The sequence below is a fragment of the Anastrepha ludens genome, chromosome 2 (genome assembly GCF_028408465.1).
Source record: "Anastrepha ludens isolate Willacy chromosome 2, idAnaLude1.1, whole genome shotgun sequence".
NCBI classification, from domain to species: domain Eukaryota; kingdom Metazoa; phylum Arthropoda; class Insecta; order Diptera; family Tephritidae; genus Anastrepha; species Anastrepha ludens.
In genome coordinates, this window is record NC_071498.1 from 81783815 (window position 1) to 81897577 (window position 113763).

The 113763-nt window shown below is 33.6% G+C and overlaps 2 protein-coding genes across 4 annotated transcripts; both read right to left on the reverse strand.

The window, feature by feature from the left end:
• Window positions 1-8763: 8763 nt before the first annotated feature.
• Window positions 8764-75330, reverse strand: LOC128871957 (progestin and adipoQ receptor family member 3). 3 transcript variants are annotated; one of them, XM_054114162.1, is made up of 7 exons: window positions 75238-75330; window positions 19537-19689; window positions 13333-13437; window positions 12946-13230; window positions 9542-9730; window positions 9264-9435; window positions 8764-9200 (listed from the first exon to the last, which is right to left on the reverse strand). In XM_054114162.1, exons 1-7 carry the CDS (start codon window positions 75244-75246, stop codon window positions 9142-9144), a joined length of 972 nt encoding a protein of 323 aa, XP_053970137.1. In that variant the 5' UTR covers window positions 75247-75330; the 3' UTR covers window positions 8764-9141. The 3 variants fall into 3 exon arrangements, with proteins under 3 accessions (XP_053970137.1, XP_053970136.1, XP_053970135.1); XM_054114161.1 differs by lacking the exon at window positions 75238-75330 and adding an exon at window positions 66208-66316; XM_054114160.1 differs by lacking the exon at window positions 75238-75330 and adding an exon at window positions 46505-46999.
• A 12632-nt stretch (window positions 75331-87962) lies between these two features.
• Window positions 87963-110811, reverse strand: LOC128871958 (ubiquitin-conjugating enzyme E2-17 kDa). The gene is made up of 6 exons (XM_054114163.1): window positions 110604-110811; window positions 109907-110498; window positions 105496-105559; window positions 97576-97607; window positions 88592-88775; window positions 87963-88512 (listed from the first exon to the last, which is right to left on the reverse strand). The coding sequence occupies exons 2-6, from the start codon at window positions 109928-109930 to the stop codon at window positions 88373-88375; spliced, it is 444 nt and encodes a 147-aa protein (XP_053970138.1). The 5' UTR covers window positions 109931-110498; window positions 110604-110811; the 3' UTR covers window positions 87963-88372.
• Window positions 110812-113763: the final 2952 nt, after the last annotated feature.

The following is a 113763-nucleotide window of genomic DNA, read 5'->3' on the forward strand; positions in this document are numbered from 1 at the left end:
GTACATGAGCAATATTCACATCCGATCGCCTTGGTCGGTTTTGATTTGGCCTCTTTGGATTAGAAAGAGCATCACCAGTCGAAAACCTTTCGTACAAACGTTTAATGGTGTTCTTAGAAGGCGCACTTTTCACATTATTTAATTTTTTATACGCACGTTGATTTTTCAAAATTTACTTCTTTTGTTGAATGTAAATTTCAACAATTTGGGAGCGCTCCCGTTGCGTGTAATGTTCCATGTTAAAAATCTGCTTGGACTGACGCTTCCAACGCGGTATGTCATTAAGCGATCTGACGTCTCTGTCAAAAGATACAGGGTTGCCAGATGGGTCCATCGAATATGGGCAACCCTGTATTGTCATGCTGCGATCAGGTGCAACACGAGCCATGTGGGGATTTGAAAAAACTTGAGACGTATTATCTGAAAGAAGAACCGAGGACCCGAAATGCGAAAACCTTGAGATGCTGGTCAATAGAAAAAACACCAGAGAATTCCAACCAGAAAAATTTGGCGACTTACAGAAGGTTTGAAGACCGGGACGCTTTTCTGTCAGAGCAAAGACTAACGTCCAGAGCATACTTAAGTTATGGAGGGAACACTTCTCGAGCTTGTGGAATAGTGATAACAGGGGATGTCACTGAGAATGTGAAGATTCCGATGCCCCAATCATTGAGACCACGACGGAGTGTGAATAGCGATAACGCGGCTAAAGACCAACAAAGCCGCGTAAGTCGACGGATTACCAGCTAAGCTACTCAAACATGTCGGCAAGGAGTTGGTAAGGCACTATTCTTCTAAATATCGAGCACATGGTTCTATGCACATTCTTTGTCCATGTGGCTTTAGACGTAGAAAATATACAATTATTCAAACTATACGCCCACTCTTGGAAAAGACCTTAGAAAAAGAATCAACACGCACCATCTAAAGCCGTATACGACCGCATGGAAATTAGCGACCTATGAATAAGCCATTACGTCTAAATTTAGTATCCTCGAATAACGAATACGGCTGTGCAAAATGATGTTGAGCAATACTAGCAACTCCAATTGTTAACGCGATTTTCTTCTGCAAATTATTTCTCTTGCTCGGGTTATCGTGCGAACGGATGAACGGGCAGACGCCTAAATCGACTTCTCTCATCATTTTAAGCACTTTGGTAATTATGACTATATCTATCTCAATTCCTTTATAGAACCGTTAAATGGACGAAATTCTGATTCCCTTGGGTACGGGTGCGCGGGTATAATAAGTGAAGAACACAAAAAATATTTTGAAATGCAAAATAGAATTACAGTTAGTCAAATATATTTAAAACGAAAGTGCAAAAGTAACTTTTCAAAGACTATTTAAATAAAAAATACAAATGTGTTTTTAACTTGTGTTTAAAATATTTTACCTAGTGGTGTTACCGCATAAAAGGATACGTCATATTGTAGGACACGGGATCGGACCAAATCAAAAATGGGCAGTAAATATGGGGGCTGGTTGGAGAAACCGCAGAAATAAAATCTTGCAGTGGGCGCGCAATGTACTATGGAAATGGTCTCATAAGATATGGATCGATCTAGTTGCAGTAATCAATTTAGAAAGGACAAACGTTCTACCTCCCTTGTATGCACTTTCGTACGGACGAAGTCTTGTCTTTGATTGTGGAGTTTAAGTTAATAAAACATCTGCATAGACTTATGAGAGAAACCTTAATTCAATTTTCTCAACAACGACGAAGCTATAGTAATAAACACTCTAATACGGTTACAAAGACTTACGAGTGTATATCTAACAGAAGTCATGTACTATACATGTCCCACTCCGTTAATGGAGGTTCTTCTGGAACTAACTCCTCTTAACATTCATATTCAATCCATCCCTCGCGTTTGGGTATGTTCTCCTATGAACAACCAAGCTTCCATTGGCTAACTTCTGAGATCTCAATAATACCAAACTACTAAAAAGACTCCGGATAAAAGTAAATAATCGATATTATTTGCGATTTTTGATAATCCCACATCAAAACGAGATAGTAAACTTTTACTTGTTCATTGTTATTTAACATAATATTCGTTCGCTAAAAACCACCTTCTCTCCGACCAGTTAAAAAAGATTCCAATTTTCAAAATTTCGAAAAAATAAAAAAAAAAACTTGCCTGCTGGCATTGCTATTCAGTGGTTAAATTTTGTAGCAATAGCGACCATAGGTATGCACTTGAACAGAAACAACTCTTGCAAGTCGGCAGTAACATTTTTTTTTTTTTCAATTTTTTATTATTTATTTTTTTATACTCAGAGTGTAAGAACCTAGGTCCAATTTTCACAGTAGACATGGGTTGCCACACTAACACCAGTAAAAGAAAAGCACTAAAACCAAGTAGTGCCAGTGATACCAGGAAACACGTCAGTACAGTCGTCCTCACTAAATAGTGGGTTGCTGAAACAGACTAAAAGTTTGTTGAAATATTGTGAAATTCTTCGTACTTTAAAAGTATTTGTATAACTTTTTTATTTATTCGCGATAAATAAAAATAATATAAATGCTCTACAAATACAATATAATATTATAAATATTTCAAGTAAACTACAATAAAAGAAATGAAACCCCTCACCGTTTTTAGGCACGCAAAGCTCAACGCTGATCTTTTCAGCCATCATCCTAAAAACGTATAACATCGCAATAAATAATAAAAATCTAAGAAACTTACTAATTTCAACCCCACCCGTGCAACCGCTCATAGCGCTAAAAATTAAACCATATAATCGTAATCACACTTTTTAGTTAATAAGAGACGAAGTCGTGTGTTCAGTTGATATGCTATTGCACTGTGCTTGTGTACTGACCCCACAGATGGCGCTGGTGTTATTATGCTGGCAGCACAAAAATTGCGAAATTATCGGAGAATGTCATTAAGTTCTTGGTTTCGATATATAGACACCCAGTGCTCATTTCGAATTTAGCACAGACCTGCACAAGGTATCACCCTGTTTTTGGAATATTAGCTAAGCTCTCCACATTTATTTAACGCCGTGGTATTAAAATTGTGGACGGTGTATGCAAGCAAATTACAAAGGCAAAAAGCAGAGAACTTCTGAACGCGTATTCAGCCCACGAAAAAATACGGTTTGACCAGTTTTAAGTAATATTTTTCTTTTTTTAATGTATTAAATAAAGTATTAATTAATTAATGTATTAATCCAAATTTCAAACTTTATACAAAAATTATAAAAATTTCACAAATTGTAATCAACATTGTTTTACTAGAAGAAAAAAATCTGCTGTTTTAGCCCATTCAATTTTTGTACAATAAAGTGGGATTTGAAGTTGTTAGAAAATCCAGTGGATTTTTTATAATTTTTTTCCTTGACGGTTTCCTTGACCATCCGGGGAAAAAATTATCAAAAATCAACAAAAATATTGAACACTTGAAAAGAATTTCATTTTTATCTTAATCGGATTTCTCCAGAACCTATCTACCGTGTATGGGAATGGAAACACTTATAAAATGGTGAACTTTCCGTAATTTATTGTTCGATGTACATATGTACAGTATTCAAAATCCATATTCGTATACCCTAGATTATACTATAACAATTCGTGCACATATTACTTATTTAAAAAAATAAAAGAAATAAATAAAATAAAGTTTTATATATATTAAAAATGTGACGCCTTAACCTACGATTTAGATTCGAAGATGTTGTGTCGAAATCTTATACAAACTCGCTCACTTTTTTTAATCATCTAGTTTTAACTCACACCATGGCACACATTATTCACTTCTGGCCCGATCACCGTACGCGGGCTATGCCCGTCACCATATGTCAAAGGGTTAAACAAAAAAAAATGGTTACTTATATTTTTGCTGTAAAAACTAAATATCACTATTTGAAAAATACAAAACTCATTTTCGTACATCTTCAGTAATTAAGAAATAATATCTTAAATTCGATCTAGTGATATGGATATTTGATAGGGTATCCTTTCCATTTTAAAAGTCTTAAGGCGTAAGGCGACAAGGCATGGATTCGACAAGATTTTCCATAATATTTGGAGATATTTTTGCTATTCTACACTTAAAACTCTTTTCAGGTCTTGGATGTTTATTGTATCACAATTTCTGGAGGACTTTTTAAAGATGTACCACAAATTTTCTATTGGGTTCAAGTCAAGACTTTGTGGTGGTGTTTCCAAACTGTTTTGGGCAATTATAAAGTATCCAGAGACGAGTATACTACTGTGTCCCGATTCCAAATTTTCACCCCTTTCGGATAGATTTTGTTTCAATATATTGCCTTGCGTTCGAATATATTGTCTTGCGTTCATAATTCCATCTATAAAGTGTGGTTTCCCTATACCTGAGACACTAAAACACTCCCGAGCCATTACCGATGAAATTCCATGCCTAAATTTGGGTATGAGTTGCATTGATGTACTATAAGCTATTCTCTCCAAATTTTAATCCGACCATCTGACGTTTTCAAGCTAAATTTACATTCATCGCTACAAATAACTATTTGCCAGAAACGATTTCCTTTATTTAAGTACTGTTTGGATTTATATGGGTTTTCTTCAAGCAAGTTTTACAGCTCTTATATATCTAATTTCCCATCTTTTCTTATTTCGCGTCGAATAAAAGATTGCATCCGCCTGCTCTGATTTCTTGCTTCTTATTGATTAATCTGGTATTTCTATATACTTTTATTATTGACTGAATAATATAAACACTTCGTTTTACCGATTTAGCAATTTTTATCAATGAATCGCAATCTTTGTACAGGTTTATGATTGAATTTCTCATTTTATTGGACACTTCACTCGATTTACGTCCCATGATTAAAATTACAAGATATCGCTCCAATATTACTTACTGTGCCCACTTCGCGTTCTTGCGTTTTAGTTACTAAAAAGCGGTAAAATTCTACAGTTTTATTTTTGTGTCAGTACGTTCCCAAGGTAAACGAAAATGCAATTTGCGTGAAAGAGAATAGAGAATAGAATAGTGCTATTTAAAAATTTAAAGTGGAGTTTTTGACGTGATAACGTCTTATAATTCGATTTAGCCGGCTGCACGCACGAAAAAATGCGTCGTTATCTTGCTCAATCGTCGTTATCTTGCTCATTCGTCGTTATCTTGCTCATGCGTCGTTACCTTGCTTGAACTGCAAGCGAGAGCGCGGAACGAACAACAAAGAGCACAATCGGCCCCCGCATTCGGCAACGTTCGACGTCTGGCTCTCTCCTACTTGAGTAAGCATATATATGTATCTATATGCGCATACCTGTATATATATAAATTCACATATTTGTATTTGCATATGCCTTCTTCCTGTGTGCATGGTAATGAACCATTTCTCTGTTGAGAATAGGACGATGATAGGAAAAGTAGGAAATGAAAGGGGGTGTTTCGAGTGTAATGTGTCTTGAAGAAGGCAAATCGATGATGTTGCCTCTTAGTGTTGTTGACTTATTAACGTCTGATGCACAATCGAAATTGTGCATATCTTTCATGAATTTGATAAATGTTTCGTCATTTTTCACGTTTGTGTAAATGTAACTTGATCAATTCCATTCCGATTCCATTTACCTCCTTCTCCATATCCATACAAAATATATATCAAACAAATAAAATTAAAATTTTCTTTTGAAAAATGCAACCATTCCATCAATATTTTCTTATGACGTAGTCACGTTAAACTATCGTCAGTAAACCGACTTTACAGACAACCTCTTTTTTTACCAAATTACAAAGTATACTTTGAAGTTGGAAATTACCCATTATTATGCAACGCATAATAATACATAGTATGAAGCAAATGTGTACGAATATGACTTGCATACTGTATGTACAAGGCTGAAGAAAGTATGTTGGCGTTATTTTTATAATTTTTTTGGTAAATACATGATTTTATTTGCTGAATCGCTTACCAGGAAACTAAAGTCGAAGTAAGTAAATTTCTAAATCCTTTGACCACTTGGCGTTCAGGGTTTTTTTACAAAAACGTAACCAAATGTTTAAGGTTTCTTTTATTTTGTATTTTCAAAGTTTATATTGTTAAAAATAAAACAAAAAAATAGTTTTATTATTTCAATATTGATCTTCTTGATTGATTCTTCAATATTACATATATAAAATATAAATAAAATAACTAATAAAAATTAGTAATTTGATTTTGTATGGTATATACTACTGTGGGCAAAAAGTAAGGTGAATTTATTTGTCAAACTTCGCGGGATTAAAATTTCGCTCTAGTTATTTTTTTCATGAGTTGGCAGCACTGGTAATAACATCTGGGCCAACTTTCATGTCAATGTCATTATCAGTAATACCTATATTTACGCTTGTGTTTACCAAACGGCCAAGAGTGCATTTTTCGATTTTTACAATGTCTGATTTAATTGAGCAGAGAAGTGCCATCAAATTTTGTTTGCGGAATGAAATTTCGGCTGCGGAAATGTTTAGCATGCTGCAGAAGACATTTGGTGATTCGATCATGTCGCAGAAAAATGTTAATAAGTGGTACAAAGACTTCAAAGAGGGTCGAGAACGTGTTGATGACTTGGAGCGCTCCGGACGACCATCGACGTCAACAGATGACCAACACGTCAATAAAGTGAAGGAGTTAGTGCTCAAAAATCGTCGGTTGACTGTTAAAGACCTTACTGATATGATCGGAATATCTGAAGGATCTGTGAAAACCATTTTGAAAGACCGTTTGGGCCTACGAAAAGTCAAATGTCGTTTGGTACCGAAAACTCTCAATTTCTTGGAAAAAAGTCGTCGCGTTACTGTGTGTGAAACAATGCTTTCAGACTATCAGGACAAGCTCAAATGCATCATTACCGGAGATGAGACTTGGATTTATGCTTACGACCCTGAAACAACCGACTAATCAAGCGAATATAGTGCTAAAGGCGAGGCCAGACCGAAAATTGCACGTCAAAGTCGTTCAAAAGTAAAGGTCATGATGACAGTTTTTTTTTCGATTTTCGTGGAGTGGCGCACTATGAATTCCTTCCACCTGGCCAAGCTGTTAATAAGGAATATTATTTGAGCGTTATGCGTCGTTTACGTGAAGCAATTCGTCTAAAAAGACCAGAATTAAGGGCCAGCTCTTGGTTTTTGCATCACGATAATGCACCGTCTCACACTGCACTCGTTCTTCGGACCATTTCGAAAAAATTCCACGCATATCGTTCCGCAACCACCGTATTCGCCTGATTTGGCTCCATGGCTATTCCCAAAACTTAAGAGACCACTCCGGGGAACGCGTTTCGAGTCGATTGAGGAGATAAAAGCTGAATCGAGGAAGGTGCTGATGGCTATACCGGAAATGGACTATTTGGCATGTTTCGGGGATTGGAAAAATCGTTGGCATAAGTGTATTTCATCGAGAGGGGATTATTTTGAAGGGGATAAAATTGATTTACAAGAATAAATAAAGATTTTTCATTTTACAACCAAATTCACCTTACTTTTTGCCCACAGTAGTACATATAAAATATGGCTCCAAACATAAACCAACTCCACAATTTTAACTTTATAAAGTATAACAAATGGTGTAGGGTATGTCCACCGCACGTGAGCGCTGGGCTCATGTAGATGAACTCGTTTTGTCTACTCATCTCCAACTAACGCGGATCATCTTTTCGTTGTAAACGTGAGATGCCGGTTGTGTGTGCGAGAGCATTAGCAAGAGTGTTGGGATGAGTCTGCATTTTTTTTAAATATTTTTCTCTACAAATTTTTTATTTCGTCATCAACCTCGGGTATGTGAAGATCTCTATGTATGTTTGAGTTTTTGGCGTACCATGGCAACGCTGAGATTGTTCGGACTATCTTAGAAACGTACTCTTTTTATAATATCGATATTAGTAGAACAGGTAGTGCCCCAAAGTTGGACACCATACACCCATATTGGCTCTATAACCATATTATATAATAGCACTTTGTAGTCTAATTTTAATGTGAATTTCCGGTTCATTAGCCAATGTAAGCTTGAATATTTCAAGTTTATTTGAGGCTTTTTGGCAAGAATGCGCCTTTAACAGGTAGGGCGTGTGTGTATACAACAGCGTAACGTGTGTTTTTTTCGAGCGTAAATTTCATTATGTATATTTTTCTTCATTCACTTAATTCGCCAGGTCCTCAGCCAACTTAAATGGTACTATACGAGTTCTGATGCCTCTGCGAAATCGCATTGGTAATGCGATGTTCAAGAGTTCCGTGCTTCTCACGAAGTCCAAAGTGATGGGTTGATTTTTAGATATGTTATCTGTACATTTTCAAAAAATTTCGAGAGACAAGGTAGTAAGAAAATTGGCCTATATGACGACGGTAGCGGTTAATCATTACCTAATTAAGCTACCATAAAGATTTCCGACCTTTCTTATACTTTGGGAAAATTTTCAATTTCAGTAGAGCATTGAAAAGATTTGTGATTATAAAAGTAGCAGTACTGCGCAATTAATTAGCGTCTTTGAGTTAGCGCAGTCATATCCAGGTGATTTTTATTTTTGATTTAACATTTGTTTTAGGTTTTTATTTTTGAAGACCTTTTCTTTATATGGCTGTTCAAAACACTCTTTTATGATGTTTGTTTTAGTGGAAGCGAAAAATGTATTAAGACTTTGTAAAGCTGAAACCACTTATCTCGAGATATTTCGCAGACCATTTGGGCTTTTTTCTGGTGCATAAGATTCTAAATAGATCTAGTAATCTTAATTCCTCTTCATTATCACCAAATAAAAGATATTTACTTACATACGGACATTTTGCTTATATGTAATGTCTTTTATATTTAACTTTATTTACTATTTTCACAAAAGTAACAAAGTTTCAACAACAATTAATAAATTCATTTTCTAAATATTTCGATTATCAATATTTACAAATGTGCATTAAACCTAATAAATGAGAGAGTGAACTAGATTTGTATTTAAAACTAAGTACAAACGTATTTATATGACTGTGTATGGTTAAAGGTACGATAACTAGCCTAGCGATGTTATGTGGCCTCACTGAATGTTTAGCGAAAAAAAAAAATCACAAAAAATAACTTCATATTTTTATAGCTACTCGTATGCCCACGAGATGTATCAAAATGAAAAAATTTGGCTATAACGCAATTTGAGTAAAGTTCAATGGTCTACGTCAATGTGGGCAGACTACAGCCATTGTTCAAACGGTATTCCGCATACACAAGACCTAAAAATGATATCCATATAAATATTTGCATACTTTAATTAAAATATATTTAAAAAAATTTACCAGTGTTATGCCAGTGATAGAAGGCAGCCAAAATGAATAGATGCCACCAATTGTGCGAATGTCCAACATAATCCACTTTACCGGTAAGCCAACGCTCGGGAATTTTTGCTGCATAAAAGACAAAAGCTATGGCGCACCAACCATACATAGCAATCACACGAGGCACCATTAGCTGTGGAAGTGATAAATTTTATTATTTGAAAAGTGATTACACTCCTTAAAATCAATAATAAAATAAAAACTAAATATTGTGGAACCCACACACATGAAATACCTACCCGCACCAACTCGTTATCGAGGCCACCCATCACGTAGGTCCAATGCGCCAACGGTATTATGCCGAAGGCGGCCCATAGCACCAGCACTGCGATCTTGGCATCTAAGGAGACATTCAGCTTGGGGATCTGCACCAGCATCGCCAATGCAAACATACACAAAGCAATCACAGAATAAAATATGCGAAGACTCTGAAATATCAAAACAGGCAATGATTTAAAAACCCAGCTCTAAGTTGTCTTTTGTTTTCAATCGATAGGTAAAGGATCTTTCAAAAGTGACGCCTAGATGTCAGTTGTGAATAATTCCCAGACGGTACCTTTTCTATGTCGTCTTTGACATTTGTCAAGTAGCCAAATGTACAATCTTACCCAATCGAACAATGTATATGAATTATATTGATAAAAGTATATTTACTACATCACAAAAAACCTAAAAATGCTTAAATAAAACTACTTAAACGCACACCACAAATAGGAGGAAGAGCTCGACCAAACACCTAACAGAAGGGTGTCGCCAATTATTTAACTACATATTACTTCTTTATTTAATAAAGTTAGCGGAAGCTTTTCCAAAATAAGCGAATGATTTATGTACTATAAATAAAATGATTTCATCTCAAGCTGTCAACAATTGCGCCTCTGTAGACAAACTTGATGATTTGTTGATGAAGGCATCAATTCTTTATAGAATTGTTTACTATGAGATTTATTGCGGTTTTATTTGAGTTAAATTATCAATAATTTTTCCCCATATCATAAATTCGAATGTAGGTCAATAAACCGTGGATAATTTAAATATGAAATGAAACACTATACGGAAGACAACTCTTTAACATTTCAGCTCGATACACTTTAAAAAGCTCCCGAGTTCAGTTTAATGACTTCATTTTCTCCATTATTATGGAAATACTCGTAAGCTTTTGCTTCAAATGGCTGGCTTAACAAAACTATTTAACAGATCAGTCAGAAACTAATCATATTTTGTAAGAACATTCTTGACAAGCTGGATTTGGGATTATTAGTTAGATATTTGCGCACCACTGTATTTTTTTTATTGAAGCTAACTAATTTTTCATATTCGAAAAACTATATCTACTTCTCGATCAGAAGTTCCCAAAATGATACTTTAAAAGTAAGTGGTAAAATTTTAATTAGAGCACACAATTGAGGAACATGAGGATCAATAAATGCTTCCTAATTCTGGAGGGAAGTGATACAACAAGTTATCACACCTCCCTGCATAGAAATTTCAAAGCCATAAACCGCTTCTGTATTAAATAAAAGTCGCTCCATGCTAAGATGTTGTCAAGTATACTAAAAACACTGTACAAGTTCAAGATTTGGAAAAGCATTTTGATAGTTGATCGAACTTAATTAGGACCTTCTAAATTTAATGGCATTCTTCATTTTGCCAGATTTTCTCCAGTTTTCGAGGTAACAGTACTTGAAAATTTGCTTGAATTTACATATGGGAATGGATGGATATGAAAATTAAATTGTTCGTTCCTAAACTGTGTTTTGTATGTCTATAAAATATGAAAAAATAATAAAAAATAATATACTATTTTGTTGTTGTTTAATGCCAAATATTAAAAAATAATATCGCACGTTCACTTCATATCTCAATAATCAGTTGGGTGGGAGCTAAATGATATGGTGACCCGATCAAAAAGATTTTCACTGTTAATTTTTTATTTATGATAAATAAAACTAGCATTAAATTTCATATTCTTGGCTGCTTAATTGGAGGAGTTAGAACGTAAAACCAGGTATCTGAATAATTGTATGGGAGCTGCCTGTTATAATGAACCGAATTTGCCGGTTTTCAGTAATTATTAAAGAATTATTAAAAAACATTCACGTGCAAAATATTATTAAAATAACCTTAAAACTGCGGCAGCTATTTTCAAAAAAGTCAAAATTTAATAAAAATTTCAAGTACCGATATCGCGAAAATTGGAGCCAACCTATCAATTACCATTGAATTAGGCTTTGGTAAGACCAACTATCAAAATTGTTACCCAAAAAAAAAGTTCAAATTGCAGACGCAGTGACATTAGTGCAACTCTTTAAATTTCCTAAGGATTCGTATGCATTTTACTATTGCTGAAATAGTTACGAATAATAATATTTTATGAGAGGTTACAATAACCAAAGTGACGTTGAAAATTTTTCAGTTAAAAATTCAAGAAATATAGTATTTAGAGATGTGATCTTATTGTTCTCGATGTGAAAAATTATGAGCTTAATAAAATGTGGACAATTGGTTCAGGATTTTCTGTTTGCTTTCTCCTTTGTTTTAGTCTTTTGTGAAATCCTACAGTGTGAAAAAATGGGGCAGATGATACTAGAACTAACCTCGTGTTAACAACTTAAAGTTGTATACTCTTGAAGTATTCAATTCGTGTCATGTCGCTGTGAAAAGGTTTGTGCCTGACCTCCCCTGCGAGTTAATCGGCTAGAATTTGCCCGCGGTAACGGATGGCTGATAGTAAGAGGCGACTAAAATCCACACCTCATCCTGATAGTTAATTAGTAATAAGTATTGGGACACTGTCGATGGGAGCACTGTCGCTATTGTACTAATATTTACTGAGGAAGTTATTCTCAGAGAAATACTCTGAATCCATGAAGGGAGGATAACAGATCTTCTAAATCGTCGCATAATAATAATAATAACGCATTCATTAACAGTGATCAACCATAGAAACTTAATTTTTAAGGTTTGACAATATATTTTATTTATGGCAAACATTTTTCGGAAGATAACCAAGAATGCTGGAATACAAGATTGCGTCTTACGAATTCGCTGCGACGTCAAGAATATACAAACAAACGGAAGGGAAATTACTAATTTGTGATGAGAAGAGTAAGAGAGGAATACAAGCTGCCAAACAAAAGAATTTACACACACACATAAACTTTCGGACACAGCGTCAGCGGCATAAAAACTTAAAAAAGTGCATTTTGAAGTATTTTTATAATTCGTGCTTCGTTTTCAGTAGTTTGTTTAGTTTGAAAGTCACAAATCTTCAATTACAATACTAACAAGCCATTAACTGAATATTTACAAACAAGTCATTTTTCTTCCTTTTGTTTGTTTCTTTTCCTTCTCCTAGTTCATGACGTCAGCCGGTTGTCGAAATCGCGAAAAAAGTAGCGGTTTCCGGAAGACGCCAAGTTTCTTAACGAGCATTTTTTCACATAAAATGTGGGCAAAAATAGAATTATGGGCGGAATAAAAATTTGTAAATTCGCATATAAGTGCAAACAAATTTAATCGCACTCTAAGTGTGCAAATAAATATTGTCTCTATTGGCAAGAGCTACACGACAGCTCTTATATGCATGAATTTACTTCATTTCCATTACTAATTTTATTCTCATTTTCTTTATATTTCTCACCTGAAAGCACCAAAACGCATAGTACATGCCGCTTATATAAATCGCCACCAGCGACAGTGAAATGCCCAAAAAGTCCACCGACAAAAAGAAATCGTAATGTTCTTCCGATTTGCAGGAGAAAATGTGGTAAATTGATGAGAGCAGCATGCAAAGGCAGAAACAGACCAACAAGCAAACAACCAACACTTGATCGCTTATATCCGCGTGAACTTTTAGAAATTGAAAATCGAATATGGTCAAGCCGATGAACAGTAGACAGCCAAATAGATGACTCCAGATATTGATCTGTAAGTAATTTGAATTTTATATTTCTAACTACATACATATGTATGTATGTATGGATTTATGTATATACATATACATGCACATATAAAAATTATTTATTACAGTTTCATTGGTCCACCAGAAGACGCTTTGCAGGCATAATTTGGTGGAGAGGAATGTGCGATAGCCTCTACGAATGTAAGGATTAAATTTAAGATGATCGGGAGCCTGTGGAATAAAGAAAAAATATTTAAATAGTATTTACATACACATAGTTATAACATTCAAATTTGCAGAAAAGTTATAACTAATATACAATATAAAAAATAAAAAAATCCCCGAGCAATTTGTTTTACCATTCTCTTCACATATGTGCATATGTGTGTTCTTTACTACTTACATGTACATATATGTATGTACGGAATGTGCAAATATGTTCATATTTATAAATGTAAAGACATAGCGAGCATACGCACGCAATATTGCACAACCATTCCAAAAGCAGAAGGTTTCGCTTTTATCATTCCATCGTAGAATTTATATTTATTATTGCTAAATATCATATGTTTGGATTGGCACGCATGAACACATGAACATAAAATATGAGTACACGTACTATGTAGGTATACAAGTAGAGGCGCACATGTCGCCTTCAAAATTCAATAGCATTTTTACATGTGGGGTAATGCCTTGTAATTGAATCCCCTTCAAATGCATTTGACACTTTGTCATTGCTGTTGTTGTACTTCTTCACATTATACTTTATAATTGGACACAATGAAAACCGCGACAAATTGCCAATTCGATAACACAAAAATATATGTAATATATATAAATAATTATAATAAACAGTGGAAGAAGAAGCTTGCTCGCACCGAAACTGTGTGGCCCGCCGCACTAAAGGTCGTTGAAGTCTCTTCACTTGGTGGTGTTGATGACTTGTTTGCGCGCGGTTTTTACATTTTCGTTATTGTTACTTTTTAATAAATACAATATTTACATTTGGACATTTGGTTGGGGCAGCGACATCGTTAAAGACTAGCCAAAATAAAATGTTAATAAGTTGACCTTGATTTACTTTGTGTTTTTTGCCTGATTCAGTCGAGGTGGAATTTTCTGGTTTGACAAATCAATGTTTTGCTGCTATTTTGTATTTAAGAATATGTTTGCATTTGAAAAAATTTATGTGGGCATGCATATGTATTTATATATTATACATATGTACATGCATATGCTGTAGATCGTCTTACAGGGTTCCTGTTTTTTGATTTGTTTTGCATATTTTTCTGTTGACTTTCATTTTTTTTGCCTTAAAAATGTTTAGCTGATAAGTTGAAATAAACACAACTTAAAAACCGAAAATGTAGCAAACCTGTTTGGTGATTCCAAATTAGCTATTAACATATTTATTATCTATGAACTACATATATTTTCGTCATGGGTGTATACGTGAGTGTTAACAGCACGTGAGTAGTGAATAGGGTAAATCAAAGACCATTAATAATTGTGTGAATGACATTTAACCTTTCGGGCAGAAAAATTTACCAATGATGATTTTCCAAAAAGTTTACTTGATGAACTGCATCAATGTATGTATGTGACACGCAACATATCCATATACATATACATATGTACATACATAAACACTAGGGCGGGTCGATTTAAAAATCGCTCATTGCTCTGTGAAAATCGTATTCTACAGATCAAAATAAGAAACTTTGCCGAAGGAGCCATACCTCTAAAACGAATTCTGATGTCCCCCAATTTGGGTCGAACGAAAAATCCCACTTTGACCCATTTAGAGTGCTCCAATAGAGTCCAAATGTATGACCGACCCCTACTAACTTTGGACGGCCGATCCACCCATACCGGTGGCACACCCTCTGGAACTCCCCTGGGGGGTTCCCCATACAATCATTTCAAAATATCACCATTTTTGGCCTTTACATGAAAAAAGAAACTAAAAAGTTCGAGCCAAATTGGGGGGGCATCAGAATTCGTTTTAGAGGTATGGTTCCTTCGGCAAAGTTTCTTATTTTGATCCCTAGAATATGATTTTCACAGAGCAATGGGCGAGTTTTTTGCCTCCCCACAAATCGACCCTAATATACATATGTACATACATAAACACCTATCCCTGTTTTACACGGCAAATAGATTCCTGAGAAATCCGTGTAAAGCGAAAATGAAAATATTCTATGAAAAATAGTGTAAATCGAAAAAGGGCACATTTTATTATTTATTGAACGTAAAATTAGTGCACCAAATCATAAAAATAGTATTTTATTCACAAGAAACATGAAGCATGAATAGATAAACCTACATAAATACTCACATGTTACATACATACATATGTGCTAAAAACATACATATGTGTATAACTTAGAAAATATGTATATATTTCATAGAAATTTAAAATTTACAAAGTACGAGCGCAAAGCGATAGAAATAGGCGCTCCCCAAGGCGTACGCAAAAAGGAGATCTTCTCGCTGTTCCAGAAGCAGGCCCTTGACAGATGAACTAACACGAATACCTGCAAAATAACTAAACAACTAAACAAACGCAGCACAATTTCAACAAATCCAGAACTGACCAGTTGCTTAGAAAGCCACGAGCAGACATATTTAGAATTACTATATGTCAACAATAATCGGCCACTGACCTCTGGGAGACCATGCCGGGAGGATGGGCTGGCCGTACACCAATAGATGTGGAAGCTGCAATGAAAAGGAGTCTAAGGAAACAGTGTTTCACTATCTAAGCGAGTGTCCAAGGGTGGTTGCTCTACGACGTAGAATGCTGGATAAAATACGACAATTATCGATGATCAACGTGAAAGAAATTGCAGAAAAGAAAATGGACGACATAGGCAGATTCATAGTCAAATCAAGATAGTTCGACTAATAAAAAGTAGTAGTTCTACAAGTGGTGTATCGAAATGGCATTTTTGTGCTAATTAGATCTGGGCTGTGTCACTCACCACCTCAAAGTACTAACAGAAAGAAAATTTGAGAAAAATTGTTGTTAAACATCAAGAACTAATTTTTTGAAAAATATAAATAACACTTAAAAACAAGACAGTAATTTATTTAATTTATAACATTTTTTTAGTTTTTGTGGGTTTTCAGGGTCCTGATTGATGAATAATTTTAAATTATTTTTTTTTTTAATAAAGCATAGGATATTTTTTTTGTTGGTTACTTTGAAGGAGCGGTCTAAATAATATCGATCTGTAAAGAAATTTGTTTTTCGAATTCAATGGTAATTTTCTAGGCGCTGGCAGCGCGGGTAAATATTAAATAAAGAAATAAGTGTTCCGAGTTTTAGCCATAGAAACTTATCTATGTTCTCTGACCTATCCTAGTACATACCTACATACTCGTACATATATAAATTATATAAGGTTCGTGCAAAAATAAGAAATACTTAATTGTTTGGGGTAAGCCATTTTTATTTTTCTACAGGGTGGGCCATATGCCGTTTGCTTTTTGAACCACCTATTTTTTTGAGAATGGTAACACAAATGACATGTCAAATGTGTTCATAATTTACTTAAAGGTTTGAGATTTATGAAATGGGACGCTATACGCTGGAACAAAATTGGGACATATTGAAAAGTCTTCTTCTTCTTCCGCGGTTACAGTAAATGGCGAACGTTACCGTGACATGCTCAACGAGTTTTTGTTTCCAAAAATTGAAGAGGGTGACATGGACGACATTTGGTTTCGACAGGACGGTGCAACTTGTCACACTACCAAAGTTACACTCGAACTTTTGGCTACCGTTTTTGAATTCCGATATCAATTGGCCGCCTCGGAGCTGTGATTTAAGCCCGTTAGACTGCGTTTTGTGGGGAACCGTTAAGGACAAATGATATCCGAACCATCCAGAGACGATTGATGCTTTAAAACACGAAATCGAAGTTGCCATTCATGAAATTGTAGCCCAAACAATCGGAAATGTGCTTAAAAATTGGGTTGAACGAATGGCCTACTGTAAAGCCAGTCATGGCAGTCATTTGAACGATATTATTTTTTATTCATAAATGACAATGTTCAATCTTCAAAATAAAAAAAAAAGTTGGAACAAATATTGATTAGTTTTTTTTTATAGCCGATTCAAAAAGCAAATTATATATTACATAGTCTCCTTTTAGGTTTATACACTTCGTCCAACGCTGTTCTAGTTTGTTGATCTCTTCCGAATAATAGGATTGTTCTTCTTCTGCCTGTCTTCAAACAAACAGTCGGCGCATTCGCGTATCGGCACCCACGTCACTGTTGACAGTTATAATTTTGAGGTTGTAAAAGACTTCGTGTATTTAGGAACCAGCATTAACACCGATAACAATGTCAGCCTTGAAATCCAACGTAGAATCTCTCTTGCCAACAAGTGCTACTTTGGACTAAGTAGGCAATTGAGCAGTAAAGTCCTCTCTCGACGAACAAAACTAACACTCTACAAGACTCTCATCATGCCCGTCCTAACGTATGGCGCAGAAGCTTGGACGATGACAACATCCGATGAAGCGACGCTTGGAGTGTTCGAGAGAAAGATTCTGCGTAAGATTTTTGGACCTTTGCACGTTGGCAACGGCGAATATCGTAGACGATAATAGGATTGTTAGTAGTCTGAAAAACAGCCATTCGTTTCTATTCATTCAGTCACCTCCTCATTTGAATGAAACGTCTTAACCGCCAGCCATTTATTCAAATTTGGGAGCAAAAGCAATCCAAGGGATGTAAGGGAGCGAAGTTTAGAGAATAGGGAGGATGTGAAACAAGCTGGAGCCCTATTTCCAATAATTTTGCGACCACAACTACTGACGAGTAAGCTGATGCGTTTTCTGATGGAAAAGGAATGTCACTCCGCTTTCTCCATTCAAACGAATGCCAAACACAAAGAAATGAACCGATCTGGCTGAAACTTGGTGTGTGTTCTTCCAAGAAATAGTACTAACTAAGCGTAAAGCAAATCTAGTGAAACGTTTTTGAATCCTCTCAATTCTTAAAGATGAACCCATATAGAGTAGATCGTAGATGATGCTGCAATATTCGAGGTGTGAGCTAACAAGAGAAAAATACAAATTCTTCAGCATAGAAGGATCCTGGAACTTAATACAATTCCTTACTACAAAGCCAAGCATACACCTAGAATTGATAATCATAAAGGTTGTATGTTTAGAAAAACGACATTTACGATATAGATATGGCCACCAAGTTTTTCTTTTCATAAATTTTTGTGAGGGTGGCAGTGCTCAACTTGTAATCGAAATCAATCGTAACTTTGAGTCTACTGAAGAATAAGTGATGGTATTAACCAGCATTAATAGATAAAGAGTTATCTTCACACCAAACTTCCAATCTTGTTAAGGCCTCTTGAAGTGTAAGTTTTCAAGTCATCCGGATACATCAGGCAATGCGATGCCAGGAAAACGTCTGGAATTTCATTAACAAAGATTAAGAACAATAATGGCCCAATATGACTACTTTAAGGTACACCTGAGGTTACTTAGATGACGTCGGATTTTATATTGTTAATACGAACGAATTAGTTATATCAGAGAGGTTAGGATGCAAATCACTTAAGTAAGCTAGAGTGAAGACCAATTGAACCCAAGTTAAATTAATAAATTCTCATTTATTGTGTTTGGTTTATCTTTGTTATTCATTTTTATAAATTTCAAACTGAAAATCGTGCAGGACCGAAAGGGTGTGTAAAAGGGGGGGTACACCGCATAGATACAATCTTATCTACAGTTTTTGAAAATTTATTTGTAAATCTGAATTAGGTAAAAAATATAAAACGTATGAGGTCACACACCTGTAAAATATACACCACAAATTACAGGAGCAGCTCGGGCGTATAAGGATGTAAATGCTAAACATAAATATATACGCAAAATTAATCACCCTGTCGGCCACCGTAGCCGAATGGTTTGGTGCGTAACTACCATTTGGAAGTGCCCCGGGTTCGTATCTTCGGGCATGAAACATCAAATAATAGAAACAAATTTTTCTAAAAGTGGTGGCCAGTCGGCAGCCAATGACAAACCTCTGCCGTTCTCAAAACTGTAAGTCCCTCCATTTGTGGAAAAACATGAAATAATTTTTGCAAATAACGTTGTACATCAATCATATTTGTCACTAGACTAACAGCTACAGACGCGTTAAGATCAAAATAAAGATTTCCACCACACAAAATCATTTCTTGTTTTTAATTTAATAAAAAACTTATTTAAAGCCAAAAATAGATTACGAAATTTGCGCCACCTTGTATATGAACACATAAGTATATAATTATGTACAATTCTTCACTTCACTTACATCTTCAAAATTCAACAGCGTTTTTAATTCCATGAGTTTCTCTGTAGTTAATGGGTCAGACCTCTCTTCCAGCGGTGTGCCATGGCCCAAGATATTGGGTTCTTCATTTTCCGGAAAGTGGTGTGCATCCGCGGCATGTTTGAGACCTTCAAACTGCAAAACAAGCAAGAGAGAAAAGATAATAAGAAACACTTGAACGTGATTATTAAGGCAAAGAAACAATTAAAAATAGCGCCACAGCAAATGGCTCATCATTTATGTCGTCGGGTTTATGAATTATTATTTTGCATATCGTGCGAATGTATTTAACAATCATTTATTTTAAAGCGCAATGGTTGAAGAAATTTATTAAATATTGGTTTGATGAAATAAGCAATTATTATTCGTTTTCTTTTACCCCAACCAAGCAAAATGGGCAATTCTTCATTATCAGCAGAGGTCAATGGGTTTGTTTCCGCATTTATTTTGACGATTTTCTTACCATATTTTATTATTTTTTATTTTTGGTAGCTGCTAGTAGCAAGTGTAGCCCAAAAAGCTGAGAACCAAAGAGCTGTAAATGCACTAAATATTTTCGATCTATGCAAAGTAAAAATAATTCGTCAATTTTAGTCTAGTATTTTAAGGCGCGACTGATTTCAAATTAAAAGGAAAAGGAAATATGAATGGACTTGAATACATAGCTGGGTTTATTACACGAAAATTATACAGTAGCGGGTCTGAAAACAAAATTTCCTCCTCTTATATATGGATAGGCGAAATTTCATGGTGGACTAAAAGCCATGATTCCTTGTGAATATAAAAAAAAAATTAAGTAATTTTATAAATTACAGGAGAGGAAATTTTAAAGTGCCAAAATGTAAACTAAATTGTTGAAGTTAAGTTCTGGTGTAAATTTAAAGAAAGAATCAAGGCTTAAATTAATTGTTCACACTTTTTTTTCATAATAGACAGACAGCGGCGTTAATCGGGAATAACGACTGAATTCGGAATTATCTCAGGAATTAAGTGCAACTAATGCGGATTGTCAACTGGACTTAATTCCATAATTTAAGCGTATTAGGGAAATTTTCGATGGCAAAATTTGCCGAGAAATGACATTAGTAGTATGTATATCCCAGGGTACAAGACAATATCAAAAATGTTAAAATTTTAACATTTTTATCATTTTAACTCAAAAATTTAACATTTTTACCATTTAACTCATTTTTTTAACTTACAGTTACTCAAAATTTTAACATTTTTTAACATTTAACTCATTTTTTTAGCTTATATTATCTCACAAAATAAACGTTTAAATTTTGATGTGGGTCGAAGAGTCCAACCCTAAATTATTGTTACTCGTAGTTAATATTTTTAAGATATTAAAGATAGCTATTTTTGATGTACTAGTAATCAATATTTAGGTTGGTACAGTTAAAATTTTGTGTTGGGTCGATGTCTATTAAGTGAAAAAATGTTAAAATATTGATTACAAAATATTTAAAGTAATCTATTCAAAAAAAAAAAACAAAAAAGGATACATTTATTTTTTAAAGTACCTTTCAAAAAAAACGACGAACTCCTCAAAACAAGAGTCTTTGAGTCAGATTTGAACTTGCAACAAAATTATTGTTATAATTCCAACTGCTTAACCAACTCATCTAAACATCATATTCTGAAGTAATGTAATTACAGCTGAGTAGTATGCAAAGCAAGCAATGCTGATCTTATCAACATTGCTCACAATCTATAAATAGAATAAGCATAAGCACAAACCAAAAAAAAATGAAATACTGTTGAATACGAGTCACAAACTGCAAGATAAGCATAATATTTGATAAGCTTTTATACATCAACACATGGTTACAAGTGCAGTATGTATTTAGCGTTAGAAGAGGGTGGACGCAAAATAATTGAAACTTCAAATTTGAACTCTTTGAAGTTCAAATTTATAAAATTTACCCAATATTGGTTCATAACTTAAATCTCTTATTAAATATGTTATTGGATTAGATGGATAAATTTTACTAATATAAAATATTTCTCGAGTCCAATTATTTTTATATTTGTTTTCAAATTGTTTTTTATGTGATTGAATTCTTACTTTTTCTCCAATTTTAAAAACTGGTTTTTCTAAATTGTTTCTATTAATTTTAAAACAATTATCAAAAATTAATTGTTCATTTTTTTCATTTACTTCACATGGTTTCATACCAATAGTTCTATGTACATCTTTGTAATTATATTCATATAATATTTTATCAATTACATCAATCCAATTAGTATTTTTCTGAATTTCAAATCGTATTTTTAGTTTTTCATTAATGGTTCTATTAAATCTTTCTACAATTGATGATTTCTTTTCACTAAATGTTTGATATATGTTAATATTGTATTTATCTAAAACTTCTTGGAAATGTTTATTTAAAAATTCTTTACCAGAATCTGTATGAAGTAATTTTGGTGCACAACCTGCTTTTTTAATAATATTTAAAAATGCTTCAGAAGTTGTTTTTCCATCTTTCTTTTTTAATGGTTCTATATAAGCAAATTTAGAAAATGTATCAATTACATTAAGCATATATTTGTATCCTCTATTAATTCTAACATTAACTGTTGTCATAATTAGTAAATCTGCTGCCCATAGTTCATTTATGCCTTTAGTAATAATTTTTCTTCTTTCAAAATTTTTTCTTACTGGTTTATGCAACTCTTTTGCTATTTTAAAATCATTATTTTTAGTATCAATAAATTCATCTTTATCCATTTCAAAAATATTTAAAATTTATTTTAATTAAATAACAATGATATCAGATAAAGTTTTAAAAGAATATATTAAAACACAAAAAGACTTAAAAAATAAACTTCAACAATTTAATTTAAACAAAGTAATAAAACAAGAAAAAATTAATGAAGATCTTCAAGCAATTATTCAACCATTAAATCAATCAGTTATTAATGTTCACAATTTAAATGATAGCTTTAAAAATTTAATAGTAGATTTAAATCAATCATATAAAAAAACAATAGATGGACATTCACAAAGTGAATATGTTTCAACGGAGTCGAAACCGTTTGACAATAATATGAATTTACAAACTAATGAATTTAACGAAAAGCAACTATCACCAATTAGAAAAACAAACAGACTAAAATTAGTTGAAAGTACACCAACAACTAGCACATGTTCACGAAGCGAACAGTTAACTCCATCAACATCAAAAGACGCTCTTTTGCGTAGTGCAAATGAAACGTTATCTACACCAGTACAATTTATTTCAGAAAAAATTGGAAATATGGCAATGAAATATTTAAATTTAAATAATTCTGATATGAAATTATGTGACAATATTTTTGGTCTAAGATCTGAAGATGGAAAAGATTTATGGATTGGTAATACTGAAGTAAAAATTAGTAATAATGATATTATTTTAAGTAATAAAACTTATAATGGAACAAAAGGGTTATGGGAATTAATAACTTTAAAAGAACCATCAACAGCTGTAACAAATAATGATTTACAAAATTATGAAGAAATTATATTATCAACATATGCTTACATGCAAAATAATGACAAAAGTTCTAAACGTATTAAATCTAGCGTTGGAAATAAATATATGAATTTTATTAGACCAATATTGATTAAAAATAAAATTATAAAAGAAAAAGTAGGATCTGGTTTAAATTCAAAAAATAATCTTTCAAAATCATTACAAAATTTTAAAATTAAAACTAGTTTACCTACTGAATATGTTCGTTTTGCGAATCGTTCACAATGTGAACGTGTTTATTGGAATGATATTAATGAATTAAAAGATAGATTAAATTTGTTGATAGGCGAGTATAATGCAGGAAATGATAGTCCAGAAATACATAATGAAATTATGAATATTATTGAGGAACTAAGAGAAGAAAATATGTTGACTCTGTCAACGGTTTCCGAAGGAAACGTATTAACTGTTTAATTAAATTACATATAAATTTAAATAAATTAAAAATTTTTTTTTTCTAATAAATGGGAATTGATAAGTTTGGACAAAAATCTTTTTCAGAAATAAATTCATCTAATGAATATTCTCTTAATAGAATAATATCACTAGAAAATGAAGTTGAAGAAATTCGTTCAAATAGTGATCAAATGAGAGAGATTATTAGTAAATTAATGGAATTAAATCAACTACTTCAAAAAGAAGTTGAAAAACAAGAAAAAGATAATGTGGTAGCTTTTGGTGTTGTATATAAAGAAATAGAACAATTAGAAAATAATTTAAATCAAGATATTATTAACATAACTAAACAAGTAGATTTTATAGAAACAAATACTGAAAATTTTAAAAACAGTTTAGAAAAACAATTGGATAGTTATTCGGAAAAACAAATTTTAATTGATAATTATCTTAAAGATTTAGTTTTACAAAATAAAGACAATATTAATCAAAATAATATTACTAAACAAAATGATGAAACTAATAATAAGATTGATAAAAGTATTCAAGTAGATGAATATATAAAACAATTAAATATTCAAGAAAGTGAAACAGATATTCAAGAAAGTAAACTACAAATTGAAACAAATATAATTCAAAAATAATTTAAAAAATTCATACATATATAAATGATAAACAAAAATAATAAATCAAAATAAAAATTCAAATATTCAACATCGTTGAAATATGTTCACATCATATTTCATTTGAAATTAAAAAAAAAAACTTAATCTAATATAATTAATAATTTAATGTATAGTAAATAGGAGGGGTTCGTTTTAGTTACCTACATTTCCTATTTCATAATGTCCCCAGGGTAATTTGTAAGTCTTATTTAACTTATCGTTATCATTATTATTCAACTTTTTATTGAAATAAAACTTATCATCATAGGGTGACAATCCTATTTTATTCTCTTCTGTAGTATATAGTTTATTATCATATGATCTAATATTATGAACAGTTTCATTTTTATTTTTTAAATTAATTAAACAATTCTTATAATCTTCAATTGTTAACTTTTTAATATTATTTTTCTTTATTCCTTTACAAACTTTTTTATCACAAACATCGGTCTTAAATGCATACATTTTACTTCTAAGTCCACAAAATTCTCTAATTGGTATTCCATTATATTCATCTTTAAATTTTCCTGGTACTTTTTTATTAATATTAGATTTTAAATCTTCAATTGGAAAATTATCTATATAATCACTGGTATCATAATTATCTAGATCATCTTTCATTTCAGAATAAATATCAAAATCATCATCAATATGTTTACCTTCAAAATAAAGAATAAATGAATCAGTATCTGTTCCTAATAATTTCATTCTATTACCATATTTAGTTTTAAGTTGTACATACATTTTAAACATTAATAATTTTGATAAATCTAAAATATTTTGACCTCCAAAGATAGGTTTATTTAATTTAATATTTGTATTTTTACCAAACACTACACACATATTATGATCTATTATTTTTCTTGATTGATATGTATTTCTACTTATTAGTTTTCTCATAATTTTTTCAGTTTTAACTATTCTAACATTAAGTCTATTTCTAACATTTTCCATTTGCTTACCATATACACTATTATTCATAAGTTTGAAAAAATCTTTTTCAAAATCGTTTTTAGCTTCTTTTCTAAGTGTTGTATTTTTTTCAATATAATTTTTTAACCATGCTTCTTGTCTACATTTAATACCTCTATGAATTTTAGTTAAAATTACACCATTATTTAAATATTCTTTTAATAATCTTATATCAATTATATAATTTTTCTTTGGTAACAACGTACACATTAATTTTTTAATTTTATCATTTGGTTTACTACCAATCCCTTTATTAATTAAGTCTGTTTGATTTGGTGATAAATCTTCAAATTGTGGAACATAATGATGAGGTGCTGGAGCATAATCATTATAAAAGTTGTGTAATTCCGGAGGAATACTTATATCAACTTCTAATGTATATCCAATATTATTATCATCAAAATCTTTATTTAAAATATTATCAACATTACAAAAATATTTAATTTCATCTTCATTTAACCATTCATGATTACCAACACTTAATTTTTGTGACATGGCCCATCCATATAAATTATTTGCATCTAAATATAAAATATAACTTGTTAATTTTTTAGAATCGTATATACCTTTAAGAGAAGCTTCCTCTTTACTTAATTTATAAACTTGTTCTACAATATCAGCATGTTCCTTTCGGTAACCGTTGACATGGTCAATATGTTCACTCTGTGAACCGTTTCCTTCGGAAATGTAATAATAACAATTATTAGCTTTAGCATAGTTATGTGCAATTTGTGATATTCCACCTCTAGTTCCACTTTCATAAAATTCATACATATCTTGATCTGTTAATAATTCTAATTTTTGTTTGGTTAATTTTAAAGCAGATGAATTACTTAAATGTGGTGAACTTATATAATGTATAGGATCTAAATTATAATTTTTAAAACATTCTTTTCTAAAATTATCAAATACATCACTTAAAAGTATAACATCTAATTTCAAATACCAGTTATGATAGTCTCTAAATGTTTTACAATTAAAATGTTTCCAAAATTTATTTGCAAATTTATAATCGTTAATATTAATATTTCCATTTAATGATGAATTAAAATTTTCAAGATTTGGAAATTCTGTTATACTTAATTTTTTATAATCATCAATAAATTCATATGGATATACACCTTTTCTAAGTAAATAACATTTATTTTTTAATGATAGATTTTTAAAAATATTATTAAAGTTTTCTAAATGATCAAAATTAATAGGTTTTATATTTTTAGTATTACAAACTGAACAAATACTACAAGCATATATTTTATTCTCAGTATTTTTACTAACTTTATAAGATACATAATCCATTTTTCTTATTTTCTTACATGTTACACAATATATATCATTAACATCTAATAAATTTTTAACAGCTTTATCTAATGAAGTATTTATAAATTCCATTGAATCTATAAATCTTAATTCTATTTTTTCGACAACTGTATATAATTCTAAATCTGTTGAATTACAATTACGACAAGTGTTTCTTGTCTTTAAATTATATTGATATTTACATTTTTCATTTTTACATTTTAAATATTTAGTTTCACCTACAATAACTGGTTTTTTAATTTGTTTAAATTTTTCAGTACTCGTTGCTAGAACACTAGTTTCAGTTTCAGGATGAAATTCATCTAAATATTTTAGAAATAATTTTGAATCATAACCTTTTAAATTATGAATAATAATTGGTAAAAATTTTGGCATCTTTAACTTTAGATTACATTTATTACATAAAGCCATTCTATATTTACCAGTTGTATGGTCATGATCCCAACATTTTTTATTTTCTTCAGAAAATGGAATATCACAAATTTCACAATTGTTAGTATTATCAAACTTTAATATCGATTCTTTATCCTGAATTATATTATTCAATTTTCTTACTTCATAATAATCTTTAGCATATTTTATTAAATTATCTAAGAATGATTTCAATAGCACTTTTCTATTAGAAGTATTCTTTGAAATATATTGTTTGTTATAAGTGTTATAAATACCATAACTATTTGGAATGTGTTCATGAAGTAATATTGTATTTTTACATTTGTCAGATTTTTTTTTATTAATTTTTTCCAAAGTACATTCAAAATCAGCATATAAAGTATATGGATGAAATAATTCTGCACCATTAGATTTATATTTTAAAATATTTTCACCCTCTTTAGGTAACTTTATATTTTGTATTATATTATTATCATCTTTTAATAAATAACATGTTTTTATATGTTCTTCTAATTTATCAGATTTTTCAAAATGTTTAAAACATTTATTACAAATATGTAGATGCTTATCATATTTGTGAATTTTACCACTTAAAAATCCAGATAAATTTTTAATTAATACAAAATGAGATTTGTAATTTTCTTTAGTAATATTTTCTTCTATATATAAAATATTAATATGTTTTCTGAACAATCCATTAACTAAAGAACCAAAAGAATTACTTTTATATATTAATTGAATTTGTTCAGTTGTATCATTTTCTTCTGAATCAAAATGATAAAAATTCATGGTAATATTAAAATAATCTTCTAATTTTTTAACATTTTCTTTACTAACTATAAATGGAAATTCTAAATTTAGATTTTTAAATTTATCATCATTTTCTAAATCTTCAAGATATTTTTTATATTTTGTTGGTCTTTCTGGATGAATTTTTAACACATCTTGATAAATAGAATATAAGATACAATATAAAATACATTTATTATCAGTATTTTTAATATTAACACAATTTCTATTAGTAAATGGAATATATGATCCAGCAAGAATTTGAGACTTATCTCTACTAATATGTGTTTTTACTATTCTAACAAAGCTAGTAGCAGATTTTATTGTACATTTTTCTGAGAATTTATTATTTATTTCCTCTATCATTAAATAAAATTCTTTTGTATAGTTTAATTTATTAACATAATGTATTTCTGATCTATACCAATATTCATATTCTTCAATTTCATTAGTTTTTTTATTAATAGTCGTAAGAATTACCGCTGTTCCTAAAGACACTTTAAAATTACTATATTTTTTAAAACCTTTGAAAAAATATTTGAAACAATTTCTTTTTATTAATTCTAAATGCTTTTCAATATCAAATTCTTCATTATTTGTAAACTCTAAATCAGCAACCATATTGTTAAAACATGAACCATTTAATTGTTTTTCTTGAATATCAATAATATCAAAATCATAATCATCAAAATTTTGAAATATATTTTGAATAACATCATTATTATGCTTTTCTATTAAAACACTTATTATGTTTAATAAACTATTTTTATTTTTATTGTACCAATATTTTGGCAATTGAAAAATATGTTTATTTGCTCTAATATATTTTTTTTAAATTTTTTAAATTTTTAGATTTCAATTCTTTAATATTAAATGGATTCATTTTTATTTGGTTGATATTTTTACTTAATTTTTCCTTATTTATATAGAAACATTTTTTTTAAATAAATTAACTTCTCGTCTTTATACAATATAAAATTATAATACTTTAAAGTGTGATGTAAATACCAATTAATTTTATTAAACTTAATTGGATATTAATTTTTATCATTAATTTTTTCATTATTTTCTTTATTATTAATAAATTTAATATGAAATTGAGATTTAAAATGACGTTGTTTATTTGATAAAGTATAATTTACACCACATTCACACTCTATTTTTTTATTTCTACTTGGTAATGTGTTACGATATGCAAATTTTTGATTGTAACATTTTTTACAATACCCCTTATTCAAATTAGAAATATTTGTTTCTTCCAAACATGAAAAACATATTTTTTTACTATTTATAATAGATAAACATATTTTTTCACCATTTACTATTTTATGATATAATCTTTGTTGTTGTTGTATTATTTCACCCATTGTTTCCAATTTATTAACAAATATTTTTTTTAAATTTTATATCAATTTACATTTCTAATATTTAATCTTATACTAATTTTTTCTTTTCTAAAATCAATTAAATTATTATCCTGATCAACAATATAAATAGTTATATTTCTAATAGTATTTGTATTTACTGGATAGTATATTAAATTTTTAGGTATTTCATTTATTTTTTCACCAGGTTTATCATTGATAAAAAATTCATGAATAATATTTGTTTGTTTATTATTTTCATAACTACCTCCTACAATATTACATTTTATTCTAATAGAATTAACATTCATAATATTTACTGGTAAATCAGATGATACTAATGTATTAGGTTGAATAATTTGTTCACTAAATCCTAGTAATGAAGCTATGGAATTTTTTTGTGTAAAATCAATAATATAATCACTTTTAATTTCAACTTTTAATGTTGTCATATTTGGTTTAATAGTAATACCCTTTATTTTCTCTTTTATAAAATTGCTTATATCATTTATTTCATATGAACCAGTTGGGAATGTAATTATTTTGTTAACACTGTTAATTGTATGTAAATTATCTTGTGAATCATTTCCTTCGAAAATATGTTCACTTTGTGAACCAATGACAGAGTCAACATAATGTAAAATATTATTTTTTAATTTTTCAGATATGTTCGGTATAGAATTATAAGTAGAAAAATTAAGCAAACACATTTCAAAATCATGTTTAACTTCATTTGACTCTGTTGAAATATGTTTATTATCTAAAATTATTGGTTCATCAAAATTACATGAAATTATTGAAGTATTTCCATCTAATGATATAGTCGGCATTATTTAATTAAGTAAAAATTTTAAACATAGATGACCACAAATTATTTCATTTATTTCTTGATCAATATTATTATTAAAAATTACAGTATTTTCATTAGTTTTGAAATATTTTTCTATTAATATTGGTAATTTATTTATAGCAAAGGAATCATAGTAAAAAATATGATTATTATATTTTTTATATGCTACCCAGTGTGTACCATTACCATCATTATTATCTAAATTTATTATTCCACATTCTTTATCTTTTATCTTTTCTGGTAATCTATCTTTCATGAATACACCCCTAAAATTTGCTATATTAAATTTTCTAGCATATTTTTTTAAATCATAATTACTTAATGGTTTAATTGGAATTAATTCAAAATCAAATTTTTTTTAAGTAACATACCATTACCAGATTTTTTAAGTAACATACCATTACCAGATTTTATATTTTTTTCTTCTAATGCTTTATTATGACGTATTTTTTCTTCTAATAATTTATCGTTAGTTTTTTTATCATTATATGCTCTATATAATGTTGTTCCTGCAGTAACTGCAGCTCCTATTGCTGGAATAAGTGGTAATAGTGCTGGTAAAAATCCACCAATTTTTTCATTATTAAAACTTTGTAACTGAGACATAGATAATTTTAATATAAAAATTTTAAAAGTAGTTTTATTATTATCTAAATGTTTTTTTATTGAATTAATTTGTTTTCTAGTTAATGGTAAATATGTTTCATTCATTACACTTTCTTTAGTTCTTTGTAATTGAATTGGTTCTAATTTTATAGTAATATCTGTTTTATTTTTCATAGCATCATAAACTTGTTTTTGTTGATCCTCATTTAGAGATATTGGATATTTAATATATCGTCCACATTTTGGAATAAAATTAATTTCATTTTCATTTGTATTATGTTCACTTTGTGAACCGTTAACAGAGTCAACATTTATCAATTCTTCAGTTAATGAATTGTGAGTTGTTAAACCCATACCCATTTTTCTTTTAAATTTCATAGCATTAGTAGTTAAATATGCATTTACTTTTTCTGATAAACTAGCATCTTTTGCTGAAACTCTTGACCATGCTTTATCTTCTAAAATTTTATCAGCTTCATGTCTTTTCTTTATATCGTTACTTTTAGAATATGCAATATCATGTTCTTTAGCTGCTTCATCTAATTTATTAATTGGATGTATATCTTTTTCAAGTTTTAATTCAAGATTAGTACCAGGTCCTAAATAATTATATCCTGGAGAATGTAATTCAAATGGAAGATTATTTATAAGATTATTTATAATACCACTACCATAATATCGCACCATTTATTATAATAGAAAATGTGATGTATTTATTTATTTATTTGGATAATTATTAATCATGAACTGAAGGTAAACTTGAAATATCATCATCAACTTTTTTATTAATATTAGACAATTCGTTTTTATTTTTCTTATTTATTTTAGTTACATTCTTTAAAAGTTCCTCTGTTAAACTATTTGATTTAGTCTGTCGAGAATTGTATTCATTTGTCGAGAATTGTCGAGAATTGTCTTCTTTTGTCGAGAATTGTCGAGAATTGTCTTCATTTTTAGTGTTTTTGCCAATAATTTCAATACCAAGTAATTTAAGTCCATTATTAAGAGAATCGCGTGAAATATGATTTTGTTCGCAAAATTTTACTTTAGTTAATTTTAAAGTACTAGCTTGTTCTAAATAATTAATAGCTAAATTTCTTTCTCTAATTTGTTTAAGTTCTTTAGCATTTTTTGGAATATGAATATTTTTTGAATTTCTAAAACTTTTTGTTTTCCCTTGTAGTGATACAAGTGGTGAAACAGTTCTAGTAGAAGGGCTTGGACGATTGTATAAATTAGTTATATTCTTATACATTTTATTAATTTTAATTTATTTATAAAAAAATTTTTTAAAATAATTATATTTTTCTTAGTGTTTCAATATAAAAAAATATTAAAAATTTTTATTATAATAAATGTCGAATATACATACAATTGAAGAATTTAAAACAAATACTGATGTGCCTATCTTGAAATTAAGAGGATCTAGTATAAAACTATTAAATAAAGAAGAAATAGAAAAAGAGGTTAAACAAACACAAGAATTTATTAGGCAACATAAATCTCAGTTTAATAATAGAAGTGGTTTTGTTCAATGTTTAAATGATGCACTTAAAAATAATGATCATGTATGGCATGAATATGCTGTTTGTATTATGAAAAGTGTTAAAAATATTAAAGATTATAATATTGAATTACATTCAGAATCAAATAAAATATTAGTAAATGAATTATTAAATGAGAAAGCTATATTAGAATTTAGTTTAATGAGTTATGAAGAAATTATTGGCAAATTAAATGATGATATGTATGAGTTACAAGTAAATTATGATATTCTTGAATCAGAACATAATAACCTTATAAATAGCATTGAAAATAAAAACGCTGCATTAGCTGAAAAATATAAGAACAATTTTATTAAAAGACAAAAAGCTATTGAAGAATCTAAAACAATGAAGATTGGACTAGTAAATAAAAAAATTACAACACAAAAACTCAATGATTTATTGAAAAGTGTAAGTAAAATGAAATAAAAAAAAAAATATTGTTAATAAATGAATACTTGTGTTAATATTATTCCATATCAAAATGATTGTATATCACAGTTATACATAATTGATGCTAATAATAAATATAATGGAGGATGTAGATGTGTCATAATGGATCCGTCTTTATTAAAATTAATTTCTATTGTAATTTTTATTGTAATTGCAATTCTTATATTTTATGCAATATATTTAGATATACAAAAAAAGGTAATTGAAAATGAATGTAAAAAGATTAACAAAAAAAAAAATATTAAAAATATTTAGGATTTTTTCTATTGCATTAAATGAATAATTGTAAAAACAATTTTGATAAAAATAATCAATTATCAAAAATAGATTTTATTATTTCAAATGGAATAGATAAAATAATGCAAAATGAATACATTTCAATGGTACTAATTATTATTCTATTAATAATGTTTTTTTATAATTTGATAAGACAATTAAATACAAGACTACAATTATTTTAAACATAGGTTTCGACCTAGTCAAAACATATTAGTAAATTTTTAATAATATTTTTTAGTTAAATAAATGAAAGAAGAAAAAGGTATCGAATCTTATGACTTTTATGAACATTTGCCATCTAATTCTACACTATTAAATGAATATGGAAGACCAATAGAAATAAATATTAATAATCAAGACATTAAAACGTTACCATCAAAAAGTTTACTTAATATTAGAGGTCAAATTATTGCTAAAGATAAAGATGGTAAAATATTAGATAAACTTAATCCTGATAAAATAAATTTTGTGAATAATGGTATAATAAATCTGTTTAGTAAAATTACATATTTTATTAATTCAGTTGAAATTGATAAAATTGAAAATCCTGGAATAACAACAACAATTAAAGGCTTAGCATCATTTTCTAATGATTTATCATTAAATAATGCTGGTTGGCAAATTGTAAATAAAGGTAGTGTTTGTAATAAGAAAGGTTATTTTTCTGTTAGCATTCCATTATGTATATTAATTGGGTTTTTTGATGATTACAAAAATTTCATTTTTAGAATTAATCAAAAATTAGAATTAATAAGATCAAATGATGATACAAATTGTTTAATTATTGATAATAGTTTAAGTGATCATACTTTTTCTATTGATATTAATCAAATTATATGGAGAATGCCTCATGTTAAATTTTCAGTTGAAGTTGATCATGAAATTAATAAAAAAATTTCAAATAATACAAACTTTCAAATGTATTTTAGAAATTGGAGATACTATTGTACTACTGCAATTCCAGCTGTAAAGACTTATACCTGGAATATAACATCATCTAGTGCTAAACCTAGATATTTTCTTATTGCATTTCAAACATCAAGAAATCAGAATAATTATGAAGACAATAGTAAATTTGACCATTGTAATTTAGAAAATGTTGTAGTTAAATTAAATACAAATAGATATCCAAACTATGATATGCAACTATCTATTAATCAAAATAAATTTGATACATTATATAATATGTTTCTAGATTTTAAAAATTCATATTATGGTTCTAGTATAAATAATTTACCAATAGTTAATTGTGATACATTTTTAAAAGAATATCCAATAATATGCATTGATACATCTAAACAGAATGAGGTAATTAAAGAGGCTGCTATTGATATTAAAATTGAATTTAAATGGACAGAAGATTTTCCATCAAATACAGTCATTCACTGTTTAATTATTAGTGATGATAGTTATTCATATAATCCACTAACAAATCAAGTAATGCATGTTTGACTTGTTTTTTTTTAATTTTTATAAAATTTAAATTAACTAAAAATTAATTGAAATAAATATGTAATTAATTATATTAATAGATTAAAAAAATTTGTCTAAAATTCTAAATTATGGATGGTCATTTAAAAATTACTAAATTAGATAATAAAATTAAATTAACTATTCAAAATTTTGATACTCATAAACCAATAAAAAGATTAAATGAAATATTTCCGAATATTATTAGAGCAATTATTTGTGGACCAAGTAATTGCGGAAAAACAAATGTATTATTAAATATATTATCAAAGATTTATTATTCTGATATAATAATTTGTTCAAAAACTTGCTATCAAGAAAAATATAAATTTTTAGAAGATATGATAATTCAATTCAATAAATTGTGTGTTAAAAATGATTTGGAATCTAAAGATATAAAATGTTTATCAATTCAATCTCTACCAACACCTGAAAATATTAAACCATATTCTGTAATAATATTTGACGATATCTCTACAGAACAACAAGATAATATTGCCAATTATTTTGCTTATGGTAGACACAATAACATTTCTTGTTTTTATTTATGTCAAACATATTCAAAAATACCTAAACAATTGATAAGAGATAATGCAAACTATATAATTTTATTTAAACAAGATAAGACTAATCTGAAACACATATTTAATGATCATTGTAATGATATTGATTATGATATTTTAAAAAATATGTGTATTCAATGTTGGAAAGAACAGTTTGGATTTTTAGTAATAGATAAAGAACAAGAAACAAATGATGGTAGATATAAAAAAATGTTTGAATTTTTCTTTACAATATAAAAAAATGTTTGAATTTTTGTTTGAATAAGATTTTTATTTTTTATTATATCCAGTTATTTTGGAAATCTTTATATTTTTCATTTTTTTCATCAAAAACTATATCTAATATTTTTCTATATTTATATAATCCATCAATGGTTATATCTAAATTTTGCAATTTTTGGTATTGTGTTACCAAAAAGCCTATATAACGTAATTTACAAGCATAGCTTTCGCTTATCTTAAATTTTTTATATATATCTTTCATAGTTGTATATTTACATTTTACACCAATTTTTTTATAACCTTTTTCTAATTGCAATTTTCTTGCATATTCTTCTAAAATTAATCCTATTGTACAATTTATATAAAAAGTATTTTTCTTATTTTGTAATAATAATTTATTAATTTTATATAATTTTGTAATATTATCATCAATACTATCTTTTTGTAAATTTTGTATAAATTCATTATCAATTTTAAAATCTAAACCAACTGGTTTAGATTGGTTTACACGTTTTGATTCCAATAATTCTTTTAAATCGATGAAATCAAATTCTCTTTTATCTTTCTTATAATTTTTTTTATCTTTTTTATCCATAAACATATTATCCAAAAAATTTTTATATTTTTCATTTTTTAATTTTAGGCCATTGCCTTCAAATATATATTTTTCTTTTAGTTGATTAAAAGAAGAAATACGTTTTTCTATACAAAAACTGGTGAAGGTTTCAAGATCTTTAAAAAATTTTTCCCCTTCTTCATCAAATCCATCCTTGCTTTCATCGAAATCCATACTTTCTTCTGAAACAAATAAATAAATTAATAAAAACTTAAAAAATTACAAAAAAAAAAACTTACCAGCCATAGTTATAAAATCTTTTTGTTTTGTTTTTTTTTTGCGTCCACCCTCTTCTAACGCTAAATACATACTGCACTTGTAACCATGTGTTGATGTATAAAAGCTTATCAAATATTATGCTTATCTTGCAGTTTGTGACTCGTATTCAACAGTATTTCATTTTTTTTTGGTTTGTGCTTATGCTTATTCTATTTATAGATTGTGAGCAATGTTGATAAGATCAGCATTGCTTGCTTTGCATACTACTCAGCTGTAATTACATTACTTCAGAATATGATGTTTAGATGAGTTGGTTAAGCAGTTGGAATTATAACAATAATTTTGTTGCAAGTTCAAATCTGACTCAAAGACTCTTGTTTTGAGGAGTTCGTCGTTTTTTTTGAAAGGTACTTTAAAAAATAAATGTATCCTTTTTTGTTTTTTTTTTTGAATAGATTACTTTAAATATTTTGTAATCAATATTTTAACATTTTTTCACTTAATAGACATCGACCCAACACAAAATTTTAACTGTACCAACCTAAATATTGATTACTAGTACATCAAAAATAGATATCTTTAATATCTTAAAAATATTAACTACGAGTAACAATAATTTAGGGTTGGACTCTTCGACCCACATCAAAATTTAAACGTTTATTTTGTGAGATAATATAAGCTAAAAAAATGAGTTAAATGTTAAAAAATGTTAAAATTTTGAGTAACTGTAAGTTAAAAAAATGAGTTAAATGGTAAAAATGTTAAATTTTTGAGTTAAAATGATAAAAATGTTAAAATTTTAACATTTTTGATATTGTCTTGTACCCTGGGATATACATACTACTGACATTTCATATCTATTGTGAATGAAAAATAATGAAACTTTTAAAGAGAAAAACAAGAAAGACAGAAAACAATCATTGCATATAGACATCTGCAATGGAGTGCGTGAAGATCAAAATTAAAATCTCTCAAAATCATGTTTATTATTCAGTAAAAAAATTATTCCTAAAAAAATTTGTTCGACCAATTTATGCACCCTGTATAGGCGTAGTTTCATTCTCCATAACAAAAAATAAAGAAAAACATATAGTGCTGTGATTTTTTCATAATGAACACTTCAATAGATTTTCTTACAGCTGTCAAACCCACAAATATATATATAAGGGGCTGTATAATGTTTTGCCTCGAGCTTTGAAGTTTGGAGCTTTTTGATTGCAATTTTTCGCATAGGCAAATCGTTTTGCACTTGACTGGATTACTCATTCTGACAACAATCAAAACATGACTGACAATGTGTTAATGTTGTGTTAAATATTGTTAAGGGTCTATCCCTTTTGCTAACGGGGCCTTAACCCCAAGGGTTTTCTTGCCCGAAAATGCTTCGTTATATCAATTGAACACTTCTTTTCAAACATTTTGTTATAATGAGTTTTCGTTTTATCAAAGCTCATTATATCGAGGTTTCTCTGTATCACAATTTTCAATTTTGAAAAAAATAATATTTTTCCAAGATTTCCTACGTAGCGATTTCATAATAAATATTTAGTACGTTTTATAAAAAGTCTGTACAGAGGCAAATGTTACAAAGCAAGGCAATGTTAACAAACTATGTTTTAACGAATTTCTATCGATTAATGATTAATTATATCTTATTTAAAGAAGTACTTGCTTTCTTGTTGACAATGCTTGGTTTTTCTTTTTTTATACAGATACATACTCGAATAGTAATTCGTGTTAACTGAGGAGCTATTATACATACATCCATATGTAATATTTCGATGGGAAGCTGCGAATGGTAGCTACGAGTCTTGAAGGTGTAGTGGAAGTGCAATTTTTGTATGGCACAAAAATCATTTCAAAATTCTTTATTTGACACAAAGCTTTTGGGAAGACGTGCATACACGTTTCTCAATCAGGTCCTGATGTTTTTGTAAACCGTCAACTGCTAAGGTTACTACTGAATGGTTTGACCGACAGTCGGTTCTACGTTACCGGAACGACCCGAATTTACTTTATATCCGACCAAGCACTCTCACTCCATGTTGAATGTTTTACTGCTGCAACAACAGCAACAACAACGCCTTTGCCTATTTCCTTAACAATTTCTAGCCCCATTTGTAAAATAGAAATTTTTTTAGCGGAAATTATTCACATTCTGTTACATTTGGCAACAAAGTCTTTGATTAATTATTGTGGAATGAATAATATTAAAATAAAATACATAAATAATTGGCGCATACATTTTTGTTAGGGGTTCGTTCGAGCTTCGCCTATTTGTGGCGTGCGTCTTAATGTTGTTCCACAAATTGAGGAACCTACAGCTTTAAGCCGATTCCGAACGGTAGATATTTTTCTTTGGAATAAATACACTCAGAGGTTTGTCATTGCCTTCCGAGGGGCGACCGCTATTAGAAAAAACGCTTTCTTTAATTTAATGTTTAATGTCCGGAGATTCGACCCTGTGCACTTCCCAACGGTAGGCACGCACCAACCCATCCGGCTGCGGCGTCCGAATATACATATATTGCTATATAAAAAAAACCAACGATTTCGAAAAAAATAAACATTTTTTATTTGCCCCAACCGTATCCACTAAATAACATAATAAGTTCTGATGTGATTTGATTAAAATGGTTTTTTTCCTTGATGAGTTTAAGGTTTTTGAAAAATTTTGAATTTACGGTCGGGCCAATAATTCGCCACCTACTTAATGGCTGTAGAACCTAAAATATCTTTCTTCAATATTCAATGGAGGTGCCAATACATAAGCTTAGCAGTATATTATCATAAGACGATACTTTCGATACATTAATAATTGCAATTTTGTTTTTAATTCTAGAATTAATATGTTTTTCAACATACAGTGTGCCATTTTAAATTATTATTAATGTGATATTTTTTGTTATTCTAATTTGCTGTTGTTATTTGCTTTTGTTTGTGTCTCTCTTTATTGTAAACAAAAATAACAAACAAGCATTTAAAATAGAAATAAAAGCGCACTTACAAATTGCAACGTTCACACGAACAAACTGAATTGGCAGAAGAATGCAACCGCAATCATAAACATTATAAAAAAACAGTACGACAACAATAACACATTACGAACTAAATATGTGCAGTTTATCTAATGACTTTATAATATTATAAGCACTCACGCTTACGACTTTAATGCACCTTTTTGCACTGTGTGTATGTGCATGGGTATGTATTTTGGATGGCGGTACGTACTATATTTGCAAAAATAAATAACAGCCAATAGCAACAAATAGCATTAACGATTTGTTTACATTTCGCAAAATTGCATCCGCGTCGAGCGGCGTCATTCAATGACGTATTCGCAACCACCACGAAATGCCGCGTATTTATTAGCCACTTACACTCTTGTATGTATGTGTATATGTATGTAGCACACGCAAAGAGTCAAGTTAGTTAGACTACGTAAGTGCAGTTTCTACCACAAGTAGTCATTGAGCGTTGGAGGCTCGTCGTTGAACAAGTTCACAACCAACCGAACGCAACTCCCCTTTCGCCTACCCCTTAATCTTTTATTGTGTGTGAATGCATGTGCACTTCCATAAGAGTACCTACTTATGTATAGTGCTTAATATGAAGCTGCGTATATTTGCCAGTCAATTAGATGAATAATCTACGCAACACTCTTTGTGGCGGGTAAACTAACGCAAAAAAATCAGAAGTGTACGCAATTGAAGAAAAAAATTAATACGTGGTAATAGGTAACACAATTGACACTGAAAAATCGATTAGGCTTGCAAATGAATTAATACTCATAATTGTAGATGCACTTCGACACTTACATCTCAATGTCATTCGGTGTTTGCTTGCCAGCTTTGTATGTATGTATGTCAATACCCGTTTTACAAAATTTATCATGAATTAAAATGTAGTAAATCTACATATATGCATCTAGTTAAATGCACTTTTTCATTCTTTTACAATTTTCCCAATTGCAATATTCTGCCGGCGAATTACACTATACAAGTTCAGATAAACGACGTAGTAGATACATATGTACGTACTTTGCCTAATTGAAGGTATAATAAGTAATTAATTCGTGAAAGTAATATAAGTACATTAGGGTGGGTCCATTGGTATAGAACGATATTTCTCGAAATTGTTCCTAGTAGATTCGGATTCCACAAAAAATTCTAAGAAAAAACGGTAATTAGAGCATAGTGGACTTTCTTTCGTAGAATTTTAAGTAGACCGCAAATCTGCTAGAAACCCTGGTGAAAAGAACTCAAAATGTTTGGCAACTTCAGACCCTTAACTGACTTTCAGGAAATTTAAAAGAATCAGCTGATTTTCTAACGTCATCTGCTATGTTGCGGCAGTTTGTTTGCTACAAAATTGGGATTGTGTTGGTGATGTAAGTAAAAATCAACGCAGCCAATACTAACATTGTTTCGTTGGCAACTAAACCATACATGAGAAAGTTTATTTTCCGGAACTCGTTTGAGTACTTGGCCGCACCGTCAATTCCTGACTAATGAAGAGCTGATAGGCGAAATGGCAGGCTCCCAGAAATAAGGTACCAAAAATAACTGACGAAAAAAGTTCAGTTTTACTTTAATGCTGCAATATACATTTTTTGCAGGAAAATATATTTAAATAATAGAGAAAAATAAAATTGAATAAAGTAAATATTAATGTTAGTACAAGGTTGATGTTTTAAGGTAATAAATTATATTGTAATACTGTTTTTTCAGCAAGAAAATATCACGGGTCGTGGATTCGTCTTTGATTTATGATATTTTACAAAAACAAAATTCAAAGCTATAAAAAATGAAAAGTCATTTTTGTTAATTTTTTTATCTTTTACAGATTTGTTGTTGTTACGCACTTTTTTTCTTACTTTTAGAAAGTCTAACATATTTTTACATAAGTACATCTTTATAATTATTTTAGTTTTTCTGTTTCACAATTTCAGTTAGATCTTAATTTTTGAATTTTTACTTATTTTAATTTATACTGCTTCGCTTACTTTTAGTGTATGTATGTATATACTTATGTATATGTAAGTAGGTGTATGTGATGGTGTCGAATCTGCAAATTGAGCATTTTTATTTAAAAAATTCCTATTTAATGTATCTCACGGGAAGGTTAAACAAAATTCACATTTTGACAGCGCTCTCACGAAATAAAGAGTTTCGCATCTTGTCATCTATGGTCTGCACAACGACTGATGTAAGCATATGTGTGAAATAAGCGGACAGAATTCTGCTGCCGAATGCCCGATGACGTGGCAGCCGAAGTTATTTTCACAATTTTGTTTTAGATGGGAAAACTATCTAATCTATCATTCTTGCTAGAAAAGATGTCGAAAAAAGTTACCCACCCTAATGCACATACTAATACATATAATACTAATTGTAGTGTTTTCTGCGGATCAATTTTTAACTCATGTATCGCATGAAAATTGGAAAATTGGCCGGATATGGAGATTGTGTGATAAAAACTAATCCCTTAATTGAAATTAATTTCCCTTCTCTCAATAGTTGTTAACTGTTGTTAACTCGCTCAAAGGTCGACAAAACGCTATCGTATTTAATGTTTTGCTATTTCAAACTTTAAAGCGCTTCAAGCACGTTAAGTAAAGCTGCCATTTGGCCAACTTTCCTACGTTACAGAACATTTCTATTGTGTTGTTGTTGTTAAGGTGGTTGAACACTTCTGAGCTGAAATGCACCTAATTAGTGACCAGCACCGTTTTACTACCACTATCTCGTGTGATGATGATTTTTTTATTTTTATTTTTTTTTTGTTTCCAAGTCAGATCCATTTAGTGAGGTACAGGTATATCAGCAAATCCTTTATCTCGATGGCTGAGATCTCCTTAATTTGCTGTAGGAAAGGCTTACCGAAGGATCGGAGTCATGCCCTGGCTAGTCCCGGACATTCACATAAAAAGTGGAAAAGACTTTCCTTCGCCCTTTGCGCTTGACAGCTTCTACAGATAGGATTGAAGGGTAGATTGAGTCTAGCTGCATGATCCCCTACTTTCCAATGTCCTGTAAGGGTTGCAGTGATGCGTGAAATGCTTGGCCGAGAACATCCTAGCAGGTCATTCGTCCTTTGGATTTTGTATGACGGCCATGTGTTTTTTGCTGTAATACATGTAGGTATTTGCTTCCATCTTCTTTCCGCTAAAGCATGATAGTGTGAAGCAATGGATGCTTTTAGTGTGTTCAGTGGGGTGGAGACTGCCACCGCCTCTGCTCTGTCTAGTGTCGAACCCTTTCTTGCTAGCTCATCCGCTATCTCATTGCCCCGTATGTTCCTATGACCGGGAACCCATATCCGAGTAATTTCAAGCCAATGGCTGAGCAGTTTTAGCTCCTCTCTACACTGTAGGACCAGTTTGGATGAAATGTAGTTGGAGTCTAAGGCCTTAATAGCTGCTTGACTATCTGAGAAGATAGCTATTCTTACACCAACTTCTTGTAGAGTTTTAGGGATTTGCATGCTTCTCTGATCGCTAACAGTTCTGCCTGGAACACGGTGGCATAATCAGGAAGACGAATTAATTGAGATAAGTTGAGTGGCTCCGAATGGAAACCAGCTCCCACACCGCAGTTCATCTTAGAACCATCGGAATAAATTTCGATATCGTGTCTTCCAATCACCTCTCCTTTGCTCAACTCGGTTCTCGGTGGAAAACGTACCGTAAAGCCTTTCTTGAAGTTGAAGTCGGGGATTGTGTAGTCTGATTCGTTTTTGAGCAGCGGGGGTCCCTATAGGAGGATCTTACTGTGACCGTACATTGAGCGCTTCAGTAGGACAGCTTAGTTTTGCTGTATTTCTTTTCTGTTGCAGACCACCAAACTAGTGCCGCATATGTTAGTATTGGCCTTACAATGGCTGTATAGGACCAGTTGGATAGTTTTGGTTGGGGACCCCATTTTTTCCCCAACATTCTCTTACACGTGTAAAGTGCTATATTCGCTTTCTTTCCCTGTACTCTACGTTGGACTTCCAGCTGAGTTTGGGGTCCAGGATAACCCCTAGGTATTTTACCTGTTTGGTTAGCGTGAGGCTGACGCCGTTTAGTTTTGGGAGATTAAAGTTTGGCACCTTGGTTTTCTTGGTGAATAGCATCAGTTCAGTTTTTCTCGGGTTTACACTTAAACCACAGTCCGTGGCCCAATTGCTGAGTAATACCAGAGCTCCTTCCATAATCTCACTGACTGTGGTTGGAAACATTCCTGAAACCATAAGCACTATGTCGTCCGCGTACGCCACTACTTTAATCCCCTTTCGGTTGAATTTGGTGAGGATGTTGCTGGCGACTAGTAACCACAGCAGAGGGGTTCGCCTGTTGACAGAGCATTTTATCGTGCTGCTGCCTTCCTCACCGATGATTATTCTAGTTTTGAGCATGTTCTCTATCCATTCGCTTTAAGGGTAACTAGTGAATAAAATTACACCGTTTGGAAATAAGTTATCTAGTGCCAAGTTTGCAATTGATTCCAATCCAACACTTATCAACAAAAAGTATGCATTTCGTAAATATTTTCCACAGAATATTGTTCAATAAACTGGATATCCATTCTAATCAACCACACTCCCATCTATACTTTCAATATTCGAGAGGAACTGACTGTTAAAAATTAAATAATACTATACATGGCACCGTCAGAATGAATCCATAACATCCGTTTCGCCAGAGCATGTGACTGACAGCTAAGTGGGTTGTGTATGAGCGTACAAATTATCGCAACGGAAAAAATACGAGCAAATCTCAATTTTTGCCATACGCGATTCAGTTGATTAATTTAATTTACTTATTTTCTTGGCTTTGGGATGAATTTTTTTTAACATACGTAGAACTTGTACCAATCGACGGTACGTAGATATATCTTTATGTGTGTGATAAAAATCCAATTCCATACGGAAGCAGACTTTTCAAGAGATAGTGTGGAGTAATATCCCTTTTTTTGCAATAACAGCCGCCAATACGAAAGCCAAAAATATTTTTAATAATAAGGTTATAAAAAAGTATACATTAATTATTCGCACAGTGAAGCAAAATCATTAGCTAAAGTTAAAGTAGCAATTGAAAGCAAAATCAATGTTACTAACAAGTCAAATTGATAAGAACAAAAAGTTGCCACAAGTGATTAGAGAATTTATTAATTTATTTCTAAGCTGAAAATAATAATAGTGTACCCCATAGATATGTATCGGGTGCTTCTTTTAGCTGCATGAGAACTGTTGATATCGATAACTATGGTTTGACAGCTGAGAACAGCAAACTGCGTTGACTTGAATTTATATATGTATATATGTTTGACGCGTACACCCTTTTTGGGTGTTTGGCCGAGCTGCTCCTCCTATTTGTGATGTGCATCTTGATGTTGTTCCACAAATGGAGAGACCTACAGTTTCAAGCCGAGGAGCTCTTTCATGGCAGAAATACACTCGGAGGTTTGGCATTGCCTGCCGAGGGGCGACCGCTATTAGAAAAATGTGTTTCTTAATTTTGGTGTTTCACCGAGATTCGAACCAACGTTCTCTCTTTGAATTCGGAATGGTAGTCACGCACCAACTCATCATTCATAGAGGGAGGTGTTGAAGCAGACGTCGAAATGTGGATTCGTCGTTGTTCAAAACTTCTTGGCCTTTGTCCAACGACTACGTGGAAAATTTTACGTAAGAATCTATAAAATAAAGCTCGTGCCAAATTTGAAGCCAAATAATGGCCATGGTTTGCGTCTCATTGTTGCTCATTGGGCTCATTTGGATTTATTATTCAGATTTATTGGAAGAATTAGTCAAAAATTGGACTGATCGAATGGACCATTTAACTTGTAACCGAGACAGACATATGCCGGATATCATACTCAAAAAATAAATGCTATGAAATTATTTACCAGATTGTATTAAAAAAATGCATACTGTCACTAATAAAATAAAAATAATTGTTTATGCCCGAGATAGGAATCCTTCCGATCGTCTTAAAACTAGCAATCAATATGAAACAAGCTACTTGTTACTTGAGATTCCAAAAACCCCAGATTGTTTTTACGGTTCGAAAAAGCGTGAAAAGCAAACAGGCTTACAAATTCAAATATTAGTGTGCACAAGCAATAATCGCCTAAGTCGTCTGAAGAAATAATTGAAATATTTAAGCTGCCGTACTCCACTAACAAAACTCGAGAAACACCTTTCTCTCTAACAATGTTTTTTTTTTTTTTTCTTTTTTTTTTTTTTTTTTTTAATGGAATGATAAAATCATTTTGACTCCAGAACCATGTGCAGATATATAAATTACAATAATATAATTTATTTTAATTTTTCTCGAAAGCATATTTTTCGACTTAGGCGGTTATTGCCTCTGTGCACAAAAATCTACATGATGATACACGACCGGTGACTATGTTCACGCATGCATTTTATGTTGTGCCTGCTTGTAGCTTATTTGTAAAGCTGTAACTAGGCCTTATGGCTCATACGCTACATCTAGGAGTTATCACACAACCAAAGGGCATACGGTACCCAGGATTGATCAAAATTGACCAAAGTATTGTAATTTCTTTGAAGTTTATATGTATCATACGAACAAGTGACACTAGTCACTTTGATAAAACGGACCAGTTTTGGAAGATTTTGTTTGTCAAAAAACGGTAAATTTCTAAAACAAAAACCTTTACTTTCGACTAAGAAACTGTACCCTGTAAAGCATAAACTGGCAAATTTAAATTGAATCACATTTTGTTTTAATGAAATTCAGTTTCTTTATTATTCTTCAATTTTTTGCTAATTTTTTTACTCTTGGTTTGATAACTCAAATTTAGTGCAATACGAGAAAAAAAATGTTTGGGAAATTTGTTGTCCTTAAAATTGCACAGAATACTGGAATTTCTAATATATTTTATATTTTTTCATTAATTTTTTTTATTTTTTATTCAAATTCATTAGGAATTTTTTATTATTACTCATGGGAAAAAAATTTAGGATATTTATATTTATTTGCTCAAATATGAAATTCCAGAAAAACTTAAATTTTTACCATTAAGCAATTAAAAAAAAAACTGTAAGCTTGTCTAAACAAACATAATTTACAGTAAACAGTAAATCTGGCAACATTGAACCGAACGGTGAATAATATTTTTCGAAATAACGGAAAACTACACTTCAAATTTGGTCAAAGCCATTATAGCATACAAAATACTTGTAGAATTTTGATGCATGGATAGAATAAGTCACTTATTTTTCTAGAAACACTCGTAAATAAAGAGTTTTAACTCAAATAGATATTTTCTAGAAACTACCTATAATCCTTTATTTTGCAGATATCTTATTTTGGGTAAGCTTCTTCTAATAAAAAGTAGTGTATATGAAAATCATAAAATTATGCAATTTTTTCGCCTTTTTACTTATTAAATTCTTATGACGCTAAGAAAAATTGTGTTATGTACATATGTAATATATATATATGTATTGCTACAAAAATAAATAAACACAAATTTTCTGCACAGAAGTGAGACACTTGTGTTGCTAAGAGTGCCAATTTATTAATCATATGATTATTTTGGGACAAATTTCATGTACACACTCTTCTTTAGATCGGAGGTCTTCTTTAACACACAAAAAATATTTCGCATTTGGATGTCAATTAAAATATTTCCATTAAAATAAGTAGGCACTTATCAAATCGAATCTACTGAAAAGTTCATAAAAATGTTCGTACCGTATGCGTGTGATCACTGCATGAATTCACATGTTTTCGCGCAGCGCGCTTCACTTCTCGCGTAGTAGTTGTTGTTGTAATCGTTGTCACTTCCATTTTTATCAACTATTCAATTTGAGCTTATTTTTTTTAGTTCCCAACACAATAATCCAAACACTGTTTAATGGATGAGAAAGTTTACACCTCAAGAATTTATTGTTTATTTCTGGAAAATTGAGCGGTGACGCTCGTTTAGATCACGTTTTCAGAATGCAATTTAATAATGTAATTTAGCTTTTATAAAAATATACACAAGAATGTTTATAATCTTCACTCGAAGCGCATCACAAAATCATTTTATTTATTGTACGAGAATTTGCATTCCAACAGGTGTATTTGGCGCCACCGCTAAGTTAAAAAAATGCAACCGCTTTGCTGGTCAACTGAAACCCAACTGATCGATCGTTGGCTATTGTGAGAAAAAGCGCCTTCGAGGCATTCCACAGTGGCACTAGCTTCGTCGATGGCGTTCAGCAGCTGGCAGCTTGTGACTTAATTGAGCGTTTTTACAGACGGGCGTGTAGACGCGATCAGTACAAAAAGTCAACAAAATCTACTTGCGCATACATATGCATGTATATACATACATATATGTATGTGTCGTCAATTCAGCTCTAGCATACGCATGCAGCAGTACGAACATAGCGCAAAGGTGCAAAACGATTTTCACTCAACGAGCGTTTTTAAATCAATGCAAATATTAAGTAATCATTCGTGACATTATGATCTTCATTTATTTTATAAATAAAGATAGGCACACAGTTGAGAGAATACAGAAAAAGCCGCTACGTGCTTCAAATTGAATGCTGAGCTGCCGCAAATGTAGGTTAGGTTAGATTGACCTGGCTGGCTGAAAGCCATCACACATGTAGATCTATTGGTCCTTAGTGGTACCAGATGGAGCTTGACCCTTTCGTTGCCTTGTAGTAGGCTTCTTGTTTTCATATCCGCAGCCATGTCATTGTATACCGTATTTAAAGGTTTCAGTATGTCGTTTTCTTGTTCGAATTTGTTGTAAACAGCGCTTTTGGTAGAGCTTTGGAAATTTTTTTAAAGCCTGTACGCAGATCTCAGGAAACTCGAAAACTTCCCATAAAAATACTTTGGAAATGCTCAGGAAAATTTCGTATGTCCAATTTTCTTAAGCAGCATGCAGGAACAGAAATATGTGTGTGCTTCATTATTTCTCAAAAAAAAAATAGAGACCCTTGTTGTTTCTACTCTAGACTTTAAGAAACAACTTTTTCCTTCTATAATCATCTTTGTTTAGATTGACCTAACCTAATTTTTCATGTTTGTTTTCTCTCGCCGCTGAGACTCTCTTCTATTGACACTCTCTTCTTATTTCTCTTGCATCGAATCTACATTTACGTCACGGTAAAACTACGCTAATTTTTTCACTTGCGCAAATTTATATTCCCTCCTTCTTGCCATAGATGCAACAAACGCAAATACATGTACGAGTACTCGTATATGTACCTACACATATGTGCATGTGTATGGGCTTGTATGTTGCGCCAATTAATGATCTTCATTATAACACTTTATTGATCATGATGACCCATTCAATGAATCTTTGTGCTACACAATTGTCTGCTTTTATTTTTGAACTCTCTGAAATTTGAATTCATTAAGGAAAATTATTTTTTATTTATTAATAATAAAATGTCACAAGTCACTGGTATTTTATGGAATTTAATTTAAGTTAAAAAGAAAAATAATAATGTAGAGTAGCATACCAGCCGCCCAAATGGCGAAGGCAATGGAGTACTGTAAATCAATTTTATGCTGAGTTCAAAGTTGTACCCTGCAGAGGCAAAGCTTTTTCTAAGATTCACAGCCATTGGCGAGGTTTGTACAAGGTGGCGTCAAATTAATCACCCTATCGGAAGTTTTATAAATTTTGAAAATGGCGTCATACGTCAATCATATTTGACACTTGTGAACTGAACTGCAGACAGCTGCAGTATACCAACAGACAGCTATGGAGAGCGACGGAGAGAAATCAAAATAAAATTCAAATCAATTTATTTTATCATTTCTATCATTCAAAATCATTTTTTTTTTATTTAGTAAAAAAGTTATTCAAAACAAAATTGTGTGATTAAGTTTGAATTACCTTGAATAAGTCGTTAAGTGTTGCATTCAGAAGCAAAAATATAAGTCTGCGTTTTCGACGTGCTCAAAGATGATTGCCCGGCACCGAATTCTCATTATAAGTTTTAAATAAAGAACTAAGAAAATTAGAATGAATGTAGAATTGTTTCATTATTGCCACCCCCAGAATTACAAACTTGCTCCTGTTAAATTACTCCTGCCAATTAAGACTTTTTACGTTCAGAAAACTGAGGTTTACGAAACTCTTACAGTCGTTTCGCTTGAGCACTGTACCGCCAATCAAGAATTTTGAATTATTTAGTCTTCAAAGATTATCAAATACAAAGAAAGACGTTTTAAAAGCAAAATTAAGTGAACAAAAATAATTTTTTGGAATGTATCATATCTTTATTGGAGGAACAAACATTCCCATTACTTATAGAATGTGACTTCATTCATATGGCTACCTTGGTTGGCTTCGCTGTCGTGCATCCTGCCATTAGAATATTCCCTATTGACGATATTCACTTTAACAATCTGAAGACGAAATCGGTAAACACAGCACTGTTACTCAGTCATTCGCACTAGCATTTTCGAAATCGCGGACGAAATATACAATAATACGAGCACTCAAAAATCCGCAATCTCCATTCCGCTTCCTAGGCCCTCGCTAGTAGGTGAAGAAATCATAAATCATAAAAAATGGATATATACCCAAAAATATTCGGGTTATATATACTCGTATATGTACGCAACTATACATTCGACAAGAGTAAAGTCGCACTAAGTTGTGTAAGCGCCAACTCTAAGGGCAGACCGGTAAAAATAGCACTTCGGAATATCTTGCGCATTGTTGGATAGTGGCCATCCGTTAAATTTTGCTATGAAAGACAGGAAGAAGATTAAAGTACTTCACTTCAAATGAAATATGAAATACATGGTAGTGCGATTTGGAGCAGCGGTCCAGGAAGACTATCACTAGCCTACTTGACTATAAGTTTTGTGTAGGTAAAAACAGGAGAGTAAAATTTCATATAATTCATTGGAGGTACACAAATAGAGAAACACAAGATTTGGATACTCTGAAACTCTCGGGCGATTACCTGGCCATTTTACGAACTCAAACTGTTTAACCCCGTTTCTCAATTTTGAAAACGCTTTTCCACAGAAATTCCTTCCACCAACGAATGTGATGAGAAATTAGTATTGAACCTGCATGTTTAAGCTACAGTTCTTTGCAATGAGGATTCAAAATTAGAACAGAGAAAAAGCAACTGGTTGGCTTTGTTAAACTTGGCCGTAATTGCTTTAGCCGCTTCTTCACGCCAATTAAAAAGAAGAAGAGAATAGGAAGAAGCTTAAACTGGAAGGAGCTTTCACTTAACTGCCTGATTTTTCCTTCAACCTGCAATTAGTTACTCTCGACCCTGATACCTCCGATACTGCTGTAAAAATTCGTTGAGAAGAGAATGGGAGTTCCATGTCAACAGATCCAAGTATCTTGGCCTTAAACTGTTCTGATAATTTTTTTATATTATTTGTAGGCTTCGGTATAATTAGAAATAAATAGTAAATTGAAAAAATTAAAAATTGTAATTTAATAATTTTGAGATTTATTCAATGTTGAAAATTTTGATATGGAGTATACTTTTCGAAAAAAATTATTTAGAAAGTTCCTAGGGCCGTAATCATTGCGGCCTCGGTAGTCTAGCGTAAGTGCACAGTCCTCGAACTTTTCCAAACTTACAACATTACCTACTTTCCTTGTTTCTAAAAAAACAAATCCTCCAATTCCATTCCTCAACCCCAAAACCTTCCTTTCCGTCCTTACTCCCGCACAATAGTTTGCGCATTATTTGCATTGTGGCGGCTAAAACAAAGAACAACACACAGTTACACATTGCATCAGTGGCGCCAGCTAGAGGAAGCGGACGGCCGCGATAATAGCGCGGACACACGAAATTTACCGAAGTCCTCAACCCTCTGTGCGATCCTTCTGCCAGAAAAATGTAAGACACAGCTGACGCTCGAAGCAGTAAGAAGGCGTTGTTCCCAAGCAACGACAGGTGGGCACTCCCACTACTTAAGACTGGTAGCGGCAGACTTATCACCTACCCTGTCAGAAATCAACAACAGATTAACGGAACCAACGCCTGAGTCTTGTCGAGGCCCTATGCTCCCGAGAGGAGTGAACAAAGTAAAAAATAATTGCTTCATGATAACAAAGAAATTGAAAGCGCTCGAACATTCTGTTCTGGCGAGATCAAGTAAACTTTCATACCACTATTACTTCTTTAGTTGTCTAGAGGTCAACAGGTTTAGAGAGAAACAGGTGTCAACAACGTTATTATATATATAAATTAAACAATTATATTTAATATAATATTAATTTTTTATTAATGAATACTTTTTGTATCACTTAGTAGTAGTACAACTTATTACTCCAATTGCCGCAAACAGAAAGAAAGCTTAATTCTAATTAGAATACCCTGAAGCCACCGCTGCTCACATTCCGCTACTCACTCTCCGCTGCATTCCAATACTCCAAGACCAGGACCATTCCAGACACCGCTCTCCCAGCATTCAACGTACTCTTGCATTGCAAGTGTTCGCGAAGCCGTTACTTATTTACAAAATATGTTACGTGGGTGACCATCATAGATTATTGGCTTAACTCCTCCCCCTCTTAGTGAGGAGCGTCCTCGATCCTTTATATTTATGCACGTAAGTACGTTATTAAAGCGTCAAGTTGCAAATTGAAAAACGTATAAGCCTGTTGACTAGACACAATGGTTTCTAGTTTGCCGATATTAAAGTATCGAAAATGAATTGTTGCGGGCTCATTACTTCCTTGTAGCGAAATGTAAGAGTACTTCGGGCGCACTCATAGTATGTGGATGAAGATGTTGCTTATATTTTGGAGCGAGCGGTAACTCGATGTTCTGGCTTAAAAACTACTTTTCTAATACTAAGTACTTGTTGATTTGATAAGCTATGTTTTAGCCGATTTTTAAATTATATATGAAACATTTTTCCTTAAACTTAAAACTTTTTAACTACTTGTGAGATGCTCAGTTCAAACTTTTAAAGTTACAATATAATGACTTGAATTGCAAATAGTCCTTCGATTTTCTGCAAGTAGCGTGTCTGAACGTTAAGCTTAAACTTATATGAAAACTTCATCAAAAAAGTAGGCTTATTTCAAATTGTCCTTATGGACCACCCTCCCTTTAATAAGAACCGTAGTTCCCAAGTCTTTTTCTATTATCTGTTCATCGTAAAGGGGGGTTAATTTATTACCAAGTCTGGTGTTTCTTTTTACCAGTACCTTGTCACCTGCATGAAATTTACGTTCTATTCTGTTTTTGTTATGAGTATTTAGCTCTAGTTGCTGTGCGTGTTTCAAACGTGCCGGTATTTCCGGGCTTATATTTGTATTTTCGGTCATAGGTCGAAATATATCAATTGGCCTTTTGTTGGTTACCGAATGAATTGTTTTATTGTATTCGATAGTCGCCAATAAAATTAAATCCCGAGTGTCCTCAATGCTCCTTTCCAATTTAATGCATCTAGCAATCTCTATCAATGTGCTGTGGAACCGTTCCACCTGCCCGTTAGATGCACTGTGGAGGGGTGGGGCATTAACAATTTCAATACCAAAGCTGTTGGCAAGGAGATATCTGACAGTATTGGAATTAAATGATTTCTCATTATCACAATAAATGGTTTTAGCATTAGGGAATATGTTCAAAAGTTGCATGAGCTGAGGCTTTATATCTACAATAGTTCTAGATTGTACAGTTTGCACAACTGCAAATTTGGAAAATTTGTCCAAACATGTTAGAAAATATTTCGAGTCTGTACAGAAAATATCAATATGAAGGATTTCTCCCACATATGACGGGATTGGTGTTTGGGATATTTTATGTTTTTGGTGATGCCTATTATACTTTGCCCTTGAACATATTTTGCAGTTTCCGACTGCCTCTTTTGCTTTTTTCTCCAGTTTTGGAAAAAAATAATCCTTTAAAATTTGTTTGACATTTTCTTGCGCAGCGCGGTGTGCGCGATTATGTTCCATAACTATAATCTCAAGCTGGTCGTTTGGGTCAAAGATATCTGTTACAAACGTTTTTGTGTATTTAAATTTCGTATTCGGAAATATTTTGACTATATCATGTTGAATATGTGCTAAAATAGGCAAACTGCAATGAATTGCATTAACTACGTTTGTGTTTACAAGGTCTTGGATAGTCCCTAACAGAGTGTTTTTGTCACGAAATTGAATAATATGTCTTGTCCTATTTCCAAATACAATAAAAGTTCGTTTAGATGGGTTCTCTGCTTCTTCAATAATAATCTGGTTTTTGAAACAGTTTATGGGTTTTTCAACTGACTGTATGGTATACGTCAAAGACCGTTCACTATGAATTGTTGCACAATCGGAATTCGTATCCTGTTCTACCAAGTTAACCTGCTGTCGCGACAAGGCATCTGCGACATTGTTCTCCTTTCCTGGTTTGTAGTGCAATTTTGCGTTATGCTCATCAATAAATGCCCTCCAACGCTTGAGTTTTGCATTCGAGTTTCTATCGGAAACTGCAAATGTTAGCGGTTGGTGGTCTGTGAATATGTTCAAGTGCTTTACACCATAGAGATAATTTCTGAGATTTTTTAATGCCCATACTATGGCCAGGAGCTCCCTTTCGTTTGTTGCAAAATTGAGCTCATTACCTTTCAAGGTTCTAGATATCATGGTGATTGGCCTGCCATCCTGAGACAGAACAGCGCCCAGACCATGGTTAGAGGCATCGGTAGTCAAATCAAAATGCTTTTTGAAATTAGGGTAAGCGAGCATAACATCTTCGGATATTAAAATACGTTTCAAAGTATCAAAAGCTTGATATTGCATTGAATCTAATGTTATTTTTACTTTCTTTGACTGATTAGCGCTGACTTTTCCATTCTCACCTTTTAGAATGTCAGACAAAGGTTTGGCTATGCTGGCAAAGTCTTTGATGAAGCATCTGTAATAGCTTGCCAGTCCCAAAAATGATCTTAGAGAGTATAAATTTTCGGGGGCTGGGAAGTTCAGCATTGTATGTACCTTGTCTGGGCACGTTTTAATACCTCCTCTTGAAACGATAAACCCGAGATACTCGATTTCGTTTTTAAAGAACTGAGACTTTCCTACTGAAACCCTCATATTGGCATCATATAAGCTCTTTAAAACCCAGTTTACGTCCTCAACATGTTTCTCTTTTGTTTGCGAAAATATTATGACGTCGTCTACGTAAACATAACAGCTTTTGCCTATTTGTTCCCGTAGCACGTCGTCTATGGCCCTCTGGAATATGCTTGGGGCGTTTTTTAAACCGAATGGCAGTCTGCAAAATTCATACTTGCCATTGCTTACGGAAAATGCTGTTTTCTCCCTATCTCGCTCGGCGAGTTCGATTTGGTGAAAGCCCGATTTTAAGTCAAGTGTTGAAAAATATTGCGACTGACCCATGTTAGACAAGATCGATGTTACATTTGGTATTGGATACTTGTCATCGATGGTAACTTCATTTAACTTTCGGAAATCTACCACCAAGCGTTTTTTCCTGTTCCCTAACTCATCGAAGCCTTTTTTGTCCACCACCCAAATTGGATTATTATATGGAGATCTAGAGGGTCTAATAATGCCATTATGCAAAAGTTCTTTTATTTCATTTTTCACAAAATCTGCTACGCCTAATGGATAAGGGTATAACTTAGAGTATATGGGCTCTTCGTGTTTTGTACGAATGGTTGCGACTATATTAGTGTTATATGGTAAAGAGTCATTTGGATCAGCAAACGCGCTTGATCGTTTGCGTATCATTTTTAAAAACTCATCTTTCACTGCGAGCGGTACGCTTTCATGTTTAATTTGTATAATGTTTATGTTTTCACATTCAGTAAATAATAACTTTTCTATACCAAAGTCGTGGGTAACAATACCTTTTTTTAGGTCCACAATGGCATTAACCTGCGTTAGCAAGTCAAGCCCAATTATCGCATCAAAATTTATTAAAGTTGGCAAAATAACAAAATCAGAACTTATTCCAAATAAATGTACTTTACATTTTTCATTTACTTTAGTTTCGCCATGAATTGACTTAACTAAAAATGGTTTGGCTAAAGGTACGATTCCTTTTAGCTCCTTAAAGGGTCTTATATAACTTTTTGAGGCCCCTGTATCTATTAACATTTTTATAATTCTTTTCTCATCTCCTATTGTTCTGCTAACCCAAGGTAGCAGTGACCTTTCCCTAAAAAATTTATCTCTTCCTCAATATCCTCAACTTCACTCTTTACCAAGTCATCGTAAGAATTTTTTCCAGCCCTATCTTGGGTAATATGGTTAATTCTTTGCATTTTAGGCCCGGTACTCCTCTCAAAATCAGAGCGACGCTTAGCTTGTTGTCCTAGGTTACCAGTATTTTGAAGAAATTGTCTTTGCCTAGACCCTTGAAAATTATTGGCTTTGGTTTGATCTAAGGTATCGTTCGGCGAATTTTTGAGCTCAAAGTTTGATGGACGACGAAAGCGAGACGTTGACGGATCTATTTCCATCGGTTCAGGTCCTTTCTGCGTACCGTTTTGAGTAAAACTACGTTTTTGTTGCCAATTATAATTATGCTGGAAATGTGGATTCTTACGGGTATTCAAATATTCCAACTGACCATTGTTGTTTTCAAGAGACCTTCTGTCAGAAGGTTGGCTTCTGCTATTATCATCAAAACGCTTCGAAAAAAGTGTCGCGAAGGTGTAACGTTCATGATTCGCTTCTAGTTCCTGAGCAAGTGCCAAAGCAGACGGCAAGTCAGTTGGCCTTGTAGAAAATAAAATGTCGCAAAGGGGTTTTCTGAGGCCAGAAATAAAAACGCGTAACGCATCCGTTCTGTATTTTTCATTTATGGAATTCGCTAAATTGCCCTCGTAGGTCATTATGGTTTTATTCGTAAGAAGTGTGAGCTTTCTCTCCACTTCATCATAAAATTGTATAATCGTCAGATTCCCTTGCCGTAAAGTACTAAGCTCCTGCTCAATCAAATAAATTGGCCGTTTATCTGCATAGGTAAAATCTAGCCTAGCTATAATGGCCTTGAAATTTAGCACAGTATTGAAGGAAGCTAGAACATTGTCTGCCGGTCCCCTAATTTTGTTTCGAATTAGTGCCACCGCTTGGTAGTGCTTTGCACTTCCCTCATACCTCTCATAGAGTTTGTAGGCCGTGTGCGCAGCCTGCCTCCATGAAACATAATCCTCTTGTTTGCCGTTAAACTCGGGTAACGATTTGACAAGGTCAAGAGTTTCGTCACATTGTACGTTTCCTACAATTCTAACCTCTTCAAATGGTTCTACGTTTCCAGGCAATGTAGTAGCAAACTTTTTTGTGATTTGTTCTAATTTTTTATCAAACTCTTCTTTCTGCGATTTTAGTGCAGCCGAAATCGCTGCAGTAATTATAGCCGTCAACTCATTAGAGTTCATACTTACTTCGCTTTTGTCCTCTAAAATTAACGTGTCAAATTAGCTAATTCAAGGTCGCACATAAACTTTTAAGTATAACACGCGGTTTTAAAAGGGATTATTTTGCATAAGCGAATGCTTTAATAGAAAAACTGGGAAAACAGTTCGAGAAGGGAAAAAGGTCACCAAAAAATTCACAAAGACAACTTTTCGAAACAAGCAAATGTCTCCTTGAATTATTTTAGCATTTCGTAAAATAACTGAGCATATCACTTACATATTTAATCTCCTTTTTTAAATTAATTATTCTTTTGTTTGTTAATGTTGTACTCAATTAAACGTGATATTCCATGTGAGTAGTTACTAGGCCCTTTAGATATCAACCAAGGTTACACCGTTCAATCTCAAGTTAAATTGCTGTACTCCACCGATTTTACTTGCAGTAGCACAAAAATATGTAGTGATAATTTCCGTTGTTTAAGCTTTGTTCTTCAATGTTGTATTTGGTAGACGTGTTGATTAATTAACCACCGTTCCTTAGCGGTTCTATTAAGTCCCTTTTTCCAATGTCAGCAAAGGTCAGCAGCTATTATTTCATTTAAGTTTTGCAGTGTTCCGTCTGATTGAATAAGTTCTTCGATGTTTTTTTTCCGACGAGGATATTAATTTAAATTATTCATAAACTTCCCGTGCCCCACGTTGGGCGCCAATTAAACAATTATATTTAATATAATATTAATTTTTTATTAATGAATACTTTTTGTATCACTTAGTAGTAGTACAACTTATTACTCCAATTGCCGCAAACAGAAAGAAAGCTTAATTCTAATTAGAATACCCTGAAGCCACCGCTGCTCACATTCCGCTACTCACTCTCCGCTGCATTCCAATACTCCAAGACCAGGACCATTCCAGACACCGCTCTCCCAGCATTCAACGTACTCTTGCATTGCAAGTGTTCGCGAAGCCGTTACTTATTTACAAAATATGTTACGTGGGTGACCATCATAGATTATTGGCTTAACTTATATACCACGAGCTCGTGTATATGATTGCCTAGTTGTTGAGATCGGCGAAATATCGATTTGAAGGTTGCTCAGCAACACTGTGCGCAACAGTTGTAGGAATATTCTCAACAGAACGTCTAGCTTTTTCTATCTTCGGCAGAATCAGATTCTTGACATTTTTCACCAAACTATGAATTGTCAACTCGTTCGGGCGATTATTTCCACCAAAAATTTTATTCAATCTCGAGTTCTATCCAACTATATTTTTCTTTTCCGCGAAGTATATTTTTAATTACTGCGCAACTAAGTTCTCGCTGTTTGTCAATAGATGCCGCCCGCAGTGTGTGCTAGTCGATTCTAACATAACCTAAACGTCATAAACCAAGCTTAGACATATGGTAAACAAACTACTTCGACACATTAGTGATTTTGTTTTGGTATCATATACTTTTGGTTTTATGAAAATGTCTGATTTTGTGCCGAATAATCGTCATTTGTGGGAAGTGTTGATTTTCCTCTTGCATTCAAAAAAACGGGGGCTGAAGCGCCTCGAGAGCTCCAAAAAGTTTATGGAGATGCTGCTTTGTAGTAAATGAGACAACGTGCCGAGATTGGTTCCGTCGCTTCAAAGACGGTGATTTTAATGTTGACGACCGGCCGCGTGAAGGAAGGCCAAAAACCTTCGAAGACGCTGAATTTGAGGCATTGCACAATGAGGATCTGTGTCAAATGCAAGAAGAGCTTGCTTGAGTATTAGGAGTTACCTGTCAATCTATTTTCAAGCGATTGTATGATATGTTTTGGGAATGATTCAGAAACAGGTAACTTGGGTTCTTATAAGTTACAACCAAGAGATGTTGAACGTCGTTTTTCGCCAGTGAACAACTGCTCCAGCGGCAAAAAAGAAAGGGAAAAATGAGTTCATTACAGCAATCCAAAGAAAAGAAAGTCATGGGGACTGCCCGGTCATGCTTCTACGTCGCCGCCTCGACCGAATATTCACGCTGCAAAGAGTATGCTATGTATTTGTTATTTATTATGAACTTCTAAAACCAAGCGAAACCATCACTGGGGAACGATATCGACTTCAATTGATGTGATTGAACCGAGCACTGCGTGAGAAGCGGCCGCAATACGCGGAGAGGTATGAAAAAGTGATTCTACAGCATGACAACGCTCGGCCTCTCGTTGCCAAACCCGTTAAAACCTACATGGAAACACTGAAATGGGAAATCCTACCCCACCCGCCATATTCTCCAGATATTGCGCCGTCCGATTATCACCTGTTCCGATCGATGCCAGATGGTCTAGCTGACCAGCAGTTCTATTCATATGAAGACATCAAAAAATGGATTGATCCGTGGATAGCCTCAATAGATGAACAGTTTTACCGCGACGGTATACGAGATCTACCAAAAAGATGGGAAAAAGTAGTAGCCAACGATGGGCAATACTTTCAATGATTCACTTGAAACCGCTTTTTCAGAATAAAGTTGTATTTTGATCAAAAAACCAGCGAGAACTTATTTGCACACCTAATTCTTTATATTATATTTTTTAATAATATATTTAAATCATATTCGCTAATCATTCTATCATACTTTTAGCTATGACAAGTCTATAAGAAGCTTATATTCAGAGACTAAATTACGAATTTGCGATATGTTGTTTTTAAATATCAACCAAATTTCAATCATTTTAACCCGTTGCTCTATATTTTAAAATTTTACATCTGTCTACTTGGCAAACGTCAAAGATGGCATAAAAAGGTACTGTCTAGGAATTATTCACTGTTGACATCTAGACGCTACTTTTAAAGGACCCTTTATATAAACCCATTTAGTCTATGCGTGTTCCAAAGCAAAGCAAATGCAGCCCCAAATTAAGAAGTACACATTGGATGTTTCGGACAGCAAAATTTAGCGAAGTGTGCGCAGCAACCATCAAAGCCAAGAGCTCGCACTTTCTTTATTGGCCATTATAATATTGACTCGTAATGACTTAATTGCAAAGCAAATTTCAATATTTACTCTTTCCCTTCGCACAAACTAAAAAATTGTATAGTAAAATATTATCCACCAAATTGGCAACTAGCATTCAACAATCGCCAAAATCGCTCCCTAAAGTTCAAATTTAGTTACATAAATACAAAGGTATGTACATATCATACATACTATTCAATGTCAGTCTCAAGTAAGCACAAAGAAATCCATACACTAAACATAGACCAAACCTCCACTGAGGGCCATGAAATTTAAGTTAAATTTAAAGCTTTAAGTGTAAACAATTCGGCCCAAACATATTTGTGGATATGTATGTATGTATATATGTGCACGGCTTTGGCTATACACGTGCATCTTTTCAGGCATATGTATACTACACTCAACAAGAAACGTCAACATCAGCTACGTAAAAGTCTTACGCATGTTAAATTGCATAATACCCGTATTCCAAAGGTATGCAGAAGTACTCGTACTTTAGTAATCGTTGAACTTGTCGAATTGTGCCGAAACCGGTTTCATTGAACTCTTTTAGTGGGTTTTCCATTTAAAAATATTTCCAAGAAGATCACCGCTGCAACACATAAACCCGTATACGCACACTTTTTTGACTGTATTTATTGCAGGGCGCGACGACGCACTCATCTTGCACTTCCCTTCTCTCCTCCCTGGGCATTTTTCCTCTTTTCGCATTCATTGGCATTTTAAATATGTACTTACAAGTTGTCATTCAATGATTTGGAGTTCCCAGAGAGCAAAGGCGTCGACGCTGAGTTAACAAAGAAAACAAAATCAACCAATGAAAGCTTTGATAACCTTGAGAATTGAGAAATGAAAACATATTGACACACATTTTTTTTCGTTTCACTTTACAAACTAACAGCCTGTTTCTTTGTTCGCACGAGATCGCCCGCGGGTGCCCGGAACTGCGTCGGTTCTCGGGCTGTTGAAAGCCAATTTCCCCGAAATATTTTTCATGCTAAATTTTTCATTATATAACAAAAATCTTACAAATTAAATTTCCGAACCTTGTACAAAAATCCCTAAATTTCAACAAATTGTGATCAGAGCTTTCATCTTTTTAATCAGAATTTTTAGCATGTCCAAAATATAACCCTATACATTTAAGTCGTTGTTTGTAACACCTAGACCGAGTGGTGATACTTCACACGCTACTTTTTCATGAATCAGTAAAATTTTCAGTAATCAATAAAAAATAATCGCGTATGCATTTTTATTCGTATATGTGCATTAATGTAAAGGTCACTCAGTTCATTTCCTCTTGCAGCTATTTAGACAAGTCGTGTTCGACTAAGCAAATTTTGTATAAATTCTTATTTTGATATTGATAAAATGTGCACATTAACATTTGCCTTTCACGTTTTACAAAACCTGACAAATTAAATGCTATACAAATACTGGCTTGTTATAACTTTGATAACCCCATTTGTCGCGTACGATAATGGAAGATTCCTGATTTACTATGAGATTTGATAAGGGAGCTGAATGCATTGTAAGTAGGTAATTTGCTAAATCATTTGTTTTAGAAATCCTTAAGTACGACAAAAAAAAACCGTCTCAGTCTATCTAAGTACGAGGGGTGCCTTTTATATTTCGGGATTTGGCAACCCTGGTGTTGCAATCTGGCAACTGACAGCTGTATCTCAAAGTTTGACATTTTTTGGCTTTTACGTACTCAGAACGTTTTGAAATACCAGCGCTATTTGTGTTGTTTACAGTAACTTAAAAGATTCATCTCGGTCCAAAAATGGAATTAAATCGTGAACATTTTCGTGCGATTATTTTTTACAACTTTCGACGTGGATTAACTCAGCAACATTGCATGGATGAACTTAATTCATTTTTTGGCGATGAAGCTCCATCAAGGACCAGTGTTTATCGATGGTATGGTGAATTCAATCGTGGTCGTAGTTCACTCCAAGACGAATTTCGTGAAGGTCATCCAAAATCAGTTGTTGTTCCGAAAACCATTGATGCTGTGCGCGAACTGATATTGCAAGATCGTCATGTGACCTATCGTGAGAATGAGACAATCTTAGGCATTAGTGGGGCCAGCATACATTCAATATTGCATAAACATTTGATTGTCAAAAAAATTTGTTCGCGTTGGATCCTACACAATTTTTTAATCGCTCAAAAAAAGCTCATGTCGATTGGTCGAAGAAATGCTCAAAAAATACGAACGCTGGGCTTCGTCACGTCTATGGCATCGTGACAGGTGATGAATCATGGATTTACGCGTATGAGCCCGAAAGTAAACAGCAGTCGGCTGTACGGGTGTTTCAAGATGAGCCAAATCCAACAAAAGTTATTCGCGCACAAAGCACTTCCAAGCAAATGGTCGCCTGTTTTTTGGGAAAAACTGGACATGTCGCAACCGTACCACTAGAACAACGCAGAACAGTAAATTCTGAGTGATACACAACCATTTGTTTGCCAGTTGTCTTCCAAGAAATTAGGAAAACCAATCGCCAAAGACGGATCACTCTTCACCAGGACAATGCGAGCTCTCACACATCGGCTCAAACGACTGCATTTTTGAGCACCCAAAACATCGAATTAATGGGTCATCCGCCGTATAGTCTTGACTTGGCGCCAAATGACTTCTTTTTATTCCCGTACGTAAAAACAAACTGAGAGGTCAACGTTTTTCGACACCTGAAGAAGCGGTTGCGGCATTCAGAATGCATGTTTTGGAGGTACCTCATTCAGAGTGGCAAAAGTGCTTCGACAATTGGTTCAAACGCATGCAAAAGTGTATAGATCTTCATGGAGAATAAAGTGATTTTCGATGATTAAAATTTGTTTTTGTTCTCTAATCCCGACATATAAAAGGCACCCCTCGTATAAGCCATTATTAAACTGGTGAGCAGCTTTGTAAAAAGTAAGTAGTTGCGTTAGATTTGCGAAATTTAAACTAGCGAAGATTGGTTAATATAAGACACTTAAATATTTCGGAAATTCAAGTAAGATATTGTTTTCAAAAAATATGTTCATTGAGACTAGAGATAGAAGTGCAACAAAAAATTACCCAATTCCGTCCATCTGAGCATAACTACATATTTTTTATTCAAGTCGAGATTAACAAAATTAAAGCCTTTTATTTATTTTTATTTTTGTCAATTCGATTAATTATTACATTATTATAAAACTAAACTTTTTCAGAAATACACACGCAATTAGTAAGCTGACTTGTTTAGTGTTTTGAGTTCGATATTTTCCGATTTTGATATATTAACTATAAGAACATACGTTGTTTGTTAGGAGTTTAGTTTATGGTTAAATTTTTACAAAATATATATATATATATATATGTCGGTCGGTTTTTGCTTGAACAAAGTTGATTAAAGATGAGCACTTTATCATCTTTTCAATCAGAATTCATCGAAAATCATAGAGAAACCGATGTACCTTCAGTGTAGTACTGTTTTCGTGCGAATTTTGACTTGTTAAATTTTTTTGAAAATGAGCAACAAGCCACAGCAATCGCTGGTATTACCGCGTCTTCACGATGTAAACGAGATCTATTCTAATAAGCCAATTATAAAGAGTTCAATCAAGAGCTTAAACATTACATCAACGTTGCCATTTATGAGGTACAAATGTAAGTGCCAAAGCTCGCGATAATGTACTGAACAATTTGGTTGACAGAAAGAAAAACTATGATATAAAGCCTGCCTTGGAAGTCGTAGAAGTCTTATGATTGAAATTTTTTTTCTACATTTAATGGCAAGATTTAAGAAAATTATTAAAAAATATTAATTTGTATGTTATTAGTAATTATTTTCGGCCGCCGTAGCCGAATGGGTTGGTGCGTGATTACCATTCGGAATTCACAGAGAGAATGTTGGTTCAAATCTCGGTGAAACACTAAAATTAAGAAAAACATTTTTCACGGTCGCCCCTCGGCAGGCAATGGCAAACCTCCGAGAGTATTTCTGCCATGAAAAAGCTCCTCATAAAAATATCTGTCGTTCGGAGTCGGCTTGAAACTGTAGGTCACTCCATTTGTGGAACAACATCAAGACGCACGCAACAAATATGAGGAGGAGCTCGGCCAAACACCCAAAAAGGGTGTACGCGCCAATTATATATATATTTGATATCCAAATTTAGTTTCGAACGCTAGATGGACCGCCTGTTTAATTTCACTGGTCCATAATAATGTTGAATTTATTCAAAGTTTTACTATAAAATATGCATTTAAATAATTGAATAATCCTTTACATAAAACATATATTTTTCCAGTCCAGTCTGTTCCGAGATTCCGGTATTAAAGGAATAGACTCTTCTACTTTTCCAAGTAGAAATAATCAACCGGCGATTAAATCTCTTGATTGGGTTGTCACTAATTCCATCATTGCACGCAAATGTCGGGCGTTTCTGAGCGAGAAGGCGGAACATTTCCGCGTACATTTGATATGGGGCGCCGTAACCGAATGAGTTTGTGCGTGACTACGATTTAGGAGTGCGTAGGTTCGAATCTCCGTGCATGAAAGAGACAAATTATAAAGAAGTTTTTTTTTAATAGCGGTTGTCCCTCGGCAAACAATAGCAAAGCTCCTCATGCCATGAAAAACCTCCTCATAAAATACCATTTACCAAGAGGGCATTACCACTCGTCTCTCTCTTCATATAGGGATTGTGAGTATGCCTCCTTCAACCTACAAACTGCTCGGTACAAGTAGCATTGCCACTTCGGCCAACACCGGATGGATTGTTATTCTGACACACACCGCTACGAAAAGAATTTGGTCAGAGTGGAAAGTCAGGCGCTGTTCAAAGGTGCTATCGCTCAAGGAAAAACGTCTCTATATTAGTTGCTTTGATCACAGATCATTGTCTCCTAGGACAAACATTCTTTAAGATTGACTATTGCAGAAGCTGCAAGAATGAGAAAGGGGAAGAGTCTGTCGGGCTTCTTCTTTGTCACTGTCCGGCGTGGCATGCCACAAGGTTTAGCTACTTCGGGTCATCGTTCTTGAATGATACTACTGACCTTAGGGATATAAGTATCAGCTAGATCAATGGGTTTGCACTTAAAACAAAATGGCTCAACGGGGAGTAGCTGGTAAACTGTGACTGTGGTATCACATTGGTTTAAAGACCGACTGCTACTTCCACCTACCTACCTACCTAAGTAGAAATATATTAGTTTGGAAATAAAAAATAAACCCCTTAAAATTTTTACGCAATTGGTTTAAAAATGTTTCATGATCAATTTTAGCTCCTGGACGATACCACGACTTCATCATGCCTGTCAACTTCGATTATTTCTGGGGGTTTATCGATATTTTTGACATTTACTTGAACATTAAAATGCCTGAACTGTATCGACAAAACCGAAATTGCACGTAATATTGTAATATGAATATACATACAAAATTTCTCTCTTATAAAATAATCCTAGAAAATAACGATACTTCTTTACATACAACCCTGTGTTTTCTGTGCTATCGATAATTCGTTATAATGAATGTAAGGAGAAACATCAAAATAAAAACTAAAAGAAATGGATGCCGGCAAAGAAAACAGATCTATAAACATAATTTTAATAAAATGTTTGTTAAATATCATATTATTAATTATGGATTCATTTTACAGAAAAAAGCCTATGTCTATAAACGTATTGTCCTCTTATTACTTATTATAAAATGTTCATGCGTATTGCTGCCATAATTTTTTGCAACCTCAGTAAACGTCGCATACGGATTTCCTCCAACTGTTTATTATTAGCAGCCAATTGCGCAATTAATTATATTCTCCTTGTCTTTTCTTCATATCATTAGTAATAATTAAAGAAATCAAAAACACCGAAATATTCCACCAAAATAATTTATATGAAGAAAAACCTCTCAAGGCAGTATTGACAGCTGATTGTCAATTTTGCAGGGAATCTGCCCTACGTGAACGGATCGATTAATTTGGTGGATTTATAGGAGATTAATGCATATGTGAACGTATTATAATCAGCTGTTACAGTATCTGCACCATAAACTCCATTCACAACTTCAGCGGTATGGCTTCTATTTTTGCCTTTATCAAAGAAAAACTATAAAACGTATCGAACTTTCTCTTTGTTGATTTCCATTGTTAACACCCTGTAACTCACGACTGAATGGATCAAACAAAAAACAGCAAAAGAATTTTTTAGTGTGAAATGTCACCTTGAAAACGAGCATAAGCTTAAATTGATCGATAATTTACGAGATATCGATCACTGCTACCGTTGGGTGCTACCGATAAAACAATGGTTTCCTTTTTCTCAAACTAATATTACGTTTGTTACAACCACAATTTATTTTATTATATAAATGCACAATTGACTGCTCTAAAGTATATATTACATTTTTTCAAATACATTTTACGATTCCTGAAGTACTCTTGGAAAAAGTGTAGTCGGTGAACCGAATATCGAATTAAACGAATTATTTTAAGACGCAAGGAGTCAATATTAAGCTTTTATTTCAAGCTTGGAACACGTCCCCCAAGCGTTGCAATAGAAATAGTCTATGCTGATGTCTATGCTAATCAAGCCGAATTAATGCTGACTACACGAAATTCATAATAATCGAAGTTTTCATAAAAACTGTGCTTGAGTTCATCAAAAATCAGCAAAGTCATCATTATAAATCAGGAAATTGAAATTTGGCATGTCTAAATCATCTATATATCTATTTTTTTGGATAGAATATTTTGGCGGAATATCATACAAAACAAAATTAGAATTTATTGGACGATAATACGATAATGCGGCATATTATCGATCAACATTTGTAACCGGTTTGTCCCGTATTCGCCTGATTTTCCACTTGACTTCTCTGATAACTGTTGTCGTAGATGAAAAAAACATTGTATAAACGTCATCCAAAAGGTTCGTACCGTCATTCTAAAGGACATTTGAATTACTTTTCGAGATGCTCTTAGATTGTGGAAATATTCGTATCGTTGCTGAGAGATATTACTGTTTTTTGTTTTTATTTTCAAGAAGCCTTGTTCACTTTGGAACACATGTATACATGTATGTATATATTCTTACCTTTCTGTCTTTCCGTTTGCCGAACGTTGTAGCACTTGCTCCGCCTATTGGATGTACAATTTGCGTTCCTGCCACATTGTCATTTTGTTGCATTTTATTATACTTTCAATGTTAAACAAGCACAGATCACTCACACAGACACTGTATCAATTAATACTGTGGCAAAATCGCTGTAGCTTAGTAGCAAAAATATATTCTCAATTTCGAAATTAGCAAAATTTATCAAAAAATATTATCAAAAGATTAGAACTGTTCCGTTTTTTTAACTTTCTCTAAAAATGTTTAATTCTGGAATATTTTAAATATGAACTTTAACACAACCATTTTTTGATATTCCCGTTATAAACATAATTTTTTATTTTTTTTTCTCTTACTTTAATATTAGTTCGATTGTTGTTGATTTAGTTTGTCTATTTACTTAGTCTTGCCATAAGTTCTGTTACAAGTTAAGTCCATTATAAATATGAAATTATAATACTTTTCTAATGAATTTTATTTAATCATGTAAATAATAAGAAAAAATTAAATTTTATTCGAAGTGGTCAATATTTGCTTTTACAAAAGCCTTCAAACGATTAGACTATTCAGCTGCAATAGCACGCACAGTTTCCATGTATATTGACGTCGTTGCTCGAACCAAAGATTGTTTGAGACTCTTGTTTAAGGTATTCGACAGTCCATGTGCTCCATTTCTGACCACAAACTGTAATCCAGTGGATTCAGATCTGGACTTCCAAAAGGAGAATCTTATGCGGCTATGAACCGGGGAATATTGTTTTATAGCCACTGCTGGGCGGTTTTTGCCTTATGGGCGAAAGATCCAATTGAAGAGAGTACTGCTCAACTGCTTCACCTGGCCTTCTAAGACATCCTCCTTGTACACTTTTGCCCCGGTCTAAATCCCTTTTTCGCAGAAAAGAAGAGATGTAACGCCTTTGCAAGACACTCCCCACCAAACTATTACGGAGCCTGGATGCTGTCCGTGCTGAACTCTTGGAACAACATTTTTTGGATCTTTAGAAGTTTTAGCACAGAATTTGTCGTTTTGCTTATTAAAAACTTCTTCAACAGTGCAAATTTTCACATCTGTGAAAAGAATATTTTCATGGTGGTTGCCCGCGTGCAACCGAAGAAGCTGCTTGCATCTGTCGAGCCTAATTTTCTTCAAGCGCGTTGTCAAAAGATGACGAGTTGAGCGATAGAAGGCTTTACATTTAATAATATACCTGGACATGATTTTCTGCTTTCTAAGGTGATTTCAGTGAATTCTTTCTGGAACGGCTTTTATGGCTACACTGGTTCGAACTACGCGAGGACGTCCACTTGTTTTTCCGTCTGTCACTTCAGACGTTTGGGAACAATGTTTGATCGATTGATTGATTAAACAAACAGTCTAGAAATACTCAGTTTTTCCAGCAACTCGTAAATCTCACTTGCACTTTTATCATGAATTTTTTCATAGCTCCCCACTCCATTGTTAACCAGCAAAATTTGCCACGAAACTGACAATGACAATGCATACGAACAAAAGCAACAATAACGGAACTTTTTTCTGGGGATTTGCTCTCGCCGTATGCATTGTAAATTTAGTGTGTTTCGAATATTTTTGTTAAACTTCCTTTATTTCCGTGGCTGCCATAGTTGAGAGTAGTCTATACTTTGGCCTGAAAAATATCTATGGTAATAGCTGGTAATGCGCCCTGTAGTAAATCTGTAGTGGAGTTCACCAACATATTCTAACGATATTCTCGTAATTCTCTTTCTTTAACCACAATTTTAACGACTTTGCTATTCGGTAACCCATTTCATAACAAAAATTGATAAGACAAAATCAGCTATTTTGGTTAGCAAGTCGAATATCGCAAATTAGACAACAACAATTTTGGTGTGGTTAACTCAAACGAGAAAATAAAAATTTAGCGGTTTTAAATAGTGAAATTATATTATTTAAAAGCTTTCTTATGATTTATCGCATGGAGAGGAGGTGTGAGCACTAAAACAGTGCATCGTCGTTCGTTCCAAGGTGTAGACAATCCTTTCCATTTGGCTACAGGGGAGTTCCAAAAACTGTTTCGCTATTTCAGTTTGGCAGTCAACTTAGAGGTTCCTGACTAACAGCGATCTAGATTGAAAAATATGAAAGTCGGGCCATTTTCAAGTTTATATTATTATTATTTGGATGTTATCAACAACTCATAGGTGAGTAATGGAGAATATCCATGATCCGTTATCGCCTCTGATGTGTCGCTTTTAGAATAGGATTCAGCGGGTGTGAAAGCCATCGTAGGTCTGTCTTTGTAGTTTTTAGCATAGGAGACACCAGTACAGGTCCGAATTGAGCGTTTGGCCATAGGGGAGCAGCTCATAGTGGATAATTCCCTGCCAATCCCACCAAACACACAGAAGAACCCTCCTGGCCGTCAATCCAGGCTTGGCCACCGTCTGGGCAGCTTCACCGCTTTTCGACCACGACCGTTTACGCTTCACGTTGTCGTAAGTGACCCACTTTTCATCGCCAGTCACCATCCGCTTCAAAAACGGGTCGATTTTGTTGCGATTCAGAAGCGATTCGCATGCATCCATACGGGCAAAAATGTTGTTTTGCGTCAAGTCGTGTGGCACCCACGCATCGAGCTTCTTTTTGAATCCAAGCTTCTTCAAATGGTTTATAACGGTTTGATGACTCATGCCCAGTTCTTGGCCGATGCTACGGCTGCTACTATGCCGGTCTCTTTCGATCAATTCAGCGATTTTATCGCAATTTTTGACGACAGGCCTTCCGGACCGTGGCGCATCTTCGATCACCTCTGCACCAGAACGAAAACGTTGAAACCATCGTTGTGCGGTGGAAATGGAAACTGTATCGGGTCCATAAACTGCACAAATTTTATTGGCAGCAGGAGATGTATTTTTGCCTTTATCGTAGTAGTACTGTAAAATATGCCGTATTTTCTCTTTATTTTGCTCCATGTTTGCGACGCTATAACTCACGAACGACTAAAAGCAAACAACAATTAATCAAACACGTGTTAGCACGTGAAAAAAGCTTTCCAAAAAGCTCTAGCGTGAACCGATGCGACGAATACAACTAGAACTACGCGCTTGCAAAGACAAACTTGCGGAAATACCGCAAGACTTTTTTGACAACCTTTAATTGGCGCGTACACCCTTTTTGGGTGTTTGGCCGAGCTCCTCCTCCTATTTGTGGTGTGCGTCTTGATGTTGTTCCACAAATGGAGGGACCTACAGTTTCAAGCCGACTCCGAACGGCAGATATTTTTATGAGAAGCTTTTTCATGGCAGGAATACACTCGGAGGTTTGCCTGCCGAGGGGCGACCGCTATTAGAAAAATCTTTTTCTTAATTTTGGTTTCACCGAGATTCGAACCAACGATCTCTCTGTGAATTTCGAATGGTAATCACGCACCAACCCATTCGGCTACGGCGGCCGTCGAAGTTTTACTGCTACAAAATACCGTTAAATGGAATAGTATTTTGATGCATGTTTATTTTCAAATAAAGTACAGTCTTAATTCGAACTATCGGAAAGCCTTGGGTTACTAGATCAAATACGATTGCTTTATTTGGTTATGTGGAATCAAATTATTGCATCTAATCAAGTGAACCGGAAAGGAAGAAAGTATAAGAAAGGAGTTAATGCATTCGTGATTTGCCACCACACTCACGTCACTGTCGACAGTTGCGAGTACAACAACACCGTTAACCCTTTTGCATCATTCGACGGAATAATCCGCGAATAAAAACTCTCTCTTATCACTAAGAACGGAATAGTCAGCAATAAACTATTTTTATGTTAAAGTTTGAGGAAAATAAATAATTTTGGTGAACTTGTAACATTCTTTTTCATTATAAACAGTAAAAGTCTTGCCGACGCAAGGTATTTTGAGTACATCGCGCATTTCGAGCGATGATGCTAAAGGGTATTTCTATCAATAGGTGCTTCGTTTGGCTGAGTAACGAATTGGACAATAAAGTAATCTCTCGTCAAACAAAACCCGCACTTTATAATACCCTCGTTCTGTTCTTCCTTTTATTTGGCGCAGAAGTTTGGGCGAATAGGTGAATTTAGTTTTGGTGTTTTCAATTCATTTAAGCCATGGCCTATGAGCAAGCGGTATTATACATTGAATTCTCAAATTTAAATTGAAGTGAGTTCTAACCGGTTATCAAAATATTTTTTTAGGAAAAAAGGGAAAATGAAGCAATGAAAGTGAGACACAAAACACCAAATATCGAATTTGTAGTGAATTTATATTAGTTGAATTTCACTCGGAAGTGAAATACACAATCTTTCCGTTATTTTATTGCTATTAAAAAAACTCCCCTTGTTAAAATCTCTTTCCAGCTTACAACCTGCACTCCTAATATCGGGTGTTTTTTAGCTGCATGAGAACAATCGATATCGATAACTATGGTTTGACAGCTGAAAATGACTGTGTAGACATTTGACATTTGTGTTCAGTAAGGTTTGGTAAGTCATCATGAATCGGTTAACGCCAAAACAACGCTTTTAAATTGTGGAAATTTACTTAAAAAAAAACAAAAGAAATCTATTCGCGAAGTTCATAGAACACTGGCCTGCCGTTATAGTGAATGGCGAGCACTATCAAGCGATGCTGACTGAATTTTTGTTTCCAAAAATGAATCAGTTAAACGTCGGCGATATTTGGTTTTAACAAGACGGCGCAACTTGCCATACAGTGCACTTAACAATCGATTTATTGCAATATTCAAGACACCATTGACCCCAGTAGTCAGTAAATCAGTAGTCGAAAATTGGACTCATCGAATGGACCACGTAACTCATAGCCACGGTGGATGTATGCCGGATATCATGTTCAAAAATAAATGCCACGAAATTATCTACCAGTTTATAATGAAACAAAAATTAATTCCAACAATACTTCTGTTTTGCATTATCATTTCAAGTTTTCAAGCACCTAAAAAACACCGGCCACTATTTTAGTTGCAACGCTGTTTCATTATAATTTAATAATTTTTCAATCTTGTGTTTGTAATATATTTACGTAGATTTTTAACTGAATATAAAATTTAAGCATTTATTTTTAATGGTAGCTTACAATTCGAAATTAGATTACTATACAACTGCCAAAAAATTGTTGTGCAAGTTTTCAATTTTAATTACCGTTCATGTTTTAAGTATTTTCTTCTTACGTCATATCTGTTTATGATTTTTATTTTTTACTTTTTGGTATTTATTGCACATTTTTAATTCTTCATAAAATTTTACTTGCGAAATTATACATATAATTTCATGTTTAATGGTGCTTCACTTTTTCTATTTTTAATTATATTTTTTCTCACCACTTACCTTAAAATATACACCATCATTAGCTTAAAGATATTATATATGAATAGACTCCAATATGCCTTAAAATGTGTCATAAAATGTGTTTTGCTGCGATTTGAAAGCAGCAAAAAACAAGAACTGAAGAAAAAGAAAAAACTCTTTGAAGTTTTAAAATGAGAGGAAATTATTGAATTAGCAGAAAGAATATCATAGCAAAAATCAGATTTACGAGGAGTACATCGTTCGATTCCGCTGCCATTACCGTGTTTGACATCATACATTTAACGAAGCATCTCTAACGTGAAAAATTTAAGAGAAAACTGGAACTTAATCCTCATCGTAAGCATTTACGACTAGAATTCGCTAAAGATAAAAAAATATCGACAGACCTCAGGGCTAATATTTTTATTTCCGTGACTTGATATAGGAAAAAAATTTTTTGCTAGATCCCAAAGCAGAGAAGGCCGCGTAATGGTATGGGGTGCCATTTTTTTACAGTTTTAATATAAATTTGGTTTTCCAAATTGCAAAAATTGCTTTTATTTTGACCTTTCGGCATGGCCACTCTATTCTACCGATGCAGGCGTCATAGGAAATGTAAGGGGTTGGCTTACAAGAAAAGTTTACAAACAAAAAATTGCTTCACTGATGCCATTAAAGCAGCATTGCTACAGATCAAGATTCATTACCTACAGTCGCTCCTTGATTCAATGTCCAATTATGTATTTAAAATAATTTCAACACAATTTTAGCACACATTGCCGTTAAAAAATTAATAGAGTAGAATGGGGTAAGATAGGTAATTTTTTTTTTGGAGAGCTCTTGCTACGGTGTTTTTGCATTGATTTTGAAAAATAAGCAAGAGTTTGAAAGATTATTTATCTGCTAACATTTTGGTTATACTGACTTATGTTTGGCAAAATATTTTGGAAGCTGCATTCAATAAGACAAAGGTACTTTTTTCGATATTTTCAAAATCGGGGGGCACGATAGGTCACTATATGTGAGGGGAAAAGAACAATGTACATGGCTTGGAAATTAACGTTTTAACTTTTATTTATAGAGTATGAACACTGCACATGTTATAAAAGTTAGGAATTTTTCTTTAATTCATCACGCGAGCACGTAATGTTTCGAACGGAATTTTAAATTGTTTAGAGGCCATCTCGGACTTCCGCGATTGCGTTTTTTACGTCCTCTTCACTTTGTTTCGGCGTTTTTCGCACATAGTTATGCACCATTTTGCTGCAAAAACAATTAAAATTTATTTTATTCAATTAAAAGTAGTGACCTATAATGCCCCCAGACGGCTGACCTATAGTGCCCCCAAGCACATGTTTTATGTTAGTGTCGGTATTTTTTTTAAAAACAAAAATATCAAAAAACTAACACATTATTCGTGTTCAGCATTATTTCCTACGTAAAATAAAACTCACCTAACAAATATTTACATACATTAAATGCACTGCACCGTAGAATAAAAAAAATGCTATGTCGGAGAAAAGCTCACAAAAACCTAAACGACTCCAGAACTAGGATAACTAATCAAAGGTGACGGCCGAATTGACAGTCGCGAACGTTGTTCCCCACCACGTATTCAATTCACATAAGACGAGTGACCTCTGCAAAAACAGTGCGACGAAAACCCCACCTACCTATTGTGCCCCCATACCTATCTTACCCCATTCTACTCTACTTATGATAGTGATCGATTACCCCGACGAAAAAAAAATATTTTTTTTTTGCCACGAAAAATTTTAGACATATGTATATGAAACTATAGATATTACACAGTAGTGGTCCATATTCAGTTTTTCATTTTCTCAACAAATAAATTTTTTGAAAGACTTATAAATTTCAGTTAAGGGGAAACGTAAACAGAGGCGTCCATGGCGTATACTTTATTTCATAGGTAATTCGGACTAATGATTCCTTCAAAAAAATCACGAATTTCACTACTCACATCGAGACGTCACTTTTGAAAGACCCTTTACATAAATTTTTGGTACCTCTGTTTTATTTACTTTTATTAATTACTGAAAAAATATAATAAAATAGAATATTATATCGTCCCCTTAGTATTAAAATAGCCTATAAATTTTTTGGTGTTTTGAGAAAATGAATTTCAAACTTTTTGTCGAAAGAAGCTCTCGCTCAAATCTCGTTATGTCTGTAAATATTTATTATTTTTGACCGACGTTTTGACCCACTTTGTGGAACTAGAATTTGACAAAATTTTGACCACATATAAAATCGACGATGGAGAATCCAAAAATTCAATAAAAAAAATAATAGCCTATCAGCACATAGCGCGTATTTCAGTAAAATTTAATTTGGGCTGGCTGTTAATTTTTAGATCAGGTAAACTTAAAAATTAAACAGTGATACGGTTCATGAAGTCCCAGAGGATAAGATGGCTCGGACACGTTATGAGAATGCCCAAAGAGCGTTAAGAGTTTGAATTGTGCCCAATTGGAGACCGTAGATGAGGACGCCCAAGAAAAATATGGCTCGAAGATGTGGAAGCAGATCTTAAAACTCTAAACGTGAGGTGTTGGAAAGATGTGGCTTTAACAGGGAGAGATAGCATGTGGTTGTGAAGGAAAAACTGTGATGTTAAGAAGAAGAGAAGAAGTCTATAGACAATGAGAGTTACTGCTAACAAAAAGTGGGCAATGTTTTTACCCGGTTTTAATTATAATTATATCGAATCGATTTATAGTACTAGTATATCTTCTATCCGTTCATATAACTACAAACTCTTACTTAACCATTATGCATAGGGAATAATTGTCAAATTAATAAAGTTGTATTCATTTTCTTAGGCTCATTTCTGTTACCAAGTTTGAGTAATTTTTCTTCATTTATAACAGAGAATTACCATTAAATGGGAGTTGGGCGTTATAACTGACAGATTTCGCCCGTTTTCAACAACAAACTTGAAAAAAGAGTAGTATGTGTGCCAAGTTTCATTGAAATATATTAATTTTTGCTCGAGTTATCATGCGCACGCACGGACGAACCTGGCTAAATCGACTTCTCTCATCATCCTGAGCATTCCGGTATACATAAGTACGTCAATATCTATGCCGATTCCTTTATGCTGTTGCAGACAAACGTTAAATGAAGAAAAGTATAATACCCTCGAACACTAGTGCGCGCGGTTATAATTAATAATCTATACTACACAACAATTTCAGATGCATTATTTTTATGTACATCTTCTTGCACTTCACGTGCTGTGTAAATAAATATTACGAATATATTTGGCTAGCTCTATTGCCAAATCAAATTCTTAATTTTTAGGCACAATTTACAATAAGAAAATTAACCAAAAAAGAAAAACCAAAATAGTTCAACAAAAGGAAAACAAAGTGTTTTTGCCAGAGAGTAAAGTGCATTATTTTTGACTTTCTGCCAACTAATAAAAATAATACTCAAAAACCAATTCGTCCGACAAAAAAATGTATATCAAGTTCACAGTTTTTGGTGAACAACAACAAACAAATAGAAAGTATTGAAAAAGCTGAAAAAACTGCAGTAGATAAAATAAAACGGCAAAGAATTAATTAACTGATAAAAAAATAATACAGTCGAAATGCAAGAGCAAAACTAGCACTGTTTTTTTTTCGAAATTGCATAACTATGTTTATACATATAAGCAATGTTTTTCGAACTTTTTTTAAATTAATATTCACTTCTTTCATTTGTAGCTGCACTCAACCGAATTGTTTATATAATACGTAAATTGTTAACTCTGATCTCTATATTTTTGTATTTACATATCAGTATAGTTCGCACTAACAAGCGGCACACTCAAAACTTTTTTCAATATTGTTCTAATTATCGATACCGCGTGCACTTAGCAACACCGAGACATCGGAAACTGACTGATTGCCATATTTGTTGTTAACTATTAGTTAGCACATGGGATGTGATGAATGGTGTGTGTTGGTCGCTTGGTGCATACTTTTCGTATTAACAGTGAAATGCACAGTCGGCCGCTTCATTTGTACCGTTGCATTTCGGAGAGTTTGCATTTGTTTGCAAAAAATGAAGAACTTCAATGGAATAGAACGATAGGCGCGAGTTAAGATCTATGGGAAAAATTCAACAAATTACTCGACCACACAAATAGGGTGCTTTTAAGAGGTTGAGTACTTAAAATGATAATACAAAACAGAAATATTGTTTGAATGATTTTTTTTTTTAATTTTTTTATGATTATCTGATATATAATTTCATGGCATTTATTTTTGAATATGATATCCGGCATATGTCCGCCGCTGCTACGAGTTACATGGCGCGCTGTATGGCATATTGCGCCGTCTTCTTGGAAGCAAATGTCGTCGATGTTTGGCTGATTAATTTTTGTGAACAAAAATTCAGTTAGCTTGGCTGGAGAGCGCTCGACATTTACCGTAACGGCAGTTCCTTCCTCACTTCAAAAGAAACAACGACCGATGATGCCGCCAGTGCTTTATGAACTCCGCGAACAGATTTTTTCTTTTATTCAAAGTAAATTCCCTCTTTCAAAAGCGTTGTTCTGGCGTTCAACGATTCATGATGACATGGCAAGCCTTACAAAACAGAAATTCCTACACCGTTAAATTACGTTCACATATGCAGGAATTAGCAATAAATCCACAAAATTAATCAACCCGTTAACATATGGCAGATTACTTGCAAAATTTACAATCAGCTGTCAGTAATGTTTTGAAAGGTTTTTCTTCATAGAAATTGCTTTGGTCGAATATTTTGGAGTTTTTGGTTCGTTTAATTATTGTTAACGATGTAAAGAAAAGACAAGGAGAAGGAATAGCTAATTTAATTGCGCTGAATTGGCTGCTAGCTAGTGACAGTTGGAGGAAATCCGTAAATGACATCGACTAGGTCGATATTACATTTTATAATAAACAATAACAGGACAAAGCGTCTATGGGCACAGGCTTTTTACTGTAAAATTAATGCATAATTAATAATATTTAAGAAACATTTTTTTAGTATTATGTGTACAAATCTGTTTTCTTTGCCAGCGTGCATTTTATAGGGTAGGCCATGTAAATTTTGCTTTTGGATCGGCTATAAAAAAAAACTAATCAATATTTTTTCAAACTTTTTTTTATTTTGAAGATTGAACATTGTCATGTATGAATAAAAAATATCGTTCAAATGTGCCACGACTGGCTTTAAAGTAGGCCACTCGGTCAACCCAATTTTTAAGCACATTTTCGATTGTTTGGGCTCCAATTTCATGAATGGCAACTTCGATTTCATGTTTTAAAGCACCAATCGTCTCTGGATGGTTCGCATATCATTTGTCCTTAACGGCTCCGCACAAAAAATAGTCCAACGGGCTTAAATCACAGCTCTGAGGCGGCCAATTGATATCGAAATTTCGGCTGATTATTCGGTTTTCAAAAACGGTAGCCAAAAGTTCAAGTGTAACTTTGACAGTGTGACAAGTTGCACCGTCCTGTTGAAACCAAATGTCGTCCATGTCATCCTCTTCAATTTTTGGAAACAACTCGTTGAGCATGTCACGGTAACGCTCGCCATTTACTGTAACCGCGGCTCCTCGCTCATTTTCGAAAAAAAATGGCCCGATGATGCCGCCAGACCAAAATCCGCACCAAACAGTGACTCGTTGTGGATGCATTTGCTTCTCTACAGTAACGTGTGGATTTTCTGAGCCCCAAATCCGACAATTTTGCTTATTGACGTAGCCACCGATGTGAAAATCAGAAAAGAAGAAGAAGACTCACCACTTTGGAAATAGGTTTTCAATATTTCCCAATTTTGTTCAAGCGCATAGCGTCCCATTTCGTAAATGTCAAACCTTTAAGTAAATTATGAACACATTTGACATGCCATTTGTGTTACCATTCTCAAAAAAATAGGTGGTTCAAAAAGCAAACGCTATATGGCCCACCCTGTATTTAGTTTTTACTTAGCTATTCCTCGCTAACAAACCATAATTATCGATATCGATAGTTCTTATGTAAATGAAAAAACACCCGATACATACATGTGCACATGCTCATATTGTGAACTTTTCAGAAAATTGTTTTACGTCAAATTCTTTCCCCTTTCAAATATGCAGGCCAAATGGAAGAGCTTTCACGATCACAAGCGATCTCGCTTACACATAAATATGTTTGTATATAGGTACGAGTGTGTTCATATAAAGTTCAATTAATAAAGTTCTATGTACAATAAAATCTTAAAGCATGAAAGAGTTGCTTAATTAATTTTCAATGGGCGCTCAACGCTCAAGAGAAAGCATAAATACACAGGTACAGCTACCCCTTCACAGTGAACATTTAAGTGTTGAGTGTATATGCGTACAAACTGCCTATAGTCTGTAGTTGTTATACTTCTAAGTTCACATTCCGCTGCTTATGAAAAACGAATAAGTAATATAATCTAGAATTTTTTCAAATTAGAAAAAAATGTAAAACTAATATACCTCTGGTTGTAAATTTAATTTTCTGTTAGTACTTTTTGGCTGTTCACAAGAGATTTGATACGACTCATTTGTCAATCCTCCATTACCTCCATTATTGACGAGAAAATTAATTATTATATTTTATTACTTAATTCAAAACAAATTTAATATACAAAGTTTTCATAAATGGATTAAAAAATGCTGTGCTGTGTAACACAATTTTTGTGGACGCAATAAATCCAACTCTGGATGAAAGGCCTATACCCATTTTCTGTGGACTCACAGTGAAATTTTAGGGAAAATAATTTTTTAGAACATTTTAACCCTCTAGCAACCTTCAAAAGGCCATTTAATTCGGACTTTCTCAAAAAGGACCAATCCGTTAAAATATTATTTATTTTAACTTTTGTTTCATTTATTCTAAAAACACTTAGGCGAAATATGTAGTCCAAATTTAAGATGTCCATAGCAAAGAAATTTCACCAAAGAATGTAAAACGATTTTGAAGTTGTATTATATGTCTTTAGGTCTTTCATCCAGAATTTGAATCAATCTGTGCCCAGTACAATTGTTTCCCTGACTCATAGAACTATTCTTGAGTTCAATTTTAAAATTGTTTATATTTTGATTTTAAAATTTCAGCAACCGTACTATGTATAAACATTTTATGAGACTTAAAATGGCAAAATAAGTGTGAAGCTGAAATCGCCTCTGTCCTTTGTAAAACTCGAAGAAGCCTGAAAATGATGAAATCTGCTAATTATTGAATTGCAGCCGGGATTTGAGCTACGACTATAATCCAAGTTTTAAGGCTGTAGTTAATCGGTAAATTGCTTAAAAATCGAATGCCAAGTTTTTAGTGAAGTCTCGAATAAACAAAAAAACGATTTGATATAAACTTGGTAAAAAAAAATAGAGACCGATAGAATTATCATATTACCGTTACTATATAGGCCGCCGTGGCTGAATAGATTTGTACATGACTACCATTCGAGAGTGCGTAGGTTCTAATCTCCGAACATGAAACACCAAATGATAGAAAAAGTATTTCCTATCAGCGGCCAGCCCTCGGCAGGCAATAGCAAACCTTCGAGTGCATTTCTGCCATGAAAAAACTCCTCATAAAGACGCATCTGTCGTTCGGAGGCGGCGTAAAACTGTAGGCCCTTCCATTATCGGAGTGGAGGAAAAGCTCAGTAAAACAAGCAATAAAGCAGCTATTACATTATACTTATATGGTATCTTTTGTTTTGTTTTCGTTTGCTTTTATGTTATAGAAAAATAAAATGTTCACTTACCCGGACCAAACCGCATATATCATACTTAACTTTTGACTACAATAAAAGTTGCAAACCCCTATACCCGGTTATATAATTTATACCCCAACGATTTCATGCACTTCTCTTTAAAAATATTAGACTGATGAAAAACACGTGCTGGAAATGCCCAAAAGAAGAGGAAAAAAGCTGTAATTTTCACCGACAGCCCTTCAGTCTTGGAAGTCATAAAAATCATATATAACAACAACTGGGACACCATAAATATCGTACGGGGTATGCTCTACCAGTCCTGACGCACCAAACTTTTGCACCAAATGCACCAATCTTTAAAATCCCTAGCATGGTTGATCTCTTACGAGCTAATCGCCTACAGTACCAGACACAACAAAGCGTCAGAAGAGCGCACACTCCACATCACCACTACCCAATCATAAACACACACTACTCAATAATACACTCACCTGCCACAGGTATACCCAACTACAATTGGAAAAGAAAAACATTTTGTATCTCGCGCCTTCGCCTTATCCACACAAACGTAACATATTCTCACCTGCTAAGCAATCAACAAAGCAGCAACTGTCAACATTGCATCACACACCTCACGGTCAAACATCACCTCGAATGCCCGGTACTCCACAGAATTAGATCAACGTTCTTAAATATTCACAACCCAATCAACCTACTGAAAACTCCCACAATTCAGAACATCAATACCATTTATATGTAATTACGTTCGAGCCATCAACGTTAAGATATAATCTGCTATTTTACATAATCGTCACAGCCAATAGCCCTGGTAGCTAGCGATGTAACCTAATAATAATTTAATACTTTATAATAAATTTAATTCAGTAAATAAATAAAATCTAGCCTGAAATGAGTTTGTTTTATAAAAGGTAATACCGTTTTGAAATGACATATTTTTTACTCCTTTCTCTAAAATTTGGGTAACCTCACAAACGCGATTTTGCGTTATCTTGATACGCGATTTTTACTACATATATACAAATAACATACTTATAACACGTGTACATTGAAATTAATCTAATCTAAATATAATAAAGTATAATAAAAATAAAATTTTATTACACATCCAGCTACTAATTGGCGCTTTGAAGCTTTCCATCTTTGACTCGAGCGAAAAATACAAAAATATTACTGGGTTCATTGTTATTTCTGTAATGCTTGATTTCATTAATTATTCTATAAGTGTCGCATGGCTATGAATCTCACATTCGACTTAAACGCATAATTTTTTTGTGCTTTTTGGACATTTTATAAATGTTATTTGTATGGAAGTAAGGCGAAGGATGTTACTGTGAACAAATTTTAATGCGCTTCGTATTGCATGCGGCTATCCAGTCTCGCGACATTTCACGAAATTATTTGCGCTACAATTGCTTTATCACTCACGAATACAGCGATTCAGTCCCAGTTATCCTTACCGATTATACCGTTTGAGCAAAATCAATTTTTTTGTTATCCCGAAAATATTGCATATGCTCGCGGAACTATAAGTTTATATAGAAATGCTGCATACTCCGTTTCTCATGAAATTAGTATTTTAAAGGACTGTTAACCCTTTCGGTACATCTTTTTATTGCGCCATCCAAAAAATCCAAATTTTTGTCTGAGTATTTATTTTAGGACCAATAACAATACAAATAATTTTTTTTTTTTTTTTTTTTGTTAAGTGATTTTTTTTTAATGTTGCCATATGGCAACAAATGTTGTGTATTCGTTTCAATCGCAAATAATCTTCTTCTGCAATCTAATCCAAGTTAACACCTTACGAAAAATTTGTTGCCATATGGCAACAAGCTTAGTTTTAAAAATATTTATATGCCAAATGACAGATTGAACATTTTTCTATATACTTTATTCAAAAATTTTTGAAAACATTTGCCCAAAATACCTCAAAAATCTAAAAATGCAAAATACAAATTTCAGAGTGAAGTGCTATATGCCAGAAGGCTTTCTTTAAAAATGTTGTATTACCGATATATAATGGGCGGTTATTATTTATTTTATTTCTGTTTAACCATTAAACTTCAATTTTTGAAAATATGTAACAAAAAAGTTGATATTTTTTACAAGAGAGTGTTGACGGCCTTTTAAAGTTTACTGTTGCCATATGGCAACAATATCGCGAAAGGGTTAAGAGTCAACGGGCAAAGTAAACAGAGGCATCCATGGCGTATACTTTATTTCATAGGAGGAAAGTTAAACAATTTTAATACGTTTTTATAAAATAGCAATAAGAACGAAGTAGAGATGTGTATGCATTACATATACCTTTAAAATATATTTTTCTCAAAATAATTCATTACGAGATCTAAAAATGTTTAAAGATGAAAGTACATTATTGCATATTCACTATTTTTTATTTAAAGCTGAATATATCCTTTTTCGTTTGAGGTATGGTATTTAAAACCATTCTTCACAAATTTAGGTCTTTGAAACTGTAAGAGATCCCTTGATGAGTAGATGGAAAACGTGTAAGCAGAATTGTTAAAAAATTTCATAGAATTTCTCTAGGAAGTAATTTACAGCATACGCCCGATATGAATCCTTTTCGAGACAACTTTTAGCAAAGGTATTAATTACTTTTTCAATCCCTTGGAAGTAATTTGAAAAGTAACTTTTTTCAATTCCAATGCAAAAAATAATATTTTATAGTTGGAATTAATTACGTGCTATTAGAAAGGAATTAAAAATATATCCTTTAGTTTGCAATTTCTCAAGGGAATTCGAAGTGATCGTCGGAAAGAGCATATCGGGGTGGCACCTACAAATTAAAATAATCACCCAACCGTCGCCGAGATGATCGACAATGTATTCGCCTTTCTAAATGCTTTTACTAGCAGTGGTAATTCCTTCCATTTCTTTAAGTTATTAAAGAAAAGATCTACTATGTGAAAGTTGACTACTCGTCGAACGGATAAAAAATCCATAGTTCTGAAATATATAAAGGGTTTGTCAATAAGGGCGGGTAGATGTTGAAATGGAATAAAACTGCGTTTGTTGTGTGGCAGGTAGCGCCGTCCTGATGGAACCACATGTCGTCTAGGTCCATATGGTTCAATATGTGCCATAAGAAATTGGTTATCGTCGTTGTGTAGCGCTCGCTGTTGACGGTGACCGCCTCACCAACGTCGTTTTCAAAAAAGTACGGACCAATGACGCCGCCGGCACAATATCCACACCAAACGGTAACTTTTTGAGGATGCATTATCACCTGGTGAACCTCGTGTGGATTGGTGTCGTCACATATACGGCAATTTTGTTTGTTAACACAGCCATTCATCCAAAAATGCGCCTCGTCACTAAAGATGATTTTTCGCCCAAAACTGGGATTCTCTTCCAAACGATTCGAGCCCAGTCAGCGAACAAACGGCGTTGTCTATGGTCATCAACTTTGAGCTCCTGGGTCAGTTGGATCTTATACGAGTGTAGGCCCCCCAAGTCCCGACGCAAAATTCGCCAAGTTGAAGTCTGCGAAAGGCCAAGTTCTTGTGCACGGCGACGAATAGACTGCCTCGGATTCTGCTGTACACTTTCATGGACCGCGGCAATGTTCTCGGTTGATCTTGCGTTCCTTGAACGTACGGGTGTTGGCTGATTGTTTACTGACCCGGTCGTCTCAAATTTGGCCACCAAACGTTGAAGAGTCGACTTTGAAGGGCCACCACGTCTACCGAAAAATGGGCGCAATGCGCGCAACGTTTGCATTAATGAACACTCATTTTGATAATAAAGTTTTATCATTTGAACGTGCTGTTCAATCGTGTAACTTGTCATGATGATTTGGCATAAACAACTGAATAATAAACAAAAGATTTGACAGATGTCACCAAAACAAAATGGCTGCCACAGGGCGCCAAAATCGACCCGCGCCAATTGAAAACCCCTTTATAATGTACTGAAGTTAGAAGCAGATAGAAAAAGAGTAGAAAGAGTCGATTTTTGACTTAAGCCAGATCCTCGTCTTCGCTGCCAGCATGACATTTAACTGCATTGAAGAAGAAGAAGAGCATTCCCATGGTAGCCGGTTCTACGTTACCGGAATGGCTTGATTTTTTCCCGAACAAGGACGGCCGCCCCAGTAAACTAGCCCTGTTTAGTGTATCGTACCTCACTGCATTGAAGAAAGCGATTTCAATACAACAGCTTTTTACCTTCTTTTAATTATTTATTAATCACTTAATTATTATTAATTACTATTAAAATTACTTTCGAGGAATCGTAAATGGGATTGGAAGCAAAAAATATATTTTTAACTCCATTCAACGGAGTTCAAAAAATTTATTGCATTCTCAGTTTCTTTAAAAAATACTTGGAAACAAATTGCATTACTAGCACATAATTAAATCCAATTACAAATTTCAATTCCGTGTAATGGAGTCGAAAAAAAAAACAAGAAACATGCTTACAAGGAATTGCAATAACAATATTTCCCAGGAATTCAAAGAAAAAACTTCCAAGGAATTGAAAAAGAAATGTAAGACATTAAAAATAAAAATTCGAAAGAATTAAAAAAACTTTCTTATAAAGAATTGAAAAAACGAGTATAAAGAATTGAAAAAAAAACCATTCGAAGGAATTGAAAAAAAATTAATGGAATTGAAAATGAAAATTCTAAGGAAATACTTTCACGGATATGAAAAAAAATTCCAAGGAATTGGAAATAAAAAGTCTAAGGAATTAAAAAAAAATGTAAGAAATTGAAAATAGAAACTCGAAGGAATTGAAAAAAAACTTCTAAGGAAATGAAAAAACAAAAATATATGGAATTGAAAGACAAAAACAAAAAACTCTTAGGAGTTGAAAAAAATTCTAAGAAATTGAAAAAAAAGATTCTAAAGAATTAAAAAAAATTGTATTTAATTAAAAAAAAATCAATACTTATAAAAATTCAAAAATAAAATGTAATAAGGAACTCAAACAAAAAAAAATTAAAAGAAAAATTCTAAGGAGTTAAACTAAAAATTCTAAGGAACTTAAAAAAATATTCTAAGGAGTTTAGAAAACATATTTCTAAGGAGTTCAAAAAAAAGAAATTATAAGGAATTAAAAAAATTCTAGAGTTGAAAAAAAAACTTCTAAGGAATTGAAAAAAATTTGAAGGAATTGAAAAAAAATTCTATGAATTGAAAAAAAAAAATCTTGTAAAGAATTGAAAAGAAAAAATCTTATAAGGAATTGAAAAAAAAATTATAAGAAATTTAACCAAAACATAATTATAAAAAATTGAAAAGGTAATCAATCACTTTGCTCCTTACTCAAGGAACCGATTACTAATTACACATTTCCACAACAGTCGATTCTACGTTATCGGAACAATCCGGATTTAACTTCGGCCATGGACTGTCACTCCAACAGCATTCCCGAACATGTATGGGAAATGTTTACGCTGCTACAACAACAACAATATTACTAATTATATTACAATACTTTGTTATTTGTAATTGGGAGTAATTTCTAAAATTTACTAAAGAGATCATTACCTAAAACTTTGAAATATTCACATATGTATGTGCATATGTACTTACCCATGTTTCAAATGTGTGTGTAGGGTATTCGAGTGTAAATAATTATGGTGGTGTTACTTTTTTTAAGCGAAAGCATCATCTTCAAATATTCCAGCAAATTTAGCAATATCACACGTTTTATCAATGAAATGTTCACCATCAGTTGCTCATCACTGACAAACCAAACGCAATAGAAAAATTTCACTGCGCGATTGAGATGGAAGGCCAAAAGTAAGTAAAGTTTGTAATAAATTATATTTTACTATTCCGTATAGTTTATTGTTTTTATCGAAATATTAAACTCGATAAGATATGAATTTCATTAGAGAAATAAATCAGTTTTTTGGGTAAGTACTGGGCAAAATTAAAATTTATATTTCAGATCTTACCCCTACGACTCCAAGGTAAATTTTTATGCATGTTCGCAACCTATATAGCATCAGTTATTAAATAGGTAAAAATCTCCATACTATTTTCTAATTCTATCAAATATCAATTTATACGCAAGAACATTTGCAATATTATGAAGCGAGTAAAAAGATTACTATTGTCGCAACTATTACGAGGCGCGAACACACTCTCAGTTGTCATTGAACTCATTTAACCTTCGCAGTTTATTCCACTCAGCCTAAAGTTATACATTCATTAACTTCAAATCATTTCTGTGCTTGAGCCAAAAATATATGAAAATTGCCTATTTCTCGCAAGTTTACAAATATCTTTCAAAGTAAGGTAATTTTTAACAGCGCAACTATAAAAACTAGCCAGCATAATTAGGTGAATTTAATGGCTCATAAATCAATAGAAAGTATCTAAAGAAATGAAAAAAGGTTCTCAAGAGTTACAATACGCATTCGCTTGTCGGCTACTATAATAAAAAATAGTTTAAAAAAACTAAAAAACACGCTTTTATTGCTAATCGAACTAAAAAGTAGAAAATGAATTTTAATGACAAAGAGGCCTGTAATGAAGTAATAGCAAATCGAACGATCAGTCATAGTCAACTACCTCAGAACAGAATTATAACAAAAATTAAGATACAAATAGAGTAATTCAAATTAGAGTTAAAAGTGTGGGATGCATTTTGCTTCACTTTCATAACCTTCTGTACACAGGTAGTTGCCAATAGAATGATTGTAATATTTACTATATCAGGCATTATCATTCTTTATCATTAAAATTTATTTTCTACTTTTTAGTTCGATTAGCAAAAAAGCGTGTTTTTTAGTTTCTATTTTTTTTATTATGAATGAAAATTCTTATTATCATTGCAGTCAGTGAATAAATGATTCGATATATTCGTGTTATATTTAATTCCTTTCTTATCGACTGTGAGTCTAAAGCTATGCAGTTATCGGCCGTGATAAAGAAGTAATCGGGATGAAGAACTTATTTCGTGGAGGGAGCCTGAGAAACTGATTTACAAGAATAAATAAAGATTTTTCATTTTACAACCAAATTCACCTTACTTTTTGCCCACAGTAAAAAAAAGAAAATATTAATCCTGGCGATCCTAATAAGGATAATGGAAATTTTTTTTTATATTATTGCATTGTCATCGGTCCTTGATAGGTATGCAAAATTTCAAGTCGATCAGATTTTTAGAAGTCAATGAAAATTAAGCTCAAAGATTCCGTTACATAGATACATACAACCCGACCTAATAAAAGTGTGTTAAAGAGAAAAATGTTTTCAATACTTTGTAGACCCAATACTAAAACAAAAATTTGGTACGTAATATAACTACTTCCCCTCCTTTGGCCGCAAACACAATAACATATTTTATACAAATTTATTACAATACATTATTTTGTTTCATTCAAACCGTTATTTATGTTAAAAATAATATCTCGCAGCTACAAAAAAGAAATATTTATTTTGAAAATTAATTGCAATAGTATAGAAGAGATACGTTAATAAACCTAGGTAAAGAAAATAAAAAAATCATGCTTTTACTCCAGATTTAATGAGTAAACTAACGCTCGTCGAGTTGTCGATTGTTGGTTGAGTATGCGTATGTATGTATATGTTATGTAGTATGTAAGCATTTAAGATGTCCGTTATGTGTTTGGTGTACGAGTATTTTGGCGTTTGTAAAGGTATGTCAATCTGCATGTGAGTCTTTTTCACAAAAAACCAAAACATTCAATATCAAAGAGTTATTCTAAATTTTCCTTTCGCTTTCTTCTTTTGTATAAAATTTAAGAAAAGCTTAAAATGATGGATATTTGTTTTGTTTTAGAAGGTAGATATATATTTATTACAGAAAGAACGAAATCCATTAAAAAATTCATTCACCAACAGGAATATTTTTTAATTCAAATTACTGATAAATAAACAGCAATTAGGATCGCTTGTCTCACACACTTATACTTCAACGCTCTTGTCGTAAGCACACAATTATTTGTTTGTAGAAGTAGAAGATCTTATGCAGAAAAATTATACAAATTATACTACGTTTTCTTTTTAAACTTTTTGTTTTTTTGATAATGCATAGGATTACACCAATGACGCTTTGCTTAATATAGAACCCCTAATCGAGTGCGAAGCACGTGAAGGAACGAGTGGATCGTCCATCATCACCTTATTATTTCTAAATATTTCTTTTACGTCCTTCGCAAATATGTGAATGTGTGTAGTATGATGGGCGACGTGTTTTGCTGGGCAAAAAATTTGCAAATATTTAGTAAAAGGGCATTTTTCTGGCGTAACCACAGCTGTTCTTGTCAGCACTTCACTGTCTGTGTTACATTGAATGTCGTCGCCAAATTTCAGTTTTGAAAAACAAAAAACAAAAAATTGCATATCATTTCGTAGCCATCATACAGCGCACATACATAACTTCATGTACGCATAAACGCCGCGTACAATCGTATATATTTTCAATACCATGCCTTTGCAAAAGCTGCGCTGAGCTGCATCTCAACGAGTCGTTTCTCGTAAATCAGTCTAATCTATTCAACTCACACTTTACGCTTCATCTAAACTTTTTTGTCGCTTTTTGCCTCTCCTGCGTAGTTCTTAATGTTATATTCTCCCATATTTTTATTTTATTTTATTGGTTTATATCTGATTTTTCTTTTGTTTAATTTTTTCTTCTGAAGAATATAATTATAATTTATAATAATTAATTAATTATAAATGTAATAATAATAAGTAAGTTGATTTATGTGTTTTGTTGTTGTATTTTATGAATCAATTTGTAATTTTATTCCTTTTCTTTATTTATCTGCAGATTTTTTTTGCTCTCTGTGTTTTTCTTGTTTGCGCATAATTCTTGCTTACTTTGAATTAATGCAGTTTTATTGTTATTTTTTTTTTTAAATATATTTTTCATATTTTTTTGCTGAAGAAAAATGTTTCACATTGTGGTTGGTTGCTGTTGTTGTTGTTTCTGCTATATTTAACCCCTTGCTTTATTAGAGCGCTATGCTATTTTTGTTGCTGTTGTTTTCATTGTGTTTTTTATGTTGTTGTTGATGATGTTATAGCAATCCTTATTTCTGGTGCCATTCTGGTTGCTGTTGTTGCTGTTACTAGTTGACGGATCGATAGTACAAACTGGAACGCATCACATAGCATACTTTCTAGTCCACTCCCGTGCCAATTCATTATATTTTTCCCGATCGGTTTTATATATTCTTGCAATCTCTGGTACAAGAGGATCGTCTGGATTGGGATCACAGAGAAGAGAGCAAATTGATAGTAAAACTGCAAGAGAAGTACAAATATAATAAATTCGTTATTATTCATTCCAATTATCTCAAAATAAATCAAACCAAAGTTCTACCTTTTGAAATAGTTAATGCTGGCGACCATTGAGATCTTAAAATGTCGAGACAAATCGATCCGTTACTGTTAATGTTTGGATGGTATATACGCGTTGTAAAAGCCACTTTAGGCGGTTTGAAGGGATAATCTGTTGGAAAATGAATTGTTAAGAAAAACACGCCACCTTGGTACGGGCTGTCAGGCTGAAATAGAGAAAAGAGAAAATATAATATGAGATTAAAATTCAATCAAAAAATTCTCGGCACAATTAGGCAAAGATAATGAATGAAAGAAAATCGCAAGACTTGGCCACAATTAAACGTCTATTTTTCTCCTTTTTTTAATTTTTTCAAAATATATTTGAATTGTGTTATTGACAAAAAGGGAAGATGGAACAACACTTAGCACTAAGCCTACCATGGACGGGTCAAATGACCCATTTTAAACTTTTTGTCAGAAGTTCTTAGAAATAACATTATTAAATCGTCGTTTGCCTTCACGACTTTTATTACAAAATACATCGAATGTATTTTTCAAGATTTACTCTTCTCTTGCTAATTGTTTGACCGAGAAATATATGTGATCTTAATAATATATACTATATAATATTTTAAAGAGGGGTCATTTGACCCACATTGGTAGGAATAGGAATACATAAAATACCGGTAGGTTTATTGTTAAGTATTAGAAAAATTCGGGCCAATTCGCCGCTGCCAACTTATTCAGATGCGCCTTACTAACGTACCACAAACTTAAAAATTATTAAACTTTACCAACAATAATACGACCAAACTGTTTGTCCTTCCTTTTCTCTTTCAAATTTTGTATCCTAATATTAATGTTTTAATTGTAATTTTCAAATTAAAAAATCTATAAGAGAGAAAGTATAGAGCAACAGACACATAACTTAATTCCGAAAAAGTAAGGTTAATTTGGTTGTAAAATGAAAAATTTTTATTTATTCTTGTAAATCAATTTCATGCCCTTCAAAATAATCCCCTCTCGATAAAATACACTTATGCCAACGATTTTTCCAATCCCCGAAACATGCCAAATCAGCACCTTCTTCGATTCAGCTTTTATCTCCTCAATCGATTCGAAACGCGTTCCCCGGAGGGGTCTCTTGAGTTTTGGGAATAGCCAGAAGTCACACGGAGCAAAATCATGCGAATACGGAGGTTGTGCAACGATATGGGTGGAATTTTTGGCGAAATGGTCACGAAGAACGAGTGCAGTGTGAGACGGTGCACTATCGTGATGCAAAAACCAAGAGTTGTTGGCCCATAATTCTGGTCTTTTTAGACGAATTGCTTCACGTAAACGACGCATAACGCTCAAATAATATTCCTTATTAACAGTTTGGCCAGGTGGAAGGAATTCATAGTGCACCACACCAAGAAAATCGAAAAAAACTGTCATCATGACCTTTATTTTTGAACGACTTTGACGTGCTCTTTTCGGTCTGGCCTCGCCTTTAGCACGATATTCGCTTGATTGGGTTGTTTCAGGGTCGTAAGCATAAATCCAAGTCTCATCTCCCGTAATGATGCATTTGAGCTTGTCCTGATAGTCTGAAAGCATTGTTTGACACACATCAACGCGACGACTTTTTTCCAAGAAATTGAGAGTTTTCGGTACCAAACAAGATTTGACTTTTCGTAGGCCCAAATGGTCCTTTAAAAAGGTTTTCACAGATCCTTCTGATATTCCGATCATATCAGTAAGGTCTTTAACAATCAACCGACGATTTTTGAGCACTAACTTCTTCACTTTATTGACATGTTGGTCATCTGTTGACGTCGATGGTCGTCCGGAGCGCTCCAAGTCATCAACACGTTCTCGACCCTCTTTGAAGTCTTTGTACCACTTATTAACATTTTTCTGCGACATGATCGAATCACCAAATGCCTTCTGCAGCATGCTAAACGTTTCCGCAGCCGAAATTTCATTCCGCAAAAAAAATTTAGTGGCACTTCTCTGCTCAATCAAATCAGACATTGTAAAAATCGAAAAATGCACTCTTGGTCGTTTGGTAAACACCAGCGTAAATATATTACTGATAACGACATTCACATGAAAGTTGGCCCAGATGTTATTAACAGTGCTGCCAACTCATGAAAAAATAACTAGAGCGAAATTTTAATCCCGCGAAGTTTGACAAATAAATTCACCTTACTTTTTGCCCACAGTAGTATTCTAAAATGTCATTTTCAATCAAACGTCACTTATCATTTGCATCAAAGAAATTTACACTGCGCTTTCAACGCTTGAAACATATTGGGAGAAAAGTGAGTAGAAAATATTTATTGTTTCGATTTTTACAGTGATAATTTTTTAAATGTTCAAAGGTTAAACAATTTTATTTAACGAAACCCTATCTACAAATGAGGTGAACGTTCTGATCTTGTTGAGTTAGACTCAATATTTGATAAGAGTTCGCTGCTAGACGAAAGTAAGAGATTTATCGAGGCAAATTGTATGGAAAGTGAAAGAATTAACAAAGATATAAGGATTGATAGAATTTCGACGCAAAGAAAGTTTTGAAACCTGCAAGTGACTTAAAAAAAATAAAAAAGCTTAATAATGCTGTAAAAAGCAATTAAAATTCATTTCGTTAAAAACTCTGTATGTAAGTCAAGACTCACATTAAAAAAGGCTCATATCATTGAAATGATTTTACTTTCCAAAAATTATTTGGTTTTAGGATTTTTCTTCTTTTGGGATATTTTTAAAAAACGAAGCGTTTCCTTTAAAATTTTTCTTTTTCTTACATCTAACAAAACCTTAGCGTTTCTTATTTCACATGCACCGACAACTATTTAATTCAATTACACTTGCATTTTACTTACTACCATAAGGAACGCGGAAAGCTGCCCATAAAAAAAGTCCCACCCCCTCCTTTCAGGCGTTTCCGCATACTGGTTATGCCTCAAAACATGAATTAGTGCAATGGTATGAAATACCTCATCAAGCGAAGTTTAAAACGCCCACAACGCCTGAAAGTAGCCAAATTCTGTTTTCAGACTTCAGCCGCGACCTGCTAAATAGTGACCACTGCGCATATCACAGAGAATGTGAATATCCCGATACCGCAATCGTTACGACGGGACTGTCGCTCCACTGCCCGACCATGATGAGGTGAAAAAAGCGATAATGCGGCTAAAGAACGACAAAGCCGCGGGAGCCGACGGACTGCCGGTTGAGCAATTCCAAAAATGGCGGCGATATTTTGTGAAAGGCTGAAGCCCACCATCAACCAACTAATGGGACTTTATTAGTGTGGCTTTAGACCTGGAAAGTCCACCATCGACCAAATATTCACAATACGCCAAATCTTGGAAAAGAGCCATGAAAAGAGAATCGACACACACCATCTTTTCGTCGACTTCAAAGCTGGATGCAGCCGTACGAAAAGGAGTTACCTATATGCTGCGATCTCTGACTTTGGTATCCACGAAAAACTAATACGGAAGCTTACGTTGCTCAATGCCAGCAGCACCGTCAGAATTGAAACGGATCTCTCCGAACCATTTGATACCAAACGAGGTTTCAAACAGGATGGCTCGCTGTCGTATGACTTCTTTAACCTGCTGTTGGAAAAGATCGTGCGAGCCCCAGAACTTAATCGCCCAGTCACAATCTTTTATAAGCGTAGTGGGTGGAGTATAGAGTGGTAGTGGAGGAAGAGGAAGGCCTCCTCTACGTTGGAACGATCACTTGGTGTTTCCAACTGACGCCGGTAAGCACGAGAAAGAAACTCCAGAAACGCTTTGTTAAACTCGTCCAAAATGTCGTAAGCGGTTATCGCGCTAATCAAGAAGAAGAAGAAGAAGCAACGCTGCAATCGACAACTCGACAAAGTTTTGCATAAGCTAATTCCTACCTTAAAAAGGTCTACAATACAATAAACAAATTAAAAGTATTTGAATTAAGAAGTTTTATTCTCACTGGATTCATTTTTCTTTTTTGTCGCTAAATTACTTGTGAGAAAAGTGAACTGACCCACACACAGAACTCTCGGTCTCAGGTCATTCCACAATACGACTTCACAGAAGTGTGATTACAGAAGATGCCAACCTTCCAGTCGTTCCCTCCCGGCAGTCGGTTTTTACGTTACTGGAACCACCCGGATTTACTATATATTCGGCCAAGGACTGCCACTCCAGCAGCACTCCCGTACATGTAAGGGGAATGTTTGGCTGCTACAACAACAACCAATGCGATTCTAACAAACTAATATTTGTTATACGCAATAAATTCAATAAAACGTATAGTTAACCACCATAAGCTATAATGGCTTCGTCATGCTACGTTTTCAATTCATTGAATGGGAGCACAGCAGCTATAGTTGCAAGTACAACATGAAGATGAACTGCTTCTGGACAGGACGACGACAAACCCATACACTTGAGTCAAACACTCACAATAACATCAGGCAGAAGATAAGTCGATAGTTCGTAAATACTGAGCTATCGCAAATTTTCCAATGTTGCATTTCCTCCAGAACCACTTATGAAAACAGTGGGAATTGTTGTTGTTGTTGTTTATGTTGATATAGCAATAAAAACATTCCCTCAGCCGAGGATGAGGAATGTTATAGTGTTAGTGGTAGCATGTCCCACATACCACTGGTGCATCGGCGCCTTTGAAGATGTTTCTGACATTTTAGTTTTAACCTAAAAAAAAAAAAAAAAATGACCTCACACCCTCGATCCTGCTTTGTTATACTTTGTGTTTTTGCGTAAATTGTAGAGGTAAAACCTCCAAATTAGCCAAATTTGACTTGATAACTGTATTTCTCTTCCTTTGAGTTTTTGCTTAACTATTACCCAAACATTTTCAATAGGGTCGACATCAGGCGACTTTGCAGGGACAGGCGACGACAGGGCAGACTCCCAACAGTTCAATCCCATTTCAATCCCACACTTTCAGTTTCAATGCTCGGGATCGCTGTCTTCTAGTAAAATGCAAGAATAGCTAGTTCTTCAAAACATTTTCGCAGCTGATGGTATAATGCTTTTTCGTAAATTTTATTCATTAAAACTTGTTTTCGAAGAAGCAGTACCAAACATGAATCTTAATTGGGTGCATAACAGTTCGTTGAAGTAGTCGATTATCAGCAATACCCCAAGGACCGACAGATGCAACTATTCGCTCAAAAGGAGGATTCATCCGTCAATATTACGTTTGCCCAATTCCGTTCTAAATTTGCCTTCGTTGGTTAAAGTGGCGATTCATCCAAAATCCAATTAGCGCTTCCGCACCATTTTGTTGCCACATCAGAGCTACCAACTTATTTAAGGGTTAAATTACAGCGTGCCTGTAGCAGATCTGTGCGGTTTAAGAATCTTATTAGGTTGTTGACGTCTAAGCCAGACAGTTTTTTGAGACTTGCGAACAGAGGTTTAACAAGGGTTGACATTCCCTTCTACCATAAGCAGGCCGTTCAAAGAGGAACTGGAAAATCGTTTTATTTTTCTCTGGTTGTTTACAACTGTGACAGTGTGTGTTGTAAGGCTATTTCTGCTTTGTTCCACCAGTTTAGAGGTTGTTGTAACTGAATCTAGTGTCTGGATTGCAGGTTGTCTATCCTAAAGAATAGTGATATTGCATTTAAAAGAGAGGGCTGCTATTAGTAGCCAGTACTTCCGCCTACAAGTATTAAGAAGACGCACAGATTTTTCAATTCTAAGTCTATGAGAATATAAACCAGCTGCAACACCACACCAACACCATCCATATTTGAACCATCTGTGTAGACTGTGGTGTTGAACTTGTTTAGTATAAGTCCCTTACTCCATTTCTCGTGAGATGGAAGGAGTGGCCATAATTTCTATTAAATGTCACCGGTGGCATGATGTAATCAGTCCTCCCCGAGGTGAACTGAGTTTGTGGCAATAATACGTAGACTGGGATGATCATAAGGTCATGCAAGTTTTTTCTATGAGTGGTCATGTCAAAATTCCACGACATTCGGTTTATTATTTACCAAGTAAGGGGGCGTCCATAAATTACGTGAGGTGTTTTTTTTAATTTTCTGACCCTCCCTCCCCCCCTGGTGAGATGTCGTGAGATTTTATTCAACCCCCTCCCCCATCCCCCAATCTCACGTGAGATTTTTCAAAATGTGGGTTTCTTATGTAAACGCGTTGGATTGTTATTGTAAAAAGAAAAAAAATTTGCTTCGTGCTTTTATTTACGACTAAGACTAGTAATCAATATTGCTGAGAGTTATAAGTGTAATAAAAATTTAACAATAGAAGACTTAAATCGTAACTACTGCGATTAAAAAAAGAATATCTACTCTAATTCAGTCCATGGAGAATCATGCGCGGTTTCAAGAGAGACTATTGGGACCAACATGTCCATATGATTTTCAGTAAAATCATGTGCTCCTTCAACTTCGTTCTAATCTAGCCACTCTAAGCCGTTGACGCTTGCGCACAGTAACTCATTAGCTCGTCTTGTGACAATCCGTGAGGGTCGCACTTTGCGGAACATACGCGCTTGCTTAGCTGGTGCAATGTGAGCTGCTCTCCTGTGCTCTGCAGCTCTTGTGATAGATGCGAAGTAAATACCGCATGTACTGCAGCATATTTTCTCTAAATCATCACGTATACTTGGGCAATAGAGATCAATAGGCGTGCTGATGAAAGCATTCAGCGGTTCAATCGGTACGCGTATTAGAAATGGAGCAAATGATTTTCCGTCATGTTCTTTAAAGTCCGGAATTGTCAAACGTCAACCTGAGTGATAGGGCGTTCGGCTCATAGTGGCGCGAAAACAACCGACGGGCTACACTATACCGCAAATTCAGATTAAATTGAGCTATTTGGTATAAAACAAATATGGTGGTTTGACAGTAGTAATGTATAACGTCGAAGTATGAATGAAATTATTTTCTTTTGAACGAATTAGTGAATGATCTTAATCATACTACGATTACGCTTGAGATTAAATCTTAAGCATGTACAATTTTTTTCTTTCAATCAGAAAAAAAATTGCGTGATATTTGCCGAGGCCCCCCCTCTCTCCAACGTAAGATTAGATGAGATTTGACTCGACCCCCTCCCCCCCCCCCTTAATCATCTCACGTAATTTATGGACGCCCCCTAACAGTACTTTTTGCTATTTTTAAAAACAATGAATTCAAAGTAATTTCGAGTGTTGATTTATCATTATTTTCTTATGAAAAAAATACCGTTGAAGCAAAGCAATGGCTCGATAAACGATATCCGGACTCTACTCCATCGGAAACAACCATCAAACAATGGTATGCCAACTTTAAACGTGGCCATACAGACACCGATGATGCTGAACGTACTAGTCGTCCAAATAAGGCAGAAAATATTGAAAAACCCCTCAAAATCAGCATGGGCAATCGCAAAATGAATTAGCAAGAGATAGCTGACATGTCGAAATGGATGCCGCGCTTGCTCACGCCGGAACAAAAACAACAACGAATTGATGATTCAAATTGCTGTTTGGTCATTAAGCGGGATAAGTCTGAGTTTTTTCGTCGATATGTGACAACAGATGAAACATGGATCCCCCACTACATACCAGAGTCGAAACGGCCGTCATCTGAGTCGACTGGACCCGGTGAAATCCGTCCAAAGCGACCAAAGATGCAACGGTCAGCTGGAAAGATTGTGGCGTCCGTGTTTTGGGAATCGCATGGTATAATTTTCAATTTATTTGGAAAAAGGCGAAACAATTATTTCTGATTATTCCTGTGAACTATTGGAACAATTAAAGGTGAAAATCGCAAAAAAACGACCCCATATGAAGAAAAAAATCCTCTTTCACCAAGACAATGCACGTGTCACAAATCGATGAATGGTGGTCAAATTGAACAAATTACGTTTCGAATTTCCTCCCCACCCACCGTATAGTCCAGATCTAGCCCCCAGCGACCGTTGATTTCATATCTCAAAAACATGCTGCGGGGAATGAAATTTCAATCAAATAAGGAAGTTATCGCTAAAACTGAAGCGTATTATGAGGACAAAGATAAATCGTTCTACAAAACAGGCATAGAAAAGCTACAAGCTCGTTGGAAAGATTGTATCATCGCCAAAGGGGACTACATTGATGAATAAAGAATTTTTGAAAAAAAAGTTATTTTCTTATCCAGGCCCGGGACTTATTGACCGATGTGTTATTTAGCAGCATTTGCATTTTTTAACGGAACTCTAAGTTTGAATTTTGCCGGCCACACTTCCATTCGACAGATTATATTTTCGAAGAGACCCGATTTAAAAGTTGGATGCGAAATGAAAAATTATTTGTTTATTCTCAAATAGTTTGTTACCACTTGACTGGTTTATGAGAACTAGAAGGTTTTGAGAAATGAATTTATCAGCACTGTTTCACCATAAAGGCGGTGGCTATTCGGAACGAAGTTGCGTTAATTTCCACCTACATTGAATATTTTTGTCATTATAACGAAAAATAAATGAAAGAAGCTATAAGTAGACTTATCGCGTTGTTGAAATTAAATTCGATTTAACCCGTCAAAGTTCTATTGACCAAGCTTTGCACCATAAAGTGACTATTTAGGAACAACTTCTAGCGAGTTTTAACTGAATTTAAGTAGTAAACACACTGGCACAGTGTAGATCGCAGACATACTCGTACATATGGTACATAATGAAATTAATACAGTTTTCATCTTAAAATCAGAGTGAACTAGATATAGAAATTTCCTTTTAGCATGCATGCACTCCTCATCTATCTATTTATTGAAACTAACAAGCGTACACCTCAAATTATAATTCAATTTTCCAGGCAACATCTTTAAAAGTTGGCAGCTAATAGATACAATTTTTTGTTCGCGAATTGTATTTCATGTTTGATCTTACATTCGTTCCTTAGTTGTTGAGTGCCAAGTGAAACAAAAAGAATGCAACAAAAATAAATGATATCAAAAAGAAAAGTCAATAAAAACAAAACAATGTATCGTCAATGACCAAGAACCGTTTGCCATTTAGAACTTCTTACCGGTCCCATTATTGTTGCTTGCCAGTGAAATACTGAAATAGAAAATAGAGAAAAGTGATTAGTTTCTATTAAAAGCTTGCAATATCATACATATACGAGCAAAATAAAAAGTGAAAAAAGGTAAACTTTCTAACTGTATTATGTACATATATATATATATATATATAATTGGCGCGTACACCCTTTTTGGGTGTTTGGCCGAGCTCCTCCTCCTATTTGAGGTGTGCGTCTTGATGTTGTTCCACAAATGGAGGGGCCTACAGTTTCAAGACGACTCCGAACGGCAGATATTTTTTCATGAGAAGCTTTTTCATGGCAGAAATACACTCGGAGTTTTGCCATTGCCTGCCGAGGGGCGACCGCTATTAGAAAAATGTTTTTCTTAATTTTGGTGTTTCACCGAGATTCGAACCAAAGTTCTCTCTGTGAATTTCGAATGGTAGTCACGCACCAACCCATTCGGCTACGGCGGCCGCATTATTGCCGCAACTGTATTATGTACTACAGAAAATAATACAAGCTAAAAACTACCTCTTACACTTAACAAACATACTTTTCACGCATATACTGTGTATGTGTATAGGACCTAGAGCTTCGATATACCTCCTATAAAGCATTTATGCATTCAAAATGACAAAGGGAACGCTTATTAGAGGAAAGATATCGGTTTTGTATATAGAGTAAGTTGGGTGTTAGCAATTCCGTTCATTTGGTGCGTATTGTCCTTTAAAAGCCACACCGATTCAAATAAAAAAATTTGGATGCAAGAGAAACCTTGGCATCGAAAATGGTATCTGGCAGTAGTAGTAGTAGTAATCACAGCAAAGTATTGCCGCAATTTTATTCAGGTGTATAAACACTCATTTCGAAATTCTCCCTTTGAGTGGTCTCGCAGTAGACAAAACGGGCAGCATTCCCCACAAAACCAACTATCAAGCGTAGAAAATACAACATCAAGTTACTGTCGACACACCCCAATATATTATATTACATCCATCCCCCATACAGCCATCATCACACCAATCCATACCCCACTTGCCAGGGATAAACTAAACAAAGTTACGCTCAATTCATTGCGGTTGCTCTGCTGCTTACTCTGGCTTCGCTGCCAGCGTCGCTGCTATTGCATTTATCGCTGCTACAGTGAGCATTTCTGTATTTCTGCAGCTGCAACCAACACCCACCCGTAATAGGCGAAAGACTCATTGCCACCGACACAATAGAGCTTTACTGCAGAAGTGTGGTGCAGTGGCGTGGAGTTTCGCAAAACATCGCTGGTGAAGGCAGCGACGTTATACTCGTCGTATATGTACTGTGATTGTCGACTACCAAACCACATTGCAGCAGATGATTGTTGGTGGGTTGATTGGTTGGTTCGCGTCGCTCGCATGGAGATTCAAGAGTGTACACAAGCTACAGTATTTCTGCATTGTTTTAAGTTTGTTGTGCCCAACATGTATTATACATATGTATGTACCATATGGTAGTAGTGGTGTAAAATACATTTTAATCTTTTATGCGATGGATAATGAATACCCTTTTTTGTTAAACAAAAAATATACATAAAATATGAATATGTATAAGCAATTATGTATTCGCCAGTATATCTTTTTATTCTCACGAAAACGTAATGAGAAGTTCTTCAATGAACCATTAACTAATAATGCAAACATGAGTCACCTTTTAATAATTTCAATTGAAAAATGGTACTCAATAAAAACTATCCATATTTATGCACGCGTAAATGCAATAACAGTCACATTGAATTGATAAAATCACATTTCAGAGGCAAAGGTAAACAATTAATCTTTTTGTTATTTTTATTTGTACACAAATAAGCAAAGAAAAGTAGGCAAAAACTTAAAATAAGTTTATATACGTATAAAAATAAACAAGTGCAAAAACCTCCCCTTCCTTATTTACTTGGAGGTCATTACCGTGCGCAAGACTTTTATATTCGTATTTTAACGTTTATTCTAAATTAATCATTTTTAATTCAATTAGAGAATTTAAAATCACATTATTCACAATTTTTAGTTATTAATCCTAACTAGTACAAGAAATTGCACGTGGACTGAATAGCTAACTAAATAAATAAATAAATAAATTATAACCTTTTTTGAGGAAAGTTGTTAAAATGAGTATTGGGCAGACAGGTTGCAGAAGAAGCTATTGTAGTGAGTAGTGATAATGGGTTCTGGTAATAATTTTATAATTTTTGTTTTATTAGAACTCCTCCTCCCCTTCTTACGCATTTGTATGACATTATTGTTAGAGAATCTCCAGCAATTATTATTTAGTTATCACTAAACCTATATATTATAATATAAGAGCTCGAAAACTACAAAACAGAAATATTGCTGAAACGCATTTTTTTCATAATCTGATAGATAATTTCATGACATTTATTTTCTGAATATAATATCCGGCATATGTCCACCGCGGCTAGGATTTACACCATCCATTGATCAATTTTACTTCCAGGCTGTGAATTGTTGCATAACAAAAATGCAACCCTTTGCCAGTTGCTAGTGGTTATTACAATGTGGATACTCTTGTACTCTTGCGTATTTTAGTATAGTTTTATTATTATATAAATTGTTTTCTAACTTTGCCGACCAAGGAATCAAGAAAATACCCATTATTATTGGTATTTAATCGATGAGTCACCGACGAACTGGTAAAATAACCTTCAGCTAACCCCCAGAAATTCGATAAGACAGATATATTTTAAAAGCGGAAATTCGCGGCCGCCACCTAACATTTCTGTTTTTACAAGAGCTCTTTTGATGTAATCTTTATAAGCTGTAGATGTGGGGTAATGCTATCGCAAAATCAAAAACATTTTGCTATCCCAGCTAGTATTAATAAAACAAATCAAAAGAATTGCCGAGTGCTGAGGTGTACTGATTGGGATGACAAAATTTTGGTTTATATCAACCAAAATTTCATTCATACGATTCTAAACAAGAGTACTGAGAAAAATACATGAACCGGACCGGTAAAGAAGAATAACGAATGGAGGAGAAGAAATAACGGCGAGATTTCGGAATCGATACGGGGCTAGAGAAATTTATTAAGACACAGAGAATTACACACACGGGAGAAGAGGTAGTACAGAAAATATTGCGCGAGACAAAGCCAATACTGTGCCAATACGAGGCCAAGAGCGACACAAAATGAAGTGGAGGGACGAAATAAAAAAAAGACCTGACTACTGAATTTAGTTGATTTCTTGACATCCAGGTGAAATCAAATGCCTTTCAAACGCGTTTTTCCAAATCTTATGAAAATGATTCACAGATCTGTACGAACAAAAGCAGCAAACCAAAAAACTTACAAAGTAAAGAGAGTGGAATTTTATGGTTTACACCATTGTGACTTGCTCCACGATCGGTATTGTATGACACCGATTAATATTCGGGAAACGAGTGTAACTTCAGCAGTATTATCCAAAATTGTACGGGGAATGTTCTATGATACTACAACTACAATACAACAGACGTTCGTAGCTTAACACTAAAGTTACCAGGCCCGTCAAAATGACTGGTATTGCAATTTAAATTCAAAATTCTAGCTGCATGTAACATTTTCTTTCCGTAATGACATCATGACTTTTGTAGCTGTAGTTCATAATATTTTATATATGTATATTCGTAACAAATATATTTTTTGTTATTGACATTTATACGAGAATCAGTCAAAATGACTGGTCCCAGTTTCTAAGTGATGAAAATGCATTGGGGCAGCTCAACAATTGATAGAACAAAATATATGAATGCTGGGAAGCCCATGATTCTGATGCAGGTTGTGTGGCCTAAACTTGTTTTTTATAGTTATCACCAGGCTCTGAAAATGTCAAAATGAATGAAACGAATGAAACAGTCTGCGTATTTGGAAAATTGAATTTGCATACCTATGGAATGAATTATATAATGTTATTATTAATTGATAATATCCATAAATCTATTTATGTATTAACAATTCATATTATTCAACTTATTTTGTCACTTTTAAAGGTAAGTAAAAGTTGAGAACCTCGCTAAGCACTTTGGTTAAAGACCAGTCATTTTGATTGGCTTTCCGTAAAAATAGGGATATTTAAACAGCTAGTGAGGTGAATCTAGTGTTAAAGCTAAAGCTGATTATATTACATACATTTAAAAATATTATTATTATTATTATTATTATTAGAAGGCCATTACGCACTGCGACCAGAGCTGATCTATTGTGAAAGGCCTATTTTTTACCCTAGAGTTTTAGGCTTTTTAAAAATTTTAGCACAATTTTGGGTTTGTTGTTCCAAAGATTGCATGGAGATACTACGATACCACCAAGGTTATGAAGTCTCTGTCTGCCCAACGCAGGGCATTCACAAAGCACATGTTCTGAGCTTTCTATATCCATTTCGCAAAAGCGGCAGACATTGGTCTCAGATAGACCAATATTATTTAGATGATACCTCATGCTGCAGTGACCTGTAAGATATCCTGTTAAAAAACGCAGATCTACTCTGTTTAGTGAGAAAAGTTTGTCAGATATTCCTTTGTTGGGACTTAGGAATAGTTTGGCTTGACGCTGACCGGCACCAGTTTAGCCAGTGTGCGGCAAGTTTTCCTTCTTCCCATTTCCTAAGGAATTCATTAATGTGGCCTTTTGTGAGTCCACAGAAAGGCTCAGGACCAGTAAGTTGCATATTTGCTCCTTGTTTTGCAAGGTTGTCAGCCATTTCATTTTCCTCATGACCTTCATGTCCCGGAATCCAGCCTAGTAATATATTACTATGTTGAGGTTCCCTAACGTGTTGAGAAGGTTTAGGCAATCATTTACCAATTTGGAGGTGATAGTTGTTGATAGAAGGGCTTTTAGGGCCGCTTGGCTATCTGAAAGTATGTAGATGTGAGTACCTCTGATTTTCCTGCTAAGGCATTCTCTCACACATATTTCGATGGCATGTATTTCTGCCTGAAATCTTGTTGGGTAGAATCCTATCGGAATCGATTTTTTGAATTTAGGCCCATTGATTCCTGCCCCTGTTCTACCATTTTCCAATTTGGACCCATCAGTAAACCATAGCTGGGAGCCAGGTTTGAAAGTGATAGAGTTAGTTCTCCAGTCTGTTCGTTCATTAATTATAACTTGGAAGTTCCTGAAGAGTATTGGTTTGGGTGATAGTATATCATCCCTATGAAGAATGGGACTATGTAGGAAGTCTTCTAAGATCTTAAAATGTCCTTTCATATCACCACTTTTAAGTTCGGATATACCTTTTAATCTTAAGGCACTCGAGCGAGCTTCCCTTTCAATTAAGATTGGAAGCGGTGGTATGTTCAGGAGCACACCCAATGCATCCGTGGGACATGTTTTCATAGCTCCTGTAATATCAACACATCAGGCGATGCAGTTTGTTTAATTCGTTTACTGCCTTTCTTTGGTTGACCTCGGGCCACCATGCTAAGGATGCAAAGTGACTATGGGTTTCACAACTGTGGTGAATGTCTAGAAGGTCATTCTAGGGTTTAGTCCCCATGTCTTACCAAAAAGCCTTGTGCAGGCAAAGAATGCCCTTGTGGCTTTTGAAGTAACTCTCTCAAAATGGGAATTTAAAAATATTTATCTAGTTACAAAATATTTGGTGAAAAACGACGAATTAAATTGATGTATTGTTTAATTTCAAGTATAGGAAAAGTGATTTTTTTTTACAGTTGGATTGGGCAAAACCATTAATTGTCTTATTAAATTTCACTATCCTCCTATAATGAGTTTAGCGGAGTATATTACAGTTGCTTTGTTATTGTTTCGTGGTACCAATCACACGTAAGCATAAGTATTTAACCATTAACCCAGCGAAAATGAGATGAGCAAATCTAACACCTAAAATGAGGCAGGATGTGGGCATACCCTAAAATTAATGTAGTATAGTAAATTTATGTATGATAAAAGATAGGTTTTGTTTGCGTGTCTATTAACTAACAACTTTTTTTGTGAAATTTAATGAGCCGAATATTAAATATTTATTTATATATTTTTAAATAGGTGATGGTTAGTATCGTGCCTGCCGGACATATATTGAGTATGTCGATGTCAATCCTGGATAAGTAGCAGTTTAACCTGCTACAATATCCAGAACGTGAGCCAAAGTTCTGGGTAGTACGACACAGCTGAAGCTCTACGCCTGCGATGGGCGCTGGCTGCATTCCGTTAACGACTTTCGGGCGACGAGAGTTTAGGATGGTGATAAGAGAATTCCGATGAATGCCGTTAATTGTGTGTCTGTAAACTATCCGATCCAGTAGTTGCAACCATGTCTAGTCCTTGCTGCTGGTCCAGTGACTGTTTAGTGCACTATACGGAGCTAGTTTACTGGGGCGGCAGCCATTGGTCAGGAGAAAAATTAACTCCCAGAGCAGTTTGTCAGATTATTGCCTTCAACAACAAGTATTACGGAACAAATTGAAAAAAGAGATGCTGCCACAATAAAAGTAAGTTAGCGCGTTCCCTAAGCCGAAGATTGTTCGAGGTTTCTCAACCAAAAATATCTCCGGAGCAGGCGCTGTCTCTCATAGTTGATGCCAGATTGAGCACCGGGCAAGCATAATAGCATAATAAAGGAACGTAGCGAAAGTATTGGCTGTAGTACAAAAAAAAACACCAATAAAGATTTCCTGAATAGATTTGTAATATCGTCAGACCAATAATTATCCAGCTACAGTACAACTCAGCCACGAAGGACTAACTCACTCTTCACTGAAACTAAATCACTACTAAAAGCTACATAAAACCCATTTACAAGTGAATCTGATAAGATCAAGGATAGCAAGGAAGAAAGTAAGAATAATGTCATGTAAAAGCTTGATAAGCAAACAGTCGGGGCCGGGTCGTCCCATTTAAAAAATCTTTTTTTGTTCATACACAAAAATACACATGACAAATAATATGCGATTAAACGGAATTAAGTTCCCCTAGATTTGTAAAATCCAACACTGTGGGTTGAAAGGAAATTTGGTCTTAACACATAAAATTGAGCGTGTGGTTTTTACCCGATCTCAATAATAAAATAATAGAGTCGGGTCTAAATGAGGTGGCACCGCCCTTTTTTTTCAAAATTTTACTAACTAGCGCGGTATTTACTTATTTTGTGGGTTCAATATTTGTATTAAATGTGAATAGTTTGGCTTTATCTATAACAGAGAAATATAGTTTTCGAAGGCACTTAATGAAACCGAAAGAATTACAGCACTTAATATTCTATCCTGTTGCAAATGTTGCTTTTCGGATGTTCCGCACTTATTTTGCATAGATAGGTAAAGATGAATCCTAAAAAACATAATGGAGTTTTCTATAAATATTTTCCTTTTCCCGATTGACAGTAATTTACTATTCAAAATTGGAAAGAATGAATGCCGTATTTTGGGCAATTCACATATTGAGCAGTTGAGTGGTGGGCAAACATAAATTTCGAAAATTCCACATCGAACGTGATATTGCAAGAAAATCGTGCAACACATTGGTTGTGATTGCAATTCGAACAAGCGCAGTAACTCTATGATATATCATATAGTACATTGTACAAGTAAACAAACTGCAACGTAAATGTGACTATTCTTCTTTCGATTATGAGAATCAATTTTATGATCAAATATTTTCGCAATCAGTTCTAACTTTAATATCAGCACAATTAAATGGTTGGAATCTTAAAAAGATGCACATTAATACACTATGCTAAAGAATGAAAACCACCTGAAGACATATCTGATTATCTATTATCATGTTACAGGATCGACGATTATATCATTCACATACATACATACGTACTTAATCCAAATAATATTTTGTATACAAACTTACTTTACCTTATGAAAGCCAATATATATCGTAATAATGTATATAAATGCAATTATTTTTACGTATTATACTTACAATCATCGCCAACTGGTCCAGCTGAACATTGTGCAGGTGGATCTCTGCCCAGATCTTGTAATTCCTGAAAATTACACACAATATTAAAATTCTGTATATCGTTTACTTAAAAATTTTAATGCATTTTAAGGGAACATAGGTGCGAAATTATTATCCATTTCCATAGTAATATCAAAATTTTTACCAAGCGCAAGTACAAAATACCCGATATTAAAATTAAATTTATTGTGAAATTTATAAAAAGATATTTCCAAAGTGTACACAGGTAACCGAGCGTAAAGTGAGCACAGACAACGCAATTCTGCATTCATGCCAACAACATAATCATAATAATAATATAGATAAAGAGTGAAGCAAGAAATAAAAAGTATAAAGTTCGTTGGCCCTTTCCAAATTCTGGCTGGGCGAATATGTTGGGAACAAGAGACGAAGGCGAACGACAGCAACGGTGATTTTCTTGGACACTAATATACAATATATACGCCGCAATCACATTCATATATACATACATATATACACAAATGTATATACATATGTACATGAGTTAAGAAATTAAAATTTAAGGTTTTACTGCTGGGTTTTTGCTTGGATAATTCTTTTAAAAACATAGACCAAGAAAGATGTGCCTAAATTGTTGTGGATGTAGTAGTAAAGGGTTATAAAATAAAAAGTCAAATGATTGAAACTGAATATGCAAGTTATATGGTAAGTATGAAATCGTTTCATGGACTGTCACAACAACCAAATCTCTAAGAAAATTTTGGGGATTATTTTATTTCGTTGTAAATCTGAAATATTTATTGCATACAGATTTTTGATTGAATTATTAATTATTTGCTACATGAGGATCTCTCCGTAGTCCAACTTTTTTCCTCAAAATCAAACAATGAACAGAATTCATATTCGAGAAAAATTTACAAAAATTTAATTGTTATAATTTCAGAGTGTGCCATTCATTAGAAAGAGAGGTGAGGTTAGTTCCCTAGGCAACGCGCATCAACCACATACCTTGGCATTGTGACGACAACACACCACGACAAGGCAAAAGCAGCAACATCCAACCAGAAGCCAAGACAGCGCGTGTGTATCGCCAAATGACTATAGCAACAACAACGAGAGGCCTACGACAACGTAAATATGTTTTGAGGAAATCAAGAAAAACATAATATTATAAAATTATATATAAAAATAAATTGGCAACGGGAAAGCAGACAAACGTTTGCTGAATATGGGCAATAATCTTGGAAAACACTCAAAAACAGACACGTACAAAACTACTATATTAGACAATTATAGCAAGTCGTGGGGAATTCAGAAAACTAAAATAGTAAAAGATTTGCTTAGATGATTTTTGCACCATGACAGCTGCTATGGCTCTTAGCAAGACAACATTAAGTGCAGGTACATTCGAGGTAAAGTAAACGCAATATTAGAGTTGCGCTGCACTTTCGCCGATGGCAAAAAAGTCGTGTGGAAGTATCTAAGTCTTAGATCAAAAGTATTTTGATGAAAACAGTAACAGTAGTACAACAGATTTCAACAGCCGGTGCAGTTAATGTTTTGCTGTTGGGTTAAGCCGGACCCAAAATGTAAGAGTCATCGAACCATTTATTATTTATACATATACATTTATACATACTGTCACTCCAGAGCTGTGTTCCTCTAAGGTTTGTAACAATAACTAAAAATTTTAAATTTTAAGAGCCACAAATAAAGTTCTTAAAGAAAATAATTTCTATTATACTCTTGCCGAATATGTTTCATGAGTCATATACAGCTCCAAACGGAACGTTGGTGGGGACCACGACAATCACTTGCTACTGGTGACTGAGACGTGTACCGCACAGACAGCGACGCTTTGCTTATTTCGTATATTTTTACGTGAGTAAAAGCACACACACATAAATAAACAATGACGATCATGACAAGAATAAAAGAAAAGAAATAGTATGTAATGTTTGTATTTGGGCGATCACAAAAGTTTAAAGCGGCAGCTCCAAGTAACTAAAGCACCAAAAATAGCAGGTCAGTTGGCAAAAAAATTTCGACTGTGGCATTTCTTTCACTTTTTGTCCATTGTACATCTCTTTAAATGCAATTAATGGGAGAAGTAAAAATACGGTGGGCAATAAAAACGAAACAAAGGTAATGGCTTTTGTGTGGCGTCTTGAGTTGCGTAGTACCAAAATTGGCAGCACTCTTGAAATATGAAAGTATGGGTTTGAGCACATAACAATTTTCAGTTCATTAACAAACTAGAGAAAAAACGGTTTAGATTATACCGTTCAAACTCACTTTTAATTAAAATCCATGTAAAATAATCTTCCAAACTATTTTTAGTATACCTGAACAAATATTGCATTAATTCATTCAAGAAACTTCCCGATATTAATGGCTTACGATATAAAACATATTTTAGTTCCCTATCGTTTGCATCAAATATCGAAAGTTGATCAATTGCTAGCTAAAACTATCCTGTTTTGAGAAGTTTGCCCTCTGTACCGAAGGCAGGATAAATTTAAAGCCTCGTAGCACGATTTACATTTGATAATTTTCACTTTACGATTCATTCAGATTTCTACATGCGAAAAAAATTAAATTCTCATTTTCATTTACAAATTCAATGGCCATGACGATGACGGTGACGTCGGCGTAGCCGCGTAGCTAGCATAGACGTCGCCGTTTACTCACTAGCGGACGAAGAAGCAACAAAGCAAAAGCAGCGACTGTAGTCATCGGCACGGATAAAGAGAAAACACAGTGTTGCATTGAAATAAAAACCAAAACGGTCCAATTAAAATTTAACTGGTATTTACGCAGACATGAAAAATGCAATTAGTTGTCCATACGTACCTTTGTTTGCTAAATAAATTTATAATTTATATGCTTCTTTAGTAGGTACTCTTTACCATCCATATAAAATATACGATCCACCACAATGCACTGTTAACTGCAAGCAGAGTCAAGTCAAAAGCAGAAAGCCAGAAGTGCGACAAAGTTTGTCACATAAGGCACCAGAACAAGACAAACTCTAGCATAAAAATGTGACTGCCACGCGAATTGGCGACAACGTAAACAGCAAAAGCTACCCAGAATATGCATAAGTGTATAAAATTATCACAACCCGGCGCCCAGCACAGGCAACACTGTTGGAAACGACTGTGGCCGAACACAGAACACCACCGAGACGATTAGCCATCAACTCTGCTGACGTCGAAGTAAGCGATAACTTAAACGTAATGACTACGCAGACTGCAAAGCTAAGAAATAGTTTATTCCTCAATTGTTGCAAACATATATATCATTCTAAAAACTAAGCGTTATACTTCTACCTATAAGCCTGCCACAAATTTATTAAGGGAATCATTAAAATTAAACCTTTGTTAGTAGTTAGCAGTTAGCATTCATTTATCTGGCATTTGATACCAAAGACTGAGCAGCTGACAGCGTATTGCTGTGATAAAAGCGTCGTCGCTGATGGAGTGAACCAAGTCATTCCTACGGCAAATACATGTGCGGAAAAGAAATGGAAAGTACCAACAGCGTAACGAAGCAGCGCTGCTTTTGAACCGTCTCCTTGTTTCCATATTTATCTCGAAGGTTTTTGTCTCCTTTTTTGTCAACTTTTTATACGGCTGACTGGAAGAAAGGATATAAAGAACATTGGATACACTTCTTCTTCTTACTTCTTGTAAGATATATGGAAGTTTTATGTGGTTTTAATATTTGGAAAGAGTCATTTAAGAATCTATAAATCGTGCCAGCTTTACAAATGTAAGGTTAGGAATCTGCTGGATTTTTTATTGAATTTCTATGTTAAAGCACATATAAATTACTATGTATACCACTGAATTGGGTAACAATTCCAGACCACTAAGAACAAATTAATAACACAAGAAGATCGCAAACGGGATGTAAGGTCATGTACAAAATTCGGTTAATTAATAAGAAACTGCTCTTGTGGATACTAATTTAGTTGCACTTTGGAATCAGTAAATCATTATTATTTTGGCATCACAGAGCACAAAGGCACACTTTAACTACAACGATGTCCATACCAGCCAATCAGCCTATAACGAGTTTCATCGAACGCGTTCACCGGGGAATTTAGCCAATAATTCTTCTTATTGTATTTGTCCAGTCATATTCCTGCATAACTTAATTTACGTTAGTAATTAAACTCATTTTTTCAAATTTCCCTGGCACTATATTGTTACAATGAACATCAGATGTCGTGGTCGTTGCTATCGCAGTCGCAGTCGGTGCTTCGTCGCCCATTTTCGATCAATTCTTCCCCGTCATTTCTTCTGCTGGCTCATCGTTTCACGTTATTTCTTGCATAAAGAAGTTTCGCACCATGCCCTAAAATGCATTTTATTTCCTTGCCCATTTTAAACACTTCAAAACATACCTTATTAATTCTTTTTAACGCCATTTTGTTCAAATTTGATTTTAATGTGTGTGGACCGCAGTGCACAAAATTAAATTTCTATTAAAAAAAGAAAATTTTTCCTTCTTTGCCGTTTAAAGCCCACGAGTACGACGAATTCAATTCTCGCAGCAATCGCACTGAATTTTTGTCTTCACGAACAACCACGACCAATAAGACCGAACAACCACGAAGATGAAACGCACCAGTTTCGATTAGCTTCGGTCCTCGTCTGCTACAAAGTCGATTATGCGGTGCAGCTACTCAATATCCGTCCCTTACGTGGCCAACCGTTGTGTGACTAGCACAGATGGTACTCCTTTTGGCGGAACTTCAACTCCCAATCGAGAAATTATGTGCGCAAGCAAGATGGCCCTCTATCTGTTTTATTTTTGACAGCCGGAATTTTACCAATTCGGCGAATTTTTTCACACATACACTTTTTTCGCCTACAAGCTTTTCCAATTCGCTTTCAATGTTCAATACCTTTTACCAATACCGCCTTTAACTTTACTTTACCGTCTTAACTACTTTTCAAAAGTCTCACGAACCGATTTACTCGATTCACAGTTTTCTGAAAAGCAAAAGAAAAAATGTTTCGCCTGCTAAAATGGCATTTAATAAACTAATGACGTTTCGGATAACTTTCTTCTGGTGAAATCTGAATACACTGGGTTACCTCCGTACGAATGACACTCGTCGTAGATGTGACTCGCTGTGTTTCGTTGTTTCGTTTTTTCGTTTTTGTTCCCAATTGACCAAGGCAAAATAAGCGGTGAAGTCGAATGGCACTATAGCGGTTGACTCACGCTTTCTCTGTTCACTGGAAATTTTGCTTTCTGCGAGCTGAATGATAATTAAAAACAAAAATTTAAACTCATTTTAGAAAATTTATGCCTTTCATTTGAATTTATATCCGAAAATTTTCACTATTTACACTTTAAATTTATTTTCGAACTGTCAAGTAGAAAAGTTCCGCATGGATATGTTTTTCTCACTTGCACACAATGATGTTTATATAAGCCCAAGAATTTTGAATAAAGTTAGATTGTTGCCCTTTCGCTTTTGGTCGATAAGAGAGTTTACACCAATATTAAAACATAATAGAGAATATAAAATAATAATATTATATATTGTAGAGTTTAAAAGAGGGACCTTTGTTATTAATTGAAACTGCAAAAAAATCTGTTTCAAGCAGAATAGGCAATTCCATCTGCAATGACAAAAAAAGAATTAATATGCTAGACATACATAAATTATTTCCCAAACTTGAAGAATATTATTTATTTATTGTACTATTCATTTCTACTTATGTAAAAAATTTCATAGCTTATGAATATTTAGTTAAAAATGTTGTAGTTTGAATTTAAAAGTTTCTATAAAAAAAAAAGCGCATATAAACACATTCAGACTATTTACGAGTTTTCCTAAATTCTAATATCTTAATTCTCAACATTGTTAAAAAACAGGTATCAAAACTGCAAGATGGTAAAAGCATCAAATTACTATATAAGCTATATAAACATTTTTTAATTTTTATTTTCTATTGTATTAGATATAAGTATTTTTTTTTTAAATCCATTGTCTAAACAAATTTCGGTATCGTAATTATATTCTTCTTATATTTCTACCATGCTATTAGTCTGGATGATAAAGTATCGAACTCTCCTCTTGAGATGGCCAATTTATTTGCCCAATTCTTTTAATCAAATTTTGTCCGCGACAGTGGAGACTCTTATGCAGTTCCCCAATCTCCTCAGTTTCCATCCCTAAATTTTGGTAATTTGGATCTCTCTATTAGGGACATCTTAGATGGAATTTTAACTTTGAAGCCCTCATCCCAGACCGATGTGAATGGTGTTTCAGTACTTCCCTTTAACAAGTGTCCCATTGTAGCAACTGTTGGAAGTAAACTTAAACTTCTTGATCGTTACTTTTTGAATATAATATATATATGGTGTTTATTCAATGAAAGTCAAAATGCGAGTGAGGTACAGCAATAGAAAATTAGTGTTGTTTCAACAAAACCAAAAGCAGAGTTGCATGAATATGTGAATAGAGTTGCATTTTCAACACTCCTCCTCAATGAACATATTCAAGCAATAAAATATTTCATTTCAATTTAAACCTAACATTTTTACAAACTTTTCATGAGTAGGTTTAGCTAAATTCTTAGTAAGAACGTCTGCAATCATATTGCTGGTGTTACAATAAGTTAATTCAATTTCACCAGCTTCATATACGTTTCTTATAAAGTGATATCTGATATCAATATGTTTTGTTCTGGAATGATATACTGGGTTCTTCACCAGATTCATCGCACTCAAGTTATCTCCATGCACGGTCATAACTTTAGGACAATTAAGCTCCATTTCATTCAGCAATTGTTTTAAATAAATGGCTTCTTTAACGACACATGTTAAAGCCATATATTCGGCTTCAGTACTGCTAAGTGCTACCGTCGACTGTTTCTTCGATTCGTAAGAGAAAACTGCTCCAGCCAAAATTATAGCGTACCCTGTATACGACTTACGATCACTTACATCGCCGCCCCAATCTGCATCCACAAAGCATTCAATTGGTTTTCCCGTTTGGTAATATTTCAGTCGTTTATCTTGCGTTGTGTTTAAGTACCTCAGTATACGTTTCGCTGCCGCTGAATGTTCTGCATGTGGGTTGGTATTTCTTTGAGCAAGCTTACACACCGAGTGTAAAATATCTGGTCGCGTGCACACTGCTATATACATTAGCGATCCAATGAGTGATTGGTATTTTACCTGATCAACCTTCTTGCATTTTTCGTTATTGCAATCAACTCTATGTCCAGGATCCAAAGGTACAGAAATTGGTCGACAATCCTGCATATCATGTTCACGTAGTAATTTTCTTATATGCCCCTTTTGAGTTACAAATATAGCTCCAGTAGTGTCTTCTCTTTCAACCTCCATGCTCAAGAAGTGTTGGACTTGACCCTTATCCACCACCTCAAATCGTTTTGCTATCATACTCTTCACTCGTTGCATATGATTTAAGTCAGAGCATGCGATCAGCAAATCATCCACATACACTGCAATTATGTTAATTTGCCCATTATGATTATTAACATATACACACGGTTCGCTCTCACATTGTTTAAAACCGATTTGCTTTAAAACTGAATCTAGTTTTATGTTCCAATTTCGTCCCGACTGTTTAAGCCCATACAAGGCTTTCTTTAATTTCAAACAATGATTTGGGTATCGTTTATTTATAAACATCTCTGGTTGTGACATAAAAATATCTTCGTCTAACTCGCTATTTAAATACGCGGTCGATACGTCCATTTGGTGTAGATGTAGCCTATATTCTGCCGCAATAGCAAATATCATTCTGATTGTACTATAGCGAACCACAGGAGAAAACGTTTCAGTGTAGTTCACGCCATAAACTTGCGAACAACCCTTCGCTACCAATCTAGCTTTAAAACGCTCTATGTCACCTTCTTTATTTCGCTTTATAGAAAATACCCATTTATTACGCACTAATTTTTGTCCGGCGGGAAGCTCTACAAGTTCCCATGTTTCGTTTTTCATTAGTGACTCATATTCGTTTTGCATAGCATCATACCAATATTCTGTCAATTCACTTGCCATTGCTTCGTTTACAGTATCAGGTATTTTGACATCTTCCTTTTGCATAAGACTCAAATAATTATATGCCTTTCTTGGCCTACCAACACTACCTGTACGTATCATTCTAGGTCTACCTGCGCAACGTCTTGGCTCTACTGCATCTTCTTCTGCCGATTCAAAATCATCATCGCTTCTGTCTGAATATGTAACATCAGGAGCGATTTCAAT

Coding starts and splice junctions, on each gene's coding strand:
- LOC128871957 (XM_054114160.1), bottom strand. CDS start 46,600: ATGGAAGTGACAACGATTACAACAACAACTACTACGCGAGAAGTGAAG. Junction 19,690..46,504: donor GCAGTGATCACACGCATACG/GTACGAACATTT, acceptor CTTGTTTTGCAG/TTTGAAGGTCTCAAACATGC. Junction 9,201..9,263: donor CTATCACTGGCATAACACTG/GTAAATTTTTTT, acceptor TATCATTTTTAG/GTCTTGTGTATGCGGAATAC.
- LOC128871958 (XM_054114163.1), bottom strand. CDS start 109,930: ATGGCGTTAAAAAGAATTAATAAG. Junction 97,608..105,495: donor TGGACCAGTTGGCGATGATT/GTAAGTATAATA, acceptor TTTCTATTTCAG/TATTTCACTGGCAAGCAACA. Junction 88,776..97,575: donor AAGCAACAATAATGGGACCG/GTAAGAAGTTCT, acceptor TCTCTATTTCAG/CCTGACAGCCCGTACCAAGG.